This window comes from Abramis brama (assembly GCF_963993115.1).
Source record: "Abramis brama genome assembly, chromosome: 4".
NCBI lineage: Eukaryota > Metazoa > Chordata > Actinopteri > Cypriniformes > Leuciscidae > Abramis > Abramis brama.
Window position 1 is genome coordinate 27,612,850 of NC_139966.1, and position 144,179 is coordinate 27,757,028.

Genomic DNA, 144,179 nt, shown 5'->3' on the forward strand with positions numbered 1-144,179 from the left:
TTTAATTTGAAGTTGTTAGTTGCTCTGCCCATTTCACCACGGACTGTTTTTCTAACCTGGAACAATATCAAGCAGCCAGGCTTCTCTCAGCGTCTCAAACGGACGAAGGGGGCAATTTCAACTAACGTTATATTCCCGCAAGCGGTAAGTAGTGATTTTATTAACGATAATTTACACTGTGTTATCTAGATCCAGCGCGATATATTGTTTTTTCCTCGAGAGACGTCGTGGCTTGCAAACGAGCGAACGAAGCATGGCAGTTGCTCAGTGTTTGGATGTACAAATGAACACAAAAATATTTTTTTAGTTCCTTCATCCGAGCCTCGGGAGAACCAGTGGGTTATGTGAATTTCTGATGTGTAATTGTTCAAGTTCAGACAGATAATCTTTCTCTCAAAGTCGTTCAACACTGTTTATGCATCAGTAAATCGCGTTGCAGTGATAAGATCTTCATTCACGCGATCAACAGGCTGTCATCTGCTCAATGCTCATCACTGCAACCTTTTATGTGATGGGAATAGATCTAAATACTTAAAAAAACTTCTCATGATTCATTAATCCCGATAGCTGTAATAGTAAAAACATATAAAATCTGTAATAGTAAAAGTTTTCCAGATAGCTCTACATGTAATGCCAGATATTTCATATGCAAGCATGTCAGCCAATCACAGCAGTGGGCAACAACACTGAAGTCTCACAGCAGACACGCCCCTTCAAACTGAGTGTTCAAATCATGGGATGAAATCAGGCTAGGAAATATGCCTTTTATTTCTAAATTATAACAAATTTTGATCTAAAAAACATACTAACATTATAAGGGCACCCCAGGAAACATTATAAAATCATAAAATAATCCATTCTACGGCACCTTTAAGTCTTTAATATTGAATCTGCAACCAAGGGACGCACCATCACACCCATTCTTGAGGAGGATATGCTGTCAATGGCAGCCTCTCAAATCCAGTTTAAGGCCAACAACAAGACATTGCCAGCTGGCATAAAATGCCATTCGACGAGAAGTATCTCAACATCTTGAGCAGCATTAAAAAGTGTCCCTCTAATGGACATTTGTGCAGCGGCCAATTGGTCTTCCACTGATACCTTCTCCAGATACTACAGAGTTAATGTGGCCACCCCTGGTGCTATGGAAGCGGCAGTCCTGTTGGGACCCTCAACTTCGGCTTAAGGTTAGGAGTAGCCTCCTCGTGACCTTGTTGTTATGAGCCATCCAGTGGGAAGCACTGCCTCTGGTGGTCAGTAAGAACGAAATAGAATGAGAGCTACATATGTAACTACGGTTTTATGAGTTCTGGATGACCGCCAGAGCACCCTGTCACTCGGAGTCTTGCGAGAAGATTCTGTTGAGACAGTTTGCAGGATGTCACGGGGTTAAATAGAGGGGATTCCCATGACGTACCTGGTCATGTGATGACTTTGTTTTTATTAGACTCGACCTGTGCATGAGCAAGAGAGATAATATTCAGTGGGAAGCACTGCCTCTGGCGGTCATCCAGAACTCATAGAACCGTAGTTACATACGTAACTCTCGCTTTGTTAGCTTGCTTTTCATCAAACACAAATGATCCTGGATTTGTCAATGCGTATAATCATAGACTAGTTATGTAACTACTTTTCAGTTATGTAAATCTGTTTATTTAAATTATTAAAATAAGCATTTACAGTACATGTGTAATACAAAATGTTGACAAAAGCTGAGGCAAAATCGATGACGTTATATGACATATACAACACCCACATCTGAAGATTTATTTTCAAAAAATTGCGATTCAAATTGCGAGAAGTATCCATCGGATTCACACTTGAGAATCTCGACGGATGTACACAGCAAACACATTTACATTGTGGCAACATCTATGGCACGTTGCATTTCTACTATGGCAACGTCGTTGTCTACGTGCTCGTAACGTTGTAACAATGTAGAATTGTAAGAAGCGACATGGCTGTAGCAACGTTGTTGCGCGACATTCAGCAACGGTCTGACAAGATAATTATATATTTTAAATATTGTTTATCCTTATTATTATTTAATGGGTCTAACGGTAAATTAATTATAATCAACACCTGCAAATGTATACTTTTATTCAACTTTATTAAATCTGCATATGGTAATCAAATTGCACTTCCAAAAGTAATTTATGAAAAAAAGAAAAAAAAACTAAAACAAGTATACAAATTTATTTTAAGTATAATAAATAAAAAATAAAAAGCAAAGGCAGATCAGCACATTTAATGAACAAAGCCGGGTTCTGCACATGGCAGACAGGGGGAGCATAGTCGAAAGCTGGACGGGAAAAAAAGTCAGTAACCGGAATCATTCTAGGAAATATCAACAAATCCAGAGGAGCAAAGAAACGAATGATACTAAATAGCAGACAAATCAAAGGAAAAACTAAACAGGTGGTTTTTTTTTTTTGTCTGCGTTTCCCAAAAAAAAAAAAAAAAAAAACATTACCGTGCAACAAGTACGTGCTTAAGTCGCTGTCACTTCAAGGAGTGCTGAAATGTCAATTACTCATCATTAAAGTAATTTTGGCTTCATTATGGCTTATAACTTTGGCATAAAGTGGCCCGCCCCATAAGCAGGCCGTCAAAAAAACGTGTCTCTGTAGGCAGCTTAGGCTCTGAGATCTCACACAAAAACAATTGGTTTCACCAACCACTCAAAACCAAAATAAATAGTGTTCCAACCAATCACCGACACGCACGGCTGCACGCGAAGTCGGAGAACACGAGCGCAAAACCTCACAACACCCACCCCCTGTCGGTGTTTGGTTGGAACACTATTTATTTTGGTTTTGAGTGGTTAGTGAAACCAATTGTTCTTGTTTTTTGATGGCCTGATTATGGGGCGGGCAGCTAGCGGATCGTTAGGAAAGATTAGATGAATGTGATCATTTATGTTTGGGCCTTTTTTGGGCCTGAAATCGCTGATACAACCTTTAAGCAATGGCTCTGAATGGTGGTTCAATGTCAACATTGTGACAACACTGTAACAACCTTCACCACACAATTTAGCTATAGCAACCTTTTGGCCATGTTGTTTGTAGTGGCCGTTTGTCAACTAAGTAACAAAAATCTCAAGTCGAAGTTCAAATCAAACAAAATCAAAAAACCACTGATGCACCGTGGGTTTTGGTGTACGCGGGTGGGAAAAACATCAGGTCCAAACAAGTATTCAAATTCAACAAAAACGTGGTTTATTTTTTGACTGAAGTCGAGCAAACACAGAACAAAGAAAATTTCCTGTGCCTCTCCCGCTCCGGTAAAAAACCATATGCCTAACCTGGTGCATGCTAGTCCCTGCCGTGCGTTTACCTAAATAACCTATAGTGCCCCCTAGCGTGCCTGAAACAAACAAAACAAATAATAAACTAACAAAACACTAACAGAAATTTAATCATAATTAAATCAAAAGATAGTATAAATATTGCATAAGGCCATCCTCAACCTTACAGTAGGCTACTTGTATGACACTCCATCTGACACGATTTCTGTTCAGCAATCAACGATTGTTGTTATGCACTGGGCTAATGTTTGCAGGTTTTAAAGGGATAGTTCACTTTGAAATTAAATTTTGGTATGTTTTAGCTTACCTGAAGGGCATCCAAGATGTAGGTGTCTTTTTTTCCGCAGTAGTTTCAATTTTGATATTTTTAGGTCAAACCGTTCTTGTCTGTCAGTCATATAATGCAGGTATATGGATACTGTCTCAAAACACAAGCACAGAGTCCAAATTAAAACAATTCCCCATCGTCCAAATTAAACAATTCCCCATCGTAAGTACACATTGATGGCCTAAGACACGAAACGAGCGGTTTGTGTGAGAAACCGAACAGTATTTTTATCGTTTTTACCTCTTATAACACAACCATGTCGAAGTGATCTGAAGTCGCTGGCGCTTCCCGCTGTGTGACGTGTGCGCAGACTGGTGCATAGATGTATATACACTAGATGTCACATTAAAGACATTCGTTCCAATGAACTGCCGTAGCCAAGGCGAAATCTTTTTTTTTTGTGATATCAACCTGTGATTTGGAAAATGACTTGGTTAGACTTTTGGTCGTCTTGCAAGAAAAGCACAGATACACACTGTAAATCATCATGACTCACAAACACACACTGATCTTACTGTCTATATGAGGATTCATTACACACATTTATTCTGACGTGTTATTTCACTGACAGAAGTTCAGCTGTAGTATTGATGTAATTGTTATACAATACAGAGACACGAAGAGTGAAGATCCAAGTGCAGCTTTATTTGACTTTAATCCAGAATCAGTCAATACAGCAGGCAAAGGGTCAAAACACATATAAACCACCCGAAAACAAACACAAACTGGGAAAACAGGGAAATGCAGGAAACTGAGGGTCCAGAAATGCAGTGGTAACATATAATTTTTTAAAAAAAAAAAACCTAGCAATAAATGACAGAGTGAAGTCAATTTGTGATGATCAAACAGGGCAGAGGATTATGGGTAGTGTAGTCCATTTTTTCCGCTGTACATAATTAATGCTATAAATCTCAGAGATATTCAACCAAATATATAGAGTCATTATTAAACATCCCACACACATCAAAATGACTGTGATGCATGTGGAAACTGTTCATGGATACGAAAGAGGGCATTTTTTCACATTCTAGATGAAACTGGACAAAATGCATCTGGTTGTTGAAGACACAAATGTAAATTTTACTCTTCCTAAAATGGTAAAAAATAAACATGCGAGAGTGTGTTATAACAGCTCCTGGTACACAGATATAACAGCGCTATTACAGTAGTTTCTGCGTTACGCATCGCGGAGAGAAGTTGAGCATCTCGTCAGCGACGTGAAAACTGAAAAGCAAATGAAACTGAAAGTTCAGCGTCACATGCTGAAGCTCAACACACAGTTGTCTTCATTAAAAGTAGTGACACTAAATTATCTTTCCAGTGCTGATGCCGCATCTATGATCTTGAAATTGTCTGATGATAAATAAAATCAAGCTCATATCTTGCTTTCTTTAACATGAACTCAGTGAGGTAAAGTTATGTTGCCCAGTGTAAATTGAAGTTTTAACGGATAGCGATCCAATCAGAGTGATTAACTCTGAAAATTAAAAATGGCCACTTCGTGACAACAAAGTTGCCAACCCCTTCTCTATAACATCTCACTGTTACTGATTTATCATGCAGCTCAAATCATTATGGGTAGAATCTCTCTACAGTCTGTTCTCATTCATCAACACAGTTTCACTGATGATCCAGTAAAATAAACCCTAATCCCAGGATAGAGCGGTTGAGTGAATGTGGTCTGGACTGTGTGGATGAGGCTCATTGTGTCAGAGACGCTGTAGAAGGACAGAGTTCCTGCACTGTGATCCACATACACTCCTATTCTCCTGTAAACCACATACACTCCTTTTCTCCTGCTGATGGACTTTACAGGGAGTTTAGTCACTATATTATTGTGTCTGAATGAGTAACTGGAGGAAGAGCAGAACAAACTCCAGGACTGATCATTAAATCCAAACCCACACTCATGATTCGATCCCTTCCTGCTGATGCTCTTATATGACACTGATATTTCCACACTTCCACTCCACTCAATCTCCCAGTAACAGCGTCCATACACACTCTCTCTACACAACACCTGATACACATCATCAAATCTGTCTGGATGATCAGGATACGGCTGAACTGTGCCAGTGCAAGTAATCACTCTGTTCCTCTCAGACAGACTGAGGCCTTTATTCACTGTGTTCAGATCCAGAGTGAACTGATGGGAATCTGATGGAGAGAAAACACATCAGAATCAGGAATTATGAATCTGTCTGATCTTTTATTGTAGCTGAACTCTTCATGTTCAATATATCAGCAGTGTCTCAGTAGTCAAGTCACCTTTATTTATTTAGTGCTTTGATCAATACAGATTGTTTCAAAGCAGTTTTACAGTGATAACAGAAAAATAATGCAACAAAGTTTGTTTCGTCTGTACAGCAGATCTAGAGGAAAATAGTGTCATTGTCCAGCTTAAGTAAGTTCAGTGTTGATTAATTTCTGTTATAAAAAAGTTATTAATTTAGTTAATTTATCAATACAGCCGCTCTGGAGAAAGCAGTGATGTCATCGTCCAGCTCGGTTCAGTTCTCATATAATGGTGTCAATGCAGGAAGAGCAATAATATGGTTTACTAGTTTACCAGATATCCTGTGCAAATCATCATTTACATCAGTGTATCATTTACTGTATATTAATGGTTATTATTCTGTGTTTATTATAATTATGCCTAATATTGTTACAACACAGGGGGGACAGACACACGGATGAGGTAAGATGAGTGTTTATTTACAACCAGCAGAGGTAAAGACAGTGCAGATGAAGGTGAGTGGATCTTGAATAGTCCCGATGTGGTTGACAGGTATGACTCAGTATGTTTCTCTTTTCCAGATGGGGAACAGAAGGAGATTACCGGAACCAGGGATGACACAGGTGAACACAGGAGAACACTGAAGACGAAGACCCACGAGGAAGACTGGAAGACTGGGAGAGGAGACCACGGAACAGGTAAGTAGTAGAGGAGTCCTGGAGGTAAGCATAAGTTTAGTGTCTTGATGCAAACGATACCGGACAGTGAGTGATGGTGAGAGCGGGGTTTAAATGCAGTGAGTGACTGATGAGCTGATGACGTGCAGGTGTGTGTGATTAGTATTCAGGAGAGGAAGTGCGCCGTGATTGAGTGAGGGTGGAGTCTGGCGTGATTGTAACATTACCCCCCCCTCCACGGCCCGCTCCTGAGGGCCGAGGACCCCGACGTCGTGGCGGTCGGCCTCTTCCCCGGGGTGCGGGTCTTTCCGGATGAGTGGCATGGAATTGCTCGAGCAGGTTGGGATCAAGTATATCATTTCTGGGTACCCATGAACGTTCCTCGGGACCGTAGCCCTCCCAGTCCACGAGGTATTCTAGAAGACCACCACGACGCCGGGAGTCCAAGATGTCCTGAACCTGGTAGGTAGCTCCGTCTTCTAGGATGAGTGGAGGGGGAGGCTCCTCCGCTACGCCAGACTCTGAGGGAACAGAAACAGAGGGATAGTGAGGTTTCAACAGGGAGACATGGAAGGTAGGATGAATTCTGTATTGGGGTGGTAACTGTAGCTGAAAAGTGACAGGGTTGATCTGCTTCATGATGGTAAAGGGGCCAATGAACCTGGGACTCAGCTTTCGGCAAGGCAGACGTAACCTGATGTCCCTGGTGGACAGCCAAACCTTCTGACCTGGTTGATACGAGGGAGTGTTAGAGCGGTGAAGGTCGGCTGTCATTCTGCGTCTGCGCAATGCGCGTTGCAGGTGGTGGTGCGCTGAGTCCCAAACCCTCTCGCTCTCTCGGAACCAGTAGTCAACTGCAGGAACATCAGATGGCTCTCCAGTCCAGGGGAACAATGGAGGTTGGTAGCCGAGCACGCACTGGAATGGAGTGAGTCCAGTGGTAGGTTGGCGTAACGAGTTCTGTGCGTACTCGGCCCAACCCAGGAACTGGTTCCAAGAGTCCTGGTGGCCATGACAGAAGGTACGGAGGAAACGTCCGATCTCTTGAATCTTCCGTTCTGTCTGCCCGTTCGACTGCGGATGGTAACCAGAGGAGAGGCTAACAGTCACACCTAGGAGTGAGAAGAACGCTTTCCATACCCTGGAAATGAACTGCGGTCCTCTGTCGGATACGATGTCTTCTGGAATTCCATAGACTCGGAAGATGTGGTTAAACATCAGTTCGGCAGTCTGTATGGCCGTGGGGAGTCCTTTCAGGGGAAGTAGACGACATGACTTGGAGAATCTGTCAATGATTACTAGGATGCAGGTACAGTTATCAGAAGCAGGTAAGTCTGTTATGAAATCAACTCCTAGGTGTGACCAGGGTCTGTTGGGAACGGGCAGAGGCAGTAGTTTGCCAGATGGTAGATGGCGAGGACTCTTCGAGATGGCGCACTCCTTGCAACCTCTCACGTACCTTCTGACGTCCGCTGCCATGTTTGGCCACCAGAAGCGTTCTTTTAGCAGCGAGAGGGTCTCATTGACCCCTGGGTGGCCAGTGCCCAGTGACGTGTGGGAAGTATGGATGAGGGGAATGCGCCGAGTTCGGGAGATGTAGGTCAATCCTGGTGGGCAACCCGGCGGAGCGTTGGTGGAGACATTGGAGGAGGGCAAGGTTTCCTCAGACCAAGTGATGGGACTTACAAACAGACTTTCGGGTAGGATGGTTTCAGACTCTTCCGTAGTTTCTTCCGGACTATGAAGACGGGATAAGGCGTCAGCCTTGACATTCTTGGAACCAGGGACGTAGGAGATAGTAAAGTTAAATCGGGTGAAGAACAGTGCCCATCTTGCCTGTCGGGGATTAAGCCTCCTGGCGTCTCTGAGATACTGTAGATTCTTGTGATCCGTTAACACCACGAATGGATGTTGTGCGCCCTCCAACCAATGTCTCCACTCCTCAAGAGCCAGCTTGACGGCTAACAGCTCCCTGTTGCCGATGTCGTAATTGACTTCCGCCGGGTTGAGTTTGCGGGAGAAGAAGGCGCATGGATGAAGTCTACTTGGAGTCCCCTGCTGCTGCGATAAAATCGCTCCCACTCCTGTGGTTGAAGCGTCGACTTCCACGACGAAGGGCTTCTCTGGATCTGGATGAATCAAAAGAGGAGCAGAAGAGAAGGCTTTCTTGAGGGTCTCAAAGGCGTGGGTGGCAGTAGGTGTCCAGGACAGAGACTTGGGCTTGTTGCGTAGGAGGTGAGTAAGAGGACTGGAAATGGTACTGTAGTTCTGGATGAAACGGCGGTAGAAATTGGAGAATCCGAGGAATCGTTGAAGTTCTTTAATGGTAGTAGGTATGGGCCAGCCGCGAATGGCATCCACCTTCCCCTCGTCCATCCGGATGCCACTGCTATCGATGTTGTACCCAAGGAACTGCACTGAGGGTTGATGGAAGGAACACTTCTCGGCTTTCAGGAACAGCTGGAAATCCCTCAGGCGTTTCAGGACCTCCGCAACGTGGTGACGATGTTCTGCCATGCTCCGGGAGTAAATCAGGATGTCATCAATATAGACCAGAACTGACTTGTGGAGGAACTCCCGGAGCACTTCATGGATGAAATCCTGGAATACGGAGGGGGCGTTGGCCAATCCATAAGGCATGACGAGATACTCATAGTGTCCAGTAGGGGTCACAAAGGCGGTCTTCCATTCGTCCCCCTCACGTATCCGAATGAGGTTGTATGCGCTGCGGAGGTCCAACTTGGAGAAAACAGTGGCACCTCGGAGATGTTCCAGTGCAGCTGGGACGAGAGGAAGGGGGTAGCGGAACTTGACAGTGATACGGGTCCAGCACTTAGACTCACCCGTCTCCGACTGAGTGGTTTTCCAGTTATCGAGTTGATCTGGTAGATGGATTTCGTGGCAGTGAACTTGAGCTTGAGTTGACGGCAGAGGGCGCCGGAGATGAAATTGCCTGCAGAGCCTGAGTCGAGTAAAGCGCGGACTGGAAGGACAAAATCAGCAGTAATTAGTTCAACTAGAGTTGTGAGAGGCGTCATTTTCTCGATGGATGGAACTATTGCACTCACCAAAGGACGAGGAGGACGAATAGGACACTTGGTGATGTAATGTTCAGCGGAGCCACAATATAGACATAGATGAAGTGTCATGCGTCTCTGACGTTCTGTACGGGATAGCCGGGCATTATCCAACTGCATAGGCTCGTGGACTGGTTCTGGAGGGCTGATGGATTCAGGACGGCGGAGGAAATGGAGAGCGAATGACTGGTCTGGGTGCTCTTCGAGACACGACTGCATACGAGTGGCGAAGCGTGTGGAGAGTTGGATGAAGCGTTCGAGCCCGATGGAATCCTCGTATGCAGCGAGATGCAACCGCACTCGAGGGTTTAACCCTTGACGATAAGTGGTGATCAGGGCTTGTTCGTTCCATCCACTTGCAGCAGCTAAAGTACGGAATTGTAAGGCATAATCACTCACGGACATAGTATTCTGCTTCAACTGATACAGTTGTTCACTAACCGATGAATCCCAGGTGGGTGTTCCGAAAACTTCTCTGAAGTGAGTGAAGAAACTGGAAATTGTCTGTACAATGTCACTTTTCTGTGACCAGAGAGATTCAGCCCAACGGAGCGCCTTACCATGCATTTGTGAAATTACAAACGCCACCTTGGAGCTGTCGGTCGGATATAAATGCGGTTGCATCTCCCAGACCAGTGAACATTGCAAGATGAATCCGTTGCAATCCTCCGCCGATCCTGTGAAGGGCGCTGGTCGGGCCATGGGACTGGCGATTACCGGTGGTGAAGAAGTGCTCGTGTTTGCGGAAGTGGCAGCATGCGATGGTGTGGGTAGAATCGGGGGAAGTGCCTGACGAAGATCATCTGCGATGTCATCAAATGGATCTGTAGTGCTCATGCTGGCGTGTGCTGTTGTTGGTCCGGTATTCTGTTACAACACAGGGGGGACAGACACACGGATGAGGTAAGATGAGTGTTTATTTACAACCAGCAGAGGTAAAGACAGTGCAGATGAAGGTGAGTGGATCTTGAATAGTCCCGATGTGGTTGACAGGTATGACTCAGTATGTTTCTCTTTTCCAGATGGGGAACAGAAGGAGATTACCGGAACCAGGGATGACACAGGTGAACACAGGAGAACACTGAAGACGAAGACCCACGAGGAAGACTGGAAGACTGGGAGAGGAGACCACGGAACAGGTAAGTAGTAGAGGAGTCCTGGAGGTAAGCATAAGTTTAGTGTCTTGATGCAAACGATACCGGACAGTGAGTGATGGTGAGAGCGGGGTTTAAATGCAGTGAGTGACTGATGAGCTGATGACGTGCAGGTGTGTGTGATTAGTATTCAGGAGAGGAAGTGCGCCGTGATTGAGTGAGGGTGGAGTCTGGCGTGATTGTAACAAATATATACGCCATTCAAATATGTGGGCTCAGTATGATTTTTTTCAGTGCTGTAGCCTTTGGCAATCTTGAGCTTTCTTTAAATTTCTATCCATTTCCTCAAAGGTTAAAGAGATTTGTTAAAAAATCTGTTTAGGATAAATCCATAGAGGAATTTTTTACAGAAGAGATTTCAGTTTGTTCTTACTTTCCTGAAGCTTTTTTACTACTGTGATTTTACCTCTAAATCTTGGATGAATGTTTTTAATTGGCTTTCAGTGAAAAATAATTATAGTTATTCATTAGTTTTAGAGGACATCCTGTTTTTGAAGAATATGTTGAATCCCCTGATTTATATCTTTGTTAAAGTCACAAGTCAATTTGATTTTGCTTCCAGCGCTCCTCGATGTTCTCTCCGTTGAGAAACACTAATTTACATGATCAACTATAAAACTCTTCTGTCATGTTTTCTTTCTACAGGAAGAACATGAAGACACTCAGTGAGTTTCTCTGCTTGTTTTCTAAGTGACTTACATTGTAGAAAGTCGTTCCTGGTTCTGGGAATGTTGGTGAAAGTGACTGTGGAAATCAACAGACATGAAGAGTGTGATTATCATGTCGAGAGAAAATGATCCCTGCATCCGTTCCTAAGACATTTCTAATATGATCTTCTACATGATATGAGATGATGGAGGATCATTTCTGAGAGCTGATGAATCTCCAGGACTTTACCTCTGTCAGAGATCTTCTTCAGCTCCTCTTTGCAGAAATCCTCCAGTTTGTCTCTCAGCTGACGGACAGATTCTCTCACAACATCAAAAGAGGAGAGAGAACTGAAGGGATTGTCATTTACGTCTGTAGATTCAGGAGGAGCTGAGAGAGACTGGAAACTCTACAGAAAACAGAAATCAAAGCTCATCACCTCCACTCTTCATCAATAACCTGCACTACTGTCCGATTTATGTGGCTCTTGTTGATCTTTAGTAGTGAAACTGGTGCCATCAAGTTCATGGATTTCACATTGTTATAAAAAAGACTTTAAATATTGGTGAAGTTTTGAGCTGTTTCTGGAAGCTCAATTTATCTTTCAGAAAAAAAGAGATTTCCAGAGCTGAACTGCATTTGCAAGTGCGTCTCTTTCAAAAGAAGAAGATCAGATGAGAGTCTGACTGACGATGATATAATAACCGAACACACAGATCAACACTTCAGTCAACGGCTCATTCTGCTCTCATGAAATGTTTCTCTGTGAGTCTCTTGCTCAAGTCCACTATGACCCTGTTCTTCTAGATCTCTGTTACCTGCAGGAAATGGATGTGATCCTGTGTGTGTGAAAGCTGCTCCAGCTCAGCGTCTCTCCTCCTCAGATCATTGATCTCCTGCTCCAGTCGCTCCAGTCGTCCTTCAGCTCGACTCACTGCAGTCTTTTCCTGATCTCTGATCCGCTGTGTCGCCTCAGAGCGGCTTCTCTCAATGGAGCGGATGAGCTCAGTGAAGATCCTCTCACTGTCCTCCACTGCTGTCTGTGCAGAGCGCTGTTAGGACACACATCACAATCACACAGTGGCTTCAGTGAGTCCTGACTGAGACGTCTCAAACTTCTCTTCTTCTCCAGACTCACCTTATGAGACGCCACAGCCTCTCTCAGCTGCTGAAGATCTTTCTCTCTCTGCTGGATCCTCTGCTGGAACGACCTCTGCGTCTCCTTCAGCTGGTGCTAAAGGACAAACCAATGACAGGAGAAACATCACATTAATCATCAACTAAACAGATATGAATCCAGTATCAGAGAAGTGGTGAGATTGAGGGGTTAAAGATCAAGATTATAGGTTAATTCATAAGTGCCAGCATTATTTCATCAATGCCTAGTTTTATATGGATAGTTCACCTAGAAACATAAATTATTTCATTGTTTACTCATCCTCATGTCTTTCCAAACTTTCTGAAGACTGTCTCTGTTTCTGAAGCCCAAATCAAATATAGTGATGCGTCAATAACCTCAAATCTCACTGGCTCATGCATGTGACATCATGACTAATCATGCCACCATATTTTATTTTTCTATCACTCCAGAAGACTCAGGCTCCAGATTGTTATGCCCTTCACTCACTAACTTCCCTCTGTCTTGTTCACTCAGTCATTGCTTACGTTGCACGAGTGCCCACTACTGGTTTGAATAGAACGCACTTGATCACTTAATTCACTATTGAGCTGGTGTCACGGTTCATGGATTCATTGACTCATTCTCTGTGTGTGTGTGTGTGTGTGTGTGTGTGCTTGTGTTGATTTTGGCTGATCAGCTCATTAGCGCTGTAACTCGTCATTCTCGGCTGTCCCGTCTCTGTTCCTTGAACTTCTCTTAGTTTCTCTACTGGTTCTCGGTTCCTGGTTTCCTGATCATTCCTGCAGTGATCTTCTACAGAAGATCTGGTGTTATCCCAAAATAAACAGTTGACCATTCGCTACTGAATCTGCCTCTACTTCCTGACAGCTGGTTTATTATTAATCATTCTCTCTCCCTGTGTGTGTGTGTGTGTGTGTGTGTGTGTGCTTGTGTTGATTTTGGCTGATCAGCTCAGCTGTGGCTCGTCATTCTCGGCTATTTAATGTCTGTGTATTTCATCCTGTGCTGTCAGATCGTTCTTGGTTATCCTGTCCCGTGTGTTTCCTGTTATCCTGTGTTGCTTGAACTACTCTTCGTTTCTCTACTGGTTCTCGGTTCCTGGTTTCCTGATCATTCCTGTGTTGACTACAGAAGATCTGGTGTTTTTCATCCCTGCACTGCTCTGAGTCTGTTACAGTACCTGCCATCCTACTGATCTGACTCTTTCTATCATCATTGTTGTTTATTCAATAAACAGTTGATCATTCGCTACTGAATCTGCCTCTACTTCCTGACATCTGGTTTATTATTAAACCCACTTTTTACTTGTTGTTTTATGCACCGTTCTATATGCATATGAGCTGTTGCAGAAAATATATTAAATATATAAAATCCTATAGGTAAAAAGCTGTTGGGGAAAAATAGAATTACACAAACAAAACAAAAATATCAATAGCTACAAGTGTTATAATAATTAGTATATTATACACTATTTATGTGATTAATTCTCAAAATAATTATTATATCATACACTTCAGTTCAGCGTGATCTGCTGTGATGTCACAATCAAGTTGAATTGTGGGATATAGAGCTGCTTGAAGTACATCAGAGTAGACTCACTCCATCAGTCAAAATCGAGGGGTCGAGGGTTTGTCCATATAAACTTCCCTCGTACACTTCACGAAGTGTAACGCACTTCAAAATGGCGACAGGGATTCCAAGAGAAGGAAGTTCACGAGTGCGTATCTAAAAGTGGAGTGTAACGCAGCCTAGTTTACCCCCCTTGGAGTTGTTATGGATTTCTTTTATGCTACCTTATAGAGATGCGCGGTTGGCGGTTACAGCCGCGGACTCCGCGGATCGGGCGGATGACGTGACGAAAAATAATATTTGAATTAAATTAGGGCGGGTGGCGGGCAGTTGAACCAATCAAATGAAAAATATATGTATACATTGTTAAATATTGTTATCCTAGATCCAAAAAAAAAATCGAGCACACTTTGAAATAGTCAAATTTTCATCAGGCAGTAATATGGCCTAATCGACTCTATGCTTGTTATTATCAAAGATGGAAGGAGGTAAGTTATGTGACAAACTCAAAAAAGGAGAATTAAAAACAAAGGAAATAGAAGGTCAGAAAAGTGTTGCCTGGAATACGTTTACAAAGGATTTTTTCCCCCAAAACGCTATAAATCCATCCATTTTTTCCAAAAATTGATGGTTTGTCTTTTTTAAAAAGTCTTTTGTCATTTATTTTTCGGTGTGTGCATTTATGAGGAAAAAACAATGTTACCTGACAGTTCTCCATTACGGACTCCGCGACCACTCTGAAAGCGGCACTAAAAGACTTTGAAACTTTCACAGGGACCTCAAACAGAAAGCACTTTTTTCTTTAAAGCGAATTTCGTTTTTGTATTAATTGTATATAGCCTACATGTATGTAATTTTATCGAATTTCGGAATGAATAGAGTCGGCGTTTCTTTAATATCGAGGCTCTATAGTTTATTATATGATTGTTAGGCCTGTTATTGGTATAAAATGAATTGCACTGTGCCTGAAAAAGACGCCCTTCGCTCTCTTCCCATGCATTCAAAATTAACGGGAGTCTTCAGAACAGGCTCGTCCTATAGTCGTCACCCTGACATGACAGTGCGTAGAGTTGATTAGCCTATAATGTAAATGACTTATTTTATTCAAGCTTTCTATCTATTTGCTAAAAAATAAAGTGAAATAGGCATTCATTAGTAGTAGGCTAAATAGCAGCATGTTGAAATGATGTGCCAAAATGCGTTTTCTATTAGGCTACAATGAAAATATTGTACAGTAGCCGATCAGATAAGATCAGGTTTGCCAAAGTGCGTTTAATTTAGGCTATTTATTTATTTTTGTCCCTGTGTGCCGATCGGAGACGGAGTTGCTGATATTCTGAGTTAAGAGCTTTCTAGTCTCGCTGCTCTCATCAGCAGCGCCTTGCATCGCCCAATCAGCGGATGGCGGGCGGGCGCGGTTTTGAAAATTGGTCAAAAACGTTGGTGCGGACGGATGATGAGTTTTGTGATGCGGTTGTGGATGAAATAATAGCCCATCCGCGCATCTCTACTACCTTAATGTCCTTTTTGAAGATTGAGCTTTTGGACCCTATTGACTTTGAATATATGGACAGATGAGACATTCCTTAAAATACCTTATTTTGTCTTCGTCAGAAAAAAGAAATTCATACCAGTTTGAAATAACTTGAATGAGAATTGAACTTGAAAAAGATAAATGTTCATTTTGTTGGGTGAACTGCTGGTTTAAAGGGGTCCTAGCATGCTTTTTTCCATGTTCATCTTTCTTTAGTGTATAATGTTGCTGTTTGAGCATGAAAACGTCCCTACAGAGGGAGTTATTCTCTATATATCAGTGTCACTGTTTCTGAACTCCCTGAAACATTATAGTCTTGAATTTTCTTCCGGGAACAAACTGTCACAATATTTCTCAATAAATTAATTAATGCCCAAAGCTTACGCTAAATAAAGGAGTGAATCCTGGTTGAGTCGTGTTAGTAGTGTGTTGAATGAGCCTGTAAATGATCATAATGGGATCTCTGTAAGTTCATACCTGTTTCTCTGTCCTCTGTGCTGCCACTGATACAGTGTCATGGTTTTTATGTTCATCCATCACACACAGCAAACATATACACTTCTGATCAGTGCGGCAGAAAACCTCGAGGAGCTTGTCGTGTGTCTGGCAGATCATCTCCTGCAGTCGTCCAGTGGCATCAGTCAGATTGTGTCTCTTTCCTTTAAACCAACTCTCATGTTGTTCAAGGTGATTCTGACAGTAAGAGTTCAGACACACCAGACAGGACTTGACGGCTTTGTGTTTTCTTCCAGTACAGACGTCACACTGCACATCTCCAGCTCCAGCATAACAGTCAGCAGCAAGTTTAGTCTTCTTCAGTTTCTCCACCATTTCAGCCAGAATGGTGTTTTTAGCTAAAGCAGGTCTTGGCCTGAAGGTCTGTCTGCACTGAGGACAGCTGTAGACTCTCTTCTCATCCTCCTGATCCCAGCAGTCTGTAATACAGATCTTACAGTAAGTGTGTCCACAGGGAATGGCCACTGGATCCTTCAGGAGATCCAGACACACTGAACACATGAACTCATCCTGAGAAAATCTGGCTTCTGCCATTTTACAGCATGAATACAGAGACACAAACACACAACAGCTCAACTGCACTTCAGTTTCACTTTCCCTGAACTCATGTGATTCCTGTTTCCTGGTTCTGTGTTTGAGTGACGTGTGCAAAACAGGCGTGTCTGTAAACAGGCATGTATATGGCCCTGGATGTGTTTTTGAAATCATGAAAAGTGTTCATTGCTCCTGTTATCAGTATAAATGGCTCATCTTCACACAGTTGAGCGCTTCACAGACAGGTGAAATCACAAAACCAAATCAATGAAGCATGCTTTGATAGGCTTGAGAGCTCAGTTGTGAGCGGGATAGAGTGGAAAAAAGTTAATATAGTCGTCTCAGGAGCTGACTTGAGTTAGCTTAAAGGAGAACTCCGGTCAATTTTAACATTGAGCTCATTTTTTTGTAAATTTGGAGTGCTGTCAGCAGGGCCTGAAGTTAACTTTTTTGACCACCCGCCACAGTGACTTTTTACCAGCCAGTTTTTTTTTGTTGTTGTTTTTTGGCCTCATAAAAGGTGAAAAAAAAAAGGAATTGCACAAACATTTGTTCTTTAACTTGTAAGAATACACATGTAAGGGCTGTCAAGTTATTAATGAGATCCATACAAGTAATAATAACTCTTAGAATACAGATATAGACCTAACGTTATGTAAACAAATCACACACGGCTGGGCAGCTGTTAGTTACAGCGTTCAGAAACCGTTAAGCAGAACTAAATTAATATTGTTATTACTGGTAAAGTTACCGGGTAGGCTACTGGACATTTTCTCACCGGTTCCCAACTCCCAACATCTGTGCAACTGTCATTGTACTGTAGCCTATGTCAGCGTTGCATTATCTCATCTCATCAACAGTTTAATACTTAACTCACACATTACGTAGTTAGAGAAGGGCCTCATCTCCGATCACACTGGTACATTCCGAAACAACTGCGCTGCTTTCACAGATGCTTTCTTTACTCCAGTAATGTGCCGCCACATTTTTAGCTAAAATCCAACGAAATGGCTGACTTCGTTTAAATGTCAAAGAACAACAGTTGCAAAAAAAATAAAAAAATAAAAAACGCGGCCCCTTTAGTTACTGTTGCTATGTCCGACAAGCTACACCGCGCTCACGCCAAACCATGATCTCACGCAATGAAAAACACATCGCACAGCAGAGACGCTGACAGACAAGACAGTCCAGGTTACTTTTGATATTAAACAAAGTCTCAACGTTAAAATTTGGTCATTTTTAAAGAAATTTAGACAATACCGTGTTGTGGCTCTGTAATGTGTCTTGACGGATCGCTGTGGTGCCTCAGTTAAAGCTGCTCTTGAACCGATCATCTCTTCCTTCTAGTTAATTTATAGCATCAATTAAACATGAATGAACATAAGAAGGAATGTAGTTTTAACTGCGGAAAGATGTCAGTAGGCTTACTCAGTACACTCCGTTTTTTCAAGTTCAAATCCTCCAACGTTGAACTCTCCTGACTGCTTTGTCGGACAAAAAAAAAAAAGGCGGATTCCGCGGATTATGATTGGCCAGATCGCCTGTCAATCAAACTCCCCGCGAAGGGTCGATTCTCATTGGCTGCCTGCCAATGTGGCAGGTAGATTGACAGTGTTACCCGCCAATTGCAGAATTCACCCGCATTTGGCGTGTGGTCAGGTGTTAATTTCAGGCCCTGGCTGTCAGTACAGAGAACAACGACAAAAATCGGTGTTGCCTACACAGTGTTATCCTCTTTTTAAAATTTGCACCCTGTTGACTTCAATGGGGCAAGTTTTAAACCTGCTTTTAGCCTCTTAACATCCTTGATGTGTCATTACAAGTGCACAGCCAGTTGAGTGATTCCTTCAGAGTGAACACGGTGAATCTGACTGCAGTAGATGTGAAAGATATGAATAAAAGTGATGTTAATTCAGCCAGCGCACATACCTGCATTTACTTCCTGTTTTCGGTCGAAGTCCACAGTAGTCGATTGTCGAGTTCACGCGCGTGATCATAGGTAACTAAGCAACTCGCGTGAACTCGACAAAAGACTACTGTGGACTTCGACCGAAAACAGGAAGTAAATACAGGTATGAGCGCTCTTCAGATTAGCTTTAAAATGCATGTTTCTGTATATATTTCTTATAAATATTTGTCCAACATAATCATTAAATTGTGAGAATGGGGTTTAAAAAAATATTTTGCTCATGCATCTACATTAAATCATCCATTTTGTTTATGTCCGAGAAATCAGAGTCAACAGTATTACTCCCTATAAAACTCCCTATAAATCAGCAATGGACGTGTTCCAAAGTCACATGTCCAACATCACGTGATGTAATTCCTTTTTTGGAGGGAAATTTGAAGACAGTGTGGTAAATCATAACTTCTCCTCTTCAATATATTATCTATATTATTGTCTGCGTATAGTGTAGATCAGTGGTTCCCAAACCTGTCCTGAAGTACTTCCAACACTGCACGTTTTCTTATTCTTCTTCTTTGGGATTTTACGGCAGCCGGCATCCAAAAAGTTGCATTGCTGCCATCTATGGAACTAACACCTTAGTGTACTATATTCGGCTATATAGCCCAGTGTCTAATAAAAATTTGAAAAAACAATGTTTTCCCCTCCCGCTTGACCCTACTTCTAAAATACTTTTCAAAGATACTTCTTTTAAACCAACTTCACACAATTCTCTGATAAGATCTTGTCTTTGGATGTCATAATTTCTACAATACATCAGAACATGTTGCACCGTCTCAGATTCCTGACATGAACACAAGCCACTGATGTTTTCCTAAAATAAATAAAGTGCTGTTCAGAAACGTGTGACCTATCCTCATTCTGGAAATAATCGTTTCAGATTTCATTCCTTCTCTTTTACAAATATTAACTGAGTCAGTTATCCTACTAGACAATGAAAATAGGTGCCTCCCTTTATTTTCTTGCTCCCAGAGCTGTTGCCAATTTAAAATTGTTTCCTGCCACACAATACTTTTACCCTCCGCCTTGGATAAATTTATATTGACATTTTGTTTTCCTTTTGAACAGCTTCCTTGGCCAACTTATCAACCTTTTCGTTTGTTACAATACCTACATGAGCTGGAACCCATATGAATGATATTTCTACCCCTCTCATTTTCACATCTCTAATTGCCAAAAGAATATCATACACAAGGTCTTGTCGACTCTTTGTCGGCCCTTTCCCAATACTATTGATACACTCTAAAAAATGTCAACTCTGTTAAGCCTTGTATATTTGACATCATCGACCCTGCTACTTGAAAACAAAGAAGAGCTGCTGCTGGCGAACATTCTTTCGAATCGGCTTTGGCCGCGACTCTGGAGGACTTGGAGTTAAGTTTTTCTTTGAGAAAAGAGCAAAGAACGGCATTTAAGTCATTCTTAAAAAAGGAAGGTGTGTTCGTAGTTTTGCCGGCCAGATTCAAAAGTTGAATCTATCAACTAACGTTAGCTCCACTGTTGGGAAAACGCTCTGGTTGGTTAAAGCGCTGTCCTATTGCATGCAGAGTGAATTTGAAAGACAGCCGTTTATCCCACCCCTCGGATTGTGCCGTGTCTATGGTGAGTTGCCAGACCTAACATCTTGATGTAGGTCTGACTTGCCAGGCTAGAGGGTAACAATTAGATTATAAAATGTTTCATGATGCATCACGGTCCGTGTAACCTTAACAATTAATTTTTCAGACTATACAATGCAAATGCAAAAATTAATAATTGAAACCAGACGTTCATTTGTTAGTTTTTTCGGTTACATCAATGGATATTTGCTATTTTCTCCCCTTTTTCCAAATTTACTTTTGCTAAATTGTGACATCAGAAACAATAAATTTTGAATAAATGAAATTGAACAGAGTTTCTATTTTTCTATTTTTTTTGTCATGTAATTTGCGCCGTAGGCTGTGCCATTAGCACCACAAGCAATCTTTTTCTCATTATAATGCTAAGTATATGACTGATTAGCGATGCACATTTTTTGCACTTAATTTTATTTTTCGTGATTAGGGTTGGGAACCGAGAACCGGTCCAGTTTTTGAAAAAATACCGGAACCGTGCGAAATTCCCAAGTTTCAGTTCCGAAAACGGTTCTGGTGCGCGGTTTGGGCGAAGTGCTGGGAGCTTATCCTTTAATAGCGACGTCTCACCTCATATTAACCCTTTAAAGCCTGACACATTAAAAAAATGGCAGAAAATTATATATTTTTGGAAATTAGATGTTTATTAAGCCTTGAATCAAAATAAAAAAAAAATTTTTTTTGCCAACTCATTTTGTTTATGATATATTTTTTGTATCACATTTGATACATCAGGCTTTTTGGGAACGTTTTGCTTACAACAGTGTAGATTTTAGATACAAAAAATCTATTATGCCTTTAACAGTTTGAAAACATAGCAGTTTCTGTCTTTGTTCAGGCAAAGATGCACCTTACACTTCTCACAGTACACATGTGAGAAGTGATTGTTGGTGCAATGCTTGCATCTTTGCACCAACAAAGTGCAAAGATGCACTTTGGCGGCCTATAGCTTTAGGTGGCCTATAGCTTTTTTATTTATTTATTTGATTTATTCCCATTCGGAAAGATTTTTTTTTATTACTAAGCAACCACTGAATGGAACAACACAAATTATATATCATTGTAAAGCTTAGGAACTCAGCTTTTTAATGCATCTAATTACATTTATTAACTCCTAACGAGTGCTGAGTAATCCCTCTAAAACCAAGTGTACCGCCAGCAGGCGCCACCTAGCTGCGAAAACATTTATTACCATATTTTTCAAAAATCTTGCTTTGATTAACACAAAGTTGATGTCATTTGAAAGCTTAGAGTCTGAACTTTACAGTGAATGTATCCACTTTGAAAAACTCTTAAGTATTGCTGAGTTATTTGCTGATAAATAGAATTTCTTTTTTTTCATAATCTATAAAATAATGTACTGCAATGTGTCAAAAACCTCATACAGCTCATGAAACATTCTCAGATAATTGAAAATGGCACTTCATTTTTTACAGCATATTATTACAATTAAAATGAGCCCAAAATTAACATAATCTATTGCTTTTATGACAAGATATTCTTCATGGAGAAAAAATTGCCCATGAGGGGGTGTCAAAGACTGTACAAAAAGGCTATCTCTTTTCCAAATGCTGTAACTTTTGATTCCTTTATCCAAAAATTATTATTTTATCCAGATGCAGCTAACATAGGGGGACTTCACTAAAAAAGAATTTTCCTCCTACCTTATTTCCTTCCTGAGTTATTCCATGACAAATCAGAAAGATATGCAAAATCATAATAAAAATTATATATATATATTGTCTTTTATCCGCCGTTTCTTGGCAGGACAATGTCCAAATGTAATGTAATTTATATTTTCAAAAAATTTAAAAAGAGTTCTTTCAAACGATACCTACCTTTTGACTCTCCTTGCTATAGTTTTGGAGTTATTATGATTATATAATTTTTAGATAGTTTGGGGCAAAATTTGCTGTTTCAGTCTTACCAGTTCATTTCTCTCTGTGTGTGTGTGTGGGTGTGTGTGGGGGTGTGTGTGTGTGTGTGGGGGGGGGTGTCTTATTTGCACTCTTGATGTTTTAGAGTGTCACCCCTTCATTGCTGTGCACTTTTTTTCAGCACAGTGGCTGATCTGTAGCTTGTACCACCAAAAGTTTCTCTGAGTTTTCCTATTTTTTTCGTATTTCCCATTCATATGTCGCCCGTTTTCGGGCGGGAGGAAGCTAAGTGTGACTTTTTTTTTTTACGACCCTTTAACATATCAAAATCATCTCCTTGATTTTTTTGTGTGTTCATATAGGTAATAAAACAAAAGTCACCAAGTTTCACCCCCATCCGATGAAGCAAAAAAATTAAACAATTCGAAACGTTCAAGTTTTCGCCCGTTTTCGGGCGAAGAAGCCCAGAGGGTTAATATGGCATTTCAGTCATTAATTGCCATTAATTGAATCATCCCAATATTGTGTGTGTTTGCATTGTGGTAGTCATAAAGTAGATAACATTACTACAATTTGACATTACTGTTTAGACATAAAGCACCATTAATACCTGCAGTATCAAATTTGATACACAATTTCCAACACGATTTACTTGTAATTTAACGATTAAATTATTAAGTAATTATGCATTATTTAAATTCAGAAAGTGTTAAATTAATTATATCAGGCGCAATCCAATATTATTTTTTACCTTAACAACTTGAAATTAGCTTTTATTTTCCTGCCGAAAGCGTCTGGCTTGATCCAATCGCAGCCGCCATTTTGAAAAGCTAAAAAATCACCCCTCTACTGCCTGCAGTACAGTGAAATTCCACAAGATGGCAGAATACACATATCAAAATAGATACAACAGGTTTTCAAAGAAAGTATTGCTCTCACTGATTCAATATATGTCTTAGAAACTCATGTATCAAATATGATACGTGCGGTTTTAAAGGGTTAAAATAGTAATGAATAAAGCCCTCGCGCTCCTCAAATACGTTTTACGTCAGATATCAACGGAGAGAGATAGAGAGTAGTAAAGACAGTAGAGCTGCACGATTAATCTTTAAAAGATCTCGATTCAAACACCCACGTGATCTTATTCCTAAATTACAAAAACCTCACACCTGAACATTCAAATCTGTTTGCGCTGTCGTTGACCCAGAGAGAGTAGTTGTCAATATGAAACAGCTTTACAATCACACAGTATCGATATTTCTGTTACAAATATTCAAATGATCACAGAAGTACTGAGATAAAAGTTCATAATTAGAGTATAAACACTGATGTCTACGGCAACCAAAATAGAGTAAATCACCTTTTGTAAAGTCGCTGCCTTCAAATAACTAGTGTATCGATTACATCCGATGCTTCAAAACATTCATAAAGACGCAGTCCGTAACATTTTGTGTTCAGAATTTACAAAATGTATACAATGAGCGAATCATGAATGCCTTTTTTTAAACCGTGTTTTTGTCTTATCCTGAATTACTACGTTAAGCCTGCAATAAGCGTTTATACTCGGACTATAGCCTACTTTAGACTGGCGGATCGCAGCCGCTGCGGAGTAGCCCAGTGCCTGCATGACTCGTCATAGACATAAATAGAGAGAAGTAGCTCCGGCGGCAACAGTGTTCTTCCGCAAGACGCATGCAGAAATTTTTATTTTCCTTCATAAAAAAATAATATTTTTTGCAAAAATTGCTTAATATGTTGAATTTGTTGTCATTACCAGTCTGTTAAACTAATTTGGGATTTTTCCCTTACTATTTTTTTATTAGTTGTTTTAATATTTTTTAATGAATGGGAACCGGAACCGGAATCGTTTGGTGGAACCGGAATCGAAACCGGAAAATTTCTTACGATTCCCAACCCTATTCGTGATCAAAGTGATTACAGACATCACTGCGCGTTTTCGAAGCCATACCGAAAAACAACTTTCATTAAAAAACATGAGAACAAAATAACACTGCAGCATTATTAATATCATCAATGATTTTGAAAAAGAAATAGCCTATCTAAAAAGAATATAACCGTCTGAAATAACCCAGAGTCGTTAATGTCGGGCATTGCATTTGAGTTGAAACTGAGTGAATGAACACCAGTTGGTACTGGCAGCGCTTTGCCGTTCCCTTGAAATGTCCTTAAAGGGTTAGTTCAACCAAAAATGAAAATTACCCCATGATTTACTTACCCTCAAGCCATCCTAGTTGTATACATTCTTCTTTCAGATGAATACAATCAGAGTTATATTAAAAAATAGGACCCACTTTATATTAGGTGGCCTTAACTACTAGCCTATGTACTAACATTTAAATTATTAATTTAATACAATGCACTTATTGTGTACATACATGTTTTTTTCATTGTACTTACATTTATAATTACACTGTTGACACGTCCCTTACACCTAACCCTACCCCTAAACTTACCCATACCACCACACCTGTCCCTAACTTTACACATCACATCTTATTGAACGCTTTGGAGAAAAGTGAGTACACATTTTCAATACAAATTAAAGTAAAACATTTTAATGTCTTGGTGTGTACTATTGTTAAAATTCAAAATATGAAATTGTTTCTTTTAGCCCAAGTGCAGGTACAAAAGTCACCCTGGCTTCATCAGTAGTTGAACAGTAAAGGCTATGTGAGTACAGTGTCTAACACAGGGATGTGATTTTGCTGTATTTATACAGACTTCTGTATTTCTGAACTTAGAAGTATGAAATAATTGCTGTTTTTAAACCTGTGCATAAAGGTTACAGCACTAGCACATGTGCACTTCTCAGATCATGTTTTGGGGACCTCCCACCATTGCACATTTAACACCTGACAAGCTCATTAGTAGATTGCAAGACTTGAATTGGGTGTGTCTGATGAGGGAGACATACAAAATGTGCAGTGGTGGGGGTCCCAGGACAGATTTGAGAAGCACTGCCTTATCTGACACATGTATTTCTGGTCTTGGAGTCTCTACTAACAAGCTGATGAGTTGAATCAGGTGTTTGATTAGGAAGAGTTCAGAAATGTGTAATGATGGTGTGCCACCAGGAACAGGTGCTTTAATCACATTCATGTACTCATGTAAATGGGGCCAGTGTTGCACTTTTTAATACCGTTTTCTTTTTTTTTTAAACACAAGGAAGCATGGTTCAGTCCAGGTCGATACCACAGACCTGCTACTGGCTTCCTGGAGGAGCGTCTTCAGAACGTGCGCAAAAGGGTCAGAAAAGGAAGAGAAAATCGAGTTTCTTCAGATAGCCCAAGAGATAGCAGTAGTTTTATTTTGCCAGGTATGTACGTATGTCTGTGTCTAATATATATGAACGATAAGGGTGTAACGGTACGCGTATTCTTATTGAACCGTTCGGTGCAAGGCTTTCGGTTCGGTGTTCAGTAGCCTACGCATTTTCAAACCGAACGAACCTGGACCATTTTTCCAGCCGACCAAAATTTCGTTATTTCAAATGTAGGAGCTGCGCGTGTGGCAAGCGCACTCATAATGTAAGACACGCCGGCGCGACCACAACATTGCCCAACATCAAATGGGCGAAACAAAACTGAGCTACTCGTTTATTGTGTGGTTGACGGACCGTTTATCAGTTTGGACCAGTGCAGCGCGAGCCGATCTTGATCAAGCGACACTGTTAGGCTACTACACAGCGCTAAGAGATCCAGTAAAGAAATCATTTGAATTCGCCACTAAAGTAATAACATCGCTGCGAGATCTAGTGAGAAACATACACATTTCTCTGTTATTAACGGATCAAACAGTGCGTGGAAACCTGGAAGAAACATTGTGCCATGAACGAACCAGTTATCCAGTTTTCACAGATCTGCAACATTCACCATGGATTTACTGTAGTAACACTAACTGCATCCATGGAAGTTTGGCAGGAATAGTAGGCTATAATGCTTTCAAGTAACATTACGTTGGTTTTATTTTGACATTATGAATAAAATTGATGCCCTCAAATGTTAATCTGAACTAAAATAGACCTTTGTTATAACTACAATATTAGGCTACATTTCATTTTTTCCAAGGAGCTGGTTTGTTTTATATGCTCCTAAGAAGAGTCTATTATAGCTCCATCATTGCTCAAAGTAAAAATTAAATATATAGGCCTATCATACTTTATGTTAGTTTTAATTAAAAAAAAGAAATTCTCTGGCATTTCTTTCTTTTTGCTGTATCGAAAACGTACCAAACCGTGACACAAGTGTATCGTATTGGAACCGAACCGTGAATTTTGTGAACCGTTACACCCCTAATGAACGACTCTTATTACTGAGCTGAGCCAAATTATTTGGTTCTCTAAAAAGAGCCCTCACGTGGGTTTAATGTTTGCAACATCAGAATTTATTCGGCAAATGCGTTTCCATCTCCCATTATTTGCATTAACTTGTTTTCGTAGTAGTCAAAAACCACCTCAAGGGAGCGTAAAAACTTCTTTGCGAATTAAGGAATTTTGTTTCTAATTTTGGTGTTTCCATCACTCGTTTCTGATGCGATACTTCAAAATACCTCAACACAGTGATAGAACCATAGCTAAAAAGGACTGCCTGATTAGCCAGGGTTAGCGTGAAAGATGCTCGGGATAGTTGACGGAATATACAGACCCTTTCCAAAAAATTTGAATATCATGGAAAAGTTTATTTCCATAATTCCATTCAAAACATTAAACTTCCATAGATTATAGTATTATAGTATAGTAGACGATTTCAAGTATTTAGTTGTTTATTTGTACATAATTTGGGCTTCCAGGGGCTCGTTCTTCGTACGTTGCTTATTACATCCGAGATCAAATGACACATCCAAGATGATATCATCGTGCGAATCATGATCTGGCTAACTCGGTTCTTCGAACACACTTGCTGGATATGATTAGTATCGCTGGATTGAGTTATCTGAGATAACTGCGCGTTCATGCGCTGGTTGAAAAGGGGATATGTATCGATAGTAGAAACATTGATCAGCAACGCTGCTATTGGCTGCTCAGCGTGGCCAAAGAGCGCGCACAGTTTTTCTCCTCAGCAGAGCAAGAACTAATAGTCGAAGTTTATTCGGAATTTTAATGTTTAATCAAAACGCCAGGGAACACCTCAAAGTCTGCAAAAGCCAGGAGAGAGGGCTGGCAAAAAGTAGCAGACAATTTAAATCCGTTAGAAGTGGCCATGTTAGATGTTTGTATCACTTATTAGACTATATTATTGTATTTTAATAATTGCATAATTACTTTGTTCATTGTAATGTCAGAGTCACCACACAAGAACATGGGATCAAATAAAAGTGAAGTACAAAAATATTCTACATAATTGTAATTTTTAGTTATATTATAGTCTCTTTTATAAAAGACACTGTTAAATAAATGGTTGTCTGTTTATAAAAGCAACCAAGAAAAAGGCTGAAAAAAAAGAAAAGATCTTAGTAGCCTACTCTGTAAACTATTTTTTGCTGCATTAATGTTGTGGATCGTTTGTAACTTCATTGCAATTTAATTCAACGTACTGTCGTTCTAATTTCCATAACCGTTGTGTTGATGATGATGCTAGCTCCACGGTCATTTACGGTCATTTCACGAGTTCACACTTACAAATAAGTCAGATAGAATAAATGCGTATTTGGCGTGCTGTCCGAGGAGGGGGCTCCGGGCTCGGTATTCGGCCCGAACCCAGAGTACTCCCCCCGTATTCCTGGCTGTGAAAGAACAAGCCAAGAGTGAGGAGTCGGGGTGGTGGAGGGATGCTGAAACTGTCAAGGAAGTTAGGTGAGTAGACAGAGTGAATATATATATGCTTCCTCTCATGCTGATAGGGTAGACATGGTAATTGTTTGATGAGTTGATTGATTGATTGATTGATTATTTGAACGTGCTCCTCCCGAACTTTGTTAAGAAAACATCATTTAATATTGCTGCAATGTTTCTTTTACGCGGCTGAAAATAACCGTGCTTTCTGTTACTGAGCCTGTGTCTGTCACTCGTCCTCTTAAAAGTGGAAGCTTGTGAGTAGCTTTGTTGCATTATATTGAAACTTTGTTGATGTTGTTATTGTCATGCGTGTTCTGGTTATTTGCGCATAGTGATGGCAAAATGAGGCTTCCTGAACCACTGAGACCTTGCAGGCCATTGCTTCAGCTAAAGGTTCATTACTCGAAGCTTCATTCATCATTGCTCACTAGTGACACCTAGCGACTGTGCAAAGAAATAGCAGACAAAAAATTAATTCATTCTGAACCAGTGTCGCTCCCTCCCTCCCTAATTTTATAAAAAATATTTATTTTATTAAAAAATATAGATTTTATAAAAATGCTTTAATAAATAAAAATATTTATTTGTAATGTAAATATATTTATATTTAAATGTATATTTTATAAAAATATTTTTATAAATAAAAAATATTTATTTATTTATTTTGTACTCACTGTTGATGTTTGTAACCTTTCATTTGCAATAATAAAAAGACATGATCAGACATTTGTCCATTACTGTGTATAATATAAAATATGTATCTTTCTCTGTCTGAATTTACTTGTCCAGAGTAACACTCACAGTTCATTAGTTATTCATAAATTGTTTGGATAGGGACAGTATGAACAACAACAGTGACACTGTTGAGTGCAGTGCTTATGTTAGAGGGAGTGTAATAAAGTACATTTATTAATTTAACAGATTATAGATAACAGATTAAAGTAAACTGCAACAGAATAGTCCGGAAGGAAGGAAAATAAAAATTGATTTTTTTATTGAGAAACAGAATTATTTCAAGTGTGTTGGGGTTTAGATGATTCCTCTTCTTGGACAAAATCTCTCTAGCCTTGGAAAAGATCCTTTCACAAGGAACAGAGGATGAAGGGGAACGTAAAAATGGCAGTGGTACAAATGAGGACACTGATGCTTCTGTTGAGCCCAGACAGGGGAGGATTCCCTCTTTTTTTGCTGGCTCCATTACCAGGAAAAAGGAAGAGTCACAAAAAGCAAACAAATCCAAAAGGGCAATCCAAATCAAAAAGCAGTCCAGTCCAGATCCAAAAATCCAGAGCAATCCAAATAATCTTATCTAATTAATATAACAAGACTATAATATAGGCCTACTATAATAATAATATACTATAACTACTAACCTGATAATGTAATAATATACAGCCCTCACATATGACACAATACAATGATAGTTTTATAACTCTCTGACTCTACAACTGCTTCTACTACTGCTGACAACACCCACAAGGAGGCGCGAGTTTCGAACCGGCTTTAATCCGGAAGCGACACTCAGACCGAACCGATGACGTAGCCACACAAACCGAGGCCTCGTTTGTCATTAGTCACGTGATTTTCACGTTAACAACACAAGCCTCGAATCGCGGCTTCATCTGGCACGCCCACTTTTTCTCGACACACGCTCCGACGCCTCGGTTCAAATGTCACATCACTATTTGCGCATGATTAAACATGAGGCTTTATATGGCGATAAAACAAAGCTTTGTTGCGTTATTTTTTTGAAGTGGGGATTGGGGGTGCGCCAACCCGGTTGGGACATAGAAGGGGGTGCGCAGGAAAAAAAGTTTGGGAACCGCTGGGCTACAGCAACACGCTTGTTGCCATGTGTCCTTGCTTGCTCCAGCTGGGGGTGATGCTTCCCCCATAAGATTGGATCTATAGTGCTCAACATATGATGCTAACATCAGGATGTAACCATTCTATCAGCCTCAGTCGTGGTGGGGGTAGTGTGTAAAAAAAGAATAAAAAAATATATATATATATATATATATATTAGGGCTGTCAAATGATTAATCACGATTAATCGCACCAAAATAAAAGTTTGTGTTCACATAATATATGTGTGTGTACTGTGCATAATTATTTTGTATATATATATATATATATACACACACATGCATGTATATATTTAAGAAATATTTGCTTAAATATACTGTATATATATTATATATAATTTGTATTATAAATAAATATAAATATTTTATATATAAATAACAAATTTTTCTTAAATATTTACATGCATGTGTGTGTATTTATATATACAAAATAATTATACACAGAACACACACATATATTATGTGAACACAAACTTTTATTTTGGTGCGATTAATCGTGATTAATCATTTGACAGCCCTAATATATATATATATATATATATATATATATATATATATATACACATACATATATTATACATATTTTTAATATATATATATAAACTACAACCAAGTATAACAAGGTTATGACGTCATTGACAGGTGAGAGTGTACGCAGTGCACGTCAACAAATAACTTGTCTAGTGATTGGAATTTATTCAAATTTACATATTTGTGACTAAATATATCTAAGCATCAGCGTCACGCTTGTTACATTAAACCATCCAGCTAAATTAATGACATGTGTTGCTAATTCTATGTGAACTGGAAGTTTCCACCAGGATTACTTCAGTATTGTGTACTTCAGTACTTATTTCCAATGAAAAAGATAATTGAAAATTAAATCTCTAGCTCACAGGTGTCACTCAAAGAAACTGGAACTGGACTGCGGACATACAACAAGCAAGCAGCTGATTCATTTTTGATATCTCAATTTTCACTTCATTTCAGGTGGTATGTCATTCATTGCAATATGCATGTTTACAGCTAAACATTTTGGGTATTGACAACATGCTTGTTGCTATGGCTTATGTGGGTATTAGCAACATACTCGTTTTGGCCATCTACTGTAGGTAAGGGCAACAAGGCTTAAGGCTTTCTGGTATTGTTGGTAACATGCTGTTGCTCAAGCTTTTCAGGTATTGGCAACATGCTTGTTGCCTTGGCTCACTCGGGTAACTACAAAAGCATCCAGATTGCGCTGTCAGTTGGGTTTGGGGGATATTGGCATATGGTTTTGTTTAGCGGTTATTGCTGCTCTCCCTGCTCTTATCCATGCTAGGCTGGATGGATGCGCAGGGAGTTCTCGCCCAGAACGGAACCATACCGCCCATCCAAACTGTCTGCTAATTAGGGATGGGCATTTTTCAAAAATATTGTAGTTGAATATTTGGGCTCATAAAAATTGATATATTCGTTTATTTAAATTGTTTAACGAGAAAGCCGTTTTTAGTCACCATTTCTGAGCAAGCTTACAATTAGGCAATACACATCAAGCTTACTATATATCGTAACGTTTTCTTTTAGTTGAAAACATTAAACAATATGTGTAAACAAAAAATATAAAGAACAAAAGCATTTGAGCTCAAGCAGTGCGAACGAAAAAAAAAAGAAGCTAATTAAGCAGACTGCGCGGTCATCGTACAGATCGTATGCACTTGAGTCAGCACTCAGCATATGGTTATAGTGTTTATATTGTTTCATGTTCATGTTGAGAAATACAATATCCACTTGCTCAAGAGAGAAAACGCGTTGCAGAGACACAAAGATAACGGTTTGATAAGCGAAGTTTCTAAAAGCACTTTGGGTTTTCTGTTCTTAAACCGGTCTCCCTCAACGAGTCTTAAAGGAAGTATATGTCTCAAAATCATTTTGCTATCATTAGATATCATATCCGATCACTATAGCGCTACAGCTGAGTTTACCTGCAGTCGTTAATGCAGTGATGGACAGAGCTCTTTCCTCAGTCGACTGCTGTTTGGATTTCATGTGATTTCTCATTGTGGTGGTGATATTATGATAACTCAGTTTCATTAATTAATTTGATTAAAAGTACTTCCATTTTGTAATATCATTTTCATCTAAGTAATTCCAAACTTTACGAGGCAGACGACGACATTATGTGATCAAATACCATCCACTTGTTAAACACGCTCCACAGCACCACCCAGTGCATTTAATTATAACCGCGAGTTAGTGATTGGGATTTATCATGGATTCACTGCATTAACGGCCAGGAAAGCAACATAGTAAAATTCGAATATTATTTTATTTTTCGAATAATAATTACACATTGAATATTCAAAAATTTGAATATTCGTGCACATAATGCTAATTGTCAATCGTATTTGACGGTAGTGGTCCTGACAAATAAGGATAGCCTCGGACATAACTGTAACTCTGTAACAATTTAGCATACCAATTATGGCTCAGTCATCTCTGAGTCATCTCTAAAACCGTTTTAGCTGTTTAATTGGTATGCTAAATTTTTATTGTTCAATTATTTTTTATTAAATGCATAATTGTTTTTTTTGTTTTTTTTTTGCCATTTTTTTCAGCCAAAAGGACTGGCCCCTGTCTTGGGAACCACATGAGAACATACAAATTAATATTAGAAGCGCTGCAGGAAGGCCTGAAAATAGACATGGATGTTGCTTTGATTCACTTAACACGTGAGTAACACTGGGTTTGAGTGTCATGTGTGTCTAGACTGGAGCTGTTGTGCTGCTGGCAACTATAATGAACTCCTGTTTGTAATTACTATTGTGTACTGTACGTTCATTTTTTTGTGTTTCTTTGTCATTTATCATCTGTGCTTTATTTTTTGTGAAGCATTATTATGTTGTGCTTCTGCTATGATAAACAGACATCCACTCTTGGATTGTGTGTGTAACGGAGGACATAGTGTGAGTCACGTTGACGATTGCTAGTGAATGCCGTGTTTAGTGTCATTGTTAGTGCACTCAACAGGCTTGCAGGAGGATTGGGGTTCGAGACCGACTCGGAGCAGGGCTGTTAGGATTGGAGGCTGAGTTTTGGAGTGATGAAGAGAGGGGGGAGTTTGTTTGGGTTGATTTCAATTATCAACAATGTCCAACAGTGTTTTTGAAATAACACTTACACCATCTTTAATCAGAGCTCAATAATGTTGAGACAATTCTTCAATCAAATCAAGTCAAATTGGAAAAAATAATCATAATTGGATAAAATAATCTTTGAAGGCCATTTATCCTTAATTCTTGAGTAAATACTAGCATGATTGCCTTTAATTTGAAAATAGTTTGACCTATGAATTTTAAAGTGCATAAAGCCAGATAGTTTGATTTACACTTACCTCCTGTTTGTGTGCACACTGAAACAGTGGCCATCAGTAGGCGCATTTCTATTAAATATTTGCGCAAACCTTGCGATTTTTTTCTTCTTCTAAATATTGACAAAAAACTATTGCGTAATGACGGTGTTTCTATTAACCGATGTTATTTGACTAAAACGTAATTTTTTCCTCTTGTGATAAGTCATTCTAAAAATCATGGCAACGGACGTTGATAAGTTTATATATATATATATATATATATATATATATATATATATATATATATATATATAGATATATATAGATATATATCTATATATATATATATATATATATATATAGATATATATAGATATAGATATATATATATCACAGCCACGTACCGCACTAGACATTATTATTATTAATGGAAGGAAACGTAGGTGTGTTATCCAAGCATTAATGGCAAGGAAAGACCCTTATACTGTGAGCGGCACATATGAAGTGTTTCTGGGTTTTTCTCCTCATATCAGCTCCGAGGTCTTGATTGTGGCATTTATTTGAGGTTTAGATTCCAGTATTTCTGTCATTCTTTTGTCTTATATGAATATAATAAAGAGCTCTGTCTCGTATTCTGTCCAAACACAACGCGCCTCCTTTCCATTGCAGTTTTGCGAAATATTCCTTTTTTGAATTGCATGAAAAACCACCTCATGTAAAAACTTTTTTGCGATAAATGGGAGTTTTTGTGAAATTGACGTGTTTCCATTCGGCGTATTTTCAATTTTCAATTTCAATTTGTGCAATTTGAAGGGTAATGGAAACGCGGCTAGTGACTGGACCTTTGCTACTGAGTCCTTAAGGTACTGACAGTGCTGCATCATCTCCTTCACAAGGATCTGCTTTTCTTCTGTCAGTCTCGAGACAAGCATTTGTTGGTCAAAAGCCCTATTTGCACTAGATTAGTATTATCTGGGGATCTCGTGTAATTCAGAAATGTCGAATTTGTTGGTCAAAAGCCCTATTTGCACTAGATTAGTATTATCTGGGGATCTCGTGTAATTCAGAAATGTCGAATTTGTTGGTCAAAATCCCTATTTGCACTAGATTAGTATTATCTGGGGATCTCGTGTAATTCAGAAATGTCGAATTTACTGACTTATCTCCCGGATATGATGTCAATAGGCTATTGCTTGGAAATGTCTTGTCGTTATAGGTCTAGCTGTATGATATAGCATAAACAGAAGAATGTTCCTTACCGAATGCTGCTATACATGTCATTCATCTCAATCTAATCATTCTTTTTGTTTATACTCTTCTGATGGTTTTCAGCTTTCTCTTTCTGCAAATTGTATAGTTGTATGGTGTATAGTGATATGACCTAGCACCCAAAATACTATCAAAACACTGCAACACAGCCTCCATTCTTCGTGAAAGATGGATAAAAAGGCGCACAGGAAACAAAAACCTTGAAAAAATTATAAACGACCCCGCCAAATCACAGAGATGCTGATCCGCATGAGACTATTATCATCACCGGACCTTGGTGTTCGGCAAAATATGGTAGGTCATTTGCGGGGGAATTTTTACTTTACAAATTACAGACATGGCCAATTCGAACGGGATTAAGATCACAGACAATCTCCACAATTATTACAAATGACCAGGTAATACTTATTCCATGGGAATAGGGCTAAAGAGCCTCTTCTTGGTGATAATGTCGACACAGTCTAAAGGAATGAAAACTTTATTCATTAATAAACAAATTTGATGATGATACACTTTTAATAGATACTAAAGTTAAATCTTCATACAACACTTGTGTTCTGTTCCTGCCAAGGCCAGATCATGCACTCTGTGGCTTTGTTGAAGAGTTTCTGCACAACTGAGTTTGTGTCCACAGGGTCACCATCAGGTTGTTGGTTGTATTACTGGATCTCTTGAAGCAAGCGTTTATTTTCTTGGGCAATCTTCGGACTAATCTTCAGACTCCTTTTGTTGCGATCTGTAATAAGAGCAAAAACAATGGTATTACAAAAGAGCTGCCATAACTTACATCTGCATCACTTACATTTACTAATACATACCATTCTGTCTATAAAGGTAGTGCATCTTCTGACAAATGCTCACAAAGAGTGCTTCGATGGAGATCTGCAAACCACAAGCATCAATAGGACTGGCTGCTGCATTTTCTAAATTAAAGGAAGAAGAAACAAATATGTTTCAAACACACTCACGTTCTGTTAATTGCACATACAGTACAGCAGCAACAGACAGACTTTAGGACAATATTTAATTTGGACAGCAATATCTATCTTGTATGTTTTCTCTAAACGTACTGGACCTCCACTGACTGCAACAATTAGAGACCAAGCAACAAAGAGGAATAGACATCTACTCTGTGATATCTTTATTATCATCACTTTTCTGGAGTCTGTGTTTTTGGTTTCTGGATTGTCAATGCATGTAATCATAGATAAATTTATTTTCAGTTATGTAAAAGTGTTTATTTAAATTATTAAAATAAGCATTTACAGTATGTGCGTAATGCAAAGTGTTGACTGAAGCAAAGACAAAATCTATGCCATTATACAACACCCACATCTGAAAGATTTATTTTTTAAGAGTTTCATCTGCCGTACTGTAAGTCTGTAAAATGTCCTGTATCAAATGTTAAATACACATTTATGTAACGTCTATGTTGCATATGGTTAAGAGTGAATCCGCCCTTTTTTTAAAAAAAGGTGTTAATCAGATGTCTGTACACAGTTAAACACATTAAAATCATTAACAAGCTTTAAAATAAAACTTTTCGACTTAGTCTATCCAATTTCAGAAACAATATTTAATCAAATGAACACAAAAGTTGGCTACACTGACCTCAGTCCGACTATTCTACTATTAAACTATAAGCTTATGTTACGGAAAACAATGTGATCAACTTAGGCTATCAATGAGTCTGTTTATTGTCAATAAAAGTCGCTTGGAACAAAAGCATTCAGTAAATTAAAAATATTGAGTGGATATATGGACATACAAAATAACCCACTTTAACATTTCAATTATTTCAAATAGCAACATGAAACATGCATATTCATGAAAAACATTACATGAAAATCGTGTTGATTATAGAACAGGGGTGCCGACTCTTTGCAGAGGCAGTGAGTTCATGACTGACTCTAAGCTACACAAAAAATATTTTCATCAACAGCATTAATGGCAGTGTGGCACACAATGTACATTGCTATCCGCAGTTCTCATTGTTTCTGGACATTGCTGTCAGGGTTACTGGACTCACCAACTCTGCTAACTGTAAATGGTCTGACCGTTGGCTGGCACCTTGCCTTATGCTTCTTGGTGGCTGCATGATCTTTGAGATCTTTTAAATGAGCACGGATATCAGCGTTGCAGTATTTGCAGTGTACACAACCACGTCCAAGTGATCTGAGGGCGCGCACGCTTCCTGGAAGCAATCACTTCCGGCGCTTGCGCAGACTAAGCCAGAACGTGCGCACACGTCACACACCAGGAAGCGCACGCGCCCTCAGATCACTTGGACGTGGTTGTGTACAAGAGGTAAAAACGATATAAATACTGTTCGTTTTCTCACACAAACCACTCGTTTCGTGTCTTAGGCCATCAATGTGTACTTACGATGGGGAATTGTTTAATTTGGACTTCTCTGTGCATGCTCTTTGAGATAGTGACCATAGACCTGCATTATATGACTGACAGACAAGAACGGTTTGACCTAAAAATATCAAAATTGAAACTTACTGCGGAAACAAAGACACCTACATCTTGGATGCCCTTGAGGTAAGCTAAAACAAACCAAAATTTAATTTCAAACTATCCCTTTAAGTCTGGATCTCTTTCCCACTCCTTCCTGTAACTTTTTTAAATTTTGCCCACTTGACGTGACGTGACATGAGCTGAAAGTAGTGGAAGGGAGTATCTGTTGTGAGTTTAGGGGACACGTCAGCCAGAGCTGTAGTGTGTGTGTGTGTGTGTGTGTGTGTGTGAGTGTGAGTGAGAGACTGCCTGCTGAACAGAGGGTCGCAGGAAGAAGGATCTGAAGTGCCGGTGTTTCGGCTACAAAAACCCACCGAACTGATCCGAAATCAGCACAATCCACCCACCCAAACCCATTTTTTCCCACAAAATAGATTGCAAATCCACCCAATCTGGCAACCCTGTCATCAAATTTCGTAGGTTTTGCACATACATCATTAAATTGATCCTCATCATTAGACATTCGAAGCATTTGGTATGAGATTGTTTTTGTCACCAGTCTCATTAATTATTAATATTATTCAGTCCCTCCAGGATTTCACGATTTTTTTGTGTGATTTTTGCAATCAAAATGAGTGATTTTGTGGTGGTAATTTCCAGAAATTTGTGAAAAAATTTGCGATTTTATAATTAGGTCATCACATTTACCAAAATAGTATTATGTCAGATGCACAATAGTCATACATGACACAAATCACAAACAAAATGCATAAAGCTTGTTTATTTTGGTCTCATCAAATTAACTTTTAAAACAACCTACGGGAAATTTTTCTACCTGACTTATGTAAATATTAACAGCAGGTGTAGTAATTTATAATGTAGAACTGTGTGTAAATCCTGAGTTGAGGGGTCCTGAGCTGCAGTAGGCAACCAGTTACTTATAGTGCGGCGTTTTGCATGGCGTCCCCACTGTGTATAGCTAGCAATACGAAGTGACCGTTCGAAAGGGACCTACTCGGTTACTATCGTACCTCGGTTCCCTGAGAGTAGGGAACGAGTATTGCGTAGCCGGCCACACTATAGTAACCTGGCAAGTTGTTGCTTCAGTCGTTAAACCTGCTAAAATGGCATTTTTCGGGGACTAAATATATCATAGACAGTAAAAGAATAATATGGGCTAAGGCCGCGCCCCCTTGGCGGGCTCTGACGTGTAATGACGTGATGCTAGCTCATTGGCGCACACGTCAGAGGCGCCCGCGCCATTGGATGTGCAGTTGCCGCAGCACAGCCAATGAGCGAGCCAGACACTCACTGTGCAGCTGCAAAATGCGTTTACATTATAGGCTTCAGTAAATCGAGGAAAAGGAGTTTCCCCTTTTCCTGCAACATCTGTATCCACGTAAAAATGCATTGAAACTTTAATTAAACTAGAGATATTTCAATTGGGTGATTATAATTTAATGTTTTGTGAGGTCTTTTTCATTTTAGTGAAATTAGGAATTATGCAGGATTGCAAAAAAATGCGACATTTTGTTGATTTTGCGTTGTATTCAGCGATCGCGGAATCGCGAAAAACTGGAGGATTATTAATCTGATTAATTAAACTGATTATTAATTATTTATTCATAATATAGTAATAATTTATCTACTGCAATCTCTACATATAGTACTACTTTGTCCTTATCCTTTCAAGTTTTGAGTCTTCAGAAAAGTAATAGTTTAGTTTCATTGATCCATTAATACAAACTCTAAACCCAGGATAGAGCGGTTGAGTGAATGTGGTCTGGACTGTGTGGATGAGGCTCATTGTGTTAGAGAAGTTGTAGAAGGACAGAGTTCCTGCACTGTGATCCACATACACTCCTATTCTCCTGCTGATGGGCTTTACAGGGAGTTTAGTCTCTATGTTATTGTGATAGAAAAAGTAACTGTAGAAAGAGCAGAACAAACTCCAGGACTGATCATTAGATCCAAACACACACTCATCACCCCGTCCCTTCCTGCTGATGCCCTTATATGACACTGATATATGCACACCATATTCTCCACTCCACTCAATCTCCCAGTAACAGCGTCCACACACACTCTTTCTACACAACACCTGATACACATCATCAAATCTGTCTGGATGATCAGGATACGGCTGAAGCTCTGGGAAAGTGTTAGTAATCACTCTGTTCCTCTCAGACAGACGGATGTATTTATTCACTGTGTTCAGATCCAGAGTGAGCTGATGGGAATCTGATGGAGAGAAAACACATCAGAATCAGGAATTATGAATCTGTCTGATCTTTTATTATAGCTGAACTCTTCATGTTCAATATATCAACAGTGTCTCAGTACAGTTTACCAGATATCCTGTGCAAATTATTATAATTAGGCCTATTATTGTATTGACACCACTCAAATGTTTGGGGTCAGTATGATTATATTTCAAAAGATATCGATACTTTAATTAAAGGAGTATATATGAATATATGAAGTTTTCCCCAATACTGAAATTTAAATTTTTTGTTATCAGAGCGCAGCCGTGTTCGATGACGTCACTGGCATGGTACCACTCTACTGCTACTCGGACTGCACTGACTGATTTTGACAGTATGGACAGAGACTTCCTGCCAATCCAGTTGGCTACACATTCGAACCATTATTTGAAATAATAAAAACTGCATATTCTTCACTGTATGAATGAAATGTATACTGATTCTTATATAGACTGCTGTCACTTTAAGAACTACAGTAATGAAGGGATCGAGAATATACTGAATACACATACACAATTTCTTACAGATGTTTACATTCACTAAAGACAAAACCAACTGTTTATGTGAATCTTGTACATGCAATAAGAAGATAAAGAGAATTTAGTTTAGTGCACGCTCTGTGACAGCTGGCTGTCTGTACATAATTGCGTTTAGCCGTGTGCGCTCATCAAATTTAAACTGGTAAGGTGCGCCGCCGCATCTCTCCTACAGTTTGAAAGCGGCTGAAATCACAGTAACAAGTATCTTGCAGGTGAGGCTTGGATATTGCTTATATTGAATAGCATTCTCGATGTCGGATTAAAGGGATAGTTCACTTTGAAATTAATTTTTGGTATGTTTTAGCTTACCTCAAAGGCATCCAAGATGTAGGTGTCTTTTTTTCCGGAGTAGTTTCAATTTTGATATTTTTAGGTCAAACCGTTCTTGTCTGTCAGTCATATAATGCAGGTCTATGGTCACGGTCTCAAAACAGCATGCACAAAGTCCAAATTAAACAATTCCCCATCGTCCAAATTAAACAATTCCCCATCGTAAGTACACATTGATGTCTTAAGACACGAAACGAGCGGTTTGTGTGAGAAAACGAACAGTATTTATATAGTTTTCGTCCTCTTGTAAACACACACACCCAAATGATCAGAGGACGCGGGTGCTTCGGTCTGCGCAAGCGCCGGAAAGCGCCGGAAAAGGTCAGAGGGCGCGGGCGGTTCGATCTGCGCAAGCGCCGGAAATTATCTCGTATAATCTCGTGTAATCTCGCGAGCATACGTAATTGTTTTCTTTTTTTAAACATCCTGACGTTTTTAAACGTCGGTTTAAACATCCTGGATAAGCGCAAATTAGAACCATTTCGATTAGCCGTCTTACCTACAATCTATTCTGTGTAAACAATGAGTGACGTACACGCGCGCTTTCCGGCGCTTGCGCAGATCGAACCGCCCGCGCCCTCTGACCTTTTCCGTCGCTTTCCGGCGCTTGCGCAGACCGAAGCACCCGCGTCCTCTGATCATTTGGGTGTGTGTGTTTACAAGAGGACGAAAACTATATAAATACTGTTCGTTTTCTCACACAAACCGCTCGTTTCGTGTCTTAAGACATCAATGTGTACTTACGATGGGGAATTGTTTAATTTGGACGATGGGGAATTGTTTAATTTGGACTTTGTCCATGCTGTTTTGAGACCGTGACCATAGACCTGCATTATATGACTGACAGACAAGAACGGTTTGACCTAAAAATATCAAAATTGAAACTACTCCGGAAAAAAAGACACCTACATCTTGGATGCCTTTGAGGTAAGCTAAAACATACCAAAAATTAATTTCAAAGTGAACTATCCCTTTAATTTAGCAAGGTGATCTACAGTGAAGGTGAACATCACAATAACAACTAAGGAGTGAGTGGAACTTGTTTACAGGACCCGCCATGGTCACATTTATGTGGCCACAGTCAATTTTCAAACAGGTTATAGCGCTCTTTCGCTGCAGCTAACAGTGCTAGAGGTGATGCTGCCCTGTGTCAGTCTGTCGATTTGCCATGCACTGTAGCCAGAAAAGTCAAAGACAGAAGATGTTCCCTCAGGCTTGAGTCTGTTCGACTTGGTCTTGATCAGTCTACCACTCAAATCAAAAGAGCAGCTCTATCATGCCAGTGACGTTATGGACCATTGAAGCTCAAGATGGCTGCGCCCTAGTAACAAAACAACAAACTAACATCACTGTTTTCCCCCCTTGTAACTACTTCAGCAGTTTTAAGTGTCCTACCACAAATGGCAATGACAACACATCTGTTATATCACCTTTACTTCCTATTTCGTTTCAGTTCCCCTTTAAGCAAGGATCCATTAAATTGATTAAACGATGAGTGTAATACTTTGATTTACAAAGTTTTTAATCATTGTAGGCCTATTATTGGTGACTTTCAGTGCTGTAGCCTCTGACAATCTTGAGATTGCTTTACATTTCTGTTTCCTCAAAGGTTAATAAAGAGACTTGTTACAAAATCCTGTTTAGGATAAATCCATAGTGGAATTTTTACAGAAGAGATTTCAGATTGTTTTTACTTTCCTGAAGCTTTTTACTACTATGATTTTACCTCTAAATTAATTGGTTTTTAATTCAGTGAAAAATAATCATAAGCTATTTATTCATTCGATTTAGAAGATGTTTACATCCTGATTTACATCTTTATTAAAGTCACGAGTCAATTATATTTCATATCTTGCTTTTTTAGATTGTTAGCTAGTTATACTCTCTGTCCCACTTTGAAAATGTGCAAAATACGCACAGACACAAAAATAAATAAAATAAATAAATAAATAAAGGACAGTAAAGATATTTACAATCTTAATAAACAATTTTATTTTAAATAATTTCAAATATCTAACATTTATATGTTTCAGTTCATATTTCTATTTCAATCTTTAATTTCATTAAAAAATCCAGATAAAAATCACCTCCACACATTCCACATTTATATTTTACATTTTAAAGGCACAATATGTATCTTTTTTGCTTTAAAAATAGCAAAAATCACTATCTATGTTATATATTTTTTTAGTTGTGTACTTACATTATCCCGACTGTTTCCAACAACTTTCAAACCAGGAGAAATTTTTATTTAATCGAAGACACGGGACGTTTCTTTATTTCCGTTTTGTCGCAGTCAATGGCGTCATATCCGCGTTGTCTCTGGTTTCCACTCGTACTGCCATGGTAACCAGAGCTATGAACCAGAGCCCTCTGATAGTAACCAAGGGTGACAGACGTGGACAATGTAGTTCGCAATGTATATTTGCACGCTGTTGTTGTTTCGTTCAAACATTATGGACCATGGCAAGCAGACTTTGGATAAAAAAAAGAGAACTAAAACGAGAATCAATATCAGCGCGGTGTTTTCGAGATTCCTAGAGCTCCCACAGACAGTATATAAACGAGAGCTCCACGTCCGAGACTTCGACCGCTTCTAAATGTACTTTATTAAACAGGTGAGCACATTTACATAAAACTAATCAATGTTATATAGTTCAACAATGATAAAATGTTATAATATGATCTGTATGTTATTCTAATGTTGATGTAGCTCACTGCTAGTCTCATACAGACAAACTAACACATACATTTGAACACATTCAAATGCAGTTTAGTGTGATAGTGTAGCCTAATGTTAGACCAAGTGAAACAGCGCTGTGTTACCTCACAAGTTTAAATTGTCTTATAAACTGACCTGTGAGCAGTGTTGCCAACTATTTTCAAAGGAAAGTAGCTAACGCCTACCTAAAAAGTAGCTAAATGTCGCTAGATGACGTCATACGTCAATTAGCATATTCATGACGTCATCGCGGCGTACTTGCGTTCTGCCTGCCTAATGTTTTTTCTCATTAAAATCATGCTCACATACTGTATTTTAATATAACATAATATAATATAATATAGGCTATATAGCCGAATGTCCAATAAAGCTGTTCTCATTTACTATATTTTTTTGTCAGACAATAGAACGAGTAGCTATTGAATGACTATTTTTTATAGGCCTATGTGTAAAATTATCTGAATTGAGAGAGTTCGGGAACTGGGTGAACTAAAGCTCTATGATAGTGCGTATTACAAGTAATAAGCACAAGAAAAGAAAGGAAAATAAAATGGTCAAACTAAATTCTTTAAATATAAAACAAAAGATAAGTGATAAGTCCATCCGTGGAAACAACACTGCTCAATCATGTTTGTTAAGCTGCCGTGCTGCTGCCCTCAGCCATTCACTGAACAGGGTAGACGCAGAGAGGTGTGTGACGGCAAGGAGAAAGCATATCTCGCGCTCGCAGGACTCATGCTGGCAACATTTGGAGGTTACTGAGGTTTGTTCAAAAAGTAGCTAGATTAGTCGCTAGTCGCTTTTTAAAAAAATTGTCACTAAAGGGGTCTGAAAAGTCGCTAAAAATAGCGACAAAGGCGCTAAGTTGGCAACACTGAACTGCTGCGCTTGTGACAGGGTGCATGTTTAACTGAAAGAACGAGAGAGAGAGAGAGAGACACCCGGTCGCGTGAATTGTGCTAAATAAGTGGCCTTATCTTCTCTGAAAAGCGTTCCAGACATTCATCTGACATAAAATCACGCTTTAAATAAACGAAAAAAACTATCCAGTGATGAAATGTTTTCTGTGTTGACAGAAATCTTGGATGTCCATGTCCAACTGCTCGGATAATCACACAATGCGCATGACACGTCCATAAAAACAACTGATCTTTCCAACACTGAACTCAGGAGACGTCTGAATCGGTGTATAACTAATCAGTAACACTTTACAATAAGGTTCTATTTATTACATAAATTACATAAAAAGTAGGCTACAGTTTGCTTACTCAAGCTTAAACTTTAAAATAAATAAAACCACTTGTTTTTTGAAAAGCATATGACTACATTTTTCCACACAGTGCTATCAAGAATCGATAAGAGAATCGTTAAAGAATCGGATCGATAAGCAGAATCGTCAGTGGCATTGATATTGATCAAATCTTATCAATTCCCATCCTTATGTGAAGACAGTAAAATTATAATCAAACATTAAAGAACATACTTTTTTTTTTTGAGAGAGAGTTAAAAGATTAAAAGATTTTGCTAACATGAGGTCTTGTGTCACTGTCAGTCTTTTTCATAGACTGTAAAAAATATGGACAAAGCGTCTGTGACGTCACCCATAGACTTCCTGAAGAACGGGTTTGAAGCCGTTTATGGGGGGTATGGGCCGCGCCATCTTGGAAATTCTTGGGAAATCCTAACCCTGCCCACCTCCTGACGCAGCGCGCGTCACTCAGCTCCAGAGGTGTCAAAAGTATTCACATTCATTACTCAAGTAGAAGTATAGATACTAGGGTTTAAAAAGACTTCTGTAGAAGTTGAAGTATCAACTCGAGCTTTTTACTCAAGTAAAAGTATAAAAGTACTGGTTTCAAAACTACTTAAAGTATAAAAGTAAAAGTAATGTAAGGAAAAAAATGCCATTAAGGACAAAAGCTTAGGCCGCACCACAGGGCCCTATATAGTGCACTACCCCAGCTCCTCAAAAAAACACATTTTTCTAAAGGCCATATTCGAAATTATATAATTATATTAAAATGTTGATGTTGAAAAATTTGGGATGATGCACTAGGCTACCTGTTTCAGCCGTATATATGCCCATAGAAAATTAATTTTCTAAATAAATAAGCTAAATAAGAAGAGGAATCAGGAAATTAATAGGATAATGTATTAAGGTTTTTAGTCTATATTGACCTTAACAATACGTAAATTAATTAATTCTGTAATGTTACAAATAACTAATAAAGACATGGTGGCAGTTTAACAGAGACTTAACTTTACTCCGCTCATAGTGCAATGCAATAGTGCAATACTGTCTTGTTCCTTGCTTTTTGAAGAAGCCAAACACATGTCTGCATCTTTCATTAAAGTGATATAGTTCACCTAAAACTGAAAATCATATACTCACCCTCAAACTGTTTCAATCCTGTATGAATTTCTTTCTTCTGATGAACACAAAAGAATATATTTTGAAGAATGTCGATAACCAGACAGTGGATGGACCCCATTGACTTCCATAGTAGGAAAAAAAAAATACTATGGAAGTCAACAGCTACCATCAACTGTCTGGTTATCGACATTCTTCAAAATATATTCTTTTGTGTTCAGCAGAAGAAAGAAACTGGTTTGAAACAACTCGAGAGTGAGTAAATGATGACAGAATTTTCATTTTTAACTAAGTGAACTAATCATTTAACAGAAATTAACTGTTGGCATATGTTTCACATCAGTACTGTCTAGTTTGTCCTGTTGGACACGACACACAGCAATACTGTCAAGTGTCACTTGTGACCATTGTTCTGAGCCATGTTTTCAGTGTCCTAAGAGCACTGAAACTTCTTTCAGTCCAGCTGATGAGACTGGGATGATTTGATCAACAGGCCTCTCATTTCAACAAGACCAGCCTTCAACAGACCAAGCAATGTTATTTTTTCATGTTTTATGGGGACTTTCCATAGACATAATGATTTTTATACTGTACAAACAAACTGTGTATTGAGCACAGAACTGTTGATTTCTCCCTCGCTTAAGGCGGGCATACACTGTGCGATGTCTGTGCGATTTCAGCAAGGAACCTACTCACACTGAACGAGTAGATCGCATGCGATGTAAAGCCAAAGCTCAGGATTTATGTGCTCACACTGTACGGTCCGAACGTCGAGCTGCGACTTGACTGCTCACACTATGCGTGTGAAATATGCGCGAATCAGCGCGATAAATCCTCGTGCCGGGTTGTGCCTATGGATGATATCATAATTAGCCTATCCAGAGATATTGTCGAAACAAGCATCAGCTATCAATATCAAGAAGGTTTAGCATTTCCAATTTATATATTAAATTATTAGTAGGCTAGTATTGTTGTATTATTATTATTATTATTATTATTAGGGAAGGCCTAGGCTATTAAAGTGATAGGCTATAATTAAATTGCCACGCAACAATTTCATAGCGCATCACCGCATAACCAACGCGCTGTGAGGATAATAAAATATTACATAGGCTAGAAGCTTATACTTCTCCTCATTAAAAATGGTCTAAAACATTTAGGTCGATTACAATTAATTATATACATATAATTAATTATTAACAGTCTATAATATGTCCGAACACTGCAATAATTCATCAATGAAAATTAAAAACAGCTTTATTTCAAAAACATTTTTTAACAATAAAAGAGGCAAGTGGCTTGGAAGAAGTGGGTAATGGTTAATCCATTTTGCAACACAAACTGGAGGTAAGCAACAGTAATTTGTAGCTTTGAACTACAGAACTTAAAGATCTCCCTTTTTTCGTTTTTTTCGTTTTTTTTTTTTTTTTTTTTTTTGCTGCAATGAAATGTTTTCGCGCAGGCGCAGTGAGGGAAAAAACACAGAGTTTAGAGCAATCGGTTCTTATCACTGCTTCAACTGTGCGATATAGTCACGAGGAGCGACCAAAATTTCTAACATGCCAGAAATTCATCCGACCATACGATTGCCGGTCGTGAGAGGTTAATCGCCTCTCTTTCCCCCCTGTACACTGTACGAACACTGTACGACAAACGACACACGACAAAGCTGAAAATCGGCCCGACCCGAAAAAGAGTCGCACGAGTCAGAATTCGGCTCAAAATCGGACGAAAATCGCACAGTGTATACCCGCCTTTACCGCATCTAGGTTTCCTTAGGACTCGGAGGAGTTTTGGCGCTTCGCACAACCAAATGTGACTACAGCCTCTCACAAGTTAGAAAGAAAAGAAAACACAAAGCCAATCAGTTTAGCGATGTGTGTTCAGGAGGCGAGACTCAGATCTATTAACCGTTTGTGTAATTGGCCAAATTTTTTTTTAACGACGACAAGCCGGAATGAAAACAAGCCGAAATGAAATAGGAGTAACGAGGCTATTTTTAAAATGTAAGGAGTAGAAAGTACAGATAATTGCGTGAAAATGTAAGGAGTAGAAGTAAAAAGTCGTCTGAAAAATAATTACTCCAGTAAAGTATAGATACACAAAATTTCTACTTAAGTAATGTAACGAAGTATTTGTACTTCGTTACTTGACACCTCTGCTCAGCTCGCTCTGCTACTCCGGTTATCTCTGTGTATATTTTAGGCAACGAAATATGTTATAAAACACCATACTAACACTTTTTGTTTTCATTTAAAGAAATCTTAAACATTATAGCCACACAAATGTGGTTCAGGCAACGCGTATTGATTATATTCACTGCACATAACGTTTGCCTATTTATAAAAAACAAAACAAAATATAAAACACAAACCTGCCTCTTTTCGTTTTAAATATAATATAAAAATATTAAACATTTTAATATGGTCCAGGCAATATGTGCATTTGTACTAAACAACAGATGTTGCAGTAAACAACATTACAGATCATATTCGTTGTATTAAAATTTAAAATGACAAAACTCAACCCAGTCTCTTTTTGTTAAATTTCAGTTTTATCAATATTAGCTATTATAAAAGTATAAGTAAAAGGTAAAGGTACAAGAAGATATACAAATAAAGCAAACAATTCAGTCAAACATACAAAGTCAGCGCTCGATCTAGTCTAACCATACAACGGTAAAGTTAAATAGCTTATAAAGTTATGAAACTTCCCCTCAGCCAAAACGATTGGCCAGGGAACAAATTATAGATTTACAAGACCAAAAATCGCCCGTTAGATATACACAAGACGAATTATATCTCATGTTTAACCACTACAGAGACGCCAGAGTCCGCGGCAAACCTCAGAACGACTAGCCGAGGAAAGGCTGTTCCAGGCGGGGTACATGAACACCGAGCGCCCGGTCATCGCTGGATCTCACAACTGGATACAATTTTCATAAATCTTTATAAATAAACCACAGATTTGAGCTTTAAACAACTACATTCTCGCCTGAAAAACTCTTAAAACTACATTTCATGATACAGAAACAGTAGTATTATATGTCAACTGTATTAAAAAATGGCGCTTCTTATGTTGTCCTCCGTGGCGCTGCCTTGTCAGCTGTCAATCAAGCTGTCAATCAAAGTTAACCACGCCCTTATTGTCATACATTTTATATCTAAATTAGTGCTGTCAAACGATTAAAATATTTAATCGCGATTAATCGCATTAATGTCATAGTTAACTCGCGATTAATCGCACATTTTTATCTATTCTAAATGTCTCTTGATTTATTTTTGTCCCATTATTTTTTTTCTCATTTTAATGCTCTTATCAACATGAAAAAAGCGGATTGGCTTGCTTTGTGCAGATTTTTTTATTATTGAAAACAACATTGGCAATACTGTGTTCAATTTCACACTAACATTCTCACTTTGAGCAAATAATCTCTCACACAATGTAACACTGTCCATCAATAAAAGGGTGAAAGAAATCCTGACGAGGGTTTGGAGAATTCGCATCAGCTGTGTGTGTGTGTGTGTGTGTGTGTGTGTGTGTGTGTGTGTGTGTGTGTGTGTGTGTGTGTGTGTGTGTGTGTGTGTGTGGCCATCATCAAGAGGTGTTTCAGACTGGACGTACTGCGATGATGATAGCTCAGTTCACAACGACAAAACACACAGATCACTTTGGTCTAGTCAATGGAACCATTTGGCAACTTTTTAAAAGTAAACTTTCCATTCAGAATCTTATTGGCATCCATTTCGGCGTCTCGCGCTCGTCATCCACTCAAAACGTAACGTTAACCTACTATTTGGCCGGCTCGCAAGCCCAAACAAGTGTGTACGCGTGCCTGCTGTTTTGTTTCCGGTCTAGCTAGATCCGCTTGCGCTTTGGTCGACGAAGCAACAAAACGTCCTCGCGCGGCGCAAGCCATTGAAATGAATGGGTTTCATAGAGCAGCGCCGCGCATGCCGCGTCCTGTTGCAAAAGCATGTGAAAAAACTACAAAGTTTGCTAGGCCAAAAAGACCGTTAATCTCGCGATAAAAAAATTGATCGCGTTAAAATGGGTTTGCGTTAACGCCGTTAATAACGCGTTTAACTGACAGCCCTAATCTAAATACGATCTAAACTAACGAGTTAGAAAAAAATTCACAGCCCTCATGGTTGTCAGGCACTCGGAACCTATCGAAAAATACAATAAAAGTCCATGGGACCAACCTGTAAAAACATGAATTTATGCTGTGAAAACGGACATTTTAACATGGGGGCTATGGACATTTGCTCCCTTTTGGAACCTGCCCCTAGCGGATTTTCGATGTATTGCAGTTTTTCGCACTTCCGGGTAGGCTTCATTTTTCAGATCAGAATGTTGCCGCTTGGTCTTTTTACATCAGTGCAAAACTAGGGTATGCAGATTAAGACCACTATTCATCAGCATGCATTGATTAATCCCATGGCATGTAGCAAAAAAAAAAAAAAAAGTGCGACCAAATCATATGCTGGTGCGACCAACTGAGAAAGTTGGTAGCACCAGTGCAACCAGTGGAAAAGTTAGTCTGGAGCCCTGTTGTAAGAGGTTAGCGACCCCTAGTGGAGAAAAAAATTCCATACTGTACGTTTAAAATATATTCAAAAAGAAAATGGTTTTTTGAAGTTGACATATCATGAAAATCTGACTTTTTCCCATGTTTAAGTGCTATAATCAGGTCCCCTGTGCATCTACCAAACCTGAAAAGTGACAACCCAGTAACTTTGTTTTAGTGAGCCTTTCTCTGCAAGCATGTCAAAAAATAAGTCGATCAGATTTCTCTCCCCTTCTGACGTAGGAAGAAGTTCTTATTATAATATTACCGGCCCTTAATCTGCACGTTTCCACACACGGCGCCGCCATTTGGTTTCACAAGCGACAACAGTGTAACCAGTTCTAACACAATGGCAAAAGTTCGAGCAAAGCATGAAACTGTTCTGTCGTTGCTGCACAGACGAGCACTGAACACTATTTGAACAAAAATTAACACAACTGTCTTATAAAGACCTCAGGGAACTGTGTCAGCTTGTGTAAAAGTTCAACATGACTCTACATACAAGTCGATGTGATGAATCGATGTAACTCTGTAACTTTTAGACTACACCTGGACGTTTCTATCTCTTCCTGAGTCTCTCTGTAAGTCTACACTCCACTACTGGTTATTTCTGAGATTTGACTGAAATTCGTGTTTGTAATTGCTGGAGTATCTGAAGCTCCTGTAAAGGATCGGCCTTCTCCTGAACAGAGGCGGAGCAGCAGCTCATTTGCATTTAAAGGGGCACAGACAAAAACGGCGTGATTTTGGTCACACCCAAAAAGGAGCAACTTTGACAAGCTATAATAAATGATCTGGGGGGTATTTTGAGCTGAAATTTTACAGACACATTCTGGGGACACCATAGATTTATAATACATCTTGTGAAAAGGGGCATAATATGTCACCTTCAGGTCAGAAATGAGAGATATTTCACAATATGACTGTTTTACTATATTTTGGATCAAATAAATGCAGTCTTAGTGAGCAGAAGAGAATACTTTCAAAAAATTAAAAAACCTTACCAACGCCAAACTTTTGATTGGTGGTGTATATTATATATTTTTATTTATAATATGTAATTTGGAGTATATTATTATTATTATCATTATTCACCTATATATCATTTCAGAAGCATGTCATTGAATGCCACATAACAGATTTGACTGGATAGACAATTGGAAATATCATTATTATTAGTTTCCCAAGGATAAAAAAAAGCCAAGTGAATAAAAATTATATTGCTTTATATGCTTTATAAATGCTTTAGAAATTTGGCACTGAATCGTTAATTATGTAGATTATCACAAGCTGCAGCCAGTAAGCAAACAAGAAGCATTTATATTGAAAACAAAAACAAGAAAAAACATGTTATACTGTGTCTGAATGATAAACGCAGAAATTGTTTTCACTGGAAGTTCGGCAGCTGCGCTACAGAAAGCTGAAAGAGACACTGAAGTAAATAGTCTTTGCAATGGAAATGATACACCGTCTATTCTGGTCACTGGTGTAAACTGGCAGGTTGCATTCTGTCAACACCGGATGTGAACGGCGCTACACGTCTACGGGCCTTAAACAAACGGCTCCCTAGAACATCGATGTTCTCCGAACGCCCCCGTTGAGAAACACTGATTTACATGATCAACTATAAAACTCTTCTATCATGTTTTCTTTCTACAGGAAGAACATGAAGACACTCAGTGAGTTTTTCTGCTTGTTTTCTTAGTGACTTTCATTGTAGGAAGTCGTTCCTGGTTCTGGGAATGTTGGTGAAAGTGACTGTGGAAATCAACAGACATGAAGAGTGTGATTATCATGTTGAGAGAAAATGATCCCTGCATCCGTTCCTAAGACATTTCTAATATGATCTTCTACATGATATGAGATGATGGAGGATCATTTCTGAGAGCTGATGAATCTCCAGGACTTTACCTCTGTCAGAGATCTTCTTCAGCTCCTCTCTGCAGAAATCCTCCAGTTTATGTCTCAGCTGACGGATAGTTTCTCACACGCCATCAAAAGCGGAGAGAGAACTGAAGGGATTGTCATTTACGTCTGTAGATTCAGGAGGAGTTGAGAGAGACTGGAAACTCTACAGAAAACAGAAATCAAAGCTCATCACCTCCACACTTCATCAATAACCTGCACTACTGTCAGATTTATGTGGTTCTTGTTGATCTTTAGTAGTGAAACTGGTGCCATCAAGTTCATGGATTTCACATTGTTATAAAAAAAAGTGTTTAAATATTAGTGAAGTTTTGAGCTGTTGCTGTCTGGAAGCTCAATATATCTTTCAGGAAAAAAGTTTCCTAAGAGATTTCCAGAGCTGAACTGCATTTGTAAGTGCGTCTCTTTCAAAAGAAGAAGATCAGATGAGAGTCTGACTGATGATGATATAATAACCGAACACACAGATCAACACTTCAGTCGACGGCTCATTCTGCTCTCATGAAATGTTTCTCTGTGAGTCTCTTGCTCAAGTCCACTATGACCCTGTTCTTCTAGATCTCTGTTACCTGCAGGAAATGGATGTGATCCTGTGTGTGTGAAAGCTGCTCCAGCTCAGCGTCTCTCCTCCTCAGATCATTGATCTCCTGCTCCAGTCGCTCCAGTCGTCCTTCAGCTCGACTCACTGCAGTCTTTTCCTGATCTCTGATCCGCTGTGTCGCCTCAGAGCGGCTTCTCTCAATGGAGCGGATGAGCTCAGTGAAGATCCTCTCACTGTCCTCCACTGCTGTCTGTGCAGAGCGCTGTTAGGACACACATCACAATCACACAGTGGCTTCAGTGAGTCCTGACTGAGACGTCTCAAACTTCTCTTCTTCTCCAGACTCACCTTATGAGACGCCACAGCCTCTCTCAGCTGCTGAAGATCTTTCTCTCTCTGCTGGATCCTCTGCTGGAACGACCTCTGCGTCTCCTTCAGCTGGTGCTAAAGGACAAACCAATGACAGGAGAAACATCACATTAATCATCAACTAAACAGATATGAATCCAGTATCAGAGAAGTGGTGAGATTGAGGGGTTAAAGGTCATTCATAAGTGCCAGCATTATTTCTTCAATGCCTAGTTTTATAGGGATAGTTCACCTAGAAATATAAATTCTTTCATTGTTTACTCATCCTCATGTCTTTCCAAACTTTCTGAAGAATGTCTCTGTTTCTAAAGCCCAAATCAAATGGTGATGCATCAATAACCTCAAATCTCACTGGCTCATGCATGTGACATCATGACTAATCATGCCACCATATTTGATTTTTCTTATCACTCCAGAAGACTCAGACTCCAAATTTTTATGCCCTTCACTCACTAACTTCCCTCTGTCTTGTTCACTCAGATGTGCGTCATGGCTTGCGTTGCACGAGTGCCCACTACTGGTTTAAATAGAATGCACTAAGCACTTGATCAATTAATTCACTTGTGTTCTTCATTATGTGGAGCTCTAGGCTAGGATGGAGAATGGTCTCCTATTCTCTCTATTCTAAAGCAGTATAAGGGCAAATATCTAGCCAGAAACTGACCATATGTGGACTTGTTATTCAATGTATCGTATTCCTATATGATGTAAGGTATACAAGATCTTATTGGTTAACTCTGTGATACTCCCCTCATATTCTTGCTATATCTTCTGAGTGAGACTAAACTTGAGAGATACTTTTCTCCCTCAGCACTGTGTCATTGTTCATTCAAATGCTAATTGCTAGAAGGAGGCACATGGAACCTTAAATCTAACTTAAGTATTGAGCTGGTTTATTATTTAAACCCCTACTTACTTATGAATTTGTTTTATGCACCATTCTATATGCATATGAGCTGTTGAAGAAAATATATAAAATCCTATAGGTAAAAAGCTGTCAGGGAAAAATAGAATTACAAACAATACAATACAATTTTATTTGTATTGTATACTTTGTTTATTTGTATTATATATACAACTGGCGTTGACCAAAGTGCTTAACAAGGCCAAAATATATACGATACAAATACAATATAAACATAAGACACACACATCAAGATATATTAAAAGCTATTGAAAAGAAATGCGTTTTCAAAGTAGATTTAAAAATTGACAAAGTTTGGGCAGATCTTATTTGAGCCGGTAAGCTATTCCATAGCTTGGGTCCAAAGGCTGCAAAAGCACGATCACCCCTATTTTTTAGTCTGGTTCGAGGGACAGTAAGTTAAGAGTCCCCCAATCTGAGTTATCTTGACTGTGTGATTGGATGAAGTAATTCAGATAAGTACTGTGGAGACTGGTTCTGCAATGATTTAAAAACAAATAATAAAACTTTAAAATCAATTCTAAATTTAACCGGTAGCCAGTGAAGCGAGATCAGAACTGGTGTAATGTGTTCAAATTTACGCTTCCCTTTGAGGAGGCGTGCAGCTGCATTTTGGACTAATTGTAAACGATTGATGCATTTCTGAGAGGCACCAATATATAAAGAATTACAATAGTCCAATCGGGATGTTACGAATGCATGCATGGCAATCTCAAAGTGCTTAGCAGACAAGAAGGGCTTGGCTAAAAGACGGAGGTGAAAGAAACAGGACTTAACCACAGCACTTATCTGCTTATCAAATTTAAGGTTGTCATCAAACCAGACCCCCAAATTCTGAACACAGGTGGTGCTATATGGTAACAATGTTTGGAGATCAAAATCATGGGTACTACGATCATTGGGGCCAAACAAGATAATTTCAGTTTTGCTCTCATTAAGACTCAAGAAGTTACTAGAAAGCCAGTGTTTCAGTTCGTCCAGATTTATAATAGTCCAATAATGGCTTTAAAGCAAGCTTGTCATCACGCTTCAGAGGCAAGTAAATTTGAGTGTCATCGGCATACAGATGGAAAGAAACCCCATGTCTAGATAAAACAGAACTCAAGGGGAACATATATACAGTAGATTAAACAGTTCCGGGCCAAGAATAGAACCCTGAGGGACGCCAGACCCCAATTTCATTTTGGACGAACACTGTTGCCCGATACGGACAGAGTAACTCCTATTAGATCAATATGAGCGACCATTGTAGCACCGTACCCCGAAAACCCATGCACGCTTCAAGACGAGAAATGAAAATATTATGATCAACCAGGTCAAAAGCAGAGCTACGATCTAACAAGACCAAAGCCACAGATTGCCCGGTATCGGTGGTATCACATCCTGAAAGCAACTAGTAGGTTTTAGAATTGCAACAATCTCATTTACAGAGTCAAAGGAAACAGGCTCAAAGACAGATCATATAGAAGAGCATACGGGGACTTCAAGTGGCATATAAGCTGACAAAGGCATTTGAGATCTAATCAGTGAGATCTTCTCATTAAAATATATCGCGAATTCCTCACAGAGAGAGTCAGACATCTCTGGGAACTGATTAGTAGTGGGATTTAGAGCAGAATCAATTATTGAAAATACATTGGGCCTATTACTGTTAAGTCGAATCAGCTCAGAAAAGTAGTTAGCTTTAGCAGCTAGCTGGAATGCAGAGAGGGAATCCTTTAAAATTTCATAGGAAACATGTAGTCTGTCCTTATTCCATTTGCGTTCAGAAGAGAACGAACATTTTCATTTAACCATGGTTTTAAAGCATGATTATGTTTATGTTTCTTTTCCCTAAGAGGAGCAACAGCATTTAAGACATTAGAGCAAATAGAATTAAAAAAGTTCAAGTGATTATCAGTATCTAAGGAGCTTAAAGATGGAACCATGCCTTGATTCGCATGTAAACCGGGATATAATGCCACAAAGTCCTCCTTTGCACAGTCATTAAAAATTCGAGTCATCCGTGAGCAAGTATGATGTTTATGTGTAGTAGCATTAAGAGGTACAGAGAACAGAATCGGAAAATGATCCGACATGCCAGTAGTACTGATGCTACTGTCTGATACAAGTAAACCAGGTGATAAGATTAAATCTAAAGTATGTCCCTGAATATGAGTGTGGCCAGACACCCACTGATCCAAGTCAAAAGAGGCAATAAGATTTAGAAACTCTTTAGAGAGTGGCTTAGAATCACAGCACACATGAATGTTGAAATCACCCAAGATTAAAATTCTATCATAATTTGATCATAAATTCTATCACTGACAAGCTGAGCCATATCGCATTAATTATCGCAGGCGATACGTCCGCGATAATTAATGCGATATGGCTCAGCTTGTCAGTTAACTACGGCTCTGTGTAGTAAATGCCGCTCCATTTGAAAGCAGGTGATGACGATTTACTACTAATCAAGGAACCGGCTTTACTGACGAGATACGCATAACAATGTCATGCGATATATCGCCCAGCCCTAGGAAAGACCATGCAAAGGCACCGGCAAAGCGGTGCTCGCAGGACCAACACACATAGGCAAAGACCGCGCAAGAGACTTCAACTGAGCAGCAACTCCACCCCGCTTGCCACGCTTCCTCTGAAGCCGTAGCCTCCAGGGAAGATCAACGGGATACCAGCGCAGTTGTGCAGGAAAGTGCTGGTGCGCAGGTGGGGGAAATCGGCAATATTCATCAACGTCACCCTTGGTTGAATCGATAGCTATGCGGATATTTAGTAATGTTTGACGATCATACACAAATGACATATTGCAGTCCGAAGTTAGTAGAGACAAACATAAAAACAAACATAAAATCACAAAATTTAAGAACGAGAAGGAGAGCAACAGACGGTGAGCCACATACAACGGCGCCATCTTGGAAAAAACAAACAAATATACATAGCTACAAGTGTTATAATAATTTAAATATTATACACTATTTATGTGATTAATTCTCAAAATAATTAATATATCATTCATTTCAGTTCAGCGCGATCTGCTATGACATCACAGTCAAGTTGAATTGTGGGATATAGAGCTGCTTGAAGTACATCAGAGTAGACTCACTCTATCTGTCAAAATCGAGGGGTCGAGGGTCTGTCCATATAAACTTCCCTCGTACACTTCACGAAGTGTAACGCCTTTCAAAATGGCGACAGGGATTCCCAGAGAAGGAAGTTTGCGAGTGCGTAACTAAAAGTGGAGTAGCAAAGTTTAATACTACCTTAATGTCCTTTTTGAAGACTGAGCTTTTGGACACTATTGACTTTCAATATATGGACAGATGAGACATTCCTTAAAATACCTTCTTTTGTCTTTGTCAGAAAAAAGAAAGTCATACCAGTTTGAAATAACATGAATGAGAATTGAACTTGAAAACGATGAATGTTCATTTTGTTGGGTGGACTACTGGTTTAAAGGGGTCCTTTTACTAGCGAATCTAACCCCCCTTTTTAACACTATTCCTCAGCAGTATACAACCTCAATCTTTTGTTGTGTTCTCACCACTTTTATAACGACTGTGACAGGTCAGATGTTATAAATGAAGTTACAAACGTAGGTTCAGGAGGAGCCTAATCATTTAGTCATTGCGCCTCTCAGAGACAATTCTTCCAGCATCCCATCATCGTTTATGGTAAAGCATGTTACATTTCCAACACACACTCTAAGCAGTAAACCAATCAAAACAGACTGGGGCCGGCTGACCAATCAGAGCAGACTGCGGTTTTCAGAAGGCTGCTTTTAAAAAAAAGCTGAAACTAAAACAGTGTTCAGACAGAGGGTGAAAACAGACATTAAATGATGTAAATGTAGTCTAGTAGACCCCATAAACAACATAATGAGCCTGTAAATGATCATAATGGGATCTCTGTAAGTTCATACCTGTTTCTCTGTCCTCTGTACAGCAGCTGATACAGTGTTATGGTTTTTATGTTTATGTTCATCCATACACAGCACACGTTACGTGTTCAGACTATAGAGTTTCATCGCCATCAAATGGCCTGGCAGCAAACTACACCGTTTTTATTCATTTTCGCGGATCGGTGTGAATGGGGATTGTTTTGACAGTAGTGTTGTCTGTACGTGGAAAAATCAAAGGAAAAACATCTCTGTTTTCAGCATATCGTTGTTGTGTAAATGTACCTTAAAACGAATTTAGTGTAAAACCATTAAAGGGGTGGTAAAACACCTTTTTTCGAAGGCTTGATTGTGTTTGTGGGGTGCACTGTAACGTGTTCATGCTTCGTTTTTAAAAATTTGCATTATTTTTCACATATTTAACCATTATTCTACACTGCTCTGTCCCTCCTTGTAAAAAAGGTCAGATGATTTCCGGGTTCTATGAAGGGTTCTTTTGGACTGCAGATCTATTGTGATCGCTACTGACTATATGGCACTGTTACTTTTGTATTTTTAGAACAATTGTAGCCAAATATCTGTCGCCAGAACTATTAACCCAATACGAACACTAAACATTGGCTTTACAACAGTAGCCAAATCAAACACAAAACCATGTTTAGCATGCCTGTAGATAAATAAGCATGTAGATAAACAAAACATAAAAGCTATAATCAAAGAATAATTTACACTGATCACATAAACAATATGAACTATTACAGGAAAACACATCAACGAAAAAATCATACTTGCAGGTTGTGGCTCGTAAACAACAGCTTCTGTTTTTAAAGTTGGAACTGCTCAATCTTTCAGGACAAGTGTTGTGCGAATCCTGCATTGAACTCGCTTAGATTGAGGAAGCTTTCCTCTGGAAAATGTGCAGCATAGAGAGCGACATTTGGATTATAAATATGAGGGACCGAGTTAAAAATAAATTGTAACCATTGCTCCCTAACTCCTTAGGAAGACTGAACAAAGTTTCGACGGCATGGCGGCAACGACACTCTACTACCACAACAAACATTGTTTGAGCGCCATGTGTAAAATAAGCGTGTCTGTAAATCAGTGTGACGAGGCGTGATGGTAATAACAGTCATTGGTGTCAAAAAGTGCAATAGTGTTTATTGACAGTCTTTTGTGATTCAGTATTCCCAAAATTGTGCACAAAATATTTACAAGGTTGAGAAAAAAAACAAAAAACAATTAGCTCTCTCTCTCTCTGTGTGCATGTGCGGAGTGAGTGTGGAAGGAGCCGCACTCTCCTCACTATTTTATGGTAAAATAGTGAGTCCTATTAAAATGATTCCTCTTGGATGTAAAAATCCCAAGATTAAACACGCAATGTCTTTTCGGCGTCAGGCTTTTTTGATTCTAAACACTCAGAGTGATCCTTTAAATCTGTCAGAGAAATTAAGCATCAATGGCAAAGAGTACATCAGTTCAGTTTTTATCAGTTCAGAATCTATGAGATGCTTTGTGTTAGGACCGCAGCCATAACACAATTGAGGACATCACAACACAGCTTGTTCAATAGGGGAATTATTACAAAAAGAATATAAACATAATTGTAGAAGGAAAATGAATCGGGGTAAACACAAACAACAAGAGAGCACACAGAACCGCCACCGAACAGATTTGCCCACTTAGACTTCTTATCCCAAATCTACACGATCCACAGGTGCAGGCAATCAGTTCCTAATAAGACAGACACAAACAAGAACATTGTCGCCCCCTAGAGGACAGACAAATCATTACACAGAACAAATAATTCACAAATACATGTAAATGTAACAATTTTGTTTGTGGTGATTTTGGACAAGTTAGGCAAACTTGCCCAAGGCGAGACAGGCCGGAGGACCTTGCAGCTCCGGCTGCAGGTGCAGAGAATAGCGAGAGGGCGGCCAGTGCGGATGTAGTTGCGACCGCTGTGGCGTCAGAACCCCAGCTGGATGGAGCACTTTCGGCGCCGGTTGACTTGCCTGAAGGGAGACCGGTACTGGAGGTCCTCTGGAGACGGCCTGGCGGAGGCTGCCGGCCCAAGTCATATTCCCACTGTATCGCAGGCAGAGACGAGCCCGGGACAGGTGTGCTTGCAGTCCGTGCCTGAATTCTTTTTGATTTGTGATGGAAAACAAACGCAGCCTGATAAAATTGATAATGAAACAACTACTGATGATTCATTTAATCAGAATCAAGATGACATTTTATCTTAAGAACCTTTGGATGTAATGGATTACTCTGAAAATTAACATGAGGATACAGAGATAATGGGAAATGATGCAGTGGTTTCAGAGCTCATCTCTGGAGGTAAGACTAAACTTTACTCTGTCCAGTCACTTTCTTGATATTACTAAGAGACACCGTAAACCTAAAATTTAGTCATATTTTCCGGGTGTAAAATTGTTTCTGTTGTCTAGTACCATGGCTATGATAAAAGCTTCCTTGGAAGAACTTGACAAATCCAAAAGGTACCGTCTTAAGAAGCTTCTTGGTAATGTTAGAAGTTCTTTGAATTTACAAAGTAAAAAATTAGTATGGCTTGGTTACCTAATAACTCGTTTGGATTAGTTTTATTGTGTGTTTATCTTATACTTATTTTCATTGCACCTTTGAGAGTTAGTTCATTGAACATTACTGGGTGTCGTGATGCTATAAAAGGGGCTAGTCTTTTTGATTATGTCATGATTACAAGTGTTGGTGTGATGCTCTAAAAAACAAGATTTTGTTATTTGAAAAAATGTGGTCCCCTTTTATTTCTTTTCTGCAAGCTAGTGATTAATTTTTACTATGCCTTCATTACCTGCCTTTACCACTGGATAGCACTTTGGGGTGGGGTTAGAGGTGTGTGTGTTTTTTTTTTTTATGCATTTTTGTCAAGTTGTTAGTTTTATTTGTTTGCAAAAAAAAGTGTAGTTACAAATGATCCTCTGCTGAATTACCAAATAAAAACATTTAAACACAATACAAGTGTTGGTGTGGTATTTCTACAGGAAACGCACACAGATGAGAATAATCAGATACAGTGGCTGAGTGAATGGAAGGGTCAGGCTAAATTGAGTCATGGCTCTAATGTCAGTGCAGGGGTGGCTATATTGCTGACACCTGAATATAAAGAGCAACCTGTCTGTGTTTTTGAAGTGATTTCTGGTCAATAGCTGAGAGTTGATGTAACTGTTCAGGCTAATTTTTCTTTTGTCAATGTCTATGCACCCAGTTTGGGGTTATTCTTTGTAATTTTTTTTTTTTTTTTTTTTAAACTTAAAATTGCTCTAAGTGATGTTTCTCAATAGGACCATTGTTCTGGCCGGGGATTATGACTGTACTTTAAGTCATACTTTGGACAGAAATCATGAAGAGTCCCATAGTCAATCTGCCAACGTGCTTCTGTATTTAATTGTTTACCTCAATCTTGTAGATGTTTGGAGATAATCATTTCCTCAGGTCAGACAATATACCTGTGTGAAAATAAACTACAATATGGTATCCAGGGCTAGGTTAGACAAGATGTACGTACCTAAAAGCAAAAGGTAATTTATATAATAGCTGTATATTTCCTACTGCTTTGTCTGATCAACATTTTCCATCTATTGATGTCAATACTGAAGATAACACATTCAAGGTATTTTTTTTTGGAAGTTTAATAACAGGTTATTATTAGATCACATTTTGTGCACTCTTTCTCTCATTTCTGGGAGATCCACTGGTGGGACATCGGCAAAACTCAAATTAAATTGTTTTGCCAGAGTTACTCTGCTTACAATAAAAGTTTTTTGGATAAGAAGATGGCACAACTTGAAAAAGAAATACTTCTACTTAATTTTGAAGGGGAGTCCTTGAAACACAATACATTTCTTTCGTGTAATTTACTGGAGGAAAGAGCCCAGGAGACGTTTATTTGTGCAATATTTTCATCCTTCAATAGCATGGATGCTCCTACATCTTTCTTTTTGAACCTGGAGAAGAACTGTGGATAAGAAGATTTTAGGCTGTTTGAGACTTCCAGAGGGGAGGAAAGTTACTGATGGTCATGAGATTATTTCTCACGCATCTTTTTATGAAGATCTTTATAGAGCTGAACCCTGTGATGAGGAGATGGCTGAACCTCTCTTTCAGAATCTACCTCAGCTTTCGGAAGGGGAGAAATCTAAGCTTAATAAACTATAGACCAGTCATTGGAAAGGATTTGTTTTCTGTTTTCATGGAGAGTTTTAAAAGAGGTACACTTCCACTGAGTCTACGAAGAGCTGTGGTCACCCTATTACCTAAAAAAGGGTGATCTTGAAGACATTAGATGCTGGCGTCTCTTTACTCGGAATTGACTATAAGATACTTTCGAAGTCTTTAACTAACAGAGTTACTAACAACTCTACATTTCTTCATTGATTCATCCAGATCAGTCATACTGCATTCCAGGAAGGACTAATTTTGATAGATTCCAGAGGTGTCAAAAGTATTCACATTCATTACTCAAGTAGAAGTATAGATACTAGGGTTTAAAAAGACTTCTGTAGAAGTTGAAGTATCAACTCGAGCTTTTTACTCAAGTAAAAGTATAAAAGTACTGGTTTCAAAACTACTTAAAGTATAAAAGTAAAAGTAATGTAAGGAAAAAAATGCCATTAAGGACAAAAGCTTAGGCCGCACCACAGGGCCCTATATAGTGCACTACCCCAGCTCCTCAAAAAAACAAATTTTTCTAAAGGCCATATTTGAAATTATATAATTATATTAAAATGTTGATGTTGAAAAATTTGGGATGATGCACTAGGCTACCTGTTTCAGCCGTATATATGCCCATAGAAAATTAATTTTCTAAATAAATAAGCTAAATAAGCAGAGGAATCAGGAAATTAATAGGATAATGTATTAAGGTTTTTAGTCTATATTGACCTTAACAATACGTAAATTAATTAATTCTGTAATGTTACAAATAACTAATAAAGACATGGTGGCAGTTTAACAGAGACTTAACTTTACTCCGCTCATAGTGCAATGCAATAGTGCAATACTGTCTTGTTCCTTGCTTTTTGAAGAAGCCAAACACATGTCTGCATCTTTCATTAAAGTGATATAGTTCACCTAAAACTGAAAATCATATACTCACCCTCAAACTGTTTCAATCCTGTATGAATTTCTTTCTTCTGATGAACACAAAAGAATATATTTTGAAGAATGTCGATAACCAGACAGTGGATGGACCCCATTGACTTCCATAGTAGGAAAAAAAAAATACTATGGAAGTCAACAGCTACCATCAACTGTCTGGTTATCGACATTCTTCAAAATATATTCTTTTGTGTTCAGCAGAAGAAAGAAACTGGTTTGAAACAACTCGAGAGTGAGTAAATGATGACAGAATTTTCATTTTTAACTAAGTGAACTAATCATTTAACAGAAATTAACTGTTGGCATATGTTTCACATCAATACTGTCTAGTTTGTCCTGTTGGACACGACACACAGCAATACTGTCAAGTGTCACTTGTGACCATTGTTCTGAGCCATGTTTTCAGTGTCCTAAGAGCACTGAAACTTCTTTCAGTCCAGCTGATGAGACTGGGATGATTTGATCAACAGGCCTCTCATTTCAACAAGACCAGCCTTCAACAGACCAAGCAATGTTATTTTTTCATGTTTTATGGGGACTTTCCATAGACATAATGATTTTTATACTGTACAAACAAACTGTGTATTGAGCACAGAACTGTTGATTTCTCCCTCGCTTACCGCATCTAGGTTTCCTTAGGACTCGGAGGAGTTTTGGCGCTTCGCACAACCAAATGTGACTACAGCCTCTCACAAGTTAGAAAGAAAAGAAAACACAAAGCCAATCAGTTTAGCGATGTGTGTTCAGGAGGCGAGACTCAGATCTATTAACCGTTTGTGTAATTGGCCAAATTTTTTTTTAACGACGACAAGCCGGAATGAAAACAAGCCGAAATGAAATAGGAGTAACGAGGCTATTTTTAAAATGTAAGGAGTAGAAAGTACAGATAATTGCGTGAAAATGTAAGGAGTAGAAGTAAAAAGTCGTCTGAAAAATAATTACTCCAGTAAAGTATAGATACACAAAATTTCTACTTAAGTAATGTAACGAAGTATTTGTACTTCGTTACTTGACACCTCTGATAGATTCAAGACTTGATTTCTTTTTCTAGGTTACATAATTCTAACATTGGTTTTGTTTCTTTGGACCTGGAGAAAGCCTTGATTCAGGTCGATCATGGCTTCCTGGTTAAGTGCCTTTTGGTCCATCTATTATTGCTTATATTAAACTTTTGTATTGTTTTACGGTGTGTACTTTACTCTTAACACCTTTTACCTATTTATTTATTATTCTCAGGTAAGGTAAAGAAAGTCAAATCTGACCTAAACCATAAGCATTCAAAAGGTACTTACAATTTGGTCAGAAGACTCCTCTGTGGTATGTTCTCATTAAAAGTCTTCCAGCATCATAAATCTAAGTCTCAGTAGGCAGATTTTGTAATCAATTAAATTTCTTTTAATTGGGTACTTTTTCTTTTTATAATAAACAAAAATATAAAGGCAAATAAAACTTCATCATTTTAGTATAAAATACAATAATCACGTTTTGAATCAAAGGTGTAGTAAACTTTGGGCTTCTCTTCTGCTTGGGGTTTCTTGTCCTCAGCTCTGGGCCTCTAGGTGTCGGGGGCACTGGCGTATCAGTATCCCAAGAGGCAGTCAGTTCTTCAGTCTTTTATACTTCTGTTGTTTACAACAGGCGTTAGGTTGGTACTCCTCCAAAGTTTCCCAGATCCTTCTCCAGGCAGGTGCAAGCGGTCCACCTCTTCATGTCCTTGAACTCCAGTAAACTCAACTAAGATGGCTGAGTTAATTTAAAGTTCTTGGAGTCCTCTAGCGCAACATGGGTTGGCACAGTCACATATACATACATAACCAATTACTGTACATCTATGCCAAAACAATATAAGCCATCTTTTACAAACAAAATAAATAACAACATTGAATGCAATGCATTATATCCAATACATTGGCTAAATATGTGTAACAAAAAGGCATCTATAATGAACAAGGAGGCAGGTAATTGCATTTTCTTGATATTATACAACAACAGGAAAAAAGAACCTACAAGGTTGAATATCTTAATATATATTTTCTTAAATAATTCATTACAATACTTGAAAAAAAAACAAAATAGTTATTTATAGGCCTAGGCCTGAGGGATGAAACGAGAGTTAAATTCAACAAGAAAAAAAGGAAAACATAAAGCAGTTAGCCACTTTTGCTTGTGGATGAAAATGTTTGGATATAAAATAAAGAAATTAACAACATATTCAAGAGATGACAATTTTGGGATTTCGTAATAAAACAAATAATATCGGATAAAAGGATAAAACGGTGGGTCACATTAGTAGGGTTAAATATAAGAACTTAAATCAACCCTAAATGTATTCACAAAATAAATGGGCAGCAGTTTCTTCAAAAAGACCACAAAATGAGCAAGTTTAATCAATATCAAGATATTTACAGACAGATGAATTAAGCAGGGGAACCTTCCGTGCCATGCATGATTTCAAACCATGACGTCTTAGTGTGTTACCAACAGTAACCTTGGAAACGGTGGTCCCAGCTCTTTTCAGGTCATTGACCAGCTCCTCCCGTGTAGTTCTGGGCTGATTTCTCACCTTTCTTAGGATCATTGAGACCCCACAAGGTGAGATCTTGCATGGAGCCCCAGTCCGAGGGAGATTGACAGTCATGTTTAGCTTCTTCCATTTTCTAATGATTGCTCCAACAGTGGACCTTTTTTCACCAAGCTGCTTGGCAATTTCCCCGTAGCCCTTTCCAGCCTTGTGGAGGTGTACAATTTTGTCTCTAGTGTCTTTGGACAGCTCTTTGGTCTTGGCCATGTTAGTAGTTGGATTCTTACTGATTGTATGGGGTGGACAGGTGTCTTTATGCAGCTAACGACCTCAAACAGGTGCATCTAATTTAGGATAATAAATGGAGTGGAGGTGGACATTTTAAAGGCAGACTAACAGGTCTTTGAGGGTCAGAATTCTAGCTGATAGACAGGTGTTCAAATAAATAGTTAAAAAATCATATATTGTGATTTCTGTTTTTTTTTTTTTTAGATTATGTCTCTCACAGTGGACATGCACCTACGATGACAATTTCAGACCCCTCCATGATTTCCAAGTGGGAGAACTTGCAAAATAGCAGGGTGTTCAAATACTTATTTTCCTCACTGTAGAAAGAGTGATAGGATTGGTGCGCAATAAATATGGGATACTGTCAGAGAAGATACCCATCTCCTACCTGGTGACATCAGGCTCTGAGATGGCGGTTATCGATAAGATAACTACAGTGTGTTGTTGCCTTACCAACATGTGCTCCTCAGTTGTACCTTTTGATTAGATGTGTGTGGTTGTAAAACGGGTTGTTAATACATGTATAGTGTTACCTTAAAATCTTAATCACAAAAGTCAGGTTCAGTATGGAAAAAGAAAAAGTTATTTTAATAGTCATCTTACATTTTAGGCATTGCATTTAAGGCAGTCATTAGAAATGGTACTGAATTTCATATTTTTTGTATAGAATGACAAAATACAATGAACTGTGTAAATACAAATACACATACAAATTATAATAAAAACCTGTTACATCAGAATCCTCATTTCATGTGTCATACTGTACCATCACACTTCAGCTCTACACACCAAACAGTATCATTTGCTTCCCTTATTGGGCATACGTTTCATGTTCATACATGAGAGATGGAACCATATATGAAGGCAGTCCTCACTGTGACAACGCACCACACGGTCACGAACTTTGTATGGTTGCTTGTACACACAGATAATGTCTGATGGGATTGTTTTTTCTCTGCTTTCAGAGGGATCCACTTCAGTCACATCAGCTGTGTCAGTCGGTATTGCTGATGGACATGGCCTTGAGAAAAGTTTGCCCACAAGCTCTGGGAGAAGGGCTTTGGAAAAAAGATCCCTAGATTTTGACTTGATTACTTCCCAGAGTTCAATATCTGGTTCTATCCTCTCTATGCCATATCACCCTGTAGCCCAAGACTGGTTGCCCACTGAAGCTAAGCAGGGCTGAGCCTGGTTAGTACCTGGATGGAAGACCTCCTGAGAAAACCAGGTTGCTGCTGGAAGAGGTGTTAGTGAGGCCAGCAGGGGGCGCTCACCCTGTGGTCTGTGTGGGTCCTAATGCCCCAGTATAGTGACGAGGACACTATACTGCCAAAAGAGCACCGTCCTTCGGATGAGACGTTAAACCGAGGTCCTGACTCTCTGTGGTCATTAAAAATCCCAGGATGTCCTTCGATAAAGAGTAGGGGTTTAACCCCGGCATCCTGGCCAAATTTGCCCCTTGGCCTCTGTCTATCATGGCCTCCTAATCATCCTCATATACTGATTGGCTTCATCACTGTCTCCTCTCCACCAATAAGCTTGTGTGTGGTGAGCGTTCTGGCGCAATATGGCTGCCGTCGCATCATCCAAGTGGATGCTGCACATTGGTGGTGGTTGAGGAGATTCCCCCCTTGTATGTAAAGCGCTTTGAGGTCTCAGAAAAAGCGCTATATAAATGTAACAAATTATTATTATTATGTGTACATCATTTTCTGACCATACAACAAAATCAGCAAACTCCTTATTGCATACAAGCATCTGTGTCTGGACCTGAAAATAATAGGCATGTGAATATTTGAGCTGTAATTTGCCATTAGATTCCTCCAAACAGAATCTGCCATCAACACATTCTTTGAGGCTTATGCTATCATGTGCACAAAACGTACATTTAACCTCCACTACACCATCACCACAGCAGTTGCAATGTACTATCCCATCTGGTGTAGCGCCTATGTGAGACAGATCTGGATTTATTACAAAACCACTGGTCTCACATCTGAAATTGGTGTGTGAATGCATTTGCTGACGACAAGTTAGTGCCTGTTGTTCATGATCACTCCCCCAAGTGGTTGCTTTACTTGTAAAGGCTGTGCTTAGAGGGTAACAGATATTTTTGATGAGGCTTTGTGATGGATTTTCAGGTGGTGTGGAACAAGCAGCTTTCATGCGTGAGGCTGTAATTCTGCCAGCCCTAAATCTATACCAGGCTTTACTTTTAGACTGTTCTCTTGTCTGCTGTTCTATTGTGTCAGCTTGCCTTTGAGAAATGTCAACTGCAATGGTACTACAGATGTGGCCTTTAAAAATGCGCGTCTCAAAGAGAAGAATGCCGCGAGAACTTCCGAAATTCTGCGGGATCCTGCAGAAGGGGGATTAGGTGTTGGACGCAGGAAATACTAAAACCTGTAGATGGCAGTCGTGTTTCATGTAGGCCATACTGACGACAATATTGTACAGTTGGTACTCAACCACATGCAATACTAACATTACATTATCACACTAAGTACTCTCAGTTTCTAATGGCCCTTTCAGACAGGACGCTGAATGCGCTGTGCTATGAAACCCATTTATTTCAATGGCTTGCGCCGCGCAAGGACGTTTTGTTGTTGCGTCGACCAAAGCGGAGTGCAGCATTGGCGAGCTTGTGCGCACGCCACGGTCAAAGTTAAAAATAGTTCAACTTTTGCCGCTGCGCTCTGTGACGATTACCCGCGCGGCCAATAAAAACAGGGCATCCAAACAAGCAAGGAAATCAAAATGAAAACTCTGTCTACTTTTGCTCTGGCCAGCATAGCGCAAATCGCTCTGTATATGAAGGGCTACATTTTATTTCTCCATTTAAAGGTGAACTATGCAGGGGTTTTTTTTAGCTTAATTTACCTTAACTGAACAGCTTCGGAGTCATTGGAATGGTTATATGACTTTTTTCAGGTTGAATGGTGGTCTTCTCGCATCCCCCTAGTGCCTGTGAGTGGAAAAACCACCCTTGCAACTTTGGGCCGGCGGCCTCAGCGTCAGGAAGTATTGCGTGATATCAGGTCTCTTGATGTAACAAATTGCTTTACGGCACTGCACACATTCACTATCTAAACATTTATATGCTAGCCTTCTGTGTATCATACATACCTCAGTGGACATGGCTCCATGCGTTCACCGGTTTCTTTGAAAACAAATGCACATGACAAGAGGGAGAAGATGGGAGGGGGGCGAGTCGCCAACAAGTTTTGACGACAGTGTTGTCAAATATCTATTCCGAAGCTGTAGGGGGAGCTCTATAGAGAAACCCGCGAGCAAAAAGCGAGAAAACAGCGAAGAAATTGCCAAAACTGCATAGCGCTGCTTTAATAAACGAACTATTCAGTCAGATAGGTAATTGTTGTGAAAGAAATAGTTACAATTTCAAGCATTTTTTCAAAATGTAAGCACTTTTCAAACCTTGAAAACACAACATCAAAATTCAAGCATTTTCAAGGATTTCAAGCACCCGTACGAACCCTCAAAGTTGTAAACAAGTTATGGTACTATTTCAACAAAAGTGTCATTCAACAAAAAAATGCTTCAGATTCTCCCATTAAAAACACATGAATTCCATTAAACAATTCTTTCTCCATTGAAATAAAAGCAGTACGGTGAATACGTCTTGAAAATAAAGAAGTGAAGAACAGAGGTGTGATTCAGCTGTGAAACAGATGAAGATTAAAGACTTGTCCGTGTCCTGCTGGCAGGTTGCTCATTCCACAATTGACTAGCATGAAATTGAGTTTGTCTGTGAAAGCCTTCAGCCCTTTACCAGAATTGAACTTCCAGTATTCAAGAATCAAATCCATACAATGCAACTTAGCTGTAAGTTGCTTAGCTGTCCAAACCAACTGTGAAGCTAAGAATCAAGGAATCAGACGCCAAGGTTAAAAAAAAGATTATATAGGTCCCACTACTGGTTGTTGGACAGCACATTTACATTGGTGTAACAGCACACTAGACTGATGAATCTACACTGGAAAGAAGGTCTGTTTCCATTACCTTCAGATGCCTGAAAGGTTCACATATGTTTGATTTGCTTACAGGAACCTTGGATGACATACATTTGGAATTTGACATAACTGAAAATATGCCTGCATGTGGTTGGTTAGTCTACTCCTTGAGTTTCATCCTACCAGGGGGCTGCAGTAGAGTGTATATAAACTAGCTGGCTAGAGTGTATGGTGTCACGAGTCACCACCCCTTTCTTCTCGTGTCGAAATTTAGTCGCCATCCAGGTATGTTTGGTGATGTTGGCTGGGTTGTCAGTGGCATACTGTAGCTAACGTTACACTGTTAGAAAATACTTACAGTAAAATAAAGTAAAACATTTTTTTACAGTAAAATATTGGCAACAGGGTCGCTAGCCAGTTATTGTATTTTTTACAGTAATGTTTCTGTAATTTCATTTACATAATTTTACTGTATTCTCTGATTACAGTAAATAACTGTATTTTTTAATTATGTTTTTTTAATATTTATGGTGAAAAGGACCCTAGGTTGATTTTACTCCGAACCATCCCTATAATGCGCTTTTAATAACACTGTTTAATATCAAACACGTCTCGCGGTTTAGCAACAGTAGACTGCATTTTACAACACTTACTTATTTGTCTGGTTTGGATGTTAAGTTTGGGCTTTTAGGGAGGAACGAAAGTGTATGAAAGAAAGGAAAGGGCGTTGGAAGGATTGCAATGAACATTTTACTTTGATTTTCTCATTTTACCTTCAATGTTTTCATAATCGTTGGAAGCCAAAATTGAAATCGAAAATCAGCTACGACTAATTAGTGCAGGCTTTTTCTACATTATACATTTTTCTACATTTAATAGAATTGAATAGAATTTACCTACTAGCACATCAAAAACATCTGAATGCATACACAACCAGCTTCAAGTCTTACTTCTCGCTCTTGGTAACACTGCGTGTTTTTGCAGATGTGTCTCACGTCCTTCCCCCCTTCCCTTCACCTGATCTGGGCTCGTGTCCTCTGCCTGAGCCAATCAGCATGAACGATGTTAAAAATCTACAGAGCAACTACAGGATTCACTGTGAGGTACTACACTCTTTTTTTTTGGTTGTTGTTGTTTTTTTCCACATTTTTCCAAATTTAGCAAATTTGCAAATAGAGGTTGATTCCTTTTAGGGATGCACGATATATCGGCCACCATATCGGCATCGGCCGATATATGTTAATTTTTAATCCTATAGTTATTGACCCAATAAAAAAAATGTGCCTGATATATTAAAGCCGATAAATAATGTCTTATTTCCTTCAGCTGAGACACTTCAGATGTGCACTGTTCATCATGATGGTTTTGAATTGCTTGAAATATGATTGGAATCACTTCAAAAAAGGAAAGTGCAAGTCTGTCATATAGGCTACATAAAATTATAATGAGAACATTATTATAATTGTGTGCTTGGGACATGGATTTTAGTGGTGAGACTTTTGTTTTTTTTGTAATCAGGCTTTCAAAAATTACACACAAAACTTGGATCTAGATTTATCGGCTTTCAAATATAGAATTATCGTATCGGACATATTTTTTGTATCCGTGCATTCCTACTTCCTTTATAATGAGAGCACCCAGTGGAGGAAACAGTTTCACAGGGTCCGTGGAAAGGAAGCAACTTCTTAACAGCTATCTTTAGAAAATAATAGAGACACCTGGCAAAGATAAACTAGTCCTTATACCAGTGGAAATTTAAATTCTGATATTATATGCTTATTACAACAACTTTAAATCATTTAATTATTAAAAAATATAAAGTAAAATATAAAATATGTAAATGAATGAATCAGAATGTGAGTACATATCAAGTACATAAAAATGTATGATTATGGAATAATGAGAATGTTAAAGAAATAACACAGCAAATAGTTACACTAATCTACCCAAGGCTGTTTTCTTGCAACAATATATCAACATGTTTTCCATCATGAATGTGAGCCTTGTTATTACGGGCAGCTAGAATAAGGAAAACCAAGCACCTGCACCTCTCTGTTGAATTTAATGTGTTAACTGCATCAGATTTAATTACACATTTTATAATTGTTTAATTCTGTTCTGTGATTTCTGAGGATTTTGAAAACAGAACAAGCCTGAGAGTTCGCTTGAACCCCAGTATGGCTGTCCATGCTTAATACACGCGCACACAGACACATCATTTATTTCTTTGATTATATTATTTATTTATTACAGTCAAGACATTTACAATGTAAAGATTTCTATTTCAAATCAATCCTGTGCTTTTGAACTTTCTATTCATCAAAGAATCCTGAAGAAAAGTGTATTCTGGTTTCCACAAAAATATTAAGCGATAGCGTTTCCGCTTAAGAAATGTAAGAAACTTAAGAAATGTATCTTGTGCACCAAATAAGCATATTAGAATGATTTCTGAAGGATCATGTGACCCTGAAGACTGGCGTAATGATGCTGAAAATTCAGCTTTGCCATCACAGGAATACACTTAATTCTCCTTAATTTAGTTTAACTCGCTTAATTTAGTCCTAATTTGTAAGTCGCTTTGGATAAAAGCGTCTGCTAAATGACTAAATGTAAATGTAATACACAAACGTTTTCTATCTTAATATATTTTTAAATTGCAAAAATATTTCACATTGTTACAGTTTTCACAAATAAATGCAGCCTTGGTGAGCATAAGAGACTTCTTTCAAAAACATTACAAAAAGACGGTAGTTGTATAATTATACAACTTTGAACGGTTTGAACGGTAGTTGTATAATTATAATAATTTTTCTTAAAACATTTTCTAAATCGAATATAAAAATAATGTTGTAATAAACATAGTGCTTTGCAAAGGATGGTGCTTTTAAAAAACATTTCTGTTCTGTGTCTGTTATCTCCAGAAGTTGGTTGATAAGGAGTTGCTTCCAATACTAAATTCAATCTATTTCATGTGTGCTGGAAAAGCGAGTGTTTTGAGATTTGTTCTTTGGAGTAGATTAGATGTCTTCTCTTCCCATGTTTTGCTTCATAGAATTAGAAAATGTACTTTAAACAAAAGAAAGCAAATATTATAATCGATTTAAATTCGGAAACCTTGTATAGAACAATTTTAATTGCAACACCCTCTTTTTACTTTCAGGTTTTACTTTCAGTTTCAATGTGTTTTAATGGAAGAATAAACGGCACTTAATTTCTGTTCGCCGCAGCTTTGCTAAGTATTCCTTCTCCCTACTTTCTGCTGACGGAGTTTGTGGTTTGAAGTATTCTTGAGTTTTACTTTCAGAATGTGGCTGATCTCATTACAGTCGGAGTGAAGCACTGCTCTCAATATTCTGACAGATGAACTCGACCCATCTTCATTTCCTAGCACTCACTTTTAATGTCATTTCTGCAATGTTCGAGCGCGCTTTCTCTCCATCTCTCTTTCTGTCCCTCCCCATCCACTGGACACCTTTTTGTTCCAGGGCTTCTTTCATCCCTCAGACTAGGAGTTTTCAGTCTTCCCAATCAACCTTTCATCCAGCAGGATCTTTGCCATCCGTCTGTGCCCATCTGTGGGTCTTTCCATACTCCTTACTACTAAAATATAAGTTCATTTGTTGCTGCTAAAGCATAAAAGTCAAGTGTGTGATTTCTGCAAAACCAGAGTCTTATTGCAACATGAACAGGTTCACTCAGACCTCTCCCATTCAAATGGAAATGATTTCGCATTCTGAATATCTTTCATATTCACTCTCTTAATATTGTTATAATCGGGTCCAGTAACAAGCTTTGTGCAACACCACACAATCACAAGCAGTCAGAACATATTTGATGTAGTGCTGTCAAATCAATTAATCATGATTAATTGCATCTAAAATAAAAGTTTGTAAATGTATAATATGTGTGTGTGACACACATATTATATACTTACGAACTTTTATTTTAGATGCGAGTGTGTATCAGGGGCATTTCCTCCCATGAAGGGGCATGCATGTGTGTATAGTATTATTGTTATGTTTTTTTATGTGTATTAATTATTGTTTTTTTTTTACAGTAAGCTACATGAATCTCTGTATGTGCTATATCTAGAGGAAGTATGTAAAATGCAGTATATACAATATATTTTACTGATTTCTGAATATTAATGACGGCAGTAAATTATTTATCAACTGCATATTATGCCATAAGCTTTAAACAATTGTTTTTAAATATATAAAGTGTTGTATAATGCACAACTTAATTCCCCTATTACTTCACAAAACAAACAAAAATAATTCAACATCCTAATCTTGAAAAACAGGTCAAAATTGATTTATTTTATAACTTCTAAATCTGCATGAAAAAAGTAATAAAACAGTGTATTTTGTATTATTTTGATTTCATTTTTATTTACAAAATTGTATTTTTTTCTAAAAGGGCATGAAATAAATAAAAAATTGCCATCATGGCCCTTCACACAAAGAAGAAATACACGAACGACATACATTTAAAACCACAAATTGACCAACATGATCATAATAAAATGGTTCTGAAAAACACAAAGACACGGATGAATTTCCACCACTTCATTACCAGACAAACATGTCCAAACAACAAGACCCCAAGTGAGTCCAACAAACTTCTGATCAAAAATGGAGAACAATTCATCTCCAGATGCTGTTCCATCACAGGATGCAAAGAGTGGCTAGAAATATTGAAAAGAACAAAGAGGACAATATATTAGATATATTACAAAACATAATGATACAGTCAGAGACAGATAGAGGGATGACAGATACAGCTAGAGACAGATAGAAAATATAAAAAAATTACAATTAAGGAAAAAACACAGTGTGTGTGTGTACTACTTACATTTCAGAAATTCCACTGATAATCCATCACAACATGTGGGTTCACAGAAACCTGTTTCTCACCATTTGCCCTGTCGTTTTAGATGGCAATTTTCCTCTCTCTGGATTAATACATACAAAGTGCCTAAAGGGTCAGGAAACAGACAATATGTACTGTAATTAAGATTGGTTTTAAGTTTTTGAGGCTTGTAATCATGTTTTTGAAATTGGACCATATATTAGAGCATATGTATGTCCACTAATTAAAACACCTGATTTAACTCATTAGCTTGCTAGTGCTAAAGAGGGAGACATCTAAATCTTATTCACCCTAAAACTGATCTCTTCTCGAGTTGAGAAACATTGTGTCAAAATATTATATTATCTGTTGAGGCAACAGATAATATAACTATAAAAGGCAAGTTCTGATACTGAATACATGTGTAAAATGCAGGCTAGGTTGTTGCCGTTGAATGAACTCCAAGGTACAGACTGCCTCCTCCTGATTGAATATTGAATATGTAATATGCTGTGAACAGTATGGCAAGGCCAGACAGGAAGCTGGGCTGAATTCCTCACACACAACTTGGCCTTCCAGTGTCCACTTGTCAAAGTGTCTCCTAAAACAATACCACATGTGACAATAGTTATTTTTAACTATACCATTTTTATTTTTCAGCTTTTTACATTTAAACTATATTTTAGTATTCAGAGTGCAGGAAAGAAAAAGTCATTACAAACAAACAATAAGTTTCTCGTGAGCTCGTGAAAGTCTGTATATTTTTATTTTTGCTAAGGTGACAATTTTAACATGCTATATAAAAATATCTGTGGGGTATTTTGAGCTAAAACTTCACATACACACCCTGGGGACATCAGAGACTTATTTTACATCTTGTGAAAAGGGCATTATAACACCCCTATAATTTGTAAGCATAAGGCTGTGTGTCCAGCAAAGCATTTTTAGCCAGATGAAAATGTCACAGGCCGGGCGTGCGGCGGCGCTACTTGCCAACCGACACTCCCTTCTACTGTATCTCCCCCCTGAGGAGCTACCCCGCCGCTCAAGGAAAACGGACAACAGAATAAAAGGAATCTCAAGTTTATTTATTTAATTAAAAGGCAATCTCAAGGAGAAAGATCAGGCCAACCGGCCCTCCTGCGTCGACAGATCCAGACTAGATGACAGCAGTGGAGATTGGACTCGAGTCGCTAGACCAGCGAAACTTCAGCATAGACTGGTGAGCAGGGCGGGTCAGTATGGGTCCAGTATGCTCACTCTTTCTTCCTGGATACAGGACTGGATGCAGCAGCGAAGATGTAGCTCGGTTCACTGGCTCAGCGGGACTTCAGCATAAACTGGTAAACAGAATGGATTAGTATGGATTCAGTATGCTCACTCTTTCTCCCTGAATACAGGACTGGATGCAGCAGCGAAGATGTAGCTCGGTTCACTGGCTCAGCGGAACTTCAGCATAAACTGGTAAACAGAATGGATTAGTATGGATTCAGTATGCTCACTCTTTCTTCCTGGATACAGGACTGGATGCAGCAGCGAAGATGTAGCTCGGTTCACTGGCTCAGCAGGACTTCAGCATAGATCTTTCTTCCTGGATACAGGACTGGATGCAGCAGCGGAGATGTAGCTCGGTTCACTGGCTCAGCGGGACTTCAGCATAGACTGGTAAACAGAGTGGATTAGTATGAATTCAGTATGAGTTCAGTAACGTCGAAGCTCTGTTCGTTTGGGTACCACACAGTCTGCAACTTCCCTCCACTCGTGCATGCACTGCAAAAACACTCAACTGCACACGTGATGAAAATAACCAGCACTGCATTCACAAACCTCAAACATTAAAGCAGGGTGTGGGCCCAGACGAAAACCTCGGCGGATGGAAACTCTGTTACAGATATAAACAAGCTCTGCACTACAACGTCACCTCCAAAACACTCCTCTTCTTTCACAAGATAATGCCTTCAACCACAGTCGAGTTACAACCTCTTCAAGAAATAGACAGAGTGTAATGAGTTTCCCACCCAATAATACTATAGTGAATCCTCATGTCGTATTCGGTAAAAGAAGACTGTCACTTATCTCCTTAGGTCCAGTGTTCTCCACCGCTGGCCACTTCCCTGCTGTATCTCCACAGAAAACTCTGCTGTGTCTTCCCTGCTCGCTCTCCGCTCCCCCACCGCACACCTTCCTCTCAACACAAACCTCTTTATATCCTCATGGTCCAATCGCCCCTTCAGGATCTTTCCCGCTGCACAGCAATCGCGCTCGTCAGCTCTCTTTCATTGCTTCTCGCTGCTTCCGTGTTTTCCCGGAACCGGCCTCGTGTTACGCCGGAAGCGCTCCCCGTACACAATTTCCACAAATAAGGTTCTGGTTTTAGTCACCCCGTGACAAAAACGCTAGGCGCTCTGCTGAAAACACTTAGCTATGGGCGCTTGAGAGCGTAGTATTTTTTTCAGTTGAGACACTTTGCTTATTATGATACGGAATATCTGTGAAAGTGTTGCTAGTCTCTCATTTCACACATATTTTGGAAAACGACTTGGTTAGACTTTTGGTCTTCTTGCAAGGAAAGCACAGATACACACCGTAAATCATCATGACTCACAAACACACACTGATCTTACTGTCTATATGAGGATTCATTAAACACATTTATTCTGACGTGTTATTTCACTGACAGAAGTTCAGCTGTAGTATTGATGTAATTGTTATACAATACAGAGACACGAAGAGTGAAGATCCAAGTGCAGCTTTATTTGACAGTAGTCCAGAATCAGTCAATACAGCAGACAAAGGGTCAAAACACATATAAACCATCCGAAAACAAACACAAACAGGGAAAATAGGGAAATGCAGGAAACTGAGGGTCCAGAAATGCAGTTTTAACAAATCATTTTTTTTATTTTTAAAACCTAGCAATAAATGACAGAGTGAAGTCAATTTGTGATGATGAAACAGGGCAGAGGATTATGGGTAGTATAGTCCATGACAGAGTAACAATAGTCTATGATGGAGAGCCCACTGGTGGACAAACAGCACTTCAGCTGATGACTGGGACAGTAATGAAGAGAACATAAGAGACTATAACAGAAGTCAACGACCTATGGCACAATCGCTGGCACGTGACGTGAGTAAAAGTGAGAGAGGTGTATGTATTTCATTCAGATAAAGTTCCTCGTACCTGCATACAGATCTACATCTTGAGGTAATCATTCCTCATAGTAACACAGCTTGTTTTATTTAAGTTAAGTATTTAAGTTACTGACTGACAGCTTGTTCCACTGTACATAATTAATGCTATAAATCTCAGAGATAATCAACCAATTATATAGAGTCATTATTAAACATCCCACACACATCAAAATGATGCATGTGGAAACTGTTCATGGATATGAAAAAAAAAATTACTCTTCCAAAAATGGTAAAAAAATAAACATGCGAGAGTGTGTTATAACAGCTCCCGGTACACAGATATAACAGCGCTATTACAGTAGTTTCTGTGCTACGCATCGCGGAGAGAAGTTGAGCATCTCGTCAGCGAGCCGACGTGAAAACTGAAAAGCAAATGAAACTGAAAGTTCAGCGTCACATGCTGAAGCTCAACACACAGTCGTCTTCATTAAAAGTAGTGACACTAAATGATCTTTCCAGTGCTGATGCCGCTTCTATGATCTTCAAATTGTCTGATGATAAATAAAATGAAGCTCATATCTTGCTTTCATTAATGTGAACTCAGTGGTGTGAAGTTCAGTGTAAATTGAAGTTTTAACAGATAGCGATCCAATCAGAGTGATTAACTCAGAAACTTAAAAATGGCCACTTCATTACAAAAAAGTTGCCAACCCCTTCTCTATAACATCTCACTGTTACTGATTTATCATGCAGCTCAAAGCATTATGGGTAGAATCTCTCTACAGTCTGTTCTCATTCATCAACACAGTTTCACTGATGATCTAGGATAAACAGTAAACCCAGGATAGAGCGGTTGAGTGAATGTGGTCTGGACTGTGTGGATGAGGCTCATTGTGTCAGAGACGCTGTAGAAGGACAGAGTTCCTGCACTGTGATCCACATACACTCCTACTCTACTGCTGATGGGCTTTACAGGGAGTTTAGTCTCTATATTATTGTGTCTGAATGAGTAACTGAAGAAAGAGCAGTACAAACTCCAGGACTGATCATTATATCCAAACCAACACTCATTACCCGATCCCTTCCTGCTGATGCTCTTATATGACACTGATATATACACACCACCAATCAAACCATCACTCCACTCAATCTCCCAGTAACAGCGTCCACACACACTCTTTCTACACAACACCTGACGCACATCAAATCTGTCTGGATGATCAGGATACGGCTGCTCTGTGAAAGTGCCAGTAATCACTCTGTTCCCCTCAGACAGACAGAGGCGTTTATGCACTGTGTTCAGATCCAGAGTGAACTGATGAGAATCTGATGGAGAGAAAACACATCAGAATCAGGAATTATGAATCTGTCTGATCTTTTATTATAGCTGAACTCTTCATGTTCAATATATCAGCAGTGTCTCAGTAGTCAAGTCACCTTTATTTATTTAGCGCTTTGATCAATACAGATTGTTTCAAAGCAGTTTTACAGTGATAACAGGAAAATAATGCAACAGTTTGTTTCGTCTGTACAGCAGATCTAGAGGAAAATAGTGTCATTGTCCAGCTTAAGTAAGTTCAGTGTTGATTTATTTCTGATGTAAAAAAGTTATTAATTTAGTTAAATTATCTATACAGCCGCTCTGGAGAAAACGTCTCGGGTTACGTATGTAACCCTCGTTCCCTGAGTAGGGAACGAGACGCTGCATCGATACTCGATACTTTGGGGAATGCCTTCGGCATGACGCGTCTGAAGTCTACTATACAACTATTCCAATCTGGATTGGTGCAACGTCATTACGTCACCCGTGACGTCGCATGTGACGGTGATCCGGAAGCTATAAAACGGTCAGAGGAACCAGGAAGTGTTAGCTTCTAATTGGTCAAAGCAAGTCGTTCCCAGGGGCGCGAAAAGTGTGGCCGAGGGATGCAGCGTCTCGTTCCCTACTCAGGGAACGAGGGTTACATACGTAACCCGAGACGTTCCCTTTCATAAAGGGAACTCCCGCTGCATCGATACTCGATACTTTGGGGAACGAATACCCGCGCCGCCACACTGAGAGAAAAAACGCCCTGGTATAAAGCAACTGGTACACTCACGGACGATAGAATGAGCAGATTCAAACTAGTTTGTCATAAGATTTGGTGCAAGAAGGGGAGGTCTGGAGCCGGAGGCTCGACTGACCTCATGGATGGGAGCCCCAGACAGTAGAAAATATTAGATGAGAGGTGAAGGCAAAAGTGCACCTTGTACTTCAAATATGAGAGGTTTTAGATAACCAACTGTAGCTTAATAAAGGGAATAGCTCCTAACCCTTGATGCATAACTAGATGGGCTGACTCCTCTCAGCCTGAGGCCTAACGTAGGAACCTCAAAGGCTACGACCTTGACCATCCGACACATGCAATGGAGGATGGAATACCCGAAGAATCTTAACATTGCCTACAGGTACCTCAGTACCGGGCAACGATAACGTTGAGTGGCTCCCACGCTAGCAAGTAAGAGGGGGCAGCACCACCACTCTTCCAGGGAGTAAGACGAGCAGGAAGCAGACTCAATAGATTCTCCTATATATACTTATATATCTCCAATATATAACCGTATATCTCACCCACAGGACATGATGGGTGCCAGGGATAACCCATCAGCCTGGTGCCAATAGGCTGGATGAAAAGGATTCATCCTCCAATCTACAGGAACATGGAGTTTCAGTGGGAATGTCCCTACATGCACACCCTTAGAGGCTTGCGGAGGGCACTAAGGCCGCCACAGAGGCCCTAAGCATGAACGGGAGATCCCGTTAGAGAACAGGATGGAACACTAGTACTGAAGCCAATGGGCAATAATTAACTTAGGTTCAATGCCGTCCCTAACCTACATTTTTAGTTCCTAGTAGAGTGGGGTTCTAGACAGGAAGACCTAACCACCTCGATAGAAAGGGCAACCTGATTATGGGTGCGACCCCCTCAGGGGCCAGACCCATAGTCTCCACAATTGTGGTCTTGGATGGAATAATGTACCACCAGCCTGAGACAGAAGATCTCTCCTAATAGGAATCTGCCATGGGGGACTCTCCAAGAGACTTATAATGTCCGAGAACCAAATTCGGGCCGGCCAGTACGGAGCTACAAGGAGTAGTCTCACTCCGTACCTCCTGACCCTTTCTAGAACCCCAGGGAGCAGAGCGATCGGGGGAAAAGCGTACAGACGTGACCTCGGCCGCATCTGTACCATGGCATCCAGACCCAAAGGAGCTGGACGTGAGAGAGAGTGCCAGAACGGGCAATGAGAGTTCTCATGAGAAGCGAACAGGTCAACCTCCGCCCGGCCAAATTCTCTCCATATAAGCTCAACCACTTCAGGGTGGAGCCGCCATTCCCCGGGCCTCAGCCCCTGCCTCGACAGGATGTCTGCTCCCATATTTTCAACCCCAGGAATGTAAATAGATCTGACAGAGAGAAATTTGTCCTGGGACCAAAGAAGAATTTGATGCACCAGTCTACAAAGAGGGCGAGATCTCAAACCTCCTTGGCGGTTGATATAAGAGACCACCGACATATTGTCTGTCCTAACAAGAACATGATGGCCTCTGAGGTCTACAAGGAAGTGCCTCAGGGCAAAGAATACGGCCAACATCTCCAAGCGATTAATATGCATTGAGAGATGATGGTCTTTCCAAGTACCTCGGGTGTAACGGCCCTCCATAACCGCACCCCAGCCCGTGAGGGACGCATCCGTAGTCAAAGTTTTTCTCTGACATGGTGCTCCCAAAACCGGGCCTTGAGACAGGAACCATGGTTTCTTCCATATGACTAGAGAACGAAGACATCTGTGCGTAACTCTGATCGTGCGGAAAGGGTTTCCCAATGGAGAAAAACCCTTGGTCCTGAGCCACCACTGACAGGCCCTCATATGGAGCAGTCCAAAGGGAATTACCGTGGAAGCTGCAGCCATAAGACCCAAAACTCTTTGAAATTGTTTAACAGTGATAGCCTGGCCTAACCTAAAACTCCTCATTGTGTGTAAGATAGTATTAATACGAGAAGGAGACAACTGTGCCCGCATAGTAACCGAGTCCCACTCTACTCCCAGGAATGTAGTCCTCTGAAGAGGAGATAAAGAACTCTTTTTCACATTGAGTCTTAACCCCAAGCACCTCAAGTGATGCAAAACAACATCTCGATGTCGAATTGCCAGATCTTTCGACTGGGCTAAAATGAGCCAGTCATCTATGTAATTCAAGATACGAATCCCCTGAAGTCTCAATGGAGCAAGGGAAGCATCCATGCATTTAGTGAAGGTGCGAGGGGATAAGGCTAGGCCGAAAGGAAGGACCCTATATTGATAAGCTTTTCCCCCAAAAGCGAATCTAAGGAACTTCCTATGTTGTGGGATGATGGAAATATGAAAATATGCATCTTTTAGATCTATCGTCACAAACCAGTCCTCGGATCTGATTTGTTGAACGATCATAGGTATAGTTAACATTTTGAACTTGAATCTCCTCAAAGATTTATTCAAAACCCTAAGATCTATAATAGGACGCAGCCCACCATCCTTCTTTGGAACTATGAAGTACCGGCTGTAGAACCCGGACTCCCTCTGCTCTAAGGGCACATATTCTATGGCCTCCTAAGCTAGGAGAGTCTGAACTTCATCTTCCATCACCAGAGCCTGGTCAGGAGATACCAGGGTATGAATAACACCACTAAATCTAGGTGGTCTGTATTGAAACTGAATTCTATATCCCTTCTCAACTGTCCTCAGGACCCACTGAGATATATTTTGAAGACCCTTCCAGGTGTCTAAATAATCTACTAGGGGAATCAGCCTTTCAGGACTGACCTCAGGTGTTTTATTTTTATTTTCATCTTTGCTTTCGGAAACCTGAAGTGATTTTGAGGCAGGAACTAACCGAATAATTTTTTCTACAGGCCTCGTGAGAGGTAGCGAACGTTTCAGGGTCATAGATTTCCTAGGAACACTCTGTATGGTACATTCGCTAGAAGTCGATGCGTCCCGAAGCGCACTTGACAGCGGGAAGCAACATCGATTTCCTGAGGGCTCCGTGGAGCGAAGTTTTAAAAAGCCCACGCGGAGGGGGACGCCCTCAGAGGCCTGAGCCTCCCGTCACTGCTTCTTAGCCGAAGCCTTCCTAGCCTGAATAACAGTCCTCAGATCTGTTTTCGACTTGGAAGGCTTCGACTGAGAGTGTTGCTTCCGACTCCAAGCCCCTTGGGGGGGAGCACGAGAGGCAACACTCTCCTTCTGCCTCAGCAGGTGTGAGGAGCTGGCGGCGGCCTCATGGGACTGCCCCCTGGCAGCAGACCCACGAGACCTGGAACGACGGCGGGGGATAAGTTATTTAAATGCGGCTGACTGTCGTTTCGCCTCCTGAAACCTCTCGACGACATTGTTGACACCGTCGCCGAAAAGGCCAGAAGGCGAAACTGGGGCATCGAGGAGACAAGCCCTGTCCTTGTCCCCGATGCCCGACAAGTTCAGCCACAAGTGTCTCTCCGTGGCTACCAGTGCTGCCATGGAGCGGCCGATGGCACGGGCCGTCTCCTTGGTAGCACGGAGAGACAAGTCGACCACTCGACGCATCTCGCGGATGTCGTCGAAGGCGACCTCCCCGCTGTCGTCCACCTCTTTGAGGAGGTCGGCCTGGTATGCCTGCAACAGCCCCATTGTATGCAGACAACTACCAGCCCGACCTGCCGCCATATATGCCTTCCCAACCAAGGCCGATGTTGTACGGCAGGGCTTGGTGGGAAGCGCTGGAGCCCGCAGGGATGATGCAACGTCAGGGGAGAGGTGCGACGCAAACGACTCTTCAACCCTGGGCATCATCCCATAGCCCTCCTCCCTGGCACCCATTATATTTGAATATAGATGGACATTGGGGCCAGATATTCTCGAGGAGAAGGGCTTATTCCACAATCTCGACACCTCGGTGTGGAGATCGGGAAAAAATGGCAGACTCCGGCGTAGAGGTTGTGACCGAGACTGCAGGAAGTGCTCATCGAGTTTACTTTTTTTAGTCGCTTCCTGCATCTCAGGTGGCCAGTCGATCTTTAGTTTTTCTACCGCTCTGGTCACAACCTCTAGCAGCTCCTCAAAGGCAGGGGAATGGGGTGGCGAAATTTCACATCCCCCTGCCTCGATGCTCAAACTATCTAGCTCCTCGGAACCAGATAATTCGAGCATCGGTTCCACTGCCGGGGCAGAAGAAGCTGCAGCGCGGGCTTCCGCACCCTGAGCAGAACTATGGGAACTAGCTTCAGAATGCTGAGAACGGGCCGAAGCCGTCTCAACATCATCCACTAGATCCCTCTGCGATCCCCATGAATGCAGACGCCGCGCTGCCTCGACAGACGCGGGACCTGATCCACGGGGATCGCGAGGCTGGCCGGCCTCATTGAACATAGCTCGCCGGGAGCGGAGCGTTCTCAGGGGCATGATTTCACAGTTAGCACAGACAGCACCCTCGAGTGCTGCCTGTGCATGCTCCACTCCCAGACAAACCACGCAAAGCGAGTGTGTGTCACCCTCGGCCAAATAGCGCGGACAAGGGGACGCACACTGCCTGAACTGTTTCTCCGCCATGACAAACAAACTCTTTCCACGGGACAAACAACACCAAATATGACAAACAGTTGTAACATAGAGCGCTTGCTGAAGACCAGAAGCTAACACTTCCTGGTTCCTGTGACCGTTTTATAGCTTCCGGATCACCGTCACATGCGACGTCACGGGTGACGTAATGACGTTGCACCAATCCAGATTGGAATAGTTGTATAGTAGACTTCAGACGCGTCATGCCGAAGGCATTCCCCAAAGTATCGAGTATCGATGCAGCGGGAGTTCCCTTTACGAAAGGGAACAGTGATGTCATCGTCCAGCTCAGTTCAGTTCTCATATAATGGTGTCAATGCAGGAAGAGCAATAATATGGTTTACTAGTTTACCAGATATCCTGTGCAAATCATCATTTACATCAGTGTATCATTTACTGTATATTAATGGTTATTATTCTGTGTTTATTATAATTATGCCTAATATATACACCACTCAAATATTTGGGGTCAGTATGATTGTTTTGTAATAATTTGATCTACAATGTTTTTAAGTATTCTAGGCCTATTGTTGGTGATTTTCAGTGCTGTAGCCTTTGGCAATCTTGAGCTTTCTTTAAATTTCTATCTGTTTCCTCAAAGGTTAAAGAGATTTGTTACAAAATCCTGTTTAGGATAAATCCATAGAGGAATTTTTACAGAAGAGATTTCAGTTTGTTCTTACTTTCCTGAAGCTTTTTACTACTGTGATTTTACCTCTAAATCTTGGATGAATGTTTCAGTGAAAAATAATTATAGTTATTCATTAGTTTTAGAAGACATCCTGTTTTAGAAGAATATGTTGAATCCCCTGATTTACATCTTTGTTAAAGTCACGAGTCAATTGATTTTGCTTCCAGCGCCCCTCGATGTTCTCTCCGTTGAGAAACACTAATTTACATGATCAACAATAAAACTCTTCTATCATGTTTTCTTTCACCTTCTACAGGAAGAACATGAAGACACTCAGTGAGTTTTTCTGTTGGTTTTCTTAGTGACTTACATTGTAGGAAGTCGTTCCTGGTTCTGGGATCAATGTCGGTGAAAGTGACTGTGGAAATCAACAGACATGAAGCGTGTGATTATCATGTCAAGAGAAAATGATCCCTCCATCCATTCCTAAGACATTTCTAATATGATCTTCTACATGATATGAGATGATGGAGGATCATTTCTGAGAGCTGATGAATCTCCAGGACTTTACCTCTGTCAGAGATCTTCTTCAGCTCCTCTTGGCAGAAATCCTCCAGTTTGTCTCTCAGCTGACGGACAGATTCTCTCACAACATCAAAAGAGGAGAGAGAACTGAAGGGATTGTCATTTATGTCTGTAGATTCAGGAGGAGCTGAGAGAGACTGGAAACTCTTCAGAAAACAGAAATCAAAGCTCATCACCTCCACACTTCATCAATAACCTGCACTACTGTCAGATTTATATGGTTCTTGTTGATCTTTAGTAGTGAAACTGGTGCCATCAAGTTCATGGATTTCACATTGTTATAAAAAAAGTGTTTAAATATTAGTGAAGTTTTGAGTTGTTGTGGTCTGGAAGCTCAGTATATCTTTCAGAAAATAAGTTTCCTAAGAGATTTCCAGAGCTGAACTGCATTTCTAAATGCGTCTTTTTCAAAACAAGAAGATCAGATGAGAGTCTGACTGATGATGATATAATAACCGAACACACAAATCAACACTTCAGTCGACGGCTCATTCTGCTCTCATGAAATGTTTCTCTGTGAGTCTCTTGCTCAAGTCCACTATGACCCTGTTCTTCTAGATCTCTGTTACCTGCAGGAAATGGATGTGATCCTGTGTGTGTGAAAGCTGCTCCAGCTCAGCGTCTCTCCTCCTCAGATCATTGATCTCCTGCTCCAGTCGCTCCAGTCGTCCTTCAGCTCGACTCACTGCAGTCTTTTCCTGATCTCTGATCCGCTGTGTCGCCTCAGAGCGGCTTCTCTCAATGGAGCGGATGAGCTCAGTGAAGATCCTCTCACTGTCCTCCACTGCTGTCTGTGCAGAGCGCTGTTAGGACACACATCACAATCACACAGTGGCTTCAGTGAGTCCTGACTGAGACGTCTCAAACTTCTCTTCTTCTCCAGACTCACCTGATGAGACGCCACAGCCTCTCTCAGCTGCTGAAGATCTTTCTCTCTCTGCTGGATCCTCTGCTGGAACGACCTCTGCGTCTCCTTCAGCTGGTGCTAAAGGACAAACCAATGACAGGAGAAACATCACATTAATCATCAACTAAACAGATAAGAATCCAGTATCAGAGAAGTGGTGAGATTGAGGGGTTAAAGGTCAGTCATAAGTGCCAGCATTATTTCATCAATGCCTAGTTTTATAGGGATAGTTCACCTAGAAATATAAATTATTTCATTGTTTACTCATCCTCATGTCTTTCCAAACTTTCTGAAGAATGTCTCTGTTTCTAAAGCCCAAATCAAATATAGTGATGCATCAATAACCTCAAATCTCACTGGCTCATGCATCTGACATCATGACTAATCATGCCACCATATTTGATTTTTCTTATCACTCCAGAAGACTCAGACTCCAAATTTGTATGCCCTTCACTCTCTAACTTCCCTCTGTCTTGTTCACTCATTCATTGCTTACGTTGCACTCATGTTTTAAAGCACAATCGCGGTGACAAATAGCAATAGGACATAAATAAATGTCATGTAGAATACCAAATATGAGCCCGTGACCACCAAATATGAGCCCATGACCACCACAGTACGAGCATCAGCATCAGCGTGTAGTAGGCTACTGGGGTCGATGCTGCAAATAAAAATCTTGCAATGCAAATTAAAAACTCGTGTAGCTATTTATGGGTTGAACCCAGTTATTCATTAGTCAGCTACTTGATGCTTTTCTGTTCTATCTTGAATAACGTGACGCGTCCATAACGCGTTGTTCCCATAACAGAGATGTAAAGTGCTGTTTCTGTGGCTTTTTTCAAGGCTCATAATTGCGGCTTGGCTTGACAAGCAGTCTAATGGTGTAATTCTAACAAAATACAAATTTTAAACATTTTATGGGCCTTTACGCGTACACTTCCTATTTGAACAAATGCAGATGAATGATGAATGAGCAGTTATTTCAGATTCCAGTGTAAATCCAAACGTGATTGGTTGAAGCGAGAACGTGCTATGATTGGCCAGCTCGATGTGGCCGTTATCTGATTGGCTTGAGTAGGCGGTGCACGTCGACGCTAAAAGTGTTTCAAAATCCACAGATGCGTGAGGGGATTCACAAATGCACAGGAACCAATTCACAAATGTGTGCAGCGATTTACAAATGCACAGAAAGCGGTTCACAAATAAATGTCAGGCAGAGTTGTGTTTGTAAAATAATAAAACGTTTGTAAATATTTTATTTATTTGCAAATCTCATTTTATTTATTTGTGAATTTTATCATTTTTTGTGAAACTCTTTACATTTATTTGTGGATCTTAATCTATTTATTTGTGAATTCGATACATTTTTGTGAATCTCTTTACATTTATTTGTGAATATTAATCTATTTATTTGGAATATTGCAACAGTAATAACCCCATAGGACTAGGGGGGCTCCGTAGTAAATGAACCAGTATATACATGTAAAAAGTATAAATATAGGCTATAAAATATGAAGAAGAATTATAAAGGACTATGGATATGCAGCCAAAAGATTTACAAGATTTACAGTACTAGTAAATAAATAGAAGCAGAACTGCAGCAAACTATATTGCACACTGAATATTAAAACAGAGAATATTGCACAGAATGTGAAGTATTGCACTACATGGACCAGTTTACAGTTTTTCTCGATTGCTTAAACACATTTCTTGAAACTATGCCTCGTATTCTCAAAACTATAAGTTTACACAAATCCATAACGTCTCACCCAATTCCCCAAACATCCTATTTTCAGGTCAAAATGAAGCTCTACACTCAAAACCATTCACTCTTGCTGAAAAACCAAACTTTGCCCTCAGACAGGACACACAAGCCCTCAAAATCACACACACTACAACATAGTCTAACACACTGGTGCAATAAATTCAAAACAACATTTCCAAAACTGGTAAGTTATGTTGCTTGTGGTTCCCCCTCACAAACCTTTTCACATGATGAACACAAAAGACACAACCAATGGTTACATTGGCACATTTTTATTCATTCATGTACTACACAGTACAATACACACACACACAATTATTTATTTATTTTTTTATTTATTTTTTACTCTCTCCTCTAAATTTGTTTTTATATTTACTTACAGTATGATGTGTGTGACCATCATATGACAGTAAAAGAGCACACACAAACCATATTCTAATATGGAATTGTATTGGAATGGTAAAGAGTGTTGGGGTGTGACAGGATGGCCTCCACTCAAGGAGACAATATGATGAACACGTCTAAGAATGTTCCACATATGGTTGAAATACCATCATTGGCCTAGAAAGATAACATTTTGGGAGTCAAGACTATAAAGGATGAAGGATGCCCTCCCTTCACTGTCACACTCTGTGCCACTCTGTGTGACTGTACGACTGCTGGCCTTTTCTTGCAAGAAAATACACCTCATCAAAGACTATTGGAAATGTTTGTCTCTTATTCAGTGATAGAATTTTGTTTGCCACCACACCTCCCTGAAGGTTCTCGAGGCGACGGTAAAGCGACTCAAATTTGGCCTTACTCGTAGCCCAGCTTCCCTCATAGTCATACCATTGACAAAGACATGTGCAACTAGAGTGGCTTGAATTTCATCTGAGACTGCTTGTCTTCTTGCCCTTGCCCTTCCTCCTCCTCATTCTTATCCCTCTTCCTTCATGTCTTTCTGGATCCATTGTTCCAAAACTCAATAAACTGATTTGGGCCCTTTTATATATCTATTGAAGGTTCTGATTGATGTGTGTTAAATTTTGACTCTTATGGCGCTTTTCCACTACACAGTACCAGCTCGCCTCGGCTCGGCTCGGCTCGACTCGACTCGGCTCTGTTTGGTTTTCCACTGTGTAAAAGTTGTACCTGTACCAGCTTCCAGGTACTTTTTTTCGTACCACCTCCGGCGAGGTTCTAAGCGAGCTGAGGCGAGCTGAGGCGATACTAAAATGTGACGTGAAATCACGGCAGACTGCTGATTGGTCAGAGAGAATCGTCACTATTCACTGCGTCATCATTGCACGCGCCAGACGCAGTATCCTGAATAAAAAACAGCAAAAACAAAAACATCCAAAAACAGCATACACTCGATTTCCTCCATTGTCCTGTGTGTGTGGGTAGCGGGTGTGTCTCGCGCGTCTCGCGTAAAAGATTAAGTCACGGCAGTTTCCTGCGGCGTCGCTATGACGACCAGGTACTATTGTGGAGGTACTATCTGCAATGGAAAACGGAGCGAAAAGCGAGCCGAGCCGAGCTGAGTCGAGGCGAGGCGAGTCGAGTCGAGCTGGTACTGGTAATGGAAAAGCGCCATTAGTGTTTCCACCTGGGTAATTGTGTGCTAACTGAGCTGAAGCTGTGCTGACTTGAGTGAACAATATTGAATGCTAGTGCTTTCTAAATGACAACATGGTCTAGGCAATGAGAAATGAAGGGATTTGTGTGTAGAGTTTTGCAGTGACAGTTCAACAAATCTGACTCATGTGTCAAAACAGGGAATAGTGTTTATAGTTTAGGGAAATGGGTGTGCTTTTTGATAAATGGCATTATGGTTTTGAAATTTTAGTTCAAAAGCCTGGTTATAGTGTTTAAGCAATCGAGAAAAACTGTCATAACAAAGGGTCCATGTGTCAGACACTTTACTATCTTGAGGCCACGAGTTACTATCTTAAAGCCACGAGTTACTATCTTGAGGCCACGAGATACTATCTTGAGGCCACGAGTTACTATCTTGAGGCCACGAGTTACTATCTTGAGGCCACGAGTTACTATCTTGAGGCCACGAGATACTATCTTGAGGCCATGAGTTACTATCTTGAGGCCACGAAATACTATCTTGAGGCCATGAGTTACTATCTTGAGGCCACGAGTTACTATCTTGAGGCCACGAGATACTATTTTGAGGCCATGAGTTACTATCTTGAGGCCACGAGATAGTTATAATTTATTTTTTTGACAAAGTGGGACTAGGGGGGCTCCGTAAATAAGACTTTGGCGGGACAAAAATTTTGGGGTTGCCAGATTGGGCGGTTTACCGCCAAACTTAAGTTTTTAAACTTAGGTAGCTGTCACTGCGGTTTCATGACACTCTTTCTGGGTCAGCGATAGCGCCAACACAGATTTGAATGTTGCGATATGATTTTGTCAAAGGTTTAAAGGAGTCATAACCTAGTATTACATTGGATACCTACTGCTGTATTATAGTCTTTCAGGCCCTTCTAAAAAAGAAAAGTGGAAAAAAAATAAACACAGACCTACTTTTACCCTTATTTCTGAAGGCATTATTGTCTCGCGAGATCAATGCGATGTTTTGGCTGTCGTGGACGCTCATTTTAATAATGCAAATGAGGGGCGCGTTGATTGGTTGAAGGAAGGAGGGGGGTTGACACGCAGGTAACTTCAGCATCATTACAAACTGACATCATGGCGCAAGTGGTGAATGAACCCGACCCGGCCGCGACCTACGGGATTCAACCCTACATGTTTGAGCCGGACTCTGAACCAGAGCTGGAAAGGGAAGATGTAGAGTTGTTGGATGGACGTCTACATCAAGATGTCTCTGAATGGTAAAGACAATCATTTTGACTGAGACATACATTAACATCGGTAACGAGCTAAAACGTTTGTTGCTATTTTCTCCCACATAGGTTTACCTTTTATTTAATGTCGATTACATTAACGGAGATGTAGTCTACTTATTTTATCAGCTTACAGTGGTTATTGAGATGAGACGTTTACTATCATGTGCTGTTTTTGCCTTGTTTCACGTTATTTAGACATTCAATATTTTTCTTCTTTAGACAGGTAACGTGTTGTTTTTCTTTATGTTTATTATTACTTGACTGTTTGTTTTATTTATCTATGTATCGTTATCTATTCTATAAAAAATCAATACAATGATATGTTGTCATAGTTATATAATATACAATAAAGCGCACACACATAACGATACGCCAGTTGAAAGTGTTGCTGGGACAGCGTCATTAAAAATGAATTTCATCCACTGGTCCCTGATAGTTTCGTCCGATTTTGGGAGATAAAACACATTTACATGTTTTTTATGGCAATCAACCACAGAGCAAGTCCGGTGTGCACTCGGTTTCTCCATCTTTCTCGACTGAACTGAATGGGGAAGGGCGGGCTTCCTGCTGCGGTGTCCATATATGGTATATCCTACTACCTCATGACGTCAAGAGGGAGCTGAAATCAAAATCTCGTATTTGAGTGCGCGTGCACGCGCGCTGGTTTATTTACCCTGAGGTAAACAAACGCTTCACTTTTAAATATCGGCTTCCCGGCCAGTGTATAATCGTTAGTCGATCATAACATACATTGATTCTCGTGGAAAAGTGAAAATTGCAGGTTATGACTCCTTTAATAGACAAACGAAATGGAATAAGATCGCATGGGTGTTTGAATCGAGATCACAGACTTTTAAAGATGAATCGTGCAGCTCTGTAACGACACATTTCATCCTCTATTGAATGAAAGTGGCTAACTTCTGTCAACCTCATATATAAGCAAGGGCAAAAATAAAGCAATTTAATTTGAATTAATATCTGTAATATTCTGTAATAATAATAAAAAAATCGATTTTAAAATCATAAATTTTTTTATTTTTTTTTTTAATCGCAATATCGAGGTGAATCGATTTTTTTTCTCCGAGCCCTAATATGCATGTTTCATGTTGCCATTTGAAATAACTGAAATGTTAAAGTGGGTTATTTTTTATGTCCATATATCCACTCTATGTTTTTATGTTAGGCTTTTGTTCCAAGCGACTTTTAGTGACAATAAACAGACTCATTGATAGCCTAAGTTGATCGCATTATTTTCCGTAAAATGAGCTTATAGTTTAATAGTAGAATAGTCTGACTGAAGTCAGTGTAGCCTACTTTTGCGTTCATTTAATTGAATGTTGTTAGTCGAAAAATAGGTCATTTTAAAGCTTGTTAATGATTTCAATGTGTTTAAACGAGAAACAAGCCACAAAAAAAAATTGGGCGATTTTTTGTGCATTCTCGCGGTTTTTGACGAGGTTTTGGGCTGGAAAACCTTGCTGGCACCTGGCAACCCTGCTTAAGAGTCGTTTGGTCATTAATCGGACTGGTTTTGTTTCACTCATCGTAACGTAAATTTAGCTGCAGCTAAGTGCGCGACCCACAGTTTGAAAACCACTGGTCTAGTAGACCCCATAAACATAATGAGCCTGTAAATTATCATAATGGGATCTCTAAGTTCATACCTGTTTCTCTGTCCTCTGTACAGCAGCTGATACAGTGTCGTGGTTTTTATGTTCATCCATACACAGCACACGTTACGTGTGCAGACTATAGAGTTTCATCGCCATCAAATGGCCTGGGAGCAAAATACACCGTTTTTAGTCGTTTTCGTCGTTATCGGTGTGAATGGGGATTGTTTTGACAGGGGTTGTGTCTGTACGTGGAAAAATCAAAGGAAAAACGTCTCTGTTTTCAGCTTATCGTTGTTGTGTAAATGTACCTTAAAACGAATTTAGGGTAAAACCATTAAACGGGTGGTAAAACACCTTTTTTCGAAGGCTTGATTGTGTTTGTGGGGTGCACTGTAACGTGTTCATGCTTCGTTTTTAAAAATTCACATTATTTTTCACATATTTAAACATTATTCTACACTGCTCTGTCCCTCCTTGTAAAAACGGTCGGATGATTTCCGGGTTCTATGAATGTTCTAGTGATGTCACTAACCCTGGAGGAATGTCTTGTAGTCCCTACCGGCCGTTTGCTAGAACTTTTTTTTCTCCCTTTGTATTGAACTTTGAGCGTTGTAACTTTGCAGATGTTGTTTATGCTCAAACAGCAACATTACACACTAGCTAAAGTTAAAAAAGTGAAATCACATTCAACCACCCCTTTAAATTATGTAAATGTAGTCTAGTAGACCTCATAAACAATATTATTAGCCTGTAAATTATCATAATGGGATCTCTGTAAGTTCATACCTGTTTCTCTGTCATCTGTGCTGCAACTGATACAGTGTCGTGGTTTTTATGTTCATCCATACACAGCACACATATACACTTCTGATCAGTGCGGCAGAAAACCTCGAGGATCTTGTCGTGTTTCTGGCAGATCATCTCCTGCAGTCGTCCAGTGGCATCAGTCAGATTGTGTCTCTTTCCTTTAAACAAACTCTCATGTTGTTCAAGGTGATTCTGACAGTAAGAGTTCAGACACACCAGACAGGACTTGACGGCTTTGTGTTTTCTTCCAGTACAGACGTCACACTGCACATCTCCAGCTCCAGCGTAACAGTCAGCAGCAAGTTTAGTCGTCTTCAGTTTCTCCACCATTTCAGCCAGAATGGTGTTTTTAGCTAAAGCAGGTCTTGGCCTGAAGGTCTGTCTGCACTGAGGACAGCTGTAGACTCTCTTCTCATCCTCCTTATCCCAGCAGTCTGTAATACAGATCTTACAGTAACTGTGTCCACAGTGGATAGTCACTGGATCCTTCAGGAGATCCAGACACACTGAACACATGAACTCGTCCTGAGAAAATCTGGCTTCTGCCATTTTACTGCATGAAAACAGAGACACAAACACACAACAGCTCAACTACACTCCTCTGAACTCCCGTGTTTCCTGTTTCCTGGTTCTGTGTTTGAGTGCCGTGTGCAAAACAGGCGTGTCTGTAAATCAGTGTGACGAGGCGTGATGGTAATAACAGTCACTGGTGTCAAAAAGTGCAATGCTGTTTATTGACAGTCTTTTGTGATCCAGTATTCCCAAAATTGTGCACAAAATATTTAAAAGGAAAAAATAACAATAACAATTAGTTCTCTCTCTCTCTCTGTGCGCATGTGCAAAGTGAGTGTGGAAGGAGCCGGTTGTCAGGAGTGAAAGTACACTCTCTGTTTGAGGGAGATTACTTTTTCTTAGATTTTCATACTTTTTTTTGTTAGTTATAGATTATACTGTGGGTTTAGTTAAGGTTTTTAGTTAAGGTGAGTGGGGATAATGCTGTAGGAAGCGGGGGATTTGTCACGGTTAACACTCAAACATGGTTATGAATGCATGCCTGAGGCTGCGGTGTCCGTGGAGAATTGTCTGATAGCCGTGAGTGCGGCAATCGGCGGTGCCACTATAAGATGTGTCTCCCGTATGAACAAAGCCATTGTGTTCTTTCTCAGTGAAAGCCAAATGGTGGATGACTTGATTGAAACTGGGTTGGTAATCAAAGACATTTTTGTGCCTGTATTGCCTTTGTCAAGCCCGACCAAGAAAGTTTATCAAACATACCGCTGTATGTTAAAAATGAAAAACTAGAACAAATAATCCAGAGGTATGGTAAAATAGTGAGTCCTATTAAAATGATTCCTCTTGGATGTAAAAATCCCAAGATTAAACATGCAATGTCTTTTCGGCGTCAGGCTTTTTTAAACACTCAGAGTGATCCATTAAATCTGTCAGAGAAAGTAAGCATCAATGGCAAAGAGTACACTGTTTTTATCAGTTCAGAATCTATGAGATGCTTTGTGTTAGGACCGCAGCCATAACACAATTGAGGACAACACAGCTCGTTCAATAGGGGATTTATTACAAAAAGAATATAAACATAATTGTAGAAGGAAAATGAATCGGGGTAAACACAAACAACAAGAGAGCACACAGAACCGCCCGCGGAACAGATTTGGCCGCTTAGACTTCTTATCCCAAACCTACACGATCCACAGGTGCAGGCAATCAGTTCCTAATAAGACAGACACAAACAAGAACATTGTCGCCCCCTAGAGGACAGACAAATCATTACACAGAAGGCAAACTTGCCCGAGGCGAGACAGGCCGGTGGAACTTCATGCGGCTCCGGCTGCAGGTGCGGAGAATAGAGAGAGGGTGGCTGGTCAGAAGCTTCTTGGTAATGTTAGAAGTTCTTTGAATTTACAAAGTAAAAAATGAGTATGGCTTGGTTACCTAATAACTCGTTTGGATTAGTTTTATTGTGTGTTTATCTTATACTTATTTTCATGGCACCTTTGACAGTTAGTTCATTGAACATTACTGGGTGTCGTGATGCTATAAAAAGGGCTAGTCTTTTTGATTATGTCATGATTACAAGTGCTGGTGTGGTATTTCTACAGGAAACGCACACGGATGAGAATAATCAGATACAGTGGCTGAGTGAATGGAAGGGTCAGGCTAAATTGAGTCATGGCTCTAATGTCAGTGCAGGGGTGGCTATATTGCTGACACCTGAATATAAAGAGCAACCTGTCCGTGTTTTTGAAGTGATTTTTGGTCAATAGCTGCTGAGAGTTGATGTAACTGTTCAGGCTAATTTTTCTTTTGTCAATGTCTATGCACCCAGTTTTGGGTTATTCTTTTTAATAAATTATTTTTTTTGAAAAATTATAATTGCTCTAAGTGATGTTTCTCATAATAGGACCATTGTTCTGGCCGGGGATTTTAACTGTACTTTAAGTCATACTTTGGACAGAAATCATGAGGAGTCCCATAGTCAATCTGCAAACGTGCTTCGGTCTTTAATTGTTTTCCACAATCTTGTAGTTGTTTGGAGATAATCATTTCCTCAGGTCAGACAATATACCTGTGTGAAAATAAACTCCAATATGGTATCTAGGGGCAGGTTAGACAGGATGATCACCAAAAGATTTGTTGCAACATCTGCAGAAGACCTTTGTTGAGTTTTTATGTGATGGTTACCATTGGCTTCCCCCTGCAATTCAGTATTTTCCCAGTCAATGAAGGGGACCAAGGGTTGATTGATTAGGCAGCCAAGGTTAAAGCTATGAGGTTAAAGATGGTTTGAAACCCTACTCTACCCTGTGGATTTTAGGCCATGGGTGTCGTTTGGTTTGGCGTTGCTCAGAACTTTTGGTGGGTTCTGTCTTGATAGGCAATTGTTTTTAATGTCTTATTATAGAAAGTTTTCATCTGATGTAAAATGTTATGCTTCTGTGTTAAACTCCTGGACAGGTTTTAAATTGATTAGATTTGAAAATAATAATTTTGGCCTTGAAAACCCCTTTTGACAACCCCTTTTTAGGTGATAATATCTGGTGATATCTAATACAATTGTTAAAACTTTTTTGAAAAAAGGACTGACAAAAGTTTAGACTTGGTTGATACCTCATCTAAAACATGGAGGTTAATGATAGATATTGGTAATCGGGCTGGAATTAGATCAGTCAGAATGATAGCGAGGCTCATTGGTGGGTTGAAAGCATTTTTTCCCTCCACACTCCTCCTGTTTGTTAACTGTTTTCTGCCTGGAGGTCCTTCTAGAGTTTTGTTTCTTAAGTTATTTGTGTCTCCTAAGGTTGGTGTTGAAGATGGTCAGGAAGGAAAGCTGCTGACATTCAATTTGAATTTATTTTATTTAGATGGGACAGTGCATTAAATAGATTAGAAGAACTTGATTTTCAGGTGGTTGGAAAAAGAGACCTATATCAGTTATGTGTTAAAGTGCATTATTTTGAGTATATTAAGGACAGTGGTGATACAAAATGGAGAGAATTTTTTATAAGGGTCCTCTACCTAAACATCTGGAGACCTACAATGGAGGTTATTACATTGTGTGTGGCCTACTAATTGTCATGTTTCTAAATTTAACGTATTTCATGTCTTTACTGAGTGTTTTAGATTGGTTCCATTATTTATGTTGCTAGAAAGACTACTTGGGAATTTGGAAATATAAATGTTTGTCTGCTATTTATTTACTGCTTTGGTGGAATCCAGAATAAGAGTGGAGCTTAGAATTTTACAAATGACAAATAACTTGCTTGAGTTTGAGTTTAAATGGTGTGTAATTGGTCATATATGCTTTACTGTCACTTTGTGAGGATGGAGAAATAATGGTTAATTGGTGTTGTATGGTGGTAATTTTTGAGTGGGTATCTTGATTTTTAATTTTCTTTCCTTTTGTATTATTATCTCTTGAATATTTTGCAATGTGATATTTGTGAGGCATAATTAAGTGGGTTTTTTTTTTTAGAATGTTTTAATAAAGTGTTTTAAAAGTCAAAAAGTCTCTCTCTCTCTCATCTGAGTCTGTTAACTCAACAAGTACAGATGGTTCTAAACCACAATAATACTTTTACCACAGCAACATAAGAGACGTGTATTTGCTACCTTTTACTGCTAAGTGGCGTTATAATCACAGAATGGCGCTGCCGGTGTGTTTACACTCATAGAAAATAATGTATTTGAATTTTAAAGATGTGGTGCGACGCTGCACTTCTCGTCCAGTGTGCGACCCCTTAACATGGACATTTTCATATTAAATCTCTTCCAGACGGCAGAGTTGATAGAACCAAAGTTATTTGTAACCACTGCAAAGCTGACTTCACAGACTAAAAATAATCTGTGTATCATTTGTTCAGTCGTTTTTTGATTTAATATTGAAAGCAGAAAACAGTTTTTTTTTTTTTAAGTTTTAAAAAAAAATTCAAAAGAACGAAAAACAAGAATTCAGCTTGATTGTTCTTTTTTCGTTTTGAGGTAGAAAAATGAATACACAGCTTGAATATGGAACTGTGAATGAGAATGTTCTGGAAAGTGATTTTGTGGCTTTCTGTGATGGAACCACGAGACGTCGCTCGTTGACCGATCGTAGGCGTCTGGTAGGGATGTAGGCTCGTAGGAGTGAGTGAAAGTAGGAGGGAGCTGAGCCTGTGATAGATCTGTAAGCAAGCGTCAATGCCTTGAACTTGATGCGAGCAGCGAGAGGTAGCCAGTGCAGGGAGATGAACAGAGGAGTGACGTGGGCCCTCTTGGGCTCGTTGAAGATAAGACGAGCTGCAGCATTCTGGATCATCTGTAGAGGTTTGGTTGCACATGCTGGAAGTCCGGCCAGAAGAGCATTGCAGTAGTCAAGCCTAGAAATGACCAGGGCCTGGACGAGAAGTTGTGTTGCATGCTCAGTTAGGAAAGGCCTGATCTTCCTGATGTTGTGCAGTGCAAACCTGCATGATCGAGCTGTTTTTGAAATGTGATCTGTGAAGGTCAGCTGGTCATCAAACGTTACTCCATGATTTCTGACCGACCTTGATGGGGTGATTGATGATGAATCTAGCTGGATGGTGAAGTCGTGCTGTAGAGACGGATTGGCAGGGAGAACGAGAAGCTCAGTCTTTGCCAGGTTGAGCTGCAGGTGATGTTCCTTCACCCATGTGGAGATGTCCGCCAGACAGCTTGAGACCCGTGCAGCTACTGTGGGATCATCTGGTTGAAATGAGAGGAAGAGCTGTGTGTCATCAGCATAGCAGTGGTAGGAGAAACCGTGTGCCTGTATGATGTGTCCCAGTGATGGAGTGTAGATGGAGAAGAGGAGGGGACCAAGAACTGAACCCTGGGGAACCCCTGTGGTCAGTTGATGTGCTCTGGATACCTCGCCTCTCCATGCGACCTTGAAGGACCTACCTGTGAGATAGGACTCAAACCAGTGGAGTGAAGTTCCTGTGATGCCCAGTGATGAGAGGCTGGACATAAGGATCTGATGATTCACAGTGTCGAAGGCAGCAGACAGATCCAGGAGAATGAGGACTGAAGATTTGGAAGCAGCTTTTGCAATCCGTAGGGCTTCTGTGACCGACAGTAATGCAGTCTCAGTTGAATGCCCTTTCTTGAAGCCAGATTGGTTGACATCCAGCTGGTTGTTTAGAGACAAGAAGGATGTTACTTGGTTGAAAACAGCTCTTTCAAGTGTTTTCGCAATGAATGGTAGGAGAGAGATAGGTCTGTAATTCTCTACAGATGATGTGTTTAGTGTTGGTTTTTTAAGCAGTGGAGTAACCCGAGCCTGCTTGAATGCTGTAGGGAAAGTGCCAGTATGGAGGGATGAGTTGATGATGTGTGTGAGTGCTGGTAGAAGTGTGGGAGAGATGGCTTGTAGAAGGTGTGAGGGGATGGGGTCTAGAGGGCAGGTGGTAGGATGACTGGAGAGGAGAAGTGTAGATACTTCTTCCTCGGTTAGCGGAGAAAAGGAGGACAGAGGGTTATTGGCTGTGGAAGGGGTCAGTCTGGGTTCCTGTGTGTGTGGAGCTGAGAACTGACTGCTGATAGTTGTTGTTTTGTTGGTGAAGAAGTTCGCAAAATCGTCAGCAGTTAAAGAGGAGGTGGGTGGTGGTGGTGGAGGTGGACAGAGGAGAGAGTTGAATGTCTTGAAGAGTAATCGTTGGAGGAGCTGTTGATCTTGTTGTGGAAGTATGAAGATTTTGCAGCATGAACATCAACAGAAAACGAAGAGAGGAGAGATTTATACATACTCAGGTCAGATTTTGATTTGCGCCATTTCCTCTCTGCTGCCCTGAGTTCGGTCCGGTGTTCACGAAGAACCTCAGATAACCGGGGTTAGAGGGAGTAGCGCGTGCTGGCCTGGAGGAGAGAGGGCAGATATTGTCTAGAGAAGAGGTTAGAGTGGAGCATAAGGTATCCGTTGCGGTATTCACATCCAGAGATGAGAATTGTGAGGGTGGGGAAGAGAAGATGACACGGCAGAGGAAAGATGGGAGGGGGAAAGTGAGCGCAGGTTTCGCCTGAAGGTGACTGGTGGTGGGGTTGGTGGTGCAGGGGTAGAGAGTTGTAGACTGAAAGTAATGAGGAAATGATCTGAAACATGGAGAGGTCTCACCAAAATGTTGTCTGTGATGCAGTTGCGTGTGTAAACCAGGTCCAGTTGGTTGCCTGATTTGTGAGTACCTGTGGTGATGAGTCGTTTGAGATCGAAAGAGGCTAGGAGAGAGGTGAAGTCTGTTGCATGTGGCTTTTCGAGATGAATGTTGAAGTCACCGAAGACTAGAAGTGGGGTGCCGTCCTCAGGGAAAGAGGACAGCAGCACATCCAGCTCCTCTACGAAGTTACCCAGCTGACCTGGGGGGCGATAAATGACTACAATATGGATCTTATTGGGAGTTGTAAGTGTGATAGCATGATATTCAAATGAGTTGTTGTTGCATAGAGAAGAGAGCGCTGAGTATTTCCAATTGTTAGAAACGAGAAGCCCTGTACCCCCACCCCTCCCAGACTGGCGAGGGGAGTGAGAGAAGGAGAAATTGCTAGAGAGAGCAGCGGGATACTAAGAGTAGAATGAGATGCAAAGGCTGGAATGAAGTCAGCTTTATTGACTGCTGACTAGGGCTGGGCAAAAAAATCTATTTTTCGATTAATCGTTTTTTAAAATGTGGTCGATTCAAAATCGATTCTCAAACGCCAAGAATCGATTTTTTTCCATCTTTATTTATCTATTACCCAAGTATTAGTTTTCCTCCACTGTTCATAGGCTTGCAAATTCAATTTTATAGCTAATGCTGTGAGATTTTATGTTAGTTTTATCTAAATCATAAAATAACCTCAATTAGTGCTGCACGTTTAATCATATCGCAGTCGCGATGTCAAGCCTATAACGTTACGCAATTAGGCTATATGACGCAAAATGCTGCGATTTTATATGAAATAAACAAATTTGGGCTTTTAACGCAATTAATGCAGCATCTGTTATTTTTTTTTGTCATCCTTTGGCTAGTGTTACATGATCCCACTCTTATTCATGCAAATGCTTTTAAACCATTCATGCGCGACAAGACAAAATAGAGTTCGCTGCCTGTGAATGTCGTGACTGTGACACAGAAAAACTTGCGATGATATCGTGCGTGCGCACAAGATATAGAATAGCCCAGAATAGTTATCTTTCGCGCTTGAACGAACAATAACACACACAATTATGCCAAAATGTCTTTTTGATGAGTATTTTCATAACATAAGAGCAGTGATGAACGTGAAGAGTTATGACTCGTAAGAGAATGAGGCGCGTGAGATCCGCGTCTCTGTCAACAGCGGCTGGTCTTAAAGGGACAGTACACACAGTAGCCACTAATTATCTCTGTCGTTAAAGTTAATCAAAGAACAAAAGGAACAGAGAAAAACACTCACTGCTCTTGACTAAAGAACTTTTGTAACTTTGATTAGTTTATATATAATTTATAATTAATGCAGCGCAGACTGTTTGATAACTTTATTCAATTTCTGTATGGTCTAGCTGTTAGACAGGAAGGGCACAGATAAATTATATGCAATGTTTTTATATGGGTTTATGTGAGGATTGTTAACCTGTTTGATCAAGACATGCGACTGTTCTGACTTGTCCAATTTTCAGCATCAATCTTGCATCAAAATCCTGTCTATTCATTGTATGCATTTGAAATATAGAGTTGGGTTCTGTTTTAATGTACCCAAGTGTTATATAAAGAGTTAAAAAGAGTTTAAGGGTGCTTTCACACTTGGTTCGATTGCCTGTTCCGAACCCGAGTTCGATTGCTCCCCCCTCCCCCTGCCCCCGATGGACTGTGTTCACATTATATTATTTGTATCTGAACCGCAGTACGCTTGCGTCATCAAGCTGCAGCTGGCGCGTACTCGTGTTGCTTGGTAACCGCTATGAAAAGGCGTCAAGATGGATAGAATTGCTCGCTTCACATTTGTTCTTCTTTTTTTTAACCTTTGGTTTTGTTTTCAAAGAAAAGATACAGAAACACACTTGCGTCTGTCTGCCGCAAAAGTATTAAAACCGTTCCAAAGACAGCGGGATGTCCGCCGAAGACAATTTTTGTGGAGGCAAGCAGAAATCATCTCTCTGCTTGCAGTGCGTCAATCCCGCTTTTCGTCAAGGTAAGTGTATAGACCCTTTTGCAGTTGTTAAACACACACGCACGCAGGCACGCACCACATTATACGTCATCAATAGCGGTTCACTTCCGCGATTTGGTACGATTGCGTTCATATCAGAAGCGAACCGTACCCGAGTTCACATGAACCGTACCCCAGACCACCCTTTTTAAGCGGCCTCGAGTACGGTTCGCGGGTGCGCACCCGAGTTCGGAAAACAGCGTTCACATCATCCAAACGAACCGAACTCTGACGTCATTTGAACCCGGGTGCGCACCAAAAGTGCTAGTGTGAAAGTGCCCTAATATACAGGTTTGTAGCTCTTAATTTCTTTTTATTAATTAAACACTTGAAAACTTATGTTCACTTTTCTTTTCTTTTTTTAATAAATATAGGATTTGTATTAAATATTCATTGAGTCGAATCGAAATCTAATTTAGAATCGAAATCGAATCGAGAATCAAAATCGAAATCGAATCGAATTGAGAGCTTGCGAATCGAAATCGAATCGAAATGTAACATCTGAATCGATACCCAGCCCTACTGCTGACTGACAATTCCATAGACCGCAGATTAGCAGTATTGCGCTGCCTTTTGCGCGTGATGAAAGGGCGTTGCCGAGAGAAAACAGGAATGTATTGAAAACACGTTGATTAAGGTGAACAATAAGATAAAAAGTGGGAAGGAAAAGGGAAAAGGAGATACTTAAGTGCCTTTCTGGTGTCCTTGCTCGGTGGAGTCGCGCAGGTAGAGTCGCTGGTCTTTATCCGAGTCGGTCTTCACACGAGGAGGCTGAACACGAGAGCTGAACGCTTCCGCGACAGCGCGCAAATTACATAGATATAGATATAATGCTTTCACCGCTTGAGTGAGGACAGCTGTCTCGGTCCGGCAATTAAGTCAATAAAGCGAAAATGGGGCAAATCGAAACTGCTAGGAGCAAATACTTAAGTGCAATTAAACTGCAATAATAATTTTCACACGCGGCTGTTTCTTAATGTAGCAACGCGTCTAAATAAAATACAGAATTATGTGAAGTTAAAAATACAAAATAAGCAGAGAATCGAAGATAGGCTTACCTTGACTTAAATACAACACTGAAATAACAGGAGAACTGAGTATTCTAAAAAACCACTTGCGCGCTCTTGCCGTGCGTCTTCTGCTGACCGCTGGTCCTGAAGAAATGACCTTGACTTAAATACAACACTGAAATAACAGGAGAACCGAGTATTCTAAAAAACCACTTGTGCGCTCTTGCCGTGCGTCTTCTGCTGACCGCTGGTCCTTTTTAGTGCTGTTCATTGATTCCAGTAAATGTTTTGAGATTTGGGTATAAAGTGTTTTAATCCTACAATATATGGTGTAAAAACATATGAGTGCTGCCCTCTTCAGGTTGAACGGTGGCTACTGCAGTTGAATTTTCCTATTGGATATTGTGGTGCCGCATGACATAAGCAGGCACCAGCTCACCACGCCCTTGGAATTGCGAGTATTGAAAACGATCAGGATAGCGTTTATTAGCATCTAGTTAGCATAGCATTTATATAGTTATTTAGATTATTTCATGTAGCCTAGGTAGTGTTGTGGTGTCAATCTTTTTGGGAAATCACTTCTCAGAGATCTTTGATGCCAGAAATATTAGACTTTCACAAACAAAGCCGAATGCCTCCTCTGCAGAAAGGCGCGCCAGATCAGTGTCCAGCTTAACATATATACACACACATCCTTGTCTACTAATGGTCACCTCCTATAGATTATTTTTGGGTGAGACTTTGTACCAGGTGTCATACTGAAATAGAATTCTCTGTTGCATCAGCCTTCCTTTAAGCCCCCAAAAGTCAAACCAAAGTCACACACAGAGGAAATAATAGTGTACAAATATTTAGCTAAATTACTTGTTTTCTAAATAATAAAATCTTCAACAGTAGTTAATTAGCATAGTTGTTAGTGTGGTTAGGATGGGACGTAGATGTAGTGTTGCTTGGTGCAACAGCACTGCTCGTGCTGAAAAGCGACGCAGTGCCAAACGCTGCTCCTCCTGCATGGACTCCACCACTGCAGCGGGGTCTTGATGTGAGTGAGCATATACTTTTAATCACAATTTATGTTCCTTCCTATTAGGCTAAAGTTAACCCTCGGGGTTGACAAACACGCCGGCGCGTTTTGCTGGATTTTTTTCCACACAGCAGCAAAATAGACAATACAATACTCTGTCATTTATGGTCATACAGACTTTAGAAATGTGAAAAAATAAACTGTAAACTATTTTTATGTGTCCGCTTACAATCGAAAAAAACCCACTGTGCTTTTGTAAAATAAAGAAAATAAACAGGGTGTGCTTTCTGCCTCTCCGTCTCCGTGAACTTTTTTTTTGGAGCATGTCTCTAAACTTAAAACTCAGCGAATACTAGTCACACAGGCATAAGCAATATATCTTTATAAACATTTAAGTCTCTGCTATTAAATTATCTAATTCAAAACGAAAACAAACATTCTCTGTTTATGTAACCTGTTTGAAAAGATAGAGAAGTCAGTCTGTCTCATGGCAACTCATTATCTGCTAATGTGAACATGCCTACAGAGAGCGCGCGCTATTGAAACGTGGGTCTCAGGTGCACACCCCCCCGCTCAGCCCCACCCTTGGTTCGTACCCTCTATCTCCACTTTTCCAGCATTTTTCAAATATTGCCAGTGGGTGGAATCAGGCTCTGACCAGGGGTTGAGTTACCCTTTAAGATCGTTTCCTGGTTCTGACACTCGCCCACCCTTGACCTTGTCCGTCCTGCCTGTTCAACGGACTCCCCTTTTGTCCTGCTCTCTTTTTAAACTGTTAATCTGATTCTCCACTTTGTTTTGTTAAAGGTACAATATGTAAGATTTTTGCATTAAAATATCCCAAAATCAAGGCCAGTGTTATATATTTTGTTAAGTTGATTACTTACAATATCCCAAATGTTTCCAACTATTTTTAAATCGTGATAAAATTGCGATTTTAACCAAGGAAACGGGGCGTTAGAGAAGGGGTGAGCTGGGAGTCGCCAGTCAATGGCGTCAACGGTGTGGCATTTACTAAATGGAGAGAACTTCGTGACAAACTTCAACTAGAAAGAGACGCCGATCTTGCATGTGTTTAATTGACAGGTGAGTAATTGTTTTGACTCCTTTACTGACATAAAAATTTAATACAGAAGACGGTGTTAGTCTTATTGTTAGAATGTCTTGTTGTCTATGTGTGACCCCTAAGGGGCCTTTTTAAATCAATCACAAGTGGATAACCAACAATCTAAATTTTAGATGTTTACAAGCAGGCTATCCCAATGAAGGGAAATAAAAGGAGAGAGAGGGACTGGAGTATTATAAAAATATAAACAGTTTATTTTATTTTTCTCAAGTAGGACATGAAAAAGACCATAGGCCTCTGGGCAACAAATTCATGAACGGGGACAACAAAGTGCAAAATCAAGGTGTTTGAATAAATAGCACTCAATAAAAATTCAGCAAGACTCAAACACAGAATAAATAGGGCACATCACAAATCACATGCACAAAAAAAAGAGTTTACACTCAGCAAACAAGTGGACACACAATACAATTGTTACCCCCCCAGGATATTGCACCAACCCAATGGCCTAAGATACAAACATTAGATACACAAACATGAAACATACAACAACGCACACAAGGGAGAGACTGATGGACAACCCAGTGGGCCTCCCTCACACACACACACACACACGCACGCACGCACAACTAGATACTAAAAACAAAGCACAGGAAAAACAGTGGCCAAGATGGCATGTGACGGTCCTCCTGCAAAGAAAACAGTTACAATACCATACAAGTAATTATACAGGTCAAATCAAAGCTATGCTTAGTTTGTAGCTTGTGCATCAATGGGCTAAAAGTTACTTAAAACATAAAAGGTCTTCAATTAAATACAAGCAGTCGGAACAGGGCAAGGTGCTAAAGTAGCCTACTTTACCAACCTGTATGAATGCTGAATACAGACCGCAGCGTCGAGCCAAGAGCTTGTTTAGTTGTAATATTGTAGCAATCGCTTTATTCCGTCTGGTTTTTACTCGTACATTCCCAGGCCAAACTATAATACAGACATGGCGAGTCAACATGACTACATACATATGAACAAGCGTTCCGAGATGAAAATGTACACACGTGAGGGAGAAAGGAAGCCAGTGAACTTACATTCTCAGCACAACAAACAGCACTCAGCAAACTTTGTAGTGGTCACTCTAAACCCGTAACTAATATAAACAGAACACGAATCAATGAGAGTTCATTACGGCCAGTGCCTAAAGAAAAAAAACTGAACGCTGCTCACGAGTAAAAGCAGAGAACTTACATTTTCGTTGAAACGAGCAGACACAATTCATAGCCAGTGAGGGCTCGTAAAGACAGGAAGCTGGATGTAACCACGGCACTGAATAACCGCACAAACGCCAGATCACGCTACAAAACAATGCAATAGTCTGAATCAAAATCAGATCCATGCCAACCATGTTTTCACAAGGAGGCTAAAATACATTTAAGCATGAACTCACATCAACTCGTACAACCAACCAAGAGTCCAAGGAACCATGAGTCTGTAGCAGTAATGAGAGAGACCGCCAGCTTGCTGGATTTAAAGGTGCAGCGCCAAATGACCACCACCTGATTCAATCAAGGCACAATTCCCACTGCCTACGTCCTACCCGCTACATATGCATATGATGTGAAAAATCGTGAGGTCATATTCACTGCGAATACTTCTAGGCAAGTTATGAACTGTTGGCTGTAATATTGTCAAACTGTATCTTTGGTGAAATACTTTTCACAACATCAAATGATCAAATATATATATATTTTTTTATTAAGTTACCAAAAAGGAGGACCAGCCACGTCAACTCCTTGCAAGAGACCTGGAATGCCTCTTCTAACCCTCTCCACCATAGCTCCGTCCAGTGACTCACCATCAGATAGGTAGGCATTGGCAAATTTGTTTTATATAATTTATCAGAGTTTATGAATAGAATTACATTGGATAAATTTATCAAATATGCTTTACAGAGATCAGTGTTTTCTGGAGCCTGGAGTCGAACACCTTTCTATGGCAGAAAGTGATGAACAGGTATTACATGAAAGGTGACTATTACATGTGTTATTATACAAAGATGTGTTGATAAAAATGATTTTATCATATAGGCGGGCACCACAAGCCACAAATTGCAGTGTGGCATAACCAATCAAGTGTTATGCATACCGCCATTACAAATGTACATTTTTTTTCTTTTTATGTTGTGGTGCAGTTTTTCAAAGATGAGCGTCCATGATGAGTCCACCATTACTGTGAGCGAAGATGCCAATGATCTTCAGAACACGGTGTAAGTGGTGTAATGCATTGTTACAAAATCCTGTTTGCTGTCTACTCCTGTTTGTGTAATTCTCTGTATACTGTACTTAGTTATTATTTTTAGTATTACTTCTACCACTACTAATACTACTATGTATTTTGCAGAATTGATTTTAAACACCCAGATGATACATCATGGGAAATAGACAGTGAGGACAGCACTTCTGATGAGGACTGTGTCCCTTCTATCTGTCTTAGGTTTGTCTGCACGAATCATGTTTTTTGCTAGAAAAATACAGATATAGGTAAAACAAAATAATATCAGTTGATGGACCTACTGTAACTGTTATATTATCAACGGTTTTGGCTTCCAGGCTTCATTACACATTTTTTTCTTTTTCTGAACAAAATGAAAGTATAGAAAAGACAATAATTTTTCTTGTACATGCTAATAATACAATGTTGTAAATATTTATATATTTACAGAACAGCTGAAGGAACTAATGACTTTAGAAAAATCGAGGAGCTTAAAGTAATTGATCTCGAAGAGACCGTCCATCTTACATAAGAAGATTAAGTGATACCCCTACATGAAGATCATTATGTATATTGTATATGAAGCACAGTTGAAACAGTTGGTCAAACTTCTACAGCTACCAGTGGTGAATTGTAAAACCTGCCAGGCTTCACCACCTTTTGAAGTCCACCTGGAACAGCAAGTGTCATCCAATGGGTAATAAAATAAAATAAAAAACAATAATTCTGTATATTAGCATACGAACTTGGAAAAAAAAAATATTTTAATAGGTGCATGTCACGCAAAACATATTGTTGTTTTCGTTATAAAAAAGATGTATATCATAGTCTCAAAGTCTCTGAAATTTGGAATGCAGGCAGGTGACTTCATGATGGCCACCAACATTCTACTCTCGGGAAATTACTACTACAAAGTGGCACACCTGTTTAATTACATGAACATGGGCTTTGTAGGAAAGAACACTTTTTTTAATATCCAGGATACTTACTGCTTAGGAGCAATAAAGGACATGTGGGGAGGACAAAAGATGTGCTGCAATTCAACGTATGATTAAGGATGGTGTAGTTGTATTAGGTATGTTCTATGGCATTTAAAAAAATCTATGCAATACCTACATGTCATTCTACGTGCTGAAAAGTGATATGCGTAATATTTTAAACATTTTTTTTAAAAAAAAATATTACATTTCTATAATTTTTTAGCCTCTTGTTTAATTTTGTTTTATTTTTTTTGTGCATTTTTCTGAAATATGAAATCAGTCTCATTTATTGATTTATTGTGCACTACACAGCAGATAGACGAATGATTAGCCCCGGATACTGTGCCCAGTATTGCTCGTACACAGCAATGGAGAATGATTCTAAGGAAATCATCTCTGTTGTCACTATCGATAAAAGGCAGACTAGTTGTAATTCTGTCATAATGGAGAAAGAGACTTTTGTAACCACAATGGACAAGCTTCTTAGCGAAGTGCGGATTTCAGAAATATGCACCGATGCTCACGCACAAATCGCATCTATTATGAGTAAGTTGGTAGTACTTGCCATATTATATACAAGGAAAATATGATATTCAGCAAATGTGTATGAATAGTCAGTTGTTTTGTTTTTCATTACAAGATCAAACAACTGGTTGATATAAGGACACTGGACTTCTGCACTCATGGGACATATGGCATGGAGCAAAGAATTTAGCCAAGATGATTACTGCAGTATGTTTACTTCTTTTTTCATTTTTATTAAATACTTGAACCTATATCTTTTGAAGATTTGTTATGAAAATGTTTTTATTCTAAAATGTATTCAACCACATCTGTTATATGCACACTTAGGAGGCACAGCAATCTGGACAAAAGATCCTGCTGCTCTGGGTCAAGCACATTGTGAATCACTTCTGGTTCTGTTGTAAGAAGGCAGACACGGTACAGCAGTTCATTGTAAGTAATATATCTCCCAGTAGTCATCTCTTCCTGTGACTAAATACAACAACATTTCCATGTAGCAAACTTGCATGCATCAAGTACAATGCTTCTATGTGCAGTGAGATTCAGTGTTTTAGGATAAGATTCGTGCACAGCATACTCATTATAAAACACATTACAATACCAACAATATCTAGGCTTTATTTGTTCTTTGACTGTATGGTCTGATTACAAGATTTGTATTTTAGAAACTATGGAGCAGTGTGCTTCACCATGTTACAAATGAACACGAATGGTACATTGGTCACTGCCCGCACGGTAGCCTGCCAGAAATACAAGACAAGCAATGGCTGGAGAGTGGTTCCAAAGCTCACAAGGCACTGGAAGCGATAGTTATAAAAAAGAGGTGGCTCAGAAATGTCCAGCAATATCTAGCTTTCAGGTAACTTATGGAAGCACCTTCTTGTCTGTTTCAGAATGGAATAAGTCACCAGTAGTCATCACTTCATCACTGTGATCAATGTTTTGAATAGTACTCGAAATATGAACATAGGCTAATTTATTCCTCCAGATCAACCTGTGAGCTGTGGAATCATTCCACAACCACTTGTTGATGTACGTCAGCAAGCGGTTCAGCTTCTCACCACTGGTCTACGAGGCAAGAACTCTCCTTGCAGCCCTGGATTATAACTAGGGGTGTAACGGTTCACAAAATTCACGGTTTGGTTCGATACAATACACTTGTGTCACGGTTCGGTTCAGTACGTTTTCGATACAGCAAAAAGAAAGAAATGCCAGAGAAATTTCCTTGATTTAATTTTTTTTATTCTTTTTTTTATTAAAACTAACATCATAAAGTATGATATTTTTTTTTACTTTGAGCAATTCTATAATTTACTCTTCTTAGGAGCATATTAAAGAAAACAGCTCCTTGGAAAAAATGAAATGTAATATTGTAGTAGTTATAAACAAAGGTTTATTTTAGTTCAGATTAACATTTGAGGGCAGCAATTGTATTCATAATGTCAAAATAAAACCGACGTAATGTTACTTGAAGGCATTATAGCCTACTATTCCTGCCAAACTTCCATGGTTGCAGTTAGTGTTACTACCAGTAAATCCATGGTGAATGTTGCTAATCTGTCAACACTGGATAGTTCATTCATGGCACAATGTTTCTTCCAGGTTTCCACGTCAGTGCTGTTTGATCCGTTAATAACGGAGAAATGTGAATGTTTCTCACTAGATCTCGCAGAGATGTTATTACTAGGGGTGCACCGAAATTTCGGCCGGCGAAAATTTTCGGCCGAAATGGCATTATCGGTTTCGGGCCGAAATAAAAAAAAACAGCCGAAAACGTGTAACCGAAAATGAATGTCACCCGCCCCTCCCATCCGTGCGCAAGCGCTTAGGTTTCACTCACGGTCGAGCTGTTATCACGCGTCTGCCTATCAAAGATTAAGCATGTCAAAGGGCTGTCACTTATTGCACAATCGATCGGACCAACCAACACAAGTTTCGAAAACGAAAATAGGGAATCGATTTTAACGGCCTTCTCTCGGAGCGCGTCCAGCTCGTCACTACAGTATACGCGCGTCACACAGCAACTGCAGGTTCTGACACACACACACACACATAGCCTATTTCTGCATAATATAGTGCATAATATGTAGCCTTCAGTAATGCTTTTCATTGATGTTATGGCAGTCCACATTGCTGACTTGTGCGCCCTCTTTACGGTCGTCCTAATGCCTGTTTAGTTGTCCGTGGATTTGCCTATATTTGGCGTTGAAAACGGATCAACGCCAAATATAGGCAATTTACTAACGATTCAATGAACACTTAGCCTATGTCTCAAAAATCGAACAGGATTTATTTTTCACAAAAGTGACAGCCCTATACGAGAGGACACCAAAGTTGCAATATGTAACATTTGTTCTGCAAAAATCTCCAAAATTGTGGATTTTTTTTGCACAACTTTTAAAAAACTATTTTATTTGATGGAACATAAAACTTGAAGAATAATATTATTTGGTATTATTATTTATATTTATTGTTAAAAATATTTTATGTTTTGTTATGTAACTGTTAATAAAATTTGATTATTATATTGTGATTTTTCATTTCAGATCCATTAAATTCAAGCAGTAGGCTATATACGTTTTTAAAAGAAGCCATTTTCGGCTTCAGTTTCGGTTTTCGGCCAAGAGCATCCTAAATTTTCGGTTTCGGTTTCGGCCCATAATTTTCATTTAGGTGCACCACTAGTTATTACTTTTGTGGCGAATTCAAATGCTTTCTTTACTGGATCTCTTATTAGCGCTGTGTAGTAACAGTGTATCATGATCATGATCGGCTCGCGCTGCACTGGTCCAAACTGATAAACGGTCCTTCAACCACACAATAACGAGCAGTTTCGTTCCGCTTGCATTACGTTTGCCATTTGATGTTGGGCAATGTTGTGGTCGCGCCGGCGTCTCTTACATTATGAGCGCGCTTGCCACGCGCAACGCGCCTACATTTGAAATAACGAAATTTTGGTCCGCAGGAAAAATGGTCCAACGAACCGTTCGGTTTGAAAATGTGTACCGAAAACCGAACCGAAAGCCTCATACCGAACGGTTCAATACGAATACGTGTATCGTTACACCCCTAATTATAACCACCATAGAGATCGACCACCAATGCTCAACAAAAATGGCCAAAAGATGTAAGATTTAAAAATATATTTTCAATCACTATCATATATTTCGTCCTTCGAATGTGTCTTATTATCCATATATTTCTGGGAATTTTTTTTTGTCTGAAGACAAATTATTTTTCATTACAGCTTTCGCAGACAGTTCCAGAAGAAAACTGGTAGATGGACTGTATATGCCTTGAAGGTGGCAAAAGACTACAGTTACATTCCTGATCTGCAAGCAGAAATTGTGCGCACAAGACTCCAGGCTGATGTGGGGATGCCAAGGCGTAGTGTTTCAAGGCCTGAGGACCCCAGGACACTAGGCCTCCTTCCAAGTGTCCAACCTCCTTCGATTGACAGCATACTGGAGTCACATGTCAGTAGAGGCATAGGTATGTACAGCAAAAAATCTTAGCTAAGATGTCTGTCTTGGGATAATTTATGCAAATATATATATAAATTTAAAATATAACTAAGTTATTTATCGTAATTTAGGACAGATTGTATGATAACTCTCTATTTTATTTACTAGTGTTATTGATCAGTACAATGTTATGCTTCATTTATAAATTGCACATTACTTTTCATCTTTTTTCCCCCTTTTTTTTTCAAAAAGGAGCAAGCTCTACACTTCCAGAGTCAAGAGACAAGCACTGAGCTAAAACCTCAGCAATCTGAACCCCCAAGTTCAGAAGTCTACCTTCAACTGAGCCAGCCAAACTATTTTTGTAGTTTAATTTTATCCTGAAACTTGATGCATATACCTAAAAATGTTTGTAACTATGACACCTTAGAAAAGTTTTCAAATATGTAAATAAATTGTAAATCATTTCACACAAATTTTTTTACACTATCACTCTTCTAAACAGGTTCTTTTGAAGAAGACAGCATAGAATAACATATTCTTTATATTTGTAATACAAACATTTTAAATTGAAGAGTGGCAAACCAATTTTTTACCAAACAGGTAAGACAACATATAAATAAAAATTACAATGTAACATTGAATAAATAATTATAAATAACAACTAAAAAAATAAACAAATCCTTTAAACATAAATACCCATTTATAGGAGAACAAGCAGCATGTTTCTACAACACAGCAGCGATGAATCCAGTGTACTGCCCATTTGGGTCAGGGCTGGGTTTCCCGATAACGTTGTCTCTTAGCGCGCTACGAAGACTCGTAAGGTATAACTTAACTAAAGGTATACCATTGCTAGGCGTGTTCCCCGAACTATACCTTAGAAAGCTGCTTAAGATATACCTTCTTATGTGCGACGTTACCCAGTGCTGTTCGTGGTGATGGTGCTGAATTGGTTGATATCTATGGCTCGAGAATCAATTATTCTCTTGTCCAGGTTTCACTGCTTTATGTTAGAAAGTGGTGTTCTTTATAAAATAAGCACTTCAGAAATAGTTGAAATTACATTTATTAGGACTATTGGATATTATAAAAAATAATCCAAACTATAATAGCCTATAATAGCCTAGCCTACATATTTTAAAATTGTAACATATATTGCTGCCACAATAACCATTTCAAAATTTTTACGTGCTTTCATCTCTTTCCCATTTTTGTTCGCTGAGGTGGAGCTGCGATGAAATATTGTTCTTGGAAATACTTTCCAGCATTTCAGTAATAAAAGTTTACATCTTACGTACGGTGCTCGGCAGTGATCAAAAAGGATTAGTGAATTTTGAATCTCTTCTTGTAAACTCAGAGATGTGGATTCAGACGGCAATTAAATCACCACACAACCTGTTTGTAAAAAAACAGTAGGTACTAATTTGGACAGGGATTTTTACGCGGGTTGGGTGAGAAAAAACACTGATATTATGGATTCGGACGGCACTAAAATCAACGACTTACCCCTGTAAATGTTTAAAATACCGGACGAGCCCATGAGAAACAATATTAGCGTCCAAATAGAACTTAACTGACAGTAGCCTATGCTTTCACTGGCCTTTAAAAGCGCTCTTTTATTAAATTAATAATATAATATATAATAATAATAATATAATTAAAATTCTAACAACAATCAGTGTAATTGACAATTTTATTCTTTGCATGAAAACACTTGAATTAGCCTAAATTAACACTAACCTTAAGTTTATCAAGCGACAAGAATACTTTTTGTGCGCAAAAAAACAAAAATTATGACTTCTCTTCTCTTCCATGTCATTCTCCTAAGCTATTGACGTAGTGTAACAGCGCTGCGCTTCTGGGTTGTACGTCAAAACGTAGGCTCACTATTGGCCGACGCTGGTCATGTGAAGAACATTAATAGTTGAATAAAGTCGTTATTTTTGTTGTTTTTTTGCACACAAAAAGTATTGTCGTCGCTTTAAAAAAAACACAAGTTGAGCCACTGTAGTCACTTGGACTATTTTAACGATGTCTTTACTAACTTTTCTGGGCTGGCAGATATCAATTACCTTGCAGCCTATGAAGGAGTGATCCAGCTCTCAGATTTCATCAAAAATATCTTTATTTGTGTTCCGAAGATGAACTAAAGTCTTACGGGGTTGGAACAACATGAGCGTGAGTAATTACTGACAGAATTTTCATTTTTGGGTGAACTAACCCTTTAAAATTGTTTAAATGTGTAAACTGGCAAGACAAAACATGTCCAAATTATAAACTTTCACTCTATGATAGTTTAATTTAGCAGTTAATCCACGAACTGTGTGGCAACTGGTCCGTACGAATCAACTGCGATCCGTTGCACCCCTAATGTATAGGTAATGTATATATTTCATGACCCCAAATTACATTCAAATAAAAAATAAAAAAGGCACAGTGCTTTCACACCTGCCCAAAAGATCCGCACCAAGGGGGGAAACAAACTTGAGTTCGATTCAATTGAACCAAACAAGGCAGGTGTGAATACACCCTTAAGTAGAATATCCCAGAGTCAGGTTTACGAACATTGACTTCATACAGGACTCCTAGATGGAGCTTTTTGCAAGAGGGACAATGTCTTTTCATCACACTTGGATGAACAATGTGTCCGACCACATCTCCAACAACAACCATGATCGAGGATCAATTTTCTGTTAGTATCTACATCAAACTGTTGGAATTTTGGACACAGACTCAGGTGATGGGCTTGATTACCACAGAAGGGTCTGGGGTCTACTTGTTTGCTATACGAAGGTGAGATTATTCTACCTTGGGGGTTACAACTTTACTCTTGATTTGTAACCTAGAGTAAGGTGGTCGCAGGAATAGAGAATAGAGATTTGGGAGGTCTCTCTTCTCTTAGTTGAAACTTTGTTGCCCCCTTTGACTGGTCAGATACTTGAACTACTAAAGTCTGCTTCCTCCTCCAGCCATTTTGCAAAATCCACCAAATTATAAGAAACATTCAGATTAACAGTTCGAGCATGTCTAGCAAAACTGGAAACATGATGTGCTGGAAGTTTACTTAAAAGCTGGTGAACATGAGAGGTACATGCCAATTCTTTCGCCCCTTCATCTTGACTCCATGATTGAAGAATGCCGACTAGAGCCTGGACCAGATCCTTATGGTCTAATCTGAACTGGAGGTATCGGAGGAACTTGACTAATTGATGATGGAAAGACATGACCTGGATGAACAAATGGACCATATGGTGGATATAATGCAGGAGTAGAAAAATGCACTGGATAATTTGGAAACATCCATGTGGAAAATGCATTGCCATGCATTTATAATATGGTTTATTGAAAACAACAATTTGTTCTTATTTTCTTTATTTTTATTTGTCAGTAGTCCAAATCGACTGACTAATTTATGCAATCGATTACATTGACATGTCGTTGAATTCCTACATCAGGGGTGCGTTTCCCGAAAGCATCGTTAGCCAACTATGGTCGCAAGTTCATCGCAATGTCCATTGAACTCTATTGGTAACGAGGGAACTTGCGACCATAGTTGGCTAACGATGCTTTCGGGAAACGCACCCCAGACCAATTAAAGAGAGAATCTCACTAGCAAAAAGAGTTCAACAATTTTTATAGAATAGGAGCATGGAAAAGGTGACATGATTCTAGGGCTGTGACGGTGGCAGTTTTTTACCACCGCGGTTGTAATAGACCAACTACCGGTGGTCTATTACAACCTATTTTTAACCTAAAATATAAGAAAGTAAAATATTATTTAAAAAAAAAAACATTTATATTTAGTAAAATGTGAATTGTTAGAAAGAAGGATATGTTGAGAAGAGATAGATATATATATATATATAAGAACAATAGAAAAGGAGGTGGAGAGAGGGAAATAGAAAGCAAGGGAGAAAGAGATGAAAAGAATTGAAATTTAACAGTAATCGCAGTTCTAAAAAACTTCTAAAAAAACTTCTAAAAAAGAATTGTGATGTAACAGTAATGGCAACAATGGTGTGGCAAAAAAAAAGAAAAGCAAATGGTACCTTTAATTCTACATGAAGATAGAGAGAATAGAAGCTTAGATGAGATCATTCAAAGAGTTACACACGTACACATAAAAATAGAGGAAATAAGAAAAAAAACCCAGATAATAATAATAAAAAAGCATATTATTATAATATTCAAAAAACTATTTTGAAAATGTTTCACTGCAGATATGTACACTTATTTGTACATAATAAGAGTATGTATTCAATAGGGGCATTAATTCACAAATCAGGGTAACTTAATATTTTAAAAAGAACAATGGAGCCATACAGTTGTTTGAATTCAGATATCTTATGTTTGAATATCCATTTTTCATTATTAATGTAGTCTCTTAATAATTTTTGCCATTGTGTAACAGAGATTCTGTTTTTATTTTTCCAGTTTAAAATTGTTGATTAACTAGAGATTAGGGGTTACGTAATCTGGCGTGGGTTTATTTGTGAATGGTCACCTAAGAGACATAATAATGGAGTTGTGGGGATTTTGCAGTTAAAATAAACAGATAGTTTAGCAGTAACATCTTTCCGAAATGGAATGATTGATGGACAGGACCAAAGTGCATGAAGATAATCATCTGGAATATTGAGTGTGCAGTGAATACATTTGTCAGAATCCACCGTACCAATTTTAGAAATGTTATATTGTTTTAAATGTATTCTATATAAAATATATTTTGGTGTTTCTACTCCAACTAAATGTGCTGATGCAAACTTGTCTCCAAAAATGAATATCTGTGTTTATGTTTAGGTCCTTTTCCAATTGCTTAACTGGAATTTAGAATATTGTATCTGTAGATATTAATAAGGTATATAGTTTAGTCAATAATTGTTTTGAGCTACTAATGGTTTCCAGTTTTTGATGGAATTTTTTATTTGTAAATAAAAAATAAAATAAAAAAAACCCAATGTGATGGCAAATAGGCTTTCCAACTAATGTAAATCAATATTTACATAGTATAATAGTAGAACATTTATCTCTGACACACGTGTCCCGCATTGTCCTGCTGTCCTGAAACAGAAAAATAACCAGGTGTTCACCCTAATTCAAGAGCAAGTTGACTGACCGTCTGCTACCGTAGTTAGGCACATGTAAGAATATCTATATCTGCAATAGACTTAAGCAGATGATTTTGCTAAACTAACACAATACAACAAGAGGGCGTCAGCTAACATAACATTAAAAGTTACCACAGTAAAAGTAAAAACATTAAAAAAGTACCATAGTTCAATCTTGTAATATTAAGTTAATATATCTAAAAAGCTAACCAACACATTCTCACCTGTGAAAGGTTATCCCATTTCTTATGGAATTAAAATCTTGGCAGTTTCACAACAAAGCTATTTTTTGTAGGCTGGTCATTTTTGACGGGAACAACACAAGTGTGACTTTGTACCATTTTGTACAAAATAAAACCATTTCAAAACTTTTCCTGGTTAATGTTTAACTATTGTGATAAACAGTGGATTTTTCCCCCCATATTTTATGTAAAATTGACAAAATTATCCACAAATAATGCTTTTTTTTTTTCACTCAAAAACTGAGGTACATAAGCTCAGATAAAGAAGGCCTAAGTTCGATCAGTTCCAAAAATAAATACAAAACCTGTCATAATTGAAAGAAAATAAGCTGACAAAAAGATTGAATCTAATATTTGGTGAAAACGGAGCATAACAAGAGATTTATAAGCATTTTTTTGACCGGAAACATCACAAGTGTTATAGGGTTTTCAACACAGCACAAGGGTTAACAGGATTAATGATTTGTTTTCTAAAATGGGGATTTTGTAATAATGGAATCTTCTCCGCTGTTCTGGCCTGCTCTGCCTGTAAATTTGGTCATGTTTACCAAAGGATTACAGCTCACACTCCAACATTCAACGCATCCACCCACTGAGAGCACCACTATAAAGGCCCGGTGTAGACCCTACTTCAGTGCCTTTTCAGCTAACCTGGACAGCTCATCATGACAGCGCTGTTTCTTTCCCTGTGTGTATGCTTGGCACTAGCTCTGAGCAACGCCGCTCCAGCGTGAGTATCTGATACAATATCACATTCTATCTAGAAAAGACTGCAAATAGATCCAAAATAGCCTTTAGTTTTCTAAAGATCCTCAAATGTATTGGAACAAATAAGTGTTAGTTTAATCACAGCACTCTGTCTTACATGCAGTAAAACACTTGTATATACTTAGCTTTCTGCAGAATAAATGTGATGAGTAAAAGCTATTTTTTAGGACATATTTGACCAGTATATTTCCATCAACCTCTGTTTGCTTGTAAGCTTAAATTTGGGCTATCGTTGTTTGTGCTGTTACAGAACAAACAATAACACAGATACTGACTGATTAAAGTCCACAACAGCATTTGTATTTATGTGGCTGCCTTCCAGAAATGCCTTAATATTTCATCAGTAGGCAGCAGTTTGCTAAAACATGCACTTTAGCTACAAATTGTCCTTGCTTAATTCATGTTAGTTTTATGGGTTATACACTCATATATAGCCTATAGTTATAGCTTAAAAGCTTAAATCTCTGAAACTGCTTTCTTTATTTCAGGCACCATGATGTCATGATAAAAGGTAAGCATGAAAATCTATCATCATATTTTGAAAAATTGCTAAGTTCTTCTTGCCACACTGGAGGCTTTTACTATTAACATGTTATTATACTGATGTTATGTTAAGGGTTAAATGTGTTATGTTTAACTACAGACTGGATGTGCAATGGCAGTATACTTAAGGTCCTTGCACACTGTGTCTGAAATCTTCATTGTATTTGTCATCCCAGAAATTCGCCATGCACAGAAATCTTGCACACTGAGTTCCATGCATATTAATGAATCTGTTATAAAATAAATAAATTAAAAAAATCACAAAACAATACAAAATGGAGTCCTCATGCAGTGAGGATGATTTTCTTGTCCTCTCTCTTCTGAAAAAGAAGAAAACAAAATTGGGTCCATTCAATCCTGAGATTGCGGGAGGAGAGAAAGGAGAGTTCCAACTCTTCATCAAGGTTCCCTTGTACGGTGGCTCTGAATTGTCAAAACACCTCTCAAAATGCTTGCTATGGATGCGAAAAATGGTGAAATTTGTTTTTATGACGGATGAATGTTTTGGAGGCAGTGTGGAAGACCTTAAAGGTGGAGTCAGAAATTCTTGTCCGAATTTTTTACATGTTAAAAAATAAATACTCAGACTCAGTGTGCAAGGACTACTGCATGCTCTAGATGTCATGAATGATACATTCATGTAATCATATCATCATAGATGCCCCTGAGGAACATCCTAAAGGGGAGGAGCACCATGATGCCAAACCTGACCGGTGTAAAGGCATTGAGTTTGATGCCATCACTCCCGATGAAAAAGGAAACACTTTCTTTTTCAAAGGTCTACTTTGATCATTCATCTTTTAGTATTCCTCACCATGTATTAGAAATGTCCTTATATGGCCATGCCAGGTCGAGTTAAATTTAATATAGCTTTCTTGATTTTTATTATTCATATTCAGGTGACCATTTATGGAAAGGTTTCCATGGATCAGCTGAGCTCTCAAGCAGCATCTTCAAAGAACTGGACGACTATCATCACCTGGGTCATGTTGATGCAGCCTTCCGCATGCACCATCAAGATGATGCCAGTGTTCATGACCACATCTACTTTTTTCTGGTGCTTTTTATGAGTTACATCTAGTACCTCACCAGCTGTCTCATAATTGTTTCCATACAGGAAGTACCTTTATCAAAACAATTTGAAATCAACTTTAATTGTTCTTTGCACAACTAGGAACTATTCAAATATTTGTGTTCACACTGTGCAAACCCAAGCCTACAGTCTATAATATAACAACCATAGACATGCAGTTCGATGCTGATGAGTATTTTCTATTTTTCTATTAAGGATGACAAAGTCTTTAGCTTTTACAACCACACCCTTGAGAAAGGCTACCCTGTGGAGATACAGCAGGAGTTTCCTGGTATCCCCAGCCACTTAGATGCTGCTGTTGAGTGTCCCAACGGAGAATGCATTACTGATTCAGTGCTGTTCTTCAAAGGTTATTGAATCACATATGCTCTACATACATATCAACAATTACAATTTAATTATTTAAAGATTGGGTGGCTTTATAAAGCTATTATATACTCAGAATACACCTATTATGGGTTAGGGTTAGAATAAGTTGATATGTAGTTGCAAAGTTACCTATAGTCAGTATAATGTCTGTTGGAAGACCATCATAAAGAGTTAGCAGATATTAAGCAAAAAGTCTACTAATACTCTAATGAGAGTTAGTTGGCATGTAGTTGAAAAGTTACTTATAGTCACAAAAATGTTCAAAAGGGACCATCAAAATAAAGTGTTTCCGAATTTGGTGCTTTCCTTATAGTATAGAGTGTGATTTGCACATTAATATATAACACAATAAACCTCTGCAGGAAACGAAACTTACAGCTATGACATCAAGACAAAGACAGTTAAGAAGAAGATGTGGACACACTTGCCAAACTGCACATCTGCCTTTCGCTGGTTAGAGCACTATTACTGTTTCCATGGTTACAACTTTACTAGATTCCATCCTGTTTCTGGGGAGGTGACAGGAACATATCCTAAGGATGCCCGACACTACTTCATGACGTGCGGTGAAGGATTTGGTGAGTCAATTAGTTCTGTTTTCATGTCCATTCTGAGCTTTTCTGTTAGTATATCTCTGTTATATCTCATTTTACCTTGAATTTTTGACTTAATGTCAAGTTGAAATTGTTCCTTAGGTCATGTAGGTGGTGCAAGAAGGCTACGCTGCAGTGAGGTCAAGCTGCATGCTGTCACCACAGATGATAAAGGGAAATCATATGCATTCCATGGTAAATACACTATCATTGCAATCTATGTTTTATTCTTTTAATATGTGAAACTTCTACTTAACAATTCTCACTATGAACTGGTTCCTTATTAGCATGCATATTACTAGTATATTGGCTGTTTATTAGTACTTATAAAGCACATATTAATGGCTTATTCTGCATGACCAAATTCTACATTCCTTAATCCTACCCAATACCTAAACTTAACAACTACCTTACTAACTATTAAAAAGCAGTAATTGAGTTTACTGAGGCAAAACTTGTAGTTAATAGTTAGAATAAGACAATAATCTAAAGTTTGAGCACAATATAACTATACTATACTTACAGATGCAATGTACTTGCGTTTGGACACACACCGAGATGGCAGTCACCATTTCCCTATTTCAAGGTTATGGAAGGAAATCTCTGGTGGAGTGGATGCTGTTTTTTCTTATGGTGATAATATGTACATCATCCAGGTAAAATAAATACTTAAAGAACCTAAGGTTTAAATAGATTTCCATTGCTATTATTTTATCCTGACATTTCAAAGCCTTTTCTTTCATTTTTACAATTTTAAAGAGGTAGTGTTCAGCATGTGGTGACCAGATTATTTTGTTTTGCACAAATAGGGTGGTCAAGTCTATATCTACAAGTCGGCAGTCCATTTTACTCTCATAGAGGGCTACCCTAAACCTCTGAAGGAAGAACTAGGCATCGATGGTCCTGTGGATGCAGCATTTTTGTGTCCAAAACAGCACACTCTACACTTTATACAAGGTAGGAATAATATGTGATTTTCATCAGATTATTCATCACCATTTACCTATACAGTATTTAGATGTTGTGAGGACAAGATGAGCGAAGGATGTAATACTAATAAGCATTTTAATTGAATGTCCTCTTCACTTCCTAGAGTGATTCCTAACTAAATCTTTACTGTCATGCAATAATGCTGTAACATTCTCAGAGATGAGACAGAGGATCCAAATGCAGTTAAATAATCAAATAACAAAACAAGGAGAAAACAAAGAAACCACAGAAACAGAACTATGTACCTCTAAATGGTAATGAAATTGACAAGACCATACAATGAATACAGGAAACAATTGCTTGCATACTACCAGAGTAATTGACTAACAAGACATTCCTGGAAACAATCAAGGATTAACAAGGGAGAAATAGGAACAAGAAACAAACAAATAATTTTGAAACAACAGCAAATACAGGCAGAATATGACGTGGAGGTGGGTGCCGGTGGGGCTGAAGGCCATGTTGAGGCAGAGCAGCTTGGACAGGCCATGACTCTTCTTTTTTAGTGTGTGTGTTTTTCCATTATTGAGATAGGATAGGATTAGTATGAAATGGGAAAGAGAAGAGGACTGGATCAGGAAAGGTCCACATGCCGGGACTCAAACTTTGGCCGCCTGAAGCGCAACCATGATACATGTCGGAGTGGCTCCTACAGGTCATGACTTTTTAGTAATGACAGGGATCTTGGGAAAGTCAGAGATGGCACTCCTAGCCATGACAATATAGGCAGGGAACACGGGTAACTCAAAGAAGGTCTCTGTGGAGTGACAGAACAGGCAGGGACGGCCTTAGTGGACTTTTAGTTTGCTTCTAGTTCCTGTTTCTGATGAAGCCTTTTCACATTTACGTGGTTCTCTGAAGCAGAAGTTGTCATTGTTGGGTAAACTTCTATAGTGGTGAATGTGAGACAACAGCAAATATAATTTTTGTATTCCTATTTGCTCCAATATCAAAAGAAAAAAATCCATGACAGCAATACCATGACTTTTTTTAAACAGGGAAAAATATGGAGATTAATTACAGCATTTAGGAGAATGATGTGAAACTTGGCAACACTTCCTCAGCTGTGTATTAGAAACACTCAAGCAGCAGTGTTAATTTGTTTTTTTTATAATTTACTGCCAAGGTAATATAACACAAAGTATAGCATTATAAATTTAAATTAATTGAAAATATGACAAACTTAACTAAATTTGCGATGGTGATAACTGGAAACTCGTCATCACAGTAAAAAGGGTCCATTGTGTGCACCTGTGTCTTGTTAGACAATTACCCTTGTGTGTATATAAGCCCTTGTGTTTTCAATGTTCCTTGTCAGGTCTTGTCCATTTGTGGTTGTCTCTTTGGTGAGCACGGTTCTGTTTTCCTTGTGTTTCCTATTTCCTTGCTCCTGGTATTTTTGTCATTAAAAAAATATTACATTATTGCATTTGGTTCTCTTTCAAATATACGTATGATATCTTACTATGGGAAACGCCTCAGGCGTGACCAATCCTGGAAGCACCAATTACACCACGTCTGTCAGCTGACACGCCAATCGCCACAGTGATGTGAGAGGCCCGCCTCCCTAATATATATCGCTGCTAGTGGTCCCTACTTCATTCTTGTTCTCTTCCCTGTGAAGCTCCTCCTCAGCAGATCCTCATAAGGGTGGCTGCTAAACTATTCAACCCGTTATTCTAGGTACATTGCTGAACATTAATGGATGAGATTTCTCCTGAACTTTCTCCCCTGAATCAGACCCCTTAACAGGGGATAAAGAGGAGGACAGGTGATTGCTCGTCTCTTGGAAGAGGATTTGGAGGAAGATGAAGAGAATACCATTAGAAATAAAACTTGAGGGTTACGGGTTTGCCTTCAAGGGTGATTGAGACTATTCTGAATGCGAGAGTGGCTTCAACACACTCTGCATATGATCGGAAATGTAATGTTTTTGAGCAGTGGTGCGCACACATATACAATGTCTTTTTCCTCTGTTCAGTTGCAGATGTGTTGTTTTCTGCAGAAACTGTTGGATAAGGGCAGAACCTTTTCAACAGTTAAGGTTTATCTTGCCACAATTTCTGCGTGCCATCTGGGGGTTGACAGGAAAACCACAGGTCAACACCTACTCATATGTAGGTTGGTGCGCTGCATTTGAACAGGGTTTCAAAGTTACTGATTCCGCCGTGGGATCTGTCTGTGGTCCTTAATGCACTATCTCAGTCCCCTTTTGACACTTCCACACTTCCCTTCTTGTAGTTGCAAGGAGAAGAGATATGCTGAGAATTAATTGGTCTGTCAACTGACAGATATGGGGCATATAGCGCTTCCAGGATTGCTCACACCCGAGGCATTTCCCATAGTGAGATACCTCACATCTGTTATCAAAGTACTGTGGTTATGTAAGTAAGTGTCTCAGAGTTCCCAACATGACAACTGTCTGATTTTTCTCCTCAGGTCAAAAGATGTATGAAGTTGATCTTTCGGCCACACCCCGAGTTGTTAAAAAGGAGATGCCTATTCCCTTCCCTAAAATTGATGCCGGCTTCTGTGATGCTGATGGTGTGAAGGTGTTTATTGGACCAGAATACTATTCATATGGAAGCCCAATGATTCTAGCTCTGGGCAAAATCCAACCTCAACCACAAAAGATCTCTCCAGAAAAATTTGGCTGTGTAGAATAAAGACTAGGCAAGGCAACAGCTTCTGATAAGTCATTTTTATGAGCTAATGATTTAGCTGCATCTATTATTATGCTAATAAAAATGACACTTGTCTGGCATATCTCTGAATCTTCATTGTCCACTCAGGTTGTTAGAATGGTAAAAAAAATTGTACCCTTTCATATTTGTAGCAAATTAGCTTAAAATCAACAAATCTGTTCGCCCACCGAACCGACAGTATGATCTTCTTATCAACTCTCAAGAAAGAGTCTTCTTGTCATGAAGAATAACTTTGCTGCTCAACAGTATAAAAACTTGTTGCTAAAGATCAAAACATTAAGTGACTGATCGGTGAGCAGCAACAGAGACAATCAAGCGTATAATGGTGTTTAATAAATTAAACTACAAATACATACGACTAAACTTAAACAAGGAATACATAAAAACAGAATAACGAAAAGTAAAGAAAGAAAGAGAGAAATATTTGTGGCTAATATCACAAACAGTTAACCTTTGAGAGCCAGCATAGAATCAAATCACCTTAAAGCAGGGGCAAACAATCTTATTATTGATAGAAATTCAATTCACATTTATTTGTATAGCGCTTTTCACAATACACATCATTCCAAAGCAGCTTTACAGAAAGTGCATGAGTCCATATTACAATTTAGAGTGATCTGTTATCAGAGTTATGTATTTCAGAAATGTACATTTAAAAAATCACAGTTAGCAAAAGTGTATTAATTTAAACAATGTAATAATTTAATGCAGATACAATGAGCTCACTGAAGTAATGAATACTTGTTTGTTAACAAATGATTATGACATTTAGAAAATATAGCATTGGTGCATGTTGATTCAGAGTTTGCATCATCTGAAGTCTTCGCAGGAGTTGGCACTGTCTCTTCACATGTGTTGGGCATCTAAAGTCTTCATAATAGGCTGGATCCAAACTGGAGCTGACATACACTCTAGTTACATCAGGATAGGCATCCCAAGATGAAACAGAAGCAAATAGAAAATAATTAGTGTAGCTGCTGTTCATAACATTAAGTAAAGATAATCATGTACATTTGATCTGCTATAACTGTATAAGGTTAGGATATGCATTATATGAATGTTAGGCTAAAGAGATGCATCTTGAATCTAGATTTAAACTGGGAGAGTGAGTTTGAGCCCCGAACATTATCAGGAAGGCTATTCCAGAGTTTAGGAGCCAAATGTGAAAACGCTCTCCCTCCTTTAGTGGGCTTAGATATTCTAGGTACTATCAAAAGCCCAGAGTTTAAAGAGCGTGATGGATTGTAAGGTGATAGAAGATTAGTTAAATACACAGGAGCTAAACCATTTAGGGCCTTATAGGTCAGTAGCAATACTTTGTAATTCATACGGAACTTAATAGGTAACCAGTGTAGAGATAATAGAATTGGTGTTATATGATCATATTTTATTGACCTAGTAAGAACTCTAGCAGCTGCATTTAGGTCTTTTCTGCATCAGAAACAGATAGCATATTCCAGAGCTTAGCAATGTTTCTGAGGTGGAAAAAGGCTGTTTTTGTAACATGTAATATGATTTTCAAAAGACAAGTTGCTGTCTAATATAACTCCCATCCTTCTAGATGCAAATTGTATTCTAAGAGATTCTGTGTACAGGTTTTTGGTCTAATATGTAATACCTCTGTCTTAGCTGAATTTAATAGAAGAAAATTATAGGTCATCCAATATTTTGTATTTTTAACACATTCTGTCAACTTAGATAATTTAGAGAATTCATCTGGTCGTGATGAAATGTATAACTGAGTATCATCAGCATAACAGTGGAAATTAATTCCATGTTTTCTTATAATATTACCAAGTGGCAGCATATATATTGAAAATAGCAGAGGGCCTACAGATCCTTGAGGCACTCCATAATTTACTGACATTATCTTCGATTATTCCACAAAATGGTAACGGGTCTGATAGATACGATCTAAGCCACCTGTCCCCGAATGGGTGATTCTCACGAAATCATTAAAACACCACGGCGCTAATAATTTTAAATATTAAACATGTTATTAAGTAATATAAAAAAGCATCACAATAAAGACATTCTCTACCTTGCACAATGTGTAATTTCAACATGGGAATCAATTAGTTTTCTATTTTACTGCATTTTCTGTGAAAATTCTCATTACCGTAATGAGTCCAGCTATGTCTGAATGTATGTTATGTTTGTAATTTAAACAAATTAAAATAAAAAAAATTCTGAAGAAAAATAAATGGATGTTCTGCTAGATTTCAGATGACAGAAAAATAATTGACTGAATATTCATGTTTAATAATAATGTGTCCATGACTGATGTTCTCATCCTCCGCAAATTTTTTTGAGGACTGTTTAAACGCACATACAGAATTTAAATAAAGTTTGATTTTGAATGAAAAAGCACATGATCCAGTTCCTTAAAGATGGCTACCAGGTAAGAAGATCTCTTCATATTTCTTAAATTAAATGTTAAATATTCTCTTGTCAGAGTGTGTACACGACATATTAGCCCCTTTCATACAGAGATTCCGGAAAATACACGGATAAAGTGACCCGGGATTTGACCCGGGTTCGTTTGATTTTGGTTCATTCACACTGCCAGTGATTTTCCGGAATCAGAGAGCGCGTTCACACACAACCCGTGTATGTCTCGGATAGACGCGTGACGTTAGGATGTGACGTGTAAGGTACGCGTCGAAAAGCGGAAGTGTTTGCATTGCTTTGAACAACATGGCAGCTGATCAGGCATTAGATGTTGCTGTTCAAACTTTGTTGTTTATGTACAACATGTTTCGTGGTCAAATCACAATTTTATTTTCGATTTTGAGTTCTTTTCAACGTGTTAATTCGATACGGAATACGCTGGAAGTTAAATTGGCGGAGAGTATGAAAGAAAATGAAGCCGCGAGACGTAAAGCACGGAGACGCCATCGGTTGCTAAAAGCTACAGTTCTTTGTACACGGCTCATGCAACTGGGTGTTTCGAAGAGAAGACTGTGGATGGTACAAAGACCTCAAGGGGCTGTGTTTTGGTCAAATGTCCTGGAAAACTTCAACGAAGATCAGTGGCGGCAGCACTTTCGGATGTCACGGGACACGTTCGAGTTTGTTCTGCAACTTGTTGAGCTAAGCCTGAGACGCAAGCTTACGAACTGGAGAAAGCCCCTTGAAAAACGCCGTAGATTGGCTATTGTTTTGTGGTGGTATGCTACCCCTGACGAGTACCGTACAATCAGTTGTCTCTTTGGTGTGGGGCTATCCACTGTTTGTACACTGGTTCACGAAGTCACTGCAACACTTAAGAGAAAGCTTTTGAAACGTTTCATCTCCTTGCCCAAAGGAGAAGCTCTTCAAAAGGCTTTAAATGGGTTCGCTGAACGTGGGTATCCTTTGTGTGCTGGTGCCATAGACGGTAGCCACATCCCTATAATTGCTCCCCAAGAAGATGCTACAGCTTACTACAATCGTAAGGGATGGCATTCGATTGTACTTCAAGCTGTTGTGGACCACAATTTCTGGTAAGAATGTAGTTCCTAAGCTATTGTGTTCATTACAGAAATTCGATTAATTTTTATGTGTCCATATTTTAATGCCATGTCTCTTGAACTAGCTTTACAGATGTATATGTGGGCTGGCCTGGGCGCACGCATGACGCTCGTGTGTTGTCCAACTCTCCCATTTTCAAAATGGCAGAGCAACAGGGTGGATACCTGTTTCCTCGTGAGGTACGCAGTATTTGTTTTACTGGCACATTTTATTTGTCATGTTTTGATATCAAGATGCAAGTGTATTAAACCATGTATGACATTAACAGCTGCATTGTAAAAAATTGCATTGTGATTTATTTTTTTACATGACATGACAGTGAATGATGTCGAGGTTCCTGTCCATTTAATCGGCGATGCGGCATACCCCCTCAAGAACTGGCTTATGAAGGGTTTCACAAACCACCATGCCCTGACCCCTCAACAACGACACTACAACTACCGACTGAGCTCAGCACGGATGGTTGTGGAGAACGCCTTTGGTCGCCTTAAAGGTCGTTGGAGGTGTTTGCTTAAGCGCAACGATGTCGACACAGCTCTGATGTCTGATGTTGTTGCTGTTTGTTGTGTTCTGCACAATATTTGTGAGCTGAACAAAGAAGTTTATTTGCCTGACTGGAACATCACAGATGATTTGCAAGAGCCTGATCAAGATATGTTTCAGGGGGTGGGAGGACATAATTGTCAAGGAATTCGTGAGGCTATGATGACTCTCTTGTCATGACTCGTGTTACTTTACCTGAACAACCATTTATACACCATGTCAAAGTTTTTCAATAAAAATGATTTATTGTAAAACTATTCAATAAGTTTGTCAGTCACTTTTTTTCATAACTGAAATAATGGAGTGTGGTCACAGATGATAAATAAACTATTTGAAATATAATTTGAAAAACATTTTATGTATATTGAATCATTTAGCAGCTTGTCCGAGTTAGCCCAGCATTTTTAGTTTTTCACATTTACAGATTGTGAGCCCTACATCCTACTGCCACCTGAATGCTGCTGTGCCAGTTCTTCGGCTGTATTTTGAAGATGGAGCTGACAACCTCCGACTTTCACGGCAGTCCATCCAGTCCCTGATTGCTGCAGTGAAACCTGATTGCGACCATGGGTGGGAAAAGGACGTTGAGGTGCTGGTGTTCCTTTACTGGCTGGCCCATGCAGCATCATACCGGGTAGTGTCACTCGCCTTTGACATCCCGAAGTCTACTGTGCACGACATTGTGCACAGAATGAGCAAGGCAGTCATCAGCATTTTGAGGCAGCTCATCGCTTTCCCCAGCGCAGGTGACCTGGAGGCGGTGGGAGCAGGTTTTGCTCAGCTGGCAGGGTCTCCAGCTTTCAGTGTAGTAGCTGGGGCAATAGATGGCTGTCACATCCGCATCAAACCACCAGCAAGTGACGTGCAGTGCTACTTCAACCGGAAGCTGTTTAATTCTGTACAGCTGCAGGCCATCACTGACCACCAGGGGAAGTTCCTCGACATTTTTGTTGGGTATCCTGGGTCGGTGTACGATGCCAGGGTGCTGAAGAACTGTTTCCACCTGCAGGAAAATGCATCCTTGGAGATGGTGGGTATCCTTGCCTGAGTGCGCCCATCTGCCTCATGACACCATATAGAGAGCCTGTACAGAATGCTGTACAGGCTCGCTACAACAGGAAGCATTCTCGTGCACAGAACATCGTTGAGAGGGCCTTTGGGATGCTGAAAACAAGGCACTGTTTTTTTTCAAGGCACTGGAAGTCAGCCCTGCTTTTGTGCCAGATGTCGTTGCATGCTCCTCTGTCTTCTCAATGGGGACATAGTTGATCCAGAAGTTTCGGAGGATGACGACGGCCCACCTGAACCCCACAACACAGAAGCCAGCGCAGGAGAGCACGTGCGGGACAATCTAGCTGCAGCGGTGTCTGCACCAGGCAACTGTGTGCCTGCTCTTCATGAGCACGATAACCTGTAGGACAATTAACACAGGTTAAAATCAGTTCTTGTTCTTAGATTGACAGTGTTCCAGCTTGTCTATGTTAGTTATTATGTAAATAGTTAGGTGTGTGTGTGCTGTGCCATCTGGAATCTGCTACAAAATACACACACAAAACACTTAAAAAATATTAATTACTCAATGCCACATATTAAGCACTTTACAACTGACAATCTAGCTACTGTAAATCCCTGGGAATTAAGGCCACATTTACACATAGCCGGGTATTTAGAGAAACGAATATTTCTCCCCCTCCGTTTTCAAAAATAACATCGTGCACACAACATCGTTTTCAAAAAAGTTGTCGTTTACATCAACCCGCATAAATACGCCGTCGAGCAACATCATAATTATGCCAAACCTATGGGCGGCAGTGTAGGGAGAAGGATAAAGCCATGCAAGCCAATCAGAATCCTCAAAATCGACAACAACGAATAGCACGAGCGACTTCTAGTTCCTTTCAAAACAACAGACATGGCGCGAGATTCGTTTGTGAGGACAGACAGCAAAGCAAATGCAAACAGGCCAAAAACGTTTGCACAAAAGTAAAAATGAGTACCACCTTAACAGCATCCATGATCAAATAGTAGCCAAACAAACTCTAAACATAGGGCGCTCACATGACGTAAGCATTTTCTGGCGCATAATGTGACGTTTTAGAACCTAAAACCCCGTTTCTCCCAGTTGACACGGCAACACATAACCGGCGTTTTCAGAAATCTCCACTTTGGCCGGAGTTTTTAGAAATAATCGTTTTCTGGGATAAAAACGGCGTTTTCGTGTAAATGACAGGCCAAAACGCAGGGAAATATCTGCGTTTTCCCATCGTGTAAACGGGGCCTAAGTGTTTTGTAATAAAACTTGCAAAAACAGCATGACACAGTGAACTTACTAACAAATAAATGAAAAGAGAGTGTGTATCATTTGATTCCTTTATTATTTTTTTGCAATTATTTCTAACAGCTGAAGAAATCTTTCCTCTCTCTCTTTTGTCTCCCTTTCTCTCTCTCTCACTTCTCGGTCTCTTCTTTCGTCTCTTCTCATGCTCTCGTCACTCTCTTTCTTTTCTTTCCTCCTTTTCCTCCATCTCTCTCCATCGCCTCTCCTCTCTTTCAATGGCATCTCTTTCTCTTTCAGCTTCCCTCTCCTCCATCTCTCGGATCAGCTCCTCAAAAACTTTTATTTTCCTCCCTACTCTTTCACGTTCTGACCTCACTGAGGATGGAGAGGTAACAGCAACATCCTGGCCAGATGAGGCAATAAGGGTGGGTGGTGTGATGGAGGGTCTGCCCCCTATTGCCTCATCCATGGCAGAATACCATTTCCAGGATGCTGCTGTAACCTCCTCATCCTCAGTGCTCACCCCAGTCTGTGGACATTTTAGATCCTACAAATATTACAAAACAGAATATCAAGACAGTCAATTACATTGTAAAACATATGATTCGTTAAATGATCGCATTACAGGGCCAAACATGAGCATGATTCAATCATGACAGAATTCTCATTTTAGGGTGAACTACAATAATAATAAAAAACGTCTGAATTTTAAAATCATTGGTTACCCGTAAGCCAATCACATAACGTTTGGTTATGGCGTGTGATAAGCGCATGCTCAGCCGCATCTAACTTCCACTGTAAACACATGTATGATGCGAAAACAAAACCATCGAGCGAAATACCGGAGTGAACATGGCTGTGAACGACTTTTGCAGATTATGTGAAGTAAATCTACACTGCGCATCCACGGTACAATCAGCGTCTACGTCACGGCTCTCAGCCCGCCCTCTGTTCGTTGATTGGCTGGCTGTTTTCAGGCCGGAGGAAAACTGATAGACAGGTCGCTATCACAGACTGAGTACTGAAGCGAACTGAAATTGAGCGGAAGTACGAAGTCTGACGTAGTCAGGCTATTCATTAGCCACTCTCCACTCAATTAGAACACGGGTGTGTTCATCAGCCCCTGCAAAATCAACACAGATTTTAACGTGATGAACCATGGTCAATCTATTAATGTTACATGGACAAGCTGAGGTACACTTGTTAACAGTAGCTTGCTATGTAACCAACAAATATTTCATAATATCAACACTGGTAAAGAAGAAATAAAATCGTTTTAGTTTACTGTAGTTTTGTAACCATCTCATTAAACTGCTAAACAACGAACGTCTTTGTTTAAAGAAAACAGTGTTAGCTAGCTGATTTACATTAGCTCGGACTGTTCCGTAATAATAATGATAAAACTATATTTTTTTCTGAATTGGCTGGAAAAGGACACCCTCAATTTACATTATTTAAACTTTTAACAAGTCAATCGTTTACTTATATGATGTTAAACAAATACAATTTAACCACAAAGAAACAAAAATTGTTTCATAAAGTACTTACACTTGAATACAGCCGCGTCTCCGCTTTCCGCCATTTTCAAATATAACGAAACTCCTCCCCGTGGCATCATGGGATAGTAAAGTGTCAATCGTATGCGAACTTCGGAAGTAGTAGGTCATCCGGGTACTTTTCGCCTACTGTTTTTGAAGTTCTATGATTTCGGACATACTACTCTGTTCGCGTACTGTTTTTCGCATATTATATAGTAGGGAAGTATTCGATTTCGGACGCAGCCATTGTGTGCAGTGTTGCCAACTCCTCAGTAAGGAAAGTAGCTATTGGCTGTCCTAAAAGTAGCTAGAAGGTGCTAAATTACGTCATCACCTAATTTGCATAACTGTCCATGTGCATGTAATTGTGATGGACGCTGTAGAGAGAGGAGTAACGTCGCTGGAGAGACAAAAGGTGAGTAAAAACCACCCTGAATATGTTTAGAACCACAAATGAACTTCTAATGTCGATTCTTTATTTTTATTTTATTTATTTTTTATTTACAATTCACAACCCTCCTCCTTTATCCGGGCTTGGGACCGGCAAAAGTGACCCAAAAGAGACACTCTGGCGGAGTTTATTTATTTTTTTATATATATATTTTTTTTTTTTTTTGTAAAGGTTTTTTTTTTTTTTGCTTTTTACCTGGTCCACTTAGGAGCCTATAAGTCACGGTAAAACATTTTTTTTGTATACAATTTTTTTTTTTTTTTTTTTTTTTTTAAGTTTGGTTTTTAACCCTATGGTCCACTAAGGAACCTACAAGTCACACTAAAATATTAAAATTTTTAACCATAAATTTTTTTTTGTATACAATCTTATTTTTCTTTTTTTCTTAAGTTTGGGTTAAACCTTATGGTCCACTTAGGAACCTACAAGAAGTCACAGTAAAACATTACCATTTTTAACTATAATATATATATATAAAAAAAGTTTATACAATCTAGATTAACAAAAGAGATAATAGAAAGAAAATAGGATATAGTAGAGAAAATCTGAGAAAATGGTAACTAGTCTGGCCCTAATTCAGGTTAATTGTATTTTTTTCAGACCCCCCTCCACATACAGACAGGCTGTGCTGGCTCACAGAAAGAGTGGCTCATCGTCATTTTGGACAAGGCTCTCTATGGCAGGTTCAGCAACTGAGGGAGCTGACTTGAATGAGTAAGCAGCTGATGTGCCAAAAAGCTGCAAAACATTATCTGGGAGCTGGTGCTCATAGCAAGTCTCACCAGACAGCTTCAGTCCATATCGGATGTACAGGATGGAGTTAAGGGTCTGCAAGGACATCCGATTTCTGAGCTTGCTTTTTACCACACTCATCTGGCTGAAAACTCTCTCGACTTCAGCATTCGAGTGTGGTAAGGACAACACAGACACAGCAGCCATGGCAAGTTCTTGAAATGGGTTGATATCAGCTGCATCTCTGAACTTCCTAATCTCACTCAAGAAACTCATTGTGTTTTTTGTCTCATTCCATTTGCTAAGGTGGATGGCACGCCATTGCTGGACAATCTTGTCTATGTCTGCAGGGGAGTAGCCGAGGAGCTTGGCAATTTTTTCTATTTCTCCAGGGCTCTTATTGTGCTTTAAAGTTTCCTCCACATTAAAAACTGACATGTACTGCAATGCTTCGATGTTGTCCGGCAGTCTCACCCTCAACTCATTAGTGAGAGAGATGGTGAAGGCTACACACCACTTTCGGACATTGATTTCATCCTCCGGCACAAGATGGAGCTCAGCTGCCTTTGATTCAAAAAGGTAACCAAGGTACGGTTTGGGACTGATGTATCCATCTATTGGCCCTTTAAGAACATCAATTTTTGCCAGTGGATTCAGCACCCTGCTACTCACAGACTTTATCAGGCTAACCAAGCTGTCAAGTAGCTTAAGAGGATCTACTTGTTCACCCTCAAAAGCCTTGATGGCCAACTGTACCTCACCCAGCACTGACTTCAGAAACGTCAGATACAAAATGTTTTGAGGGTCGCTATACATGGAATACAACACCTCAGCCATGTAGCAGTGTTCACTGGACTTGGTGACTGAGAAATGCAGCCTAAGCTCCTCCCACTGGTCCAAAATGCGTGAAACCGCAGGTTCAATGGAGAGCCAACGTGTGGCACAGACCTTTGTTATTTGTAAAGGTTTTTCCCCACAGTTGATGGTCTCATATATGGCCTTGTAGGCCTCCCTGCGCTTTGGAGACACTGAAAACCAGTTATAAGTCTCTCGTACCAGGTATTCCACGCTACGGGAGATGGTGTCATTGGAAGCATGACTTACAGCAAGCTGCAGAGAGTGGCATACACAGCGAATAAGAACAAGATCTTTAAGGCCATACTCTTCCTTCAGGACTTTATGGACCCCATTGTTAATCCCCGTCATGACAGAGGCATTGTCAGTCCCTATCCCCAGGAGTTTCTCCTTTTTTAGACCACACTTCACGAGGAAACCCACAACAGCACATGCTATAGATCTGGCATCTCCTCCCTCCAATTCAACAAGCCCCAGAAATGTTGAGACAACTGTCTGCTTGGTGTCACTAAAGTACCTTATCACAACCCCCAGGTATTTAGAAACACTTATATCTGTGGACTCATCGAGGAGGAGGCTGAAACGCTGATCACCCACATCTGCAACCACCTTTTTGAGGAAGTATGGTGCTAGAACACCATTAATCATCTCTGTGCACTTTGTCCTGTGCATTTTGAAATGGGTAGCAGCAGTGGAGTCTGAGAAAGCAGCTCTACATGCTTCTCCAATGTGGTCACATGCTAGCATGGAACAGTGTTCAGCAATAGCTAATGCCATGGTGGCCTCAGCCTTTTTAGCAGAGTCAATTTTTTGAATCATAAATGGCAGGTTTTTTTGGGTGGAACTATCATAAGGCTTTGCCTTTTGAGTGTGTTTTTGAGTTGCCTTGTGTTTTTTTACATCACTAAGTTTGGCATAGAAATCAGCCTTACAATACAAACAGTATGCCCGTGTATTGTCTCCAATAAACGGCTTTAACCAACCTTTGAATTCCCACTCCTTTCTGTATTTTTGTGTGTACAGTTTAGACATGATGAGCTAGCTAGCTAGTTTAGCTTATGTCACAGAAAGGCACAAACACGACGAGATAAGTAAGTGGACCAGACGAGTAAGTGACTGAGACTGTGTGAGTCAAAATAAATGCAGCGATTTATTTTTGTTAAGTGATTTAATTATTTTAGACAAAGTACATTTTACATTTTAAATCCCTTGCTGAATGTAAGACAGGGCGGGATCAGCCAGTGGCGGCTTCACGCACATGATGCGCGATTCATTTGCAGTCAGGACACGGAGGGGTGAACATCTCCGCGCTCTGACTGCAGCTGGGAGGGGCTGGTGCGCGAGAACTGGGCCGCCTGTGAGTGCTTTGCCACGGGGATGGGTCAAACGGCAGCACCCGCTGCTCGTTGAGAAGAGTAAGAACAATGTGCGGTTTCACGTCAAAAAGTCTCTAAAAGTCTCCAATAACACCAGTAAAAGTCGTTAGATTTGTCGCTAGTCGCTTTTTTGAAAATGTGTCGCTAGAGGGGTCTGAATACTCGCTAAATATAGCGACAAAGGCGCTAAGTTGGCAACACTGATTGTGTGAGCAAGGGTTCTGTTTTGCCGTTGCTAAGGGTGTGTCAGGGGTTGAGTTTTGCCATTGCTAGGGTTGAGATTTTGCCGTTGCTAGGGGTGACTCAAGGGTTGAGTTTCTCTATTGTCGGGTTGAGTTTTGCTGTTGCTATGGGCGGGATTTGTGGTTATGGTTGGTTGGTTATTTTTTGGTTAAACTGAACTGAGTTTGAAGAGTGGGAACGGCAGTTTTTTTTTTTTTTTTTTTTTTTACAAACATCGTCTAGTTCAAGAGGGCCACAGACTGCAGCAGTTAGTTGGTGTGTGGAGGCTGAATAGAGAGGTTGTGAGGATTTATTCAGTGCAAATGATATAAATCAGAGTAGGTTAGGGACATGTCAGTGCTTTTTGAGAATGGTAAAGTGAACACAGACAGTATTTTGTCTGCTGTTTCACATTTTGCTGGAATGGAGGAGTTTTTATATGATGAAGATGTAAAAATCCCCATTCATTGCACAAGTACTGACTGTGACAGTGTGTACTTCACCTATGACATTGATGGGGTTGTTGTGCAGGTCAAGGAGTTGTGTGGGGTGGTTGGACGTGTGCATTATGTGTTCCTTCCTGAATTTCATGTGAATATGATGAATGATCACTTTGAAATTCTCAGAAAACATGTTAAACTGAGCACATTAACACAAAAACACGTATGTGCTCTGCGTAACTGCAGTGGTTGGACGCTGGGCCATGTGGAAGGTGGATATATAAAGTCACACTTTAATGTCCTTGACGGTGACCAAGGTTTTGTGTTCATGCTGTTGCAAAAGAGCATTACTAAGGTCACTGAAGGGCTGAACATTGAGGTGATGTTGACAGTGAGCATGTTTGGCCAGAAAAGTGATGACATCATTAATGTCAGTGGATTTGTGGATACTGACTACATTGTGTCTGTGTCTTTACACACAGCATGCATTGTTCATGGCAAAGACCCCAGGATCCACTTAATGTGGTCAAGATATGGTGTCCAGGAGGTGGTGGGCAACAGAGGGAGTCTGTTTTCAGCTCTTTCTATAAATGAGACAGCCAACTTCTCCTCCAATCTTGACCACAGAGATCTTGACATCTCCAGGGCACTTCGGGGGGTGTTCAAGGAGGAGGAGCTTGGTTACACATGAACTTTTGTACAAATGTACACTAATACACCACATAACAGATTAGCAAAGGTTAGTGTGCACCCAGTTAGTGGGTGCTTGGTGACTTGTGGATCGTGTCACCCAAGGCACCTAAGAAGTATGTGGTCTTGGGCAAACACGTATCTGACGTACATGTCAGATCTCTGTCTGAAGTTCGGCCCAACAGTAAAGGCTCGAATTGAGCAGGTTGCTCTTTTTGAGGAAGGCATTCACCATGCCATGGACAGTGAGTCCACTTTTGATGAGGAAGTGTTGGGCAATCTGATTAGGAACAAGCCTTTGCTTGTTCCTTTTAGTGATGTTGATGCTGATGCTGGGGTCATGTGTGTTGTTCAGAACGTGGCCAAGCACATGATGGGTAAGCTCAAGTCCCTTTTTGAAAATCATACGGGAAAAGGAGGCTATGATCAGACATGGGCGGCATTTCAATGTGAGCTTGGTCTGGAAGAGTTATTCTTTGGCCAGATCTATCTATCTAATCAAGATCTCATTGTGATGCAAAAATTATGCATTGTATTATGTCACTCTCTGTCTAATACAGCTCTTACAGTGGGGTTCGAAATCATCAAATACGAAAAAAATTTGGCCATAACTTCATTTTGGACGTGTAAATGCTTATTAATTTCTCTTGCTTATTTGACTATATTGTAGGCTACTTACCGTGGTGGAATCGCGCTGGGCAATGGTTTCTGCGATCGTCGCACACAGTGACGCGTTGCACAAAATTGCGCCAAAATATCAATCATAATGAAAAAGTACAGTCTTAATATTTTATTTCCTTGCTCAAAATTATAAAGGGATCAGCATAAATGTCTGAGTGAAGGAAACACGGGTATATGTAGCCATTACATTTAAACACATCACTTCCCAGAATGCATCCATCTCTTTGCCAAAGAACGTTATTTCACCGGGACAGAATAGAATAGAATCTTTATTGTCATTATACACGTATTGTACAACGAAATTGGATGCAATCTAATCAGTGCAACATTAAACAAAGTACAAATATAATATACAAATAAAATAAAATAAATAAATAAAATAAAAATAAAATTCTAAAGAGAATAAAAGAATAAAACACATATCTCCCAAACACAACAGATCAATACACTTTATAATAAATTATACATCTCCTAATACTGTATTTCAAATTGTGTTTAGTGCTGCTATTGCTTTTGGATAAAAACTGTTTTTTAATCTATTTGTTCGTGTCTTCATTGTCCTGTAACGTCTCCCAGAGAGCAGCAATTCAAACAGGGAATGTCCGGGGTGAGATGGATCCTTTAGTATGTTCTGTGCTTTTTTGAGGCAGCGCAAACTATAAAGATCCTTTAGGGAGGGGAGAGGGCAGCCAATAATCTTCTGGGTGGTGGTGATGACCCTCTGGAGTGCTTTCCTCTCTGTCTCTGTGCAGCTCGCGAACCACACACAGATACCATTTTTGGTAAAGACCCCAGCCAGCTGGTCCGCACATTCCTTCAGCACCCGTCCCGATATGGCATCGGGTCCCGCAGCTTTCCTCGGATTCACCGCCCTCAGTGTGCGCCTCACCTCATGCTCCTCCACAATGAGGATGTGGCTGCTATGGACTGGAGAATGTAATATGGTTGCCTCCGGTTTCTCCGCCTCTAAGCGGGCGAAGAAGTGGTTCAGCTCCTCCGCCAGCGAAGCATCACCGACTGCAACTGTGCGGTTTCCGGATTTGTAACTAGTGATGTGCTGGACCCCCTGCCACATCTGCGTTGTGTTATTGCTGTTGAAGTAGTCCTCAATCCTCCTTTTATAAGCAGCCTTGGCCTTCCTGATGCCTTTTTTCAGGTTGGCTCTGGCAGCGCTGTATTGTGTCCCATCACCCGACCTGAAAGCAGTGTTTCTGTCCTTGAGCAGACACCAGACTTCTTTCGTCATCCAGGGTTTCTGGTTAGGATATACGCGGGTACACTTGTCCACAGTGACAGTGTCCAGGCAGTGTTTAATATAGCACAATACATTTGTTGTGTATTCCTCCAGGTCCTAATGCTCAAAAATGTCCCAGTTCGTTCTCTCAAAACAGTCCTGCAGCTGATGAGAGGCACCTTCAGGCCATATTTTAACAGTCTTAGATGTGGTAAGAGCACTTTTCCTGAGTGGGGTGTATGCCGGAATTAAAAGCAGGGAAATATGGTCAGACTGGCCCAGGTGTGGAAGTGTTTTAACCCTGAACCCTTGTTTGATGTTAGAATAGGCCTTATCCAGTGTATTTATTCCTCTAGTAGCACACCTTATGTGCTGATGGAATTTAGGAAGTACCATTTTTAAATCAGCATGGTTAAAGTCCCCCGCTATGATGTGAACAGCCTCAGGATACATGCTCTGTTGCCTGCTAATGGTGTTATGTAAATGTCCAAGAGCTGAGTTAGCATTGGCATCCGGTGGAATATACACGGCAGTTACTATGACAACAGTAAACTCCCGGGGAAGATATATGGGCCTGCATTTAACAGTCACAAACTCCAGATCCGTTGAGCAGTGACTGAGAGGGTTTCAAGAAAAATCCTCCTTGCTCCTCCAAAAATAAACTCCAGCATATTCAGTTGTCAGACATGACTGGAACTTCAAAAGGGACCGGATTCTATGGTCAGATGAAACAAAAAAAAGGGATTTTTGGCAGAAAACCCACCTGATGGGTTTGGTGCAAACAGGGATAAAAAGTACCCCATGCCTATGGTTAAATATACTGCTGGATCTTTAATGTTGTGGGCATATTTTTTTACTGGAGGTCCTGGACATCTTGTTCAGATACATGGTATTATGGATTCTAGCAAATACCAACAGATAAAAAATCAAAACCTGACTGCCTCTGCTAGAAATCTTATAATGGGCTGTGGTTGGATCTTCCATCAGGACAACGGTCCAAAACAAACATCAAAATCAACACAAAAATAGGTAACTGAGCACAAAATGAAGCTTCTGCCATGACCGTCCCAGTCCCCTAAACTGAACACTATAGAAAATGAGTGGGCTGAACTGAAGAGAAGAAGCACCAACATGAACTTGTGAATCTGAAGGATCTGGAGAGATTCTGTATGGAGGAATGGTCTCTGATCTCTTGTCAGTTATTCTCCTAACTCATCAGGCATTATAGAAGAAATCTCAGATCTGTTATCTTGGCAAAAGGAGGTTGCAAAAAGTATTTAATAACAGGGTGCCAACAATTATGGCCAGCGTGTTTTGGAGAAAAACATTTATTTTATAATGTGATTTACCCCCACTTTCAATTCTTTTACTTCAATGAAAGGTTAGATTTTTGCGAATTTTTTGAATGAAAGAACAAAAGGATAAACAATGCAGATTTATTTTTTACAGCCATTTTTGGCCATATATATATATATAGAGAGAGAGAGAGAGAGAGAGAGAGAGAGAGAGAGAGAGAGAGAGAGAGGGAAGTCGTGGTACCGATTCAGACAAGGGTTCCTGCCCCACGAAAATGTATGGTCAGCGCACCAATGATTGTCAAGTCTATGCGCCGCACGTTACTGCAAAATACACATTTGCAGCATAAAATCAGTCGCCTGAAACCATACTTTCCAGCGCAGGCAAACCACTGGATGGCTAACCCCCTTTCGTCAAAATCCAAAGATGAGGGATTTGCATTCAAATCTATCGGACGACCCTCTACAGCAGTGGTTCCCAAACCTGTCCTGAAGGCACCCCAACACTGCACGTTTTCTTTGTCTCCCTAATCAAACACACTTGATTCAACTCATCAGCTCATTATCACATGGGTTAATGAGCTGATGAGTTGAATCAGGTGTGTTTGATTAGGGAGACAAAGAAAACGTGCAGTGTTGGGGGTCCTTCAGGACAGGTTTGGGAACCACTGCTCTACGGTGTCAAGCGACAAAGAGGGGCTAACGCGGATATTACGTCATTGACAGGAGACAAGCGAACCGGGATGAGCCATTATTTAAAATTGGAATTTCTCTGATATTAAACATCTTTGGGAACTTTTGGGATATCGTCGCTGTCAGGTGGAATCCTCGTATCTCCAAAACCATTATTTTTCAGGAAATTAAAAAAACTGCATATTTTCTTGAGTTATTAAACATTGTATCGTTAAAGTTGGTATTATACCTTATATTGCTATCATATACTGTTGTATACCAACATTAACACAACATTTCCCCAAAATCATGTTTAATCAGAGATACGAGATTTATGACTTGAGCAGGGAGATACTACCCTGGTAATCCAGAGTTCTCGCGAGAGCACAAGTTGAATTTGCTCAGCGAGTTACTCTGGTGTCGAGTAATGATGCTCATTAAATATGCCCCTCGATCTGAGCTGCACCAATCACATCGGGTTATCTGATATAGGCGGGCCAGAGGCGAGCTAAACAGATGACGACAGCGCTGTGACGTCGAAGTCATTAGTAAACATTGCAAGATGGCTATGGATGAATACCAGTTGTTTGAAACGGCTTTGGTCTCTACAATGAATGAGTTAGACTTGGCTTTTTATCTAAAACAGGAACAGAAGATGCCGCTCGAATCGTTCCTTTGCAAGAAGGACGTTTTTTGCCGACTGGATACGGTAAGAGTCTAATCTACCAGTTAGCTCCGCTGGTAGCTAAGCGTATGGGGTTTATTGTTGTGATTGGTCATAGTGTTATCCAATTGCGTGCAGTGAGATTTTCAAATGCATGCTTGGTGCCACCCCTCGAGCTGGGCGATTTTCATTAGTCGACGCCAGACCATTAATCTTTTAGATTTATGGTCTGGATTTCCAGGCTAGGGAGATACGAGGTTACGCTGTCATTGATAAGAATGGTATGGACACAGACGTCGCTGCTGCCGGCAGTGTTCATCAAAGTCTGCGGTCATGTTGAGCCTTTTGACAAGAGACAAGGCTTTAAGAGCTAATCAAAGCTAATGATTGTGGCAACATACATCTTCCTAAACTCCATTTTAAATGTTTAAGAGATATGAGTGATGCAATACCAAAATACTAGGCTGTCTAAAATAGGCGGAAATTAATCTGCACGCAAAGTCGGCGGTCGCGTTGAGCCTTTTGACAAGGGAAAAGGCTTCAATAGTTAAAGGTACAATGTGTAAGATTTTTGCATTAAAATATCACAAAATCACAAGGCCAGCGTTATATATTTTGTTAAGTTGTTTACTTACAATATTCCAAATGTTTCCAACTATTTTTAAATCGTGAGAAAATTGCGATTTTAACCAAGGAAACGGGGCGTTAGAGCAGGGGGGAGCTGGGAGTCGCCAGTCAATTGCGTCATATCCGCGTTACCCTCGGTTTCCGCTCGTACTGCGTGGAGTCCTTGACAAATGCGGAAGTTGTAGTTGTAGCGTCTATCGAGCAACAAACGTTAGCCTGTTTCGTGCAGTCGTTATGGAGCACAATTATTCTTTATCAATTGCAGCTGGTTCTGTCGACAAAGACAAGCCTCATAAACGTAAGCGTCAACGTACGGGTCAACCAAACGACCCAAGAAGAAGTTGGGACAAGAAGAGAAATAAAACCAGGATAAACATCGGTGTGGCATTTCCTAAATGGAGAGAACTTCGTGACAAACTTCAACTAGAAAGAGACGCCGATCTTGCATGTGTTTTAATTGACAGGTGAGTAATTGTTTTGACTCCTTTACTGACAAAAAAATTGCTTACAGACGACGATGTTAATCTTATTGTTAGAATGTCTTGTTGTCTATGCATATGATGTGAAAAATCGTGAGGTCATATTCACTGCGAATACTTCTAGGCATGTTATGAACTGTTGGCTGTAATATTGTCAAACTGTATCTTTGGTGAAATACTTTTCACGACATGAAATGATGTGTCAAATGTAAAAAAAAAAAATATATATATATATTTTTTATTAAGTTACCAAAAAGGAGGACCAGCCATGTCAACTCCTCACAAGAGACCTGGAATGCCTCTTCTAACCCTCTCCACCATAGCTTCGTCCAGTGACTCACCATCAGATAGGTAGGCATTGGAAAATTTGTTTTATATAATTTATCAGAGTTTATGAATAGAATTACATTGGATAAATTTATCAAATATGCTTCACAGAGATCAGTGTTTTCTGGAGCCTGGAGTCGAACACCTTTCTATGACAGAAAGCGATGAACAGCTATTACATGAAAGGTGACTATTACATGTGTTGTTATACAAAGATGTGTTGATAAAAATTATTTTATCATATAGGCGGGCATCACAAGCCACAAATTGCAGTGTGGCAAAACCAATCAATTGTTATGCATACCGCCATTACAAACCTACATGTTTTTCTTTTTTTGTTGTGGTTCAGTTTTTCAAAGATGAGCTTCCATGATGAGTCCACCATTACTGTGAGCGAAGATGCCAATGATCTTCAGAACACAGTGTAAGTGGTGTAATGCATTGTTACAAAATCCTGTTTGCTGTCTACTCCTGTTTGTGTAATTCTCTGTATACTGTACTTAGTTATTATTTTTAGTAATACTTCTACCACTACCAATACTACTATTATGTATTTTGCAGAATAGATTTTAAACACCCAGATGATACATCATGGGAAATAGACAGTGAGGACAGCACTTCTGATGAGGATTATGTCCCCTCTATCTGTCTTAGGTTTGTCTGCATGAATCATGTTTTTTAATACAGATATAGGTAAAACAAAATAATATCAATTGATGGACCTACTGTAACTGTTATAATATAAACATTTTTGGCTTCCAGGCTTCTTTACAATTTTTTTTTTTTTTTTCTTAAAATGAAAGTATAGAAAAGACTATTTTTCTTGTACATGCTAATAATACAATGTTGTAAATATTCATATATGTATTTACAGAACGGGTGAAGGAACTAATGACTTTTGAAAAATCGAGGAGCTTAAAGTAATTGATCTCGAAGAGACTGTCCATCTAACACAAGAAGATGAAGTGATACCCCTACATGAAGATCATATCCTTAAATCTGATGCTAGCAACAAAGTCATGTGTGAGGAGGACATAATTGGACAACGGGCATCTATTGTATATGAAGCACAGTTGAAACAGTTGGTCAAACTTCTACAGCTACAAGTGGTGA

At 39.6% G+C, this 144,179-nt stretch overlaps 2 protein-coding genes across 3 annotated transcripts; one reads left to right on the forward strand and one right to left on the reverse strand.

The window, feature by feature from the left end:
- Nucleotides 1-35,372: 35,372 nt before the first annotated feature.
- Nucleotides 35,373-93,655, reverse strand: LOC311080544 (tripartite motif-containing protein 16-like). Of its 2 annotated transcripts, none has more exons than XM_084110534.1 (6): nt 93,008-93,655; nt 85,980-86,075; nt 85,660-85,893; nt 85,077-85,236; nt 84,876-84,923; nt 35,373-39,140 (listed from the first exon to the last, which is right to left on the reverse strand). In XM_084110534.1, exons 1-6 carry the CDS (start codon nt 93,575-93,577, stop codon nt 38,569-38,571), a joined length of 1,680 nt encoding a protein of 559 aa, XP_083966660.1. In that variant the 5' UTR covers nt 93,578-93,655; the 3' UTR covers nt 35,373-38,568. The 2 variants fall into 2 exon arrangements, with proteins under 2 accessions (XP_083966660.1, XP_083966661.1); XM_084110535.1 differs by lacking the exon at nt 35,373-39,140 and adding an exon at nt 76,858-78,582.
- Nucleotides 93,656-117,822: 24,167 nt separating this feature from the next.
- hpxb (hemopexin b) lies at nt 117,823-124,467 on the forward strand. Its single transcript, XM_084110540.1, has 10 exons — nt 117,823-118,118; nt 118,645-118,667; nt 119,358-119,477; nt 119,599-119,756; nt 119,988-120,141; nt 120,524-120,739; nt 120,857-120,949; nt 121,280-121,410; nt 121,564-121,711; nt 124,184-124,467. The coding sequence occupies exons 1-10, from the start codon at nt 118,054-118,056 to the stop codon at nt 124,408-124,410; spliced, it is 1,335 nt and encodes a 444-aa protein (XP_083966666.1). The 5' UTR covers nt 117,823-118,053; the 3' UTR covers nt 124,411-124,467.
- Nucleotides 124,468-144,179: the final 19,712 nt, after the last annotated feature.

Coding starts and splice junctions, on each gene's coding strand:
- hpxb (XM_084110540.1), top strand. CDS start 118,054: ATGACAGCGCTGTTTCTTTCCCTGTGTGTATGCTTGGCACTAGCTCTG. Junction 118,119..118,644: donor CTGAGCAACGCCGCTCCAGC/GTGAGTATCTGA, acceptor TCTTTATTTCAG/GCACCATGATGTCATGATAA. Junction 119,757..119,987: donor ACCACATCTACTTTTTTCTG/GTGCTTTTTATG, acceptor TTTTCTATTAAG/GATGACAAAGTCTTTAGCTT.
- LOC311080544 (XM_084110534.1), bottom strand. CDS start 93,577: ATGGCAGAAGCCAGATTTTCTCAGGACGAGTTCATGTGTTCAGTGTGT. Junction 85,894..85,979: donor AGGCTGTGGCGTCTCATCAG/GTGAGTCTGGAG, acceptor GTGTCCTAACAG/CGCTCTGCACAGACAGCAGT. Junction 39,141..84,875: donor CAGGAACGACTTCCTACAAT/GTAAGTCACTAA, acceptor TCTCTCCATCAG/ATTCCCATCAGCTCACTCTG.